The sequence below is a fragment of the Pholcus phalangioides genome, unplaced genomic scaffold, assembly GCF_987345545.1.
Source record: "Pholcus phalangioides strain wild (caught in Gottingen) unplaced genomic scaffold, Ppha-v1.0 ptg000014l_1, whole genome shotgun sequence".
NCBI lineage: Eukaryota > Metazoa > Arthropoda > Arachnida > Araneae > Pholcidae > Pholcus > Pholcus phalangioides.
This window is the reverse complement of record NW_028301607.1, coordinates 22,219,351-22,363,529: the sequence shown is the minus strand read 5'-3', so window position 1 is coordinate 22,363,529 and position 144,179 is coordinate 22,219,351. Positions and strand designations below refer to the sequence as shown.

The 144,179-nt window shown below is 37.9% G+C and overlaps 1 protein-coding gene across 1 annotated transcript; it reads left to right on the top strand.

The window, feature by feature from the left end:
* Nucleotides 1-63,460: 63,460 nt before the first annotated feature.
* Cals (calsyntenin 1) lies at nucleotides 63,461-143,838 on the top strand. Its single transcript, XM_089241917.1, has 16 exons — nucleotides 63,461-63,690; nucleotides 125,333-125,434; nucleotides 126,488-126,671; nucleotides 126,980-127,188; nucleotides 127,333-127,479; nucleotides 127,639-127,830; nucleotides 127,942-128,217; nucleotides 129,484-129,662; nucleotides 130,596-130,722; nucleotides 131,824-131,978; nucleotides 132,518-132,669; nucleotides 132,871-133,226; nucleotides 136,036-136,181; nucleotides 136,994-137,183; nucleotides 138,542-138,714; nucleotides 143,284-143,838. Exons 1-16 carry the CDS (start codon nucleotides 63,624-63,626, stop codon nucleotides 143,443-143,445), a joined length of 2,817 nt encoding a protein of 938 aa, XP_089098043.1. The 5' UTR covers nucleotides 63,461-63,623; the 3' UTR covers nucleotides 143,446-143,838.
* Nucleotides 143,839-144,179: the final 341 nt, after the last annotated feature.

Here is a 144,179-nt window from a genome sequence, read left to right as displayed (position 1 = left end):
ATCGGTATTCAATGCCAATGACGAAATTGATCCAAATGTTCCAAGTGTCGTGTAAATTAAAGACCGGATTCACCAAAAAAAATGTTCCCATTGTTCAGCCTTTCGACAGGGGAATCCGCAAAAGCAAATTCACGCATAGGCGTGGTGATCATACATCGTGTTTTTGAAATTTGGTGATTTCCCCCCCCCCCTTGCAATTTTAAGGTTAGATTGTAGTAATTTTTTTTACGGTTTCCCAACTTCGAGGTGCAAATGCGGAACCAGCGTCTGATTTGAAAAAAAAAATTATCTCCGCAGAGAGCAGCTAAATCTTTAATGCGGTACTTAAATAACATGAAGATTCGGGTATCTGCAATTTTCACTCAGAAATATGGAAGGCAGATGGCAGCACCAGAGTAACATGAAATAAGGATAACTCGGACATAAATGCAATTATTAGGACAGCGCATGCATACACAAACAACATGTTCCTTATGTGACCAATTCGTTAAAAAAATTCTTGAGCAATGTTTATGTAGCCTGTATGAGATGGTGAAATATAGTAGTGTTGCATATACTGTTGAGTAGTAGTGATAGTAGTAATGATATAGTAATTATAATGATAATTAAACCAAGTGTTTATTTGCTCGGATTGACTACTTATTGTTAGTCTACGCACGTCTGAATTTTTTGTCTTGGCCAAATACAAATATGTACCTTTCGTCGAGTTGGCTGACATTTGCAATCGCAAATGTTTAAGTTCAATCCTAAAAAGCGGAACTTTTAACCGACAACACGGGTTGTCTAGGGAGAACGACAGCCATCACTCAACACCAAGCCACTCTAGCCTATGAAAAATAAACTATCATGAGACTCGAACGCACACATCAGGACTTCCTGCGTCAGCCATATGCATGTACTGGGGTGGTTTCAGAAAGGATTTCCATATTTTTGAAATAACATAGATAGACGGACAAACAAGATGGGCAGACGTGGAATTTCAATTACACTAGTTTGCAATACCGGTTACAATTTTAACCAATAGATGATGCCAAGGTCGTTTTAGTTCAAACCTCCTTTCTATGGAGCCATTTCAAAGGCATTACTGTATTTACCGCAGCAAATTTCTCAAATACCGTATCAGCTTTAACATTTCATCTGAGAGACACGCCTACATCGTAGTAGAGACATTGCTAAAAAAAACAAAGAACAAGTGGCTTCAAACTCCACTTTTCACTTTTGTCATGTCATTGCCAATAGACCATTTCAGATATATTGTAAGGTGATTTGAGCTTGTTTGCGAAGAACACTATCACTCATTATTTACAATACATCGCACAGAGACTGTGGCGCCATATAACAGCCACAACTAAAACTGATTTCACAAACCGGACTAATTTAAATTCTAGGTCTCTCCATCAAACGAACTACATTGTTTCACCTTTCTATCTATCACTGTTGCCAAGTTATGTCATCTCAAAGATAGGGAGCCCTATTTGAAATACCGTATACCAGTGTTCGTTATAAGGTCCTAGATGCGTGAATCACGCATCAAAATTCAATTTTATTCTTCCAAATTTCATTGAGGAGTGAAATTATTCTCTCTAAAACTATTTTTTCGGATAACACTGCCGCGTGTGAGTGTGTGTGTGTTACTATCTCTTTTCCTCAAGTGGGGGTGGGGGATGATGAATCTTTTTAGAAAATATTCTAATGAAGACAAACATTTGATCATTTTTGTCGCGCCGTGGTCATTTTCTGCACACGTGGGCTGGTTAGACCGGGACCTAAAATTCATTCCCGATTCCGAACGGCAGCCTATTTTTTATAGTCACTGAGATGTTGGGACTCCCTACGTAGCAAGTTCCGAAATCCAAGTTTTCTATGGTCATGTCACCGTCTCTGTTTTACTCCTGTGTCAGGAAAGTTTCAGACAAGGTCGAACCTGGTATAGAACTCGCGACACCTCTAAACATCCTTTGGTACTTTACGCGAGTATCTTACCGACCTTGGCTACCGCACCCGATTAAAACGTTCTCCTTGTCCTAACGCGCCTGAGAATCTTTCAGACATAAACAGAGAGAATCGTAATTCGTGATTAATTTTAATTATCTCCATTCAATTAAAATTGTTTGGAAAGATTTAAAATAACTCAAATTTAAATTTTTAATTATTTTGTTTCGTTCTAACTTTTTTTGTATGTGATAAATCAAATGTTGGTAAACTATGACTTTGGAGGTAATCAACTGGAATCAAATATTGATCCTTCGCATCATCTCAACTCGAGTGGAATAATTTGGAACTTATTGAGGCATTTCATAAATAATTTGTTTTCGAATTCACTTTAAACGAGAGGAATGTATAAATATATATAAATCGCTAATTGAATGTAATGAAAGAAAATTTAGTTTTTTCGTGCGTTATCTCTCCGAACCTTCTCCTCCATCACAGGTGGCCCTACATCCCGCTTCAATCCCAATAAAAATTTATAAAAATATAAAGGGGAAAAAATTAATTAACAAACGGCCAGTTATCAAGAGTAAAAAAAAACGACTGACGCGTAAATTTCAAACAAGTTGGAATTAATTTACATATCACAGCCATTTTCATTCCCATTAGGGGATTGGAAGAGATTTATCGTATTATGATTTTAAATTAACTTCTGAATCCTGTGCATTCTTGGTTAGGATTAATATCGATTTCTAGGCAACGGATTAATATTTTTTTATTTAAAATTCAAAAAAAAATTATTACTATGTATCATTACAAAAATTTCATTCGGTTTTATCGAATTTTAAATGCACTCTGCGCAAGGTCTACCTCTGTAAGAGTTAGCTGGCTGTAAGTCATCACTAGATGATCCAGCGGGACTCTAATTTTGGTCATAGGTTGGTTGATTGTTGATGGTTTGTATACTACAACATGAGATGCGCCTGCACCGTTGTTTAAGGTCGCAACTAATTACTTTATAATCATGCATTTCCCCCCCCCCCGTAATGTTGAAAGAGAGGTGAATGGGTGAAATTTGCGCCCCCTCTTCTGGTACGGTGCCCGGGCACCAGACTCGTGAGTTCTACATCTCGTAATAGATAGAGTATGGTTCTTGTGGTCCCTCTGCTATAACTACTATAGACACCGTTATACCGTATGGTGTTCGTAATTCCTCCGCTATGGATACCTCTTGATAGATAGGGTATGGCTCTCGTTATTTCTCTGTTATGAACAGCTCGTGATAGACAAAGGTCGGTTTTCGTGGTCCCTCTAAAACACCTGGTGGGACCGGTTGACTGACGACTTTAGTGCTAATCTTCTCGCTACTCTAGTATCGCGATTCTGAAATATTTCTCTTTTTTTTAAGAGATTTTCTAGAAAAATATGACATCACATACACCCCATGATCCCTTTTTTTTTTACATGGATGTGTCTGCTTTTAGTCAGTCAATCGTTCACCGTTCTTATGTTCAAATATCTCCCCGCATCTTCATATACGCGCTAATAAAAATGGTAAGGTTTTCAATAAAAATGCCTCATCTATCTTATCACTATTGGCAAATATTCTTGCGATCGGTAAGAAACTGAAAACTCCGTTATTTTCCCTCAATCTCTTGAGTTTTGAAAAGCACTGTGCGAGGGAAAACAGGCAACTAATCGTTCAGTCAAGGATTCTCTTGGTCGAATTCTCTTCTCTACTCGAACCGTTCAGTCACGAAGTCTCCACGTTTCCGTAAAACTCGAATCTTTCGGTTGAAGAGTATTTTGGTCTCGGGGTAACTCCAATCATTCAGTCGACGAGACTCTTGGTTTCTACGCAACTCGACTAGCTTGATTGACGAGTCTCTGGACCTCCATGCTATTCGAATCTTTCAGTCGACGAGTCTCTGGACCTCCATGCTATTCGAATCTTTCAGTCGACGAGTCTCTGGTCTCTGGGTAACTCGAATCGTGCATTCGACGAGTCTCTTATCTTCCAAACAACTCAAATAGTTCGGTTGACGATTTTCTTGGAAGAATTCTCTTGGCAACTCGAATCGTTCAATCACGAAGTCTTCACGTTTCCGTGAAACTCGAATCTTTCAGTCGAAGAATCTCTGGCTCTAGGTAACTCGAGTCGTTCATTCGCAGAGTCTCTTGGTTTCCAGGCTACTCGAATAGCTCGGTTGACGAGTCTCTTGGTCTCCGGACTACACGAGATCTTTTTTTGAGTATCCCCATGTGGTACAAAATATTCATATAACTTAGTCAACTTAAACTGACCGAGTCGATCATCGCTGCTATGAAATGAATCCAAATGGCTTAATTTTATATCATCTCACAATGCAGCAACAGTTGCTTTTATACAACACAGACACGACCTTAAACCATTCGAGTTGAAACTTTTGAAGTTTCATAGACCGATTTAACATATCCAGGTTAATAAGAACCAGCTGTTGGAGCGCCGTTTCGTTCGCTTGATATTCTAACGGATGAAAACTGGAAATTTAAAATTCATCTGTTCGTGATAAAAGAGAAATAAACTTGCTTGTTCAGCTTTTAAAATCCCCGTTATGTTTCACGCGCCTACATGTTTTGCTAATACTATCCGTAAACAACAAACTTCACTGCAAATCGCCTTAAGTTTTCGGGGCGGGCATTACCGGCCCGAAGACCATTTTGTATCTCCTTCGTCCAAATATACTTGAAGCTTAATTCTCTGTTTCAGCAGAGCTCTGTAGCAAAGACTTACCAATTAGCTGATGCTGCTCCGAGAAGGAGGAAAAATCTTTTTTTTTCCCCTATTATATTACTTTAACTTAACTTACTTTCGTAGAAGGGCGAGCAGTTCGTATAATTCACTAAGCGGATTAGAGACTCTATCTATATCTAACCATCCATCCCTACACCGACCGGATTTAGCTCTCGCCCTCCGTCCTAAAGCCCAAAGACCAGAGCGCACAGGAAACCGCAATATTCCTCGGAAATTTTCTATTGAACCATGAACTCCCGGAAATAAATTATTAACTTGTAATCTTGGCTCTATGTACATAAGGATATATTTATGCAGCTGCTGCAATAGGATTCAAAATCTGATTTGATCTCGTCCCACAGTTGACTCGAGCCTCCGAACAACGAAGAAGAAACTCACAACATATAAATCCTTACGGGTTTTTTAAGATTCGTTTCTATTATCTGATTTGTTTGTGTTTTGCGTGGGTGTGAGCGTGAATTCCTCTTTTTTCACTAGAGTCACTTATTATGTACGGATTTGGTTGCTGATCAGTAATCATCTAGCATGTATTAGTATTTATCTCAATATTAAAGGTAGATGGCAGCACTCTTCAAACACGAGACAAATATAATTCTGACATTATAAATTCGTTAAGGCCACACATAATATGCATACAAAACTTGCTGGTATTCATGAATTCGTTGAAAAATTCCCAAGAAGAGTGTTTACGATGTATATGGTTTGGTGGTTTTTTTTTGTTTTTTTGCTGCCTCTGTATGTATAGTAGTCTAGGGTGCTCACCCGGTAAGTGAGAGGACGTGGGTTCGATTCCCCGCAAGGGCAGTTGAGTTTCAACACTGAAAAATCAGACACAACACTAAATACGCACTCAGACTGTTATGTACACACATTTACACTTCCCGCACAACTCATTGCGTAGTAAATTGCCCATGGCGATAGACCCGAGTTGTGCTTGGTTTGGAAGAAAAAAAAGATTGGGCGTATGCACGTCCGGGTGTGGCAGTGGTAAGATTCTCTTCTTCCACTATGAATGTTACCATCAATATCCACGGGTTCGAATCCGGGTAAGAACATCAGAAACAAGTTCTTTACCTAACGAGCCTGGAGCGATCGCCGACAGATGGCGCCTTTATTTACCACCCAACTCCACTGGTCGGAAATTGTCGTATGGTGACATATGACTGGAGTTGGTGCGCGATAAAGTAGTACGGTTGGGCGTAGTAGTATTAATGCATCTTTGCGGTCGATGGGCATCGTGCTGGACCCTCATCGTGAGAATTCAGGTTCGAAATCCCTGACGGCATAGCAATGGTCGATTGAAGTTGGTTTTTTTCGGTTTTCGAACTTCGAGGCTCGAATATGAGCCTGTCTCCCAGTAGAAAAAGTCTATGCGCACAGAACAGGCAGACGACTCTAGCTTCTGCACACCTTCAACACGATACGTACATAACGCAAAAATTATTTTCATTTGCCTGTATTACATATTTTGAAATGACAATGATGAAGGCTTTATCATTTTCACTTCAAAATATGTAATACAGATGGCAGAACCAGTAACATATGAACCGAGCGTAGCTCTGATAACATAAATACGTAATACGGGCCTGCATGCACTCAGAACATACTTTCATGTACCATTCGTTAGAAATTCCCAGAGGAATGTTCACGAAGTGCATGTGCAGTTCAGTGGTAGTAACATTTGCTGGATGTTAAGGATTCTGTTTTAATTGTTATTTTTCGACACAGCAAAATTCAGCAACTACATTCGCGTGATCCTCTTTTGAAGGTATTTTTTAAATGCAATTGCAATATTTTGCCATTCACTTAAATTTCCTAAATTTCTTAAATAATTTGAATTGTTCATTAGCAATCATTTTCTTGAAACTGATTTTTAGAGCCCTTCCCTCCACAGATAAAACAGTTTGGTCCTTTGTTATCAAGTTCCCGTGCATTGAGTAGCATTCGACTGTATTCACCGATAGAAAAAAAAAAATCGACTTGGAGTTGAATCACGAGAAGATCAGTCAGTTATGAAGCCCAACTGCCATCAGCGAGAGCGTATCTTATCTCGTGAAGCAAGCTCGGTATCTTCTAGTGGAATATCTCATGTTCAAAGAGAAGAGTCAACTATACGCGTTTCTCTTTACCACTAAATTCTTCACGGAACTTAAAAGTCCGCAAAAGAAAAATTGAAAAAAAAAAATCTTTCCTTCAATTCAACTGCAGTCATCAAATGTGGATTTTCTGGCAAGACGGGGGTGTTGCGTGTGGTGCATGTGGGTTTCGAAAGGGGGGAACTCACTCTCTTGGCAGGAATAATTTCCCAACGGGATGGTGGAGCCTTCCAGAAAGACCGAGAGAAGACTTAGCGATCACCGCTGGCATTTCAAAAAAAAAGAAAAGACAGTGTCGTAAAAGGAATTTTCGTAAAAGAGCAAGAAATTACAGATGGCCGCCGTTGAAGTCGTTTCAAGAATTCGGGGAAAAAATATAAAAAAACGGATTTGCAAAAGGAATAAAAACATATTCTTTGATTTCCAGAAAGCAACGAAAAGCTGCTTTAATGCCTTCAAAAGAATTCCCTTTTAGACCACTTTTTTTTTTTATTTAATATGTTATTCAAATGTTTCCCCGACTTTTGTTTCCAACTGATACTTGCTTTCTCGGAAACGATAAAAAAAACGGAAGACTTAATGTAAAGTATAATATTTACTAAGAAAAAAACGCGAGTGTCTTTGGACATGGCGCTCGTGTAGGCGCTGTCTACAAAATTCGAGAAAGAGAAAATAATCTCAGTCAGTGGAGATGATGTTTTAAACATCTGAATAAAGATGCTTTGACTTTAAAATATATTTTCGGTACCATATCTCGTGCGACTTTCGTTTCTTACTTTGCGTTAACACGTTATTGTATTGCACTATAACCGCCAATGTACCTACCTCTCATCAAGCTTATATTACTAGAGGGAGGAAGGAGCCGCCGTGACGGAAATAACATCGAATACAAAAATATCACGTAACGTATTTTATTCACAGTCCGTGCGAGGGAATTTCCCTATTGAAATGTACAGTTCAATCATAATGCCTTTAATGTATGCCATAAGAAAATAACGGGGATTGCGCTAACAGTAAACACGTCACGTGATCTTCCAAAGAATGATGTTGACGACACCGTTCTCATCACTCTCGAGGTGGAGACCACTGACGACATTCACCCTAAAGTAATATAAGCTCGATGAGCGTACCTGATTACGCCTTCACGTACAGGCTTTTGGCAACAAATTTGGACAATTTATTTTGTAGTAGGCCTATCGGCGATAATTCTAAAAAAACAAGGTTTCCTTATTCACGCGTGTTCGAAGAAGGAAGAAGAAGGGGGAAAGAGAAAGAAATAGAAGAAAGAAAAAGAAAAAAAGAAATATAGAACAGAAAAAACAGTACAGTGGATAAAAGATAAGAAATACTCTCTAACCCTCACTTTTTCTTTCTCACCCTTCCCCTATGTGTTCTCTTTCTCTCTCTCTTAAATTATATATACAGTATATGTACAGTAGAAAGATATATGCTGGGGGTGGACAATCACTAAAAAGAAGTACAGAAAGGGCGAGGAGGAAAAGAATGACTTCTGTTCATGGGGTTACGATGAAGATTCGTGGTGATGAAAAAAGAAGTACAAAAACAGGGAGAGCGGGAATGAATTTCTTGCAATTTCGTTTATTTTATCGTCAAGAGGATAAAGAAGTGCGGCTCTAGGGCTGAGCGCTACAATGGCAGCTATAGTACGGATGCCAAATTAGAGGTGAAAAATAATAATTGCAGAAAAATTTGGAAAAGTGTTTTGTCTATAAAATTGCAATGTATTAATAAATGTACGATGAATTAAAAAAAATTGTGGAGAAAATTAATAATTTTTTAATACTCTTGGCGTATACAAATACGTTAGTTTTCCCTGATCATTTTACTGGCTAGAAAGGCGTAGAAAAGGTGTCTCGCGGATGAATTTCGTCTCGATCCACCGCTCCTCCTAACATTAAAGCTGTGAAGAACTGCTGAAGCGATGTTTCTCAAAGTGTGCTTCGCGGCTCAAGGGGCTCACCTTTATCAAAGGCGTCGCAGCGAGCAGAATATTAATGCGATTCTATCCCGTTGGTTAGAAAAAGTATACACAGTCGAACTAGATTAACTCGAAGTCCAAAGTCACTGTGGAAAAAGTTCGAATTATCAAAAAAATTCGAATTATACAATTAATCTATGAAAAATGAATCTGTGAAATGACTACAAATTGGAACTTGATCATCAATATTCACATAGGATAATAATTGTCAATTATTAAAATTTTGTCATCAGTTACGACACTTTTTTCCAAATTTTAACAATTCATAATTATAGTATAATTGATCTTAGTTGCTACGTTATTCCTTTATTCTAGAATCAGAATCACGGCAGAATTTCTTGACCGTGTTCACAAAGCCTGATTTACGGAAATAGATAATGATCATCCGTTATGAAACTGCTTCCCAAAAATTTTGCTTATCATTCTTACGTTATGAAGGAAACATATTTTTATTAATGTGCACGTGTGCATTGAATGTGTGTGTATGTGCAGTATGTTTAGTTAATTAAGTAAGTAATTTGCTATTCATAATACAGTCAAATCTCGGTAAATCGAATGTGCAGCAGCCGACAATAACTTCGAGTTATCGTTAGTTCGATTTATCGAAATATCGTTAAATCCCGTTGTAGAGACAGAAACTAAACGATTTATTAAAATAACAATGCTATTTGAAATTGAAATTGAAATTTAATTAACACATAAAGACAAAGACAGAACACAAATACACAAACACATATTACATTCTAATATTAACCCAAGGGATCGTACGATCCATCCAGGGGTTTTTTAAACGATAATACTTGGCAACAGACCAACCAGGTAAAAAACAGCACTCGTATCTGGACTTGAGTAGATAAAAATTAGTATTCGCTGTGCTTGCACTTTGAGAAATTGATATCATTAATTTGCAACCATAAATTTATCATGCTCTCTGGAATTTAAAATTGATCAGATTACAAAAAAACATAAATACAGTCAAATATAAGGTATCCAAAAAATAAGAGTGAGAAAGGCAGATTGCATTCTGCTTGTTACTCAAGAGATTTGATTGATATCATTAATTAGCAATCATTTAAATTTTCTAATACATTTTTCAGATTTTATATCATGATTTAGATTATTATATTCTTTAGGTGCGATGTATAAAAACTGTATTATGGTTTTATTTGGTTTTATCACTTCATATTGGGTTCCAGTTCTCCTTGTTTGTCTTACTGTTTGCTTTAATTTGAACCATGCAGGGTTTTTCTGGATAAATAAAATTGTTTTATAAAGATAGAGTTTCTGAGTATTAAATCTATAGTCATTATTGCAGTCCTGGATCATGAAAACTTTTTGAGATACATTGTTGATTACTTCTTGCAAACAGCTTCTAACCATGTTAACATTAGTCTCATAGTCGCCACCCCAAACTGTGATAGCATATTGTATAACTGGCAGTACCCAAGCGAAATAGATTGATCGAAGAAAGACTGGGGAGACAATATTTTTTAATGTATGGATTCTAATATTGATAAACTTTAATTTATTACTTATAGAAACAGCATGGGATTTCCATTTAAGGTTTTTATTGAAGATAATACCCAGATAATTAAATTCATCCGTTTCTGAAATTTGTTCGCAAGTACAATGCTCCCGTGGGCAGTCATTTGTATGACACCGGATTATGATAAGTTCTCTGTTTTTAGTTGAGTATAATTGAAAATCAATGAATTCGGTTTTCTTTAGATTAAGAGATAATTTATTGGAATTTAGCCAATTTGAGATTATTGAAATATCAGATTCCGCTTTAATTTTGAGAGTTGTTTGATTTTTATCAGAGATAACAATTGCTGTATCATCCGCGTAACTTATGATATTGCCATTTAGTTGTAAATGTTGAATATCATTAACCGACTGACGGTCCTGCACGTATATGTACGTGTGAAGTTGATGCCTTCCAAACGGTCTGGGCCGTATTTTCACGTGTGAACTTTTCGACTTCCAAATGGTCCTGGCCGTAAATATACTGCCTTGCTTTCCCCCCTATAAAGAATCACTAAGCTGGCTTAGCATACGCCCCTCTCTTTTCTCCACAAAATGACCATTGTACTCGCAACAGCGCTGGGCGTTGAAAACGACAAAATGGCTTCTGCCTCTTCGGCGGGAGGGGACAGTTTTCAATTAACTTAGCAGATAGACGTTTGACAAGGAGCTCTTGAATAGTCAGTTCAAAGAAGCCTTAATCCTTTTGTAAACGAAGAGGAATGTTCAGAAAGTATAAAAAAGGCTGCTCTTCAGCAAGAAATGCCCCACCTAAAAGGCACGTCTTTATCTTATTATAGAAATTCTTATCGCTTGATTGTAGGATATGTACTGGCATTCACTTTTATTTTGGCATGAAAAAAAAAATTACATCGTATTAAAACTCATTGACTGCGAAACACTGAATGCAAGATAGAGATAAACAGGATCCCCCCCGAATTGTGTCATCCTGGCTTTCCAGTGATTTTAATTTTTTACTGTATAGGCGAAATTTTTTAATTTTATTTTTCATTTGTTTATCTTTACCTCTTTATCACTACTCAAGTACGATACGGCTGAACCTCAATTATTCGATGTGATTGGAAAGCCCTATATCAGAAAACCAAAAAAATACAGTATCATGTTTATTTACGCAGAGCATAATTGATACCAGTGTTTCTTAACTCCTCTACCCTACCCTCTGTAACCCTCTTTGGACCATGTTTTCTTCTTACTTCTTGCTTTCTTGGCCCCCGCCTTTGCCTGGGCCCCTAACCTCACCCAGCAGACTAAACCATTTCTAAGTATACAAACTATTTTCTTTTTGAAAAATTATATAGTGAAAGCGAAAATTTTATAAACAAAGACTGTAATAGTCATGCCCCCCCCCAAAGGGGTGGGCTGACAAGGCTCCAGCCCTGGGCCCGGTGTGATTTTATCTTTTTTTTTGTTTTTCACACTATAAATTCATCATAAAGGGACCCCGTGAAAGTCTGGTCGGGGGGGCCCGTAAAAGATCCCAGCCTAGGGGCCCTGCTTCAGGATGTGGGGGTCATGGTCATAGTGTCTGTCAAGACTGTCCTGTCTCTAGAGTCCAGCGAGCATCCCTCTTATGAAGGTTATACGCTGGGCAGTGATGCAAAGATCGCGCCAACCCACCCCCTCCCGCGTGCAAAGTGATATTCGAGAAGGGGGTTCAGTATTTCGATGGAAGTAACAGCTTACATATTTACATACTTTCGAAAATTATTGTGTGCCAGAATTTTATCATGTAGGCCCCATGAAGACATTATACCCCCGGACTATGCCTGGATCATCCCATACTTGTGAACCAGAGTTGGGCGAACGTACACAGAGAAAGCATATGGGAACGTATGCGCATCACATTTGTGGTAAGGCGTACATAACATGTATGAAATTCTATTAGCTTTGCAAACTATGCCATGCTATCGTGAATGTTCAGTGAAATCGAGAATGCGGCTCATTTGCAATACCTAAATCCACGCATGTATTCAATCTCTGCAACATTTCATTGCTCAGTTGATAATTTTCAGCTAGTACCAGTACTTATACAAATATATACATTTTTATATCATTGTTCATCGCTTCTCTGAGCAATGCTCTAAAAAATAAATAAGGCAAGGGCACTCGTGTGTGGCTTTTTTTCTTTTTAATTTTATCGGTTATAGTAAGAATTTTAAAGAAAACAGTTGGAAGTGGAAATAAATATAATCATGTTATCACATTGTTGACCGGTCATGAGTAAATTCGAACTTTCAAGCAGGATAAACCTGTAACCCAGCGATTCTCAACCGGTGCTCCGTGTACACTTCCCAGGGGCTCCGCGGTGACAAAAGAAAATAAAACAAATCAGTAACTTTGATAGATAAATAAAAAATAAGAGGCCTACAAGATTCTACCATAAAAATTATATGCAAAAAGTGCTCCTCGAGTGAAACAAGGATCCGCCATAGAAATTGTATACTGAAAAGGGCTCCGCGAGTCCAAAAAGGATGAGAACCGCTGCTGTAACCATTCATTAAGTTGAAAAACCACAGAAAACGAAATTCGGTAGACCACCACTCTGCCGCCAGTGAGGTACAAACCTGGATGCTCGTGATGAGATCCCAGAATGATGTCCACGCGACGACACAGTAGCTCTAGAATATAATAAGTGGCCACGGGTGAAAATCCAGTAAAAAAGTATTGTGCTGTAAAAGCTGAGCCACGGCTTATGATTAAGCATTCCATACAAAAAAAAATGTTCAGCTCATCTATAAATTCCTCACACTTATGTGACAGGACATGAATAAGCTTGTACGTGTTCATCAAGCACAATGCCTCAATATTGAACGAAAAAAAAAAGTACATTTAAATTTAAAAATAAAATAAAATTTTTTTATTGTATCTTTTGGTCATTTCTCACACTTGTTATAAAATGTGTGCTGATTGTACAAACGAAACATCCAAATGGTTGACTGACTTCTTTTTTTTCCATCTAAGATAGTGATCTGGTGGCCCAGCCATTAGACACGTCGGAAGAGTTACGAAACCGTGGGTTGAACGTGGGTTTACGAAACCGCTTGACTTGAGCTTTACATGGAAACTATTGATCCCTGAATGAATTTTGGGGGTGCTCAGATCAGTGGTACAGAATACTGTAGGTACTCGACCACTCACTGCACCCTCTGGCTCCACCCCCACTGCCAGTCATCGCCCTAAATGCCAGAATTTTATTTATATATTGTGAAATCTTGACTAAGTACTGCACTGTCAGTTCCCTTCCCCCAACCCACTAGAAATTTCTGGCTACGGCTCTTCCAATAGCACCATTGTCCACATAATAGAAAGGTCTTGAGGTCAAACAACCTAACATAACATTTATTTGCGCAATAATGCTTTTAGGAAGAAATTTAACGATCAAAAACAGTTCATCTCCTGGATGTAAAACGGGCCACAGAAATTGAATTCAATTAGTGAGAAAAACTAATTTCTTAGTAAAATAATTACCGTACTCCCCCACATTAGCTGGCATGCCGGGAAACAGTGAGGCAGACCAGCATGCTGAAAATATCCGTATTTTCCGGAATGCCGATAAATTCGATTCACGGATTCTGGAAAATTCTTGAATATCTTTATTTTTTATTAATTTCTTATCAGGAAAATAGATTATGCATATCTACGGAGCCAACAATGATGGCTCTTACTGGATGTTAGTGAAAACAAACAGTTGAATATTTAATATTAGAATGAATAACTGAATGGGAGGAAGAAGGAAATGAAACATTTCAGAGAGAATCACAAATATTGTTCAATGTCGGTACTGTAATTGAAAAAAGGTAAAATTTGATTAGTCTTCTATACATGTGTATGAACAGGGCCGCAACTAGATGCTTGGTCACCCGGGGGAAGCGCCCATTTTTACGCCCCCTTGTAATGGTAAAGGAGAGGTTTCAGAATGAAATTTGCACCCCCTCGGTACGAGACCCATCTGCTCTCCCAGTTGCGGCCCTGGGTATGAATGAAGGCTGACAGTTGAATTCATATCAGATGGCATAGAGTTATAAAATTCAGGAACTATGTAAGTAAAATACTTTATTTTCAAAGTTTTATGAACACAAGGTAATGAATGCATAGATTCAATTTATTCCTGAGGAAGAACGAGACAAATTAATATCTAAAGAAAACTGATTTTTTTGAAAATGAGGAAGGGTGATTTAGAAAAATATATACATATATATAAACTTTATTCGGAAAATCCACTGATTCAGCTGAATGCATGCTATGATCCTATTATAACCTCACTTTTTCCGGCATGCCGAAAGTGGCCAAGACCACAACATACAAAAACCTGGTGCCCCTCGTGTTTTGCGGCATGCCGGCCAATGCGTGGGAATACGGTGAATTTATTGAAACTTTTGAGTAAAATAATTTGGTAACAGATCTTTACTTGAAAAGTAAAAAGTATGTTCGCAGAGGAATGGGAAAAAAGACGAGCCCACAAAAAGCCAAGTATTGTACTTAGTTTGAACCCTTTTACGAGAGAACACACCTTTTCTTTTCCTCTCCTACAAAGAAGCATTCAACAGTGGGCGGAACAAAAATTTTACACCACACAACACTAAATCCGATGTCCCGCTGTTTGTACGGGGGGAAGGAAAAATTGTTGGATTTTTTTCGAAGCAGTTTTGTGACAATTACCTGAACCTTTTTCAAGTAGATTTTCTCAGCACCCTCAAACCGTCAGTCGGTTAACGTAAATCAAAAACAACAAGGGGCTAAGTACAGATCCTTAGGGGAACCCCACTAAAAATTTCCCTAAATGAGCCGGTATGATTATCGATCTTGACTGCTTGTTTTCTGTTATAAAGATAGCTTTTAAACCAGTTATAGGCAATTACCCTAATTCCAGATTTATATATTTTTTCCAAGAGAATATTATGGTTTACACTGTCAAATGCTTTGCGTAAATCTAGAAAAATTGCAATAGTTTTATTATTGTTATTAACATTTTTATAAATATACTCGGAAAGTTTCAAAATTGGAGTTTCTGTATTTTTATTCTCAAGGAAGCCAAATTGATTTTCTGCAAAATACGAATTAGAGTTAAGGAAGTTCATTTTCTTTGATTTAACAGCGTGTTCTATTATTTTTGACATAATCGGAAGAATTGAAATCGGGCGGTAATTATCATATTCATTTATACCACCAGATATTTGTTTGTTTATGTATGGGTTTCACAATAGCATAATTTACGAATATCATATTAGTAAAATATATCGAACTACTAGAGATGAAGGCATTCGAAAATATAAGTTATTCTAATTTAATCATTTTTAATTACTGAATGAGAATATTCGGAAATTAGCTAGACATGCAGGGTGACCATAATTAAAAGACCCTATTTTAAAGTAGTCTACAGGCGAAACCAGTCATCAGAAAATTGTGAAATTTCGTGCAGGACTTCATGAAGTGATTAGAATTTGTTTCAGGGAGGAAAATATTAGTTGCGCATGTCACCACCAGAAGGCGTTTCACTTTCAATACCTGTAGTAAACATTTAAATTTATGTGATGTCACGCAGCAGCTGTTATTAAACCGAGAAAAATTCGCGAAGATTTTGTTTCTGAATATGTTTGCTGCTCACAATGACGATAAGTTTACGAGATCGCGCTTTCTTGGTCAAATTGTTTAATCCAAACAGCAATTTCGCAGTAATTGCTCCACGGAAATATCGGACTTGGAACAGGATTCGAAAAGGTCCAATGAATGTTAAAAACCAATGATAACGAAATTTGAAACCATGGGATCGTTGGCTGTTCGTCCTGGAAGAGAAAGAAAAGCCGTTTCTCTATAGGAAAGGCTTTTCTTTCTGTAAAAACTTCCTGTACTGCGTCTATACGCAGTACAGGAAGTTTTTTGCTTCAGGTGGAAGAGGACAGAGCTTGAAATTCTCGTGGTAGGTCAGGAGTGTAGCACAGGCGTTGGATAGGCCACGTTCAACTGTCCATAAGGTCATGCGGAATAATATTCTCCGATATTATCCGCACAAAATTTCACTTGTGCAACGGTTGCTTCCACATGATTATGACGCTCGTCTTCGGTTCTCACTGCAGTTTGTAGCTCGCGTTGATGTCGATTCTGAATGGCCTTGGAATATCCTCTGGACAGACGAAGCGCATTTTCACTTGGATGGGTGCAGTCAATACTCACAACTGCCGAACCAGAAAATCCGCACGCTATCTTAGAGGTTCCGTTGCATTCACCAAAAGTGGCGATACGGTGTGGATTTACTGCATCATTTATTCTCGGTCCCTACTTCTACGATGAGTTACGTTTTACAAGTCCGATGACATGTTCGATCACCGGGAAGCGATATGCATTGCTGTTACAGAACGAAATTGTTCCGGCTCTGCAAACACGTCACTGCCTTGCAGACACAATCTTTATGCAAGACGGCGTTCCTCCGCACATTGCAGTGTGTGTTAAGAATGTTCGTAAAACACATTTTACAGAAGAACGTGTCATCAGCCGGCACTTCCCCTAATCTATGGCCGATTCCTGGACCTTAATCCATGCGATTTTTGACTTTGGTGGCATTTGAAACGTCTGGTAAGTCGTGACGATCCAAGAACTTTACCTTCTTTAAAGGCAGCTTTTCACGCCACATGCTGAACATTTCCCCGCACACACTTTGGTCAGTTGTGGAACATGACATATTTCGATTTCACATGCCATCTGAAAATGGCCATCATGTGGAACATGTTTTATTGCAGTAACAATTGTTAAAATTGTAAACATTTGCCTAAATGTGTCATTTTTTTATAAAATTCCCTCTGGTGGCGACATGTGCAACTATTTCCCCCCCCCCCTAAACAAATTCTCATCACTTCATGAAGTCCTGCACAAAATTTCACAATTTTCTGATGACTGGTTTCGCCTGTAGGCTACTTTAAAATAGGGTTTTTTTAATTATGGACGCCCTGTACTTACTGTATGATGGAAATGGAAGCGCGCGCGTGCGTGTGTGTGTGTCTCCACTAAATGAATCTGCTAAATTGTATTGCTAACTACTAATTCTATTGATTTATGCTAAATTCTATTTCGGGAAATGATGGATTAACACCTAGAATGTTCAAGATTATCTATCGTCACCACCCATCGGTTATAATTCATCTGATCAACAAATCTCTAAGCACCGAAATTTTTTTACTGAACTCAAAAAATCTATTATCACACCCATTTACAAAACAGGTAACAAAAAGGATTTGAACAACTACAGACCTATTTCAATATTACCTGTTATGTCAAAATTAATATAAAAATAGGTTAAACAACAACTTAATTCTTATTTTAAAAGCTATTAATTATTACTCGCATTGTCAATTTCGTTTTAGAGGAAAAATGAACACTGGAAATGGCTACGACTACATTTATGGATTACAAAACAAATCAATATAAATAATCATAAAAAGGTAGCAGCTGTGTTCATTGATATTACCAAGGCATTCGATTCAATCAATTGGGATATTTTATTAGAAAAACTTACTCGTAAAAATATTGGAATAAGAGGCCTTCCCCTTGACTGGTTTAGATCTTTTATTACAAATAGGAAACAGTCGGTAAGAATTAATAACAGTGTAAGTGATTTCAAAATAAAAAATACTGGTGTACCCCAGGGATCGGTTTTGGGACCAATACTTTTCTTAATTTATATAAATGAAATACATAATGTTAATATTTCTGGTCATTTGGTGTCATTCGCAGATGATACTGTCTTAATTTGTACTTGAACTTGAACTACCAGACCGATACCCACGTTAATATTCCTTACGGAACCTCTAACGTAAAGGGTATCTGTTGGGCTTAATTTGTACTGCTGACACAACTGAAGATTTGATAGAAAATGACATTTGCACTATATATAAAAGAATTAAGAACCTTCGACTAAAGCTTAACGCAAGTAAAACCAAATATATGGATTTTAATTTAATGAATCTAAATACACAGACAACTGAAATTAAATTTCATGAATGTGATGATTTTTATCCTGATACTATTTGTAATTGTGCTTATATATATATAGAAAGAGTAATAAATTATAGATATCTTGGATTAGTCATCTCGTCCAACTTGAAATGGAAAGATCATACTACTTTAATTGCCAATAAACTGAGAGCAATTATGAGTTTGATGTTTAAACTAAAATCTATTATTTCATACAACAGTTTCAGAGAAGTGTTCTATGCATGAGTATTCCCACATATATTACATGGATTGACTGTTTGGGGAAGAACATACAAAAATTTCATTCTATCTTTAAGCCGTTTATGATTTTTTTCGACGAGATATTCTACACATTAACAATAATTTCTCGCAATACGTTGTATCACTAATTCATTTTAACGTACTTCAACTTTATTTCTATAAAGTATTGTTTTTCATGTATAAAAATCCTGACTGGTATCCCAACAGAGCAAAGAAGTACAATGCGAACAGAAAATCTATATCATATACCATTCCCAAGAAAAACAATCCATAAAAAACCTTTATGCTTTCTTGCTCCAAGGTTATGCAATGAGTTTAATGGTATTAATAGACAACAGCTTTCACTTATTATGTTTAAAAGAGCTATAATAAATTGCGTATTTGAAATAACGAATATTGAACAGTTCATTTTATTTAATAATTAACTAATCACTGTAATTTGAGAGAGGGGGGGGGTAACCATAGGCGGAGATTGACTTGGAAGTCTGGGGGGGCACGGTCATTATTGCTGGGGGGGGGCAAGATGATGATGATGACAATTCATATATGTATATATACATTAGATCAGTCGACTCCACCTTTGACGCTGGGGGGGGGGGGGCAATGCCTCCCCACGCCACCCCACCCCCCCCGTATCTCCGCCCATGGGGGTAACATTTAAACATTTAAGTAATATTCTAGACCAAAAAGTTTAAATTTTGATATTGAAATATTATTGACTATTGTTGTTTCTGTACACTTTCTCTCTCTAAAGGTTGCCGAGGAGATTGTCCCATTCGTGTTACTTTTCATGACCCATGGAAGGATTATATCCCTTTGGGTCAAATAGTGTTTATTTAGTAGTCTTCTTTTTGTTTTTCTGTCTTGTATGTTTTTGATTTTGTCTTGTCTAAATAAATAAATAATAAAGAAATAAATAAATGCTAAATTCTATTGTTAAATACTGAATTCCACTACTATATACTAAATGTATTGCTAAATGCTGGGGAATTTTAGACTGTTAATATTTTTTAAATTTCTCTCATTCCCGAAAACTTCGACTTAAAGGAAGAAAACTTCGAGCTGAGGAAAATATTAACACTAAAATATGGAAAACGTTCTAAAGCCGAGTGAATACTTCGACCTAAACAGATATTTGTGTTTCTAGAGTTCGACTAATCGCGAATTGACTGTATTTACCAATACCAGCTTCGGATTAAACGTAATCTTAGTTGAATGTTATAAACTCTCGAATAAATTAGACTTTGGAAAAAAGTTAGTTTGCCTGATTTTACTCTCCCCTATCGAGAATGTCTGCTAACGGGAAGTGAAATACACTAAAGCCCTAGTCCACGGGACTGGGTATCAGAAAAGTGTCCGTTAGGGAAAGCTCCACTGCATATGTTTGCAATGAGGAACTATTTTTAGACTTCTGTTTCTCACATGGCATTTCTATAAATTGATAGAATTTTCGTTTAGCAGTTGGAGTCGAAATAAAATAGACACACGTAGTGATATTTCGTAGTTTTAATCCTATTTTACAGCCCCAGTGTGGCTGTAAAACGGGAAATTGACCTAACTCAAAATGTATTCAGTGCTCGAAACGGCGGCTCTCAAAAAACCTACTGTTTAAAAAAATTCTTGGAGATCACGGGAGACATTCGGTCTTTACTTCATATTTGGGAAAAAAATCAAGGATGATACACCCACGTATAACGTATACGAAAAAAGGAATAAAAAGAGAAACCAAGGAATGGTAATAGTCGTCGCAATGTGGAGAAATCCAAATGCTTAAAAAAAAAAGGAAAGCGTAGCACGTGTGAGGTTGCACACGTTCCGGAAAACCGCTTCAGAAGAATTTTTTTCTGGGGTTGGTCCTATTGCAAATTCCAAAGTGTATTTTCGGGAGGAAAAATTGCCATTTTGTAATTTTTTGTATTTTCTTATCTTCTTTTTTTTTTCATGAGGAAAAAAGTCAAAATCTTTTTTTAGGAACCATTTTTCTCAGCTTTTCTTTTTATTACTATTATTATTTATTGCATGTAGCAGTGGTTTTGGTATTTCTCGGATTCATACTTTTACGAGTAGGAAAAGATGGAATCCGAATATTCCAGTATTTTTCTTTCTTTCTTTTTTTTATCTCTTCCCTCATCGACGTTGTGTGAAATACATGCACACACTCCAGAAAAGGATACTTTCTTTTCTCCTCCAGATTCCTCTTTTTTTTTTGGGGAGAATATTCGAGAGAACATAAAATGTAGGAATGATATTTCTTGCGAGACGCACATTTATCGTTATTCTTTTATTGAAATTTTAGTTCTTTTTTAACGTGTATGTATCTGCTTATATAGTACTTCATATCCCGTGTGTATCTATCGCATAAACATACGCATATTTGTTTCCAGTTGGGGCCCATCTTTTCCAAAGATTAGGAATGAGAAACGTTCGTAAAATTGAACTTTATGTTCGGGTAGATGTTTTTGATATGTAAGTTTATTCTGGGGTGGTGCAGTTGTAGCATAAATGTGTACGATCTCTACGTTACGATGAATGTGAATAATCCGGTTATTACGCATAATCGCCAACCGTTTTGGTAAGTTTGATAAATGTTCCTCAAATTTATCACTTTTACCGAAGATCATATATAACACCCAAACGTCGTTGGTATAAACATGATAAATCGTACTAAACATTCGTCACATTTTCCGGTTATTGCGCATACTTGCTAATTCGCCAGCGTATGCCCCGAGGGGCGGGGCTAATTCGTATTAGCAGATACGATAACTTGGTGAAAATTGCCGTGATAAGATTCATCAGGGGTTTCCAACGCAAAACATCTTGCGTAACTCTTGATAGTTATAAGGCTGTTCCGTGGGATCCTTGATGATAATGAGGCTGTTCTACGGAACGCAAATTTTTGAATATTTATCCAAAAAAGTGTCGCTACTGCTGTCACAGCAGACATAGTCCCAGGGCAAAATGAAAGAGGAGTTAAGCGCAACTACTTAATATAAAGTAGACTTTCGATAATCTGGCCGTAAGTTAATCCGGCGGTTTTTTTTTTTCTGCCGGTCGGACATTTTTATGGGAAAATAATATGCGTACAAAAATAATCCACACAATATGAGCACAAGATGAAAACATGAATGCAAACTAAGAGGAAGACAAATGAAAAAAAAAGGACAGGCTGTCAATGCATAGTCTCAAGGGACTATATACAGTGCATACTACCACTACTGAACCACACATTCACCTCGTCCATATTCCTCTGTGGAATTTCTAATGAATTGGCACATGTTGGAATGTGTGTGTGTATGTAGTGAACCTGAAACGTGAAGTTTGCTTCTGTGCAGTACTTTCATCTGCCATCAATTTTTCTAACTATGAGTGAATTGTTATAATTGTTAATTGTTATAATTGTTAATTGTTATAATTGTTAATTGTTGTAATTGTTAATTGTATTTTAACGTTATAATTGTTAATTGTATTTTAACGTTATAATTGTTAATTGTATTTTAATGTTATAATTGTTAATTGTATTTTAATGTTATAATTGTTGAAATTGAATAATTGTATTGTTGTACGCCTGTTGCTCTCTGCGGCGAGACTTTTTAACTCGGAGATCAGCCCGCATTCGCGCCTTTAAGTTGGGAACCACAGAAAACCAAGTTCAGCCGACTACCGCTATGGCTATGGTGGTGTTCGAACCCGAATCCTCGCGTTGCGAGTCCCTCACTATGACCACTCGACCACCATAGCGGCTGCAGTACATACTACATGCCCAATACAAAGATGTTAGCTCCTTGCGGATGTGGAGAAATGGAAAATGTCATCACATACCTCTGCTGCTCAGATGAAAACAATTCCAAACAATATTGTGTATTGTACACTACCCATTACGTCAGTTCAGTCTTTGGTTCGATTTCAATCTTAGTCTCCTTGATTTATGATAGTGTCCTGTCTGCACGTCTGTTGTTTCTCTTGCGCGTGTCATTGCTGCCAAAACATGAAGCACTAACTCTAATTCAAAAAATGGTACTGTTAAAAAGGTTTCTCACCCTCTAGGTCACTCTTTTCATCCCTCGCTCACATTCTTGCACACTGTTTTAGTCATTCACATGCTTGCACTCTCTCTACGTCAGGTGTTTCCAACGTGAGACTTCTCGCGAAAACCCTCGATGATAATTAAGCTGTTCCACGGAACTCAAAACAAGTTTTTGAACCCAAAAAAAAAATTGCGTACCTACTGCCGTCTCATAGCCCAGGGAAAAATAAAAGAGTGCTTAGGCACCACATCTTAATTTGCATATTTATTGAACATTTATATATTTATTGACATTCATGAACTTCCGGAGCATGTGGTTCGCAAATTCGAAGTGAAAAAAAAATGCAATGTCACAAGTTGTTGAGTCTTCCAAGAATGGCCCGTTTTTTTTTGTTTTTTTTTAAACACAATCTTGTTAAAATTTCGGAATAAACAACAGCTTTGTGAGTTATCAGTAACAGGAAAGTTTTCTTCTTTGAAAGCCCTCCGGGTTCCGTGGCATTTGATCATACGAACACCAAAGAAGCTGTCATGGAACCTCAGGGTTCCGCCGAATACCAGTTGGAAACCTGATATAACGAACTCGCGTTGAACAAATTTTACTACGCAACCCGATATAATGATCTCTCATTTGACAAGTTTTACGATCGTACCCGATGTGATAAACTCCTATTTAACAAATTCTTTGATTTAACGAATTTTTACAAGTTTTTTAGTATATAATCAGACTTTAATATAACAAGTTCGTATTAAACGAATTCTACAATTTGACACAGATATAACTCACCCCTATTTGATGGATTCTACAATCGAACCTTGATATAATGAACTCTCATTTAACAAATTTCATGATCGTACTCCGATATTACTTTTACTTTTATCAAATTATCATCACTTGTAATTGTTTTTAGTATTTATCAAATTTACCAACGACACTTGCGTATTATGCATAATCACCGGCAAGAGGGATAATTTTTTTCAAACTGCCAAGACAATTGGCGGCAATGCATAGTATCACATTTACCGCATAGTTGGATATAGTCGAATATTAATATAGTCGGATTATAGTCGAATACATGCGGTGAGTGAGATCATGACCTCCTAGTACAGTGTCTTTTGATCTTTTTCTTCCTCCGTAGCTCTCTTTGGACCAAATGTTCTATTCCGCCCCCCCCCCTGTATTATGCAGGGCCCTCATATAGAAACCACATCCTTTCTATACACCAATTCGATCTTTTTCGATAAATTTACAGTCAACAAAAATTCTACTAATGAGGTCGGCCTCCGAACTCCAGGGCTAGAGTTCAGTGAGTTTCCCTCTTGCCCTGGTTCCACGCAGAGCCATCTGAACATCATGGGGCCTTTGGTCAAACTGATATTCTGCGGAAGGGAAGGGGGGACGTCCCTCTATAAGCAACAGCTTACATACAGGGTAGTTATAAATAAACTGGCACTGCTCAGACGTATGTAGTGCCCATTCTGATGGAGGCATTTTGATAAAACTTGGTATATGGGATACATGGGGGAAAAGGTAAGATTCAATTAAAAAATATTTTAATTTTTTTACCACCAGGTGAAAAAGTGGTGCTTTTTATAGCAGGGTCAATCACATGGTTCAAATAACTCTTATGAAATAATAATATACCAAGTTTCAATGAAATACGTCCACCACAACGGACGCTACATAGGTCGGAGCAGTGTTAGTATAATTAACTGACACTACTCGGTTTAGTTATTAAACACCTTGTATTTGTCCCCTACGTTTTACCATATTCCACACTTTAAAGCTTTATTTCATCGCGTCTGAATCTTTTTCCGCAGCATTTTCTATGACTCCTTTAACCAACTATAATGGTTAACCCCTTCAGTTTATTTTCACCTGTGCCCCCTTCCCCTCTTGGGACATCCCAGGGGAAACACAAGAGGTCACATAACCCCAGGTTGAGCAACACTAATTTAGTACTACTGTACATACTGTATGCTGCGTATACTGATTGCCACGTGTGGTCGTGCGTGCATTGTGCTGGACTCTCATCGCAAAAATCCAGGTTCGGACCCCATTGATGGTACAGTGGTGGTCGGTAGAAGTTGATTTACTGCGGTTTTCCCGCTTCAAGGCGCAAATGCGAGCCGGTTAGAAATGCCTCAGAGGAACGGTTTACGAGGTGCATGTACGGTCAAGTAGTAGTAGTACTTCGATTGTTTGTACCACGTCCTGAATGACATTTTCAAATTCTTCCACTGGTGCTATCAATTGGAGTTTAAAATTCTAACTCTGTTAAATCAGGCAGGCTGTGAAATGGTGGTAACGTAATTAGAAGGAAAGGAATATAAAATTTTTCCAAAACTCATCCGAATTCACTGTCTGAACGACCATGAATGTGTTTTTCCATTCTGAAATCGCGCAAATGAGTATAAAGGCAATGCTGATTGAAACTCTAACTTCAACTCTTCCTTGACAGCATTAGCTTTTCGTGTTTTCATCGAAGTGTAGTTGAGTGTGCGACCTCCGTCCCAATGTTAACGGTAACGAGGTTCTTCCTCAAAAGCTTAAGACGGTCTCTTTCTCCCAGAAGGGAAATGGCTTTATTTTGCTTTTGGTGTGCAGCGGCAAATCTCTTTGTCGTAAGCACGAACAAATGCTAATGGTCTCGAGACTTGAACCTCGTTGGTGATTTCGGAAGTGCGAGAGGTGTCTCAGCTTCCAAACGCTGAATCTTTTCGACTTCGTTTGTTTTCTCTCTCTCTCTCTCTCTTACACGCGGACAAAGTTCTTTTTTATTCGGCGAGTTGCGTACGTGACTTCTCGCTCAATAAATAAATCTAGGTACTTGATTTCGCTTTAATTAACCTCAAGTAGTGACTCAAGTAGAAAACACATTATATCACAAAGACGAGTGTGTGAGCGAGCGTGTGTGTGAAGAGTGCTACCAACCGAATTCCTCTCCCAAAGTAATTTCACTCGCCATGTGTCAGAGGGAATGGCTAATATTTATAAAAGGGTATTCTCTCTCACCCCCCCCCCGCTTCACGTTTTATAACAACGTTTTTTTTACACGATGTTGTAGCCAAAGTCAATGAGACGTTCACGTATTGAGTCAGAGGATATTCAAAGTTTTCATGAGTTAGGAATCAGCTCAGTTCTTGTTAGAATCCTTCCAGACACACAGGTACAGAATAAAAATATCGGCGCCAAGATAACTTTTTTCTTTCAAACCGAACACAAGTCAGGTCCATCGCCATCTATGGACAATTTACTACCTGGTGAGTTGTTGTGCCGTAAATGTGTATACCTAAGAGCATGAGTGCGTATCTACTAGTATCTGATTTTCAGTGCTGCCATCTACATTTCAGAATAAAAGTGAGTAACGCCAAGATAACTGCACAATCTACAGATCCCCGCAGAGTCGTTGACGCACCAACTTGGGGGCCGTTCAAGTATTACGTAAGCAAATTTTTAGCCATTTTTGACCCCCCCCCCCTGTCAGCAAAATTTCGTCATCAGCTCTGCCCCTCTGAATCCTAACTCATATTTATTTTCATAAAGGGTGGTTGATGACGTAAGCATTATCCAAACCCCCCCCCTCCCCCCTTGTCATCAAAAGTCAGCAAATCGGAAATCCCCTCCCCCCCCCCCTCATCGATGATGACGTAATACTTGAACGGCTCCTTATCAGTGAGAGCAATGAAAGAAACGTCGTTCATATACGCTGATATATTGTAAGTACCAGTCCAAACAGTTCTCGTGTACACAAAGCGATAATTAAATTACCACCTTTATCCTCTTAACCCTTACAGTGGCATTTTGGCGAGATATCTCGCCCAACTTGATGTCTTTTATGCAGGCAATCACGAGATACCTCGCGTCCTTGAAACCTTCATATTTCGGTAATGCCGAACCAAAACACGTTTGTAACGATGTTTCACCTAAGAACATGTTTAATCGTGTCCCCCCTCCCACCCTGTCAGATCAACTGGAAGTGGACGAGGTCAGCTGATGTTTAAAGTTTGGTAAAAGAAGGAGGGAGACGGTGTTTTCTTCTTTCCCGTCGGAGTAGTAAAGGAATATGCGTACAGTATAAATAATATAAAATGCCAGAGTGTATTTCACTTCCTCGGTTGCTGTTGGTTTTTATAACTCGCGCAGTTGGGAACACAATCAGCTGCACAAAATCAGAAAAAAATATATTTTCTTTGGAAAAAGGTGTGACATTTTGCAGAGGGTATAGTGGTTTCCCCTGTAGCAATTATAACGCGGATCAGTGAAATTTTAAAAACTCGCTCAAAGGATTAATCTATTAAAATATCTGCATGTTATCTTTTAAATGTATATATAATTTGCTAACCTCTTTTCTAACAATGTATTTATGCTCCTGATTCTCATCAAGCTTTTTAAAATCTCGCACTCTTCCTTAATACAGGCTACACCTCAAGTAAGATAATGATGCTAAGAAACATACAGCGAGTATATGAAACTGGTTTCACTTTCTTTCAAACCGACAATTCATGTCCTATCGTCATGTGCAATTTACTCCCGAATTCCGGAGATGTGCATGTCTATTCAACAGTCTGGGTGAGTATCTAGTGTTTTTTAGTGCTGCAATGTACAGGGTGTTTCAAAAAGGATCATCCGATTTAAAAAAATCATAACTTCGGCTTTTAATCCGTTTTGATCGAATAGCGTATAGGTAGAATAGAGGGAAATCTCGAGTTTCACACGCAGTTGCCGACTGATAGCGCTAACGCTCTTCCTTAGGCCACCCCCTTCAGTGTTTGTCAAGACTGGCTTTTCCCACAGTTAGAAACCGATTCTGATGACTTCATTTTACAGCAGGACAGGGGCATCATCATACTGCAGCTTAGACGTTCGCGAATTTTTCAACAATCACATTCCTAAACGATGGATCGGCCGTACGGGACCTGACGATTCAGTTAAACATCACTGACCTCCAAGATCGCCAAACCTCACAGTGTGCGATTTCTGCTTGTGGGGGGGGGGGGTTTATAAAAGACTACGTTTACGTGCCTCCCCTTCCAGCTACATTAGCTGAACTGACGATACACATAAGAGCAGCCGTGGAAGCAATGGATGCAAACATGCTCGCAAAAGTTTGGGACGAATTTGACTACCGTAAAGACACATGCCGTGCTCAGTATAAGTCGCACCCTGGGAGAGCCTTTAATTTGGTTTGTAAAAAAACTTTAGCCTATGTGTAATATAAAAGTAATCTCAAGTGTCTATGTGTTCAATACTTTTCTCTCGTAATATACGCATTTCAGATCGGTATTTCCCGAACTCTGAGATGTGTGTGTGACGTCACTCTCCGCTATTCCTTCGTATGAATAGCGGAGAATGACATCATCTTTGGATAAGTCGCCATCTGGTGGCAGTGTCATCGAAATATAGATGGCGGCACTATAACTAGCATTACACATAAGCAAACTTCACGTTAGGTTCTCAACACATAAATGCACAGCTTCCAGCACGGCCCAGGACTTCTTCGACCACCTACTTATATTTCTTCATCGAGACAGAGCGGTGGGTCATGATCTTGTTAAGAAGAGGTGACAGTGTCAGTAAATGTGATTTTTGGCCTCAGTTTGGCCTGACTGTGTCCGTGTACGTTTTCGTTCAGTGCACCCTGTACTCTAAGGAAAGAGATTTTTTGCCTTTGTAACGTAGTGGTCTAGCGCGCTGATCGGGGGTTCCCAGTAAAGGCGCAGAGGTCCCTCCTAGAAGTTTGATGGGCATTAATTTAACATTAATTTGATTCTCAAATGGAAGTGTAATTAATTTATTGTAATACAAATACAAATACAAATACAACGCCACAACAGGCAAAATGCCCAACGAGGTGGCTGATAAAAAGATGCCCATAAAAATATGGATGTCATATGTTTCAAATATACAGCAACCCAATTAAAAATGAAATTAACACAAATTATAAACAATATATACACATGATAAAATATTATACAATGCCCATAAAGAATACTTATGGTTGTCTTATTCTAAGAATGAATAGCTTCTCGATTTACCCCAACATGTTTATCGTATTTCTTTTTGAACGTGTCAATTGTGTTACAATTTACTACCTCCGGGGGTAAGCTATTCCATTTATTAACAACCCTATTGGAGAAAAATTCCCTGCGACACCATAACCTTGCATTGTCCCTCACCAATCGATACTGGTGCCCCCTTGTAAAAGCAGTCGATTGGCGGTGTACTAAAAGTTCATGGTCCATCCTATCCATCCCATTGAAAATTTTGAACACTTCGATCATATCTCCTCGACACCTGCGTTCATCCAATGTAAACATATTCAAAAAATGAAGTCTTTCTTCATAACTCAATCCCTGTGTGCCAATAAGGACACGCGTAGCTCTTCTCTGCACCCCTTCAACCAAGTCTATGTCCCTCTGTAGGTATGGTCTCCAAAACCTTACAGCATACTCCAGTCCAGGACGAACTAAGCCTCGAAAAAGCGGAAGAATGACTTTAGGAGAACGCGAAGAGACCTTTTTGAAAATGAGACCAAGCATTCTATTCGCTTTTTTGACAACCGCTGAACAATGTTCAGAAAACTTAAGTCGCTCGTCAATGAGAATTCCCAAATCGGTGACTAGTTGCATCCGGGATAGTGACACCATTCAACTCGTAAGAGAACCGTGGGTTGTTCGAACCAAAATGAGCGACCATGCACTTATCTACGCTAAACGTCATGCTCCATTCATTTGCCCATGCTGCAATCTTGTTTAAGTTGGTCTGGAGCAACTCCCTATCGCTTTCATTTCCGATTACCCCCATTAGCTTCACATCATCTGCGAATTTGCTAGTAATTCCATCGATACCCTGATCGAGTTTGTCGATAAAAAGTGAAAAAAGTATGGGGCTAAGGACACTTCCCTGAGGAACTCCACTTGTGACGTCTGTCCAACCAGAGAATTCCCCGTTCACCATAACTCGTTGCGACCTATCTCTTAACCACGATTCTATCCAATTCAGCAAGTTGCCCCCTATTCCAATCTCGTGTAAACGCTTCAAGAGTTTGCCATGTTGGACCCGATCGAATGCCTTCTGGAAATCAAGGTAAACAACGTCAACATTTTTGCTTTTACCCAAAGCCTTAGTCACGTAATCATAGAAGCAAAGGAGGTTAGTTACACATGACTTCCCCTTCCTGAACCCATGCTGATTATCCGACAATACATTATTCTCGTCTATCCACTTCACAAACTGCCTTTTGATGATAATTTCCAAAATTTTCGAGAGGGAGCTCGTCAAACTCACTGGACGATAATTAGACACCACTTCTCTACTACCCTTCTTAAATATCGGAACAACGTTAGCCAGTTTCCAATCTCTCGGGACGATACCCTCAGCAACACTACTCCTGTATATCTGTGCGACTGGCCCCAACAATTCATTAGCACCTTCCCTGAGAACCCTGGGATAGATATCATCTGGTCCTGGTGCTTTGCTTGCACATACATTTCTTAGAAGATTTAGGAGCTCCACGTCTTCCACTTGAATATCGTTGAGCGTTTTATTACCCCATGCAACACCCGTATATCGAATATCATTATCTCCATTAAAAACCGACGCGAAAAAGTCATTGAAAGCACTACACATGCAGTAGTAATTTCTTTACTATACTAGTAAAATTTACTCGGTGTTCATTTCATTGAGATGCTAATGATTGAAGTTCTTGATTTCTGCGAAATTTCACGGTTTTTAAAATTTTTTGAGACATGAAATCTAAAATTTGAATCACCGATGCGTCGGCAAATTTTCATCCATTGGATAAATTCTTTCCTGGACCATAGATTCCAAGAGAAACGCAAGTTCTACTCATTCATACTTTTTTTCCGATTCAGGGCAAACAGAAAAATTCCTATACATATATTTGTCCTAATTATATATTTACAGTTGATGTGCATTCCAATGTTTTGAACTATATCGCTGCTTGTCATATGCAATAATGAGCAGAACTGGATGAAAAGCTCTGTTATCCACTCTTTCGGCGAGACTCATGTTGAGCTGAAAACCACGAGCTGTGAACTTGGGAGCCTTCAGAACTATTGCAGCGGAAAAAGAGAAGGTGACGTGTAAGACGATTTAAAATTCACCGTTGATCCGCTGAAATGGGTAATTCGGCTTCTGGTACTCAAATTGATACATATTTGACAACTGTAATAACAATGCTGATGGTTACTACTACTTAACTGTGCATATACCTTGTACATATTCTTCTGCGAAATTTCTAACGAATTAATACGTACAGGAACGTGTTGTGTTAGTGTGTATAACTAACTCTAACGTATTTATGTTGTCAGGGTAATGCTTTTTTGTGATCTAGTGCTGTCATCCAGCTTCTATATTTTGAAGTGAAATAGCAAATGCCTGGATTTTCATAACAACTATAAAACCCGTCGTTTCTTTAACTGAATTTTTTATCACCTAGGTGGCAACGTTGATCAATATTTTTTTGTACACTCGTAATGCAATGAAACAAAATCTTAACTCAAGATAACTGATATTTACGATTCGTAAAAAATTCAAAAGAATTTTGGCAACACTCCCCCCCCCCCCAAATTGTATAAATGTTTGTTTTTACCTCGAGTGCTTTGAGACTTCCTTGCTATGGAGTTAAGCATCTGTAATCTCATTTATTCTTGGTGGAATCTCTTTTGTCGATTACTTTCTGCTTCTGGAACGCTTCCCAATCATTTGCTCAAACAACGATTATTTCGAAGCTGTCCGGCTTTCAATCTATTTGTATCTTCAGAAGAGAATCCCTGAATTCCCTCAGGAACTTCTGAGCTGAGGAAAGAATAGAGCTGAATCAGCCCCAGAACCTGTACTCGATAATGATGATGGTTATAATGTAAACCGATACATAAGCATAAAAAGAATTTCATCTTCGGCATTTATTTACGGAGAACGTCAAAAAACGACCAATTCATGAAAAAAAAAATGTGCTCTCTTCTTTTCTAGTATTCGAGCTTCAACTTGCATCGATATTATATATTTTCCGCATGATTTTACTCGGGACATGCGTCTTTGATACGTCAGACGAAATGGTCGTATTGTACGCAATAAAATCGGCAGCCCCAAATCCGAGCCATTCCACAAATTCGAGCGGGAAAAAAATCGTATAAAACGAGAGACGAGCGAATATACCATTATTTACATATGGAGCCGAAGCTATTTCAAGCCCCAAGGGATATTCGGCCGGCTGAAAATATACATATATATATATATATACATGCATATATGTAGGTATGCGTGCAAACAAAAGAGCGAAATGGGCACGGACCTGCATCGTGTGGTAATCGAAGTGATGTTTCTCGAATGAACGTACGACGTACGTCACCATTCTCAACGTCTGTTTCGTCTATTTTGAACGACGGCGATATCGTTCTTCTTCTTCGAATAGCGGGCACCAGGTGCTAAGAAAGACTAATACCACTTTTTAGCTTATCCTCTAAGAAAACCTTTCGAAGAAATATGTATGTGCATGTATAGTATATATACATTGCATTATATTATATTTAAAAAAAGGGGGGAAAAAAGCTTCTAGAAATTCTCTCGGAATTCACAGAATAATATTCCGAGAACAAGGTTTTTTTTCTCCCAAAGAAACACCATTAAATTCGATGTTTTCCGAAAAGAGGAAACAAAAATATCCATTTTGAGAGTTTTTTTCTTATTTTTCTTTAAAGGTATTTCGTATCAGTCTGTTGGAGTGTGAGTTTTTCTTCTTCTTTCTTTTTCGATGTGATGCGAGTTATGAAAAATGTCTTCTCTAATGCACTTGCTGAAGAAAGGAAACCCTTTCATATGAAATACACAAATTTTAAAAAGATGTCCATTACATACCGAAACATATTTTAATGTAGCCCTTAATTTTTTTTTTTTTTTTTTTTGTGAGAAATGGCATTTCCTGATTTGTAGTGAATGGTTTAGTTTGGTGATTTAAAGAATTTGGTACGAATGATTTAATATTGATAAAACATGAGGGTTGATCAAATGGAAAGAAGGAGATAACCCTTGACGATTGTACATACGTGCCGGTTAGATTTTATCATTTAAGACTTGGTCGCTGAGCGGTCGTATGAGCATCGTGCTGAACTCTCATCGTCGGGATCCAGGTTTGCAGCTTGTTGACGACACAGTTCTGGTCGCCTGAAATTGGCTTTTTGCGTTTCCAACTTCAAGACGTTAATGTGTGAGCCGATCTCCCATTTGATAAAGTCTCTACGCTGAGAGCAGGTAGGCCTTCAACACGATACTTGCATAACATGAAAATTTATGCGCATTCAATATCTTCACTTCAAAATATGAAAGCAAGAACACGAAACGAGCACGACTCAGACAACGTAAATAAGTAAGAGCCCCCGCATATACACACATACAACACGTTCTGGCATGTACCGATTCGTTAGAAATTCCGCAGAAGAATGTGGATGAAGTGCAAATACGGTTAAGTAATAGTAATAGTATCTTGGGCTTGAAGGCAAGGATTCGATTGGCTATCAAGCCTCTGCATGTTCCTCTCAAAGAACGCATTAGGCTCTCAGAGCAACTGATTCGTCACAGCATAATCCACCTCAATTTGTAGGGGGCGAATCTTCATCTATTCATGATGACTATGCGGTGGATTTTCCAGTACTTCTCAGCCATACGGAGAACAAATGGCAGCACTACTAGAATAAGAAACACGTATAACGGGAGCACACACACCACACAATAAGACCTACAACATTTAAAATTCACGAAATATGCAAACAGGCAAAATAACCAGTCAAGTTCTTTACTTCTGAATTCGGAAGGCAGATAGCAGCACTTCTTAATACATAACAAGCATTCTTCAGGAAAAATACATACGACACATTCCGACATGTACCAGTTCGTTAGAAGTTCCGGAGAGGAACATTTACGAGGTGCATGTGCGGTGTAGTAATGATAATTCGCAGAAAATTTAGGCTAGAATTTTGATTGTTAGCTGGGAACACAGCGATTGTAGTCAACATTCCGGAACGTTTGCTTTTAATGACACGATGCAAACGGTGCCGTGTCCTATCGTACGCTTGACTTGACGGCGATGCCATCTTCAACTTGCTCAATATGTTTGCTTATCAAAGGAGATTAACAAGAACTGCAGCTGCTTGATCATTGGCACATGACACGCCTAAGCTAAAGCTTCAAAGGCGAACTGAATCGCAAGCCTTTCTTTATGCTTCTCATCAATGATTCCTGTATCCAAACGCACAATTTCATACTGATGTAATATGCGTGTGACATCACCCTCATTACTCGATACACAAAACCACATTCGTGTCAGGAAAATTTGGATGTATATATATTTCTGAAACCTTTCGTTTACCTTTTCATGTCATTGTACAGAATGATATTGACATGCGCGAGTGGCATTGAATCTTGGCGGTTAAAGTGAATAAAACTTCGTACAAAATTACAGTAATAATAATAAATTACAAACATACAAAATTCGTGATACATGCTATAAACAGTTTATAGCATGTATCACTACCTCATTTATTCCGAGTGGTTCTGAATTTTACTCAATATTCTCTTAAGGAGTTAAAGATACAGCATGAAAGAGAAAGGTGGTGTAACCAAACATTAGTCAAAACACGTTAAAAACGTGACCAGTGGTGATAGGTGGCGCTGTCCGCTGGCATTCCAAAGAACCAATTCAGCTTTTATTTTTTGTGGGTATTACAAACACTTGGTGGACCAAACATCCGTTACCGTAGGTGCATTACAGAGGCAACGGGCATTCCGTACACCATGAAATTCGAGATCTCCGCAAAAAAAAAAAGAACTTTCAGTTACTCACCTGTACCACTGGAGAGAGAAAAGTGCCCTATATTCATTTCCCGCATGCACAAGTCGGGCATTGGCGCAGTAGCCGAAATTCAATCAAAGCTGAAAAAATCTGCGTGAGAATCTCGCGTGATAGAAGTGAAACTTCTAGATTTGATTCACCTCAATTAAATTTTGATTATTTAAGCTTGAATTTAGAAATTTTAAATAAGATTGATCTTGTTGACCGCTTATTTTTCTTAAATTCCTCCTTTAAACGTGATTGATTTAAAATTGATCTAATTGGTCGCTTAAACCCAAAGACACACCATCCACCCCGTAGAATTCTAACGAGTTTAATGTCATATGGAATCATAGTTAAACCCGCTGTAAATCCCATGTAGGGCAGATTTGTTCACTAAAAGTTTCTGGGGATAATCGGGGCTGGCTCTAAATCAGAGGGAGCGGGGGATTTTTATCGGGACCGTAATTTTTAAATGATAATAAACGTCTACAGAAGAACATTACACACAAATGAAAGTGAAATTTTCGATTGCACAAGCACCAAAATAATAGTTTAATAAACAAACATCAAATGACGTGGTTTATTCGGTTATTCGTGGTTTATTCTGCGTTGTCATTGCAGATGGAATATTTTTGACACACGAGGCAAAAATACATGAAGCAAACAAAAGTAATCATTTTAAAGTGATCTCTCACAATCATTCCTACGCATATAACAACTGTTTTTCTATCATTTGAAATGGTATCCGTTATTGTATGTTTCCTAAAAACAGTCAATTACATAGTGGGTGCAAGTCTAGTACACAGGAGTGAAGAGTAAAAAAAAAGAAGAAAAAGAAAAGAGCGAAGCGTTCTGGATGTACAGCGTTATCACAGTGCACTGTGACGTCACAAAAATTGCGTCCAGGCCGTGAAACCATTGTTGCCCGACAGTTTTTTTGCCCATTTTGGACATTTTCCCAGCTCTGACAAATTTTTAAAGTAGCCTATCGTTCAAGTCAGGTCCCGTTTAGTGTATATGCAAAATTTGACGACGATAGATCTGAAATTGTAGATTTGTATAGAGAATACACACACACATGCACAGAAAATAAATTGTATATAGATTCCCTCACAAGTTTAAAAGTAGAAGTTGAACCGCCATGTGGGGGTGAATATCCGAAATTGTGGATTTCCACGTTCTCAAACTCTGATGACGTCGAGAAGATGCCAGAAAATAATTAGGAAATCAAAAGCGTATAGGACACTTCTGGAACGATGCACCACAAATGAAAACACCAATGGTGAACCAAAAGGGACACTAGATGTTCACGAAATTTCTCTCCTACACTAGAGAATAATAAGTAAGCGAGTAAAATTTTGATGTATCTATATAGCTTTGTCGTAACGTCAAAGATAACGAGTTACTGAAAATACTAACCCATTCTGATTACAAATCCGTCGACGATAAATACTGCGCTTATAATCTTGATGGGGGAGAGAGTAAGTGAAAAGGCTTTGCGAATAATGATTCTCCCGCTCGAGAATTTATTTCGTACGCGTTTGTAGCCACATCTATAATGTATACTATCATAACATAATACATGTGCGGCTTTTCATATATGCTCGAGGTTGTTTGGAACATCTGGAAATTTTCCGTAAGATTCGAACCCGGCATGTTAATGTTGCTTGAATGCGTATGCTTTTTTCCTTCTTCATGCTCTTGTGACAACTAGATTTACGGCAAATGGCTCTCACACTCGCGTCAATGTAAATTTTTCCCTTTCTAACTATATTTCATTGGATTCTAATGTCAAATCGATTCAAAAGGGGAAAAAACTAAAAACGATTCCCCCCCCCTGAAATATTGTTCAGGATGACACTCCATTTCTGTTAACACAAAAAGAAACTTTTATTACGTTCACTGCATTCTCAGGAATGAGATTAGAAATCCACATATGCAGCGGCACTTCATTCTCTATTAAGTAACTTCACAGCCCAAATACTACGGACAGGGTGATTCTTATATAACCGATTCTTATTATACCCCCTGCCGCCAATAGGGGTGTGCGACAGGTGCGGGGGGCAATATAATTTCGCTGCCCCGACCACTCTAAAATTCTATGACATTTTCACACGTAAAATTTGCCACCTCCTAAATTTTGCCAACCGAACGTTTGCCCCACCCTCCTTCGCCTCCCTATAATTACTGCCCTGCTTAGCACTTGCAATCACGGAAAGCAGATTGTATACAATTTTGTAAATCCTTATGTATCATTTGGAAGTCTAACCATTACACTGATTTCTCCCGTAGAAAAGCCTGCTTAACCGAAAAATTCTGTTAAAATTTCAGAAAGCAACTGTTTCACTACATGTGGCTATTCAAAAACCACAGCATCAAGTACGGTAACGGTTTTTTTCTAAGGGTGGGTGAAGTAGAACTCGCATTGGCAACCAGACATTGCATTAAAAATTTCGATAGAAGCGCTAATATTTTGTGTGATCCTTTGGTCCATGGGTCGCAAAACAGTCGAAGTGTTTGTGCGAAATTTTCCGTTTTAAAGGGTAACATTTTCCTTTCCGTTTCGGCGTTAGGCAGGTTAACCCAAGTTTAATCCAGGTTTCCAGGTTTTTCAACGTGTAATTTGGCACTGAAATCACGGGACTCCGATTTTTTCCCGTTATAGACAGGTTTCCGCTTAATACAGGTTGAAGACAAGTTTTACTGTATTTATTTTACTATTTACCTGTTTTTGATGCTTTTTGATTTGTTGTAACACATTAGCCGTAGAAATTTCGTTTAAATAGTTGTACAAGGAGCCGAGAACGATAATCATCTCACGACGGACTTACTACGTAGTTATTTGTACATAATTCTGTCACAATTAATTTGAAAATAGATATTTTCGATGCTATTTCTCGTGTCGAAATTTTATTTCCTTCTGTATTGAGAGCAGTTTTTTATCCACTTGTTTAATCATTAGAGAACATTTTTCAGATCCAATAAACATTTCTTTTTTTTTAATATTAAGGAAATCAAATTTCTCAGGTCTGTAATTACTAATTGAAAATACAGATATTAATGTGCTGAGTGACTTGAAATTTAATGAAGGATAGGTTACTTTTTAAAAAATAATAGAATATTTTGCAAATTTAACTTGCATTTTAAACCATTCTTGCACACACACACACACAATTCGGAATAATTTATAATTAAATAATTTCGTTGCCCATATGCTGTATATTATAAATACTACACCTGTAACATTTTACATTTTCTTGTAGGTGTCTCGGTGCTGCTGTGCTTTTAGCTGTAGGTCAAACTGCAAGGGGAAGCGAAAGAACGAATGGAACCCTCGTCGTACTGAGGAAAGAAATCCAATTTTAGCACCCCTGATGATAATTTTAGCACCCCTGATGATAATTTTAGCACCCCTTGCTGGATAACCATCGTGTTTGACAACAAAGTTACCAATCAAAAGAAAGTCACCACAGGAAATAAATAATGAAATCAATGGCAAACAAGAAAAGCAGTTCAAAGAACCACTGTCTCACACGATAATCATCTTGTACCTGTCTTCTTACCAGTGGTTACCAAGAAAAAAAAACCCAAATTACACTTCATGGCAAAATAAGTGAAACTTTATATTTTCTCCATGAATAGTTGGAACTGAGTTTTATGGAAGCTGCTCGCTATTCCCCACAAACGGACATCAATATTTTATTTCACTAATCCAGCTGCATATCACCTTGTGAGGAATTCAAATAAACTGATACTACCTCATGCATATAACTTCAAGTATTACTGCAAAATGTAGGTGTCCTAGCGTATGGTACAGCATTCAAATGTGAAACATCTAGCAGGAATATGTTGTGAACTTCTTGAAATCGAGAAGTTTATTGGTTTTATTATGCCCAAAATTTATGTTAAGCTAGGAACATTTTATAAGTTTCAATTAAAAGTCTGGCTATCAATTTGACATCAATACAAGATGATGGACAATATTCAAAGGTACAGTCAAACCTCGTTAAGTCACTCTTGGGAGACCAAAAATATGACCTCGTAAGTGGAGTGACTCGTTAAAGGAGTAGTGATGGCCATGCAGAGAAAACCAAATTTCAGTTATTCAAACGAGTTCCGTCATGAAAATTGATTACTCGAGATTTTATTAATCAATTAATGTTTATTTGCTACATAATTACGCATTTGTACCACACAAAATTGACCTTTTCGATTTTTAAAAATTCGCAAATTTTTCCGCATGTTTATGGGAACAAAAGTATTGTCATAATATGGCAGTTTAATTCTTTTGGAACGTTACTAAATTAAAATTCAGTATTCCTTATGAGTTCGAGAGAAAAAAAATTGTTAATTTTTCACTGAAAAAACTCTGCCGAGTTTTGTTTGTGCGTTGATAATAGCAAATAATAGGTGGTTGAATTTTCTCCAAAGAAGATCGAAATTGAAAGTCTCTGTCTGTTGTGTTTTGCAGTCAACTTTTCCTTAATAGGTCGATTTTTCATATTCCTCCACTATTATGTTTCTTTGTCTTTAAACAAACTTTTTTTTTTAATTTGGAGAACATGCCCTCAGTAGGGTGAACACACAGAGTTACAGATGCCTAACAATCGTTCAGATAAGATTTGTTTAGAACGTCGAAAAACCGACAAAATTATTGAGCGGATTAAACCTAACGTTTTTATCTCTAAAAAGAACAAAAAAAAAATCGCCGAATTTTCTGCCACGGACACTTTTTCAGCAAAAGTTGACGAAAAACCGCAACTCGAAAAGAAAAAAAAATTCCGCCCACATTAGGAATAGCTCAAAGTTTAAAGAATGTGTCAACAAGTCTACGGGGAAAGGGGGAGGGCGAGGAAATGGAGGCTTCAGTCACTTCTGCTTGAATTGCTAAGTAGATTTTTGACGTGATAAGAGTGAACGTTGAACTTATCATGCATATTGTATGAAAAGTTTCCGATTTTAATGATAATTTTTGAAAGGGTGTTTTCGCAAAAGTGACTCATTAAGCGGAATGGTGACGTGTTTTCAGGAATTTAATAACATTGTAACCCTATAGACGACAGTTGGGATTTCCAAAAAAATGACCTGGTAACTGGAGTGACGCGTTACCCGGGTGAAGCACTAACGGGGTTTGACTGTATTTGTGATTGTGGTCTCTCTGTCATGATTGTATCAAAATAATATTTAACGTACTCCTGCATAATTACATAAAAACTAAAAATGATAACTTTAACGCCAAGTCTTTCAATTAAAAGAAACTTCAGTTAAAAGAAATCTTCGATTAAAAGAAATCTTCGATTAAAAGAAATCTTCGATTAAAAGAAATCTTCGATTAAAAGAAATCTTCGATTAAAAGAAATCTTCAGTTAAAAGAAACTTGCTGCTATAAACAATCTTAATTGCACTGAATAGTTTTTTAATTTGAAGTATTTTTGAAAAAGTACAAAAAGGGGCATTTTGATTAGGAGATATACGATTTTTTAAATTTTGAAACTTTTTAATTTAACTCGTTTAACTTCTTAACTCCTTTAAAATTTTAAAAAAATCGATCCCATTGAATATTTTCAATTAAAATTCTGAAAATAAAATGTTATTTATGTGTTCATAATTCAACATTTAAAATTAGAAACTTTAATTTAATTTTATGGAAATTTTATAAATGATTACAGTAAGAGTAAGACTTTTCATAATATGTATTACTTGTATATGTATACGTTCATATTTGATCAAAATTTTGAAATGTGTTTTCGAAGTTCTCCTCATAGATTAATAAATTTGAACATTTACAAAAATTTTTATGATAACGTTTAGAGCAGCAATCAATTTCACTTTGAATTAGATTGATAATACGAATGTAGTTCAGTGAATAAAAAATATTTTAATAACATTGTTATTTTTTTTATTTTAGTGCATTGCCTGTGTATCCTTTTATTTCAAATACAAATAAGTCATTATATAAATAAAAAGTCGCTGAACAGTCAAATACTGTATATTGCTTAATTTTTCAAAAATATTTGTTCGGGGGCAAAAAACATCTAGAAATACTTATTGGAAGAGAATTTGAAACCTGTCTTTTTCATATTTAATTCATTAATTTAATATTCTGTGTTTTCGTATACCATACTAGGTAATAATGTAATAAAAAAAATGAATATTCGTCATAAATTTTTCCCTCCAATTGTGTAAAAAAGTACATTTTGGTTGCGATTTTATTATTTGCTTGAGTAAAGAGAAGCGGTACGTGGTAGGACCCAGGTTGTGACATCACGTTTCAGCTTATAGTATCTAGGAGGCTTTGCCACACCGGGCCTCAATCTTTGTGGGGCCCACACTCAAGGTAAAATATTTGAGAGTTTCGCCATTTCTGAAACTATTTTTTACATAAATTCTAAATTTTCATTAATTCCGAAATTTTTCTCTACCAATACTTTTGTATTTTCATCAGTGTTCTGAAATTATCACTTCATTTGACTCCAAATTTTCATCAGTATTCTGGAATTTTTTCTTCCGTAAATTCTGAATATTTGTCAGTTCTGGAATTACTTCTTTCAATTATTTTCGATCCACAAGTCTAAAATTTTTATTAGTTTCAGTAATTTTTCCCCATTTGTTTAAAATTACCTTCAGTGCTGAATTTTCATCAACTTTTGTGATAATTTACATTTAATTGTGCGTTTAAAAATTTTTTATGGATGTTTCTCAGTATTCTGTATATTTTGAAATAATGGATGTCGTGATTCCCCTCCCCTACGAAACATATAAAGTCGGGATAATGGGGATCCCAAACATTTTCGCTGCCCCGAAATTGTTGAATCGCACCTGGCTCCGCTGTTATTTTTGCACTGGGATCCACGTCTGGTAAGGGCAGCCTTGGGCCCAATGAATTTTCTAATAATTTCGTAGTTGATGCATGTAACCGCTAAATATTAGGACATATTAATCTCTGGGCTTCGTAGAGTGTAATAGTCGAATAATTTGCGAATGGCGCAAACGGGTAGCAGAACATACGGTAACTAGTTCAAGGACACATGAGCACCCCAAAATCCCCGGACCTCATAAACCTTGGTTTCTTTTTACAGGGAATTTTCTCTGAGAAACGGAGTGTACACATTCAATATTGAAGGAATGGAGACACCCTGCTTCACATCTCAGAAAGGTATCGATGATTGTTTACCAGAATGTACACATGAAAAGAGAGTGTACACAAACCTCATTCTCAACGATAAAAATCTTCCAAGGCCAAATGTGGCCCCGCAGGCTACACTGAACACTTCTGACGTAACCGTACAGGCACCAAACATTCCTCTGCGGAATTCCTAACGAATTGATTGATGCATGTCCGAACGTGTTGCCTGTGCGCATATGAGCTGGCCTAAAGTATTTATTTATCAGAGTTATGCTTGTTTCGTGTTGCGCTTCCATCCGTCTTCTTATCTTCATATCTGTTCTTCTCTATCTATACATAATACTTGCTGTCATCAGATTTTCATCAAACTTTGGAATAAAGTTTCTACTTCTGTCTTAAGTAGCCGCCAGACGTAGAAAGATGCAGTCTCTTCAAACGGAGGCGAATCACCGAGCATGTGTCGGCCGAAGGTGTCGATCGTTCCTATCTATGAAATGCACGTTCCATTTGAAAGTAGCTGCCTTGGATGAAGGGGTCTCATTGTATAGCCAGAAAGTGTATGTTTTTCATTAAAAAAATGGCATAATGGGAGAGCAACCAATCGTCCATAGTGGCCTTCATCTCCGCGTTCACATCTCCACACTTCCCGATGTTTCTGATGAGACACCTGACAAGCGGAAGGTCATGGCTATAGGGGGGGGAGGTCGCAGCAATTCCCAGCGAATAATTTTGTGAGTATACACTGTACTGGAAGATATGTAGAAGGGCATTATCGAACAAAAACACATCGGCACTCAACATTATCAACGTTTATTCATAGCACAACGCTTACAATGCAATGTCTTACTGTACCCTCGACTAAGGCACCTAGAAAGGGGAGCGAATTCATCACCCTCGATTTTTGAACAAAAAAAACTAATTTTGCCGCTCCATGTGACGCCTAATCGTTAAAAAAATGGGATAAGAACCGAGGATTGGCTATAACGATAATACTGACGTCACAACTGAGCTCAAAGTTAACGTCAACCCGAGGTTTCAAAGAACCCAAATCCTGACTATTGGCAGTAGTTCAGTTTTTGAAGAACTTTTCATTTGACCTCCCATAATATAAATGCTATCACAACCGTCCTCAAAAGAGAAAACTTTTAATAAAACTAAAAAAGTGGTTTTTAAATTAATAAAATAATCAATACTTTCTCTCTCTCTCTCTCTCTCTTGGTTAATAATTGTAAAAAATGAGTTCTACGTCCAAGCAAATTATACATCTTACGTTAAAGAAATCTTATGGGAAAAAGTTACGCTTTATACTGCAGGTATACGATCGATTTGCTTTTCCATTTGGCGAATCTATTTCGCCTCGGAGTTAAAAACACGAAGGAGGAGAAAAGGCAGCTCGTGTTCGTATAAAAAAGAAGAGAAATAAAAACCGCCCCGAAGAGATACACGAAAAACGAAGCTCCGAATCGAATGTGCGTCCCGAATATAATGTATGCGCGCATTTCGAGCCATATTTGCAAATAAACTGTAACCAGATGGTTTTATTTCGCACGAATATTTACCTATGGGTTCGAGAAGAAACCGTTTTTCCGATACTCGCAGAGCTCGGGGGCCGTAAACCGTCCCCCCCCCCAACCGTGGAGAGGAACGTGGTACATGTTCGACAGATATACAAGAAATATATTTTTATCGAATTTCCTATTTTTCGACAGCGTCAAGTGGCGGACACAAAATCGCAGTCATAATAACTTTTGGCGATCGAATTCCCACCAGAGACATCCAGAGAGAAAAATGTTTCGCCGCCATCTCGCGTTTCTCTCTCTCCTCGAAACAAAATCATTAAATAACAATTTTCTTTGCCGCGCTGCGACTTTCCACGATGGAAAAATCATTTCACTTTTTTTTTTTTCCTAAACTTTCAGGCACGCGTAGTTCGATCGTGAGGTGCAAACACGTGCGCGCACACACCGTGAGCGTGGGCGAGCATATCAGAAAATTCGACGACACATTTTTAAAATTCCATTAACGCTCTCTCTGTGTTTTGACGATTGGATGCGTCCACGAAAAACTTTTCTTCCGACGTGATTTCATTCCGAAAACCAGAAAAACAACTTTTCTTTCTTAAATCCGTGGCTAACGAAAATAAATTCTTAAACTAATTAGCGATATCGGCAGTGGCGTAAAATTCGCCTCTACACGAAAAGCAGGGGTGAGGTGTCTAAGATGGCCACCATGTTAATATAAGGCCAATTTTCGTTATTTTTTTATTTCGAAGAAGAATTCGAAATTCGGAGCTGTGTAGCTACTTGTTTGCACACGTGGCCTATCTTTCTTCTGTGATACATAGTTTTGCGCCAATTCACCATATCGTGATGAAATTGACATTCCGAAAATCGCGTTATTTTCTTATAATACATTTGTATTTCTTTACGGGTTTAATTATTCCACAACTTCAGTTCTCTCGAAAATCATGATACGGTCGAATCCCGTTATAACGAACTCCAAGAGAATCACTTCGTTATAACGAAATTTCGTTATACAGGAATTCCAGGTTACCCAGCATTGCTCCTATGTGAACTTATTAGGGGGGATTATAAAAGTGTTCGTTAAAACGAGATTTTCGCTATAACGGTATTCGTTAAAACGAGATTTTCGCTATAACGGTATTCGTTAAAACGAGATTTTCGCTATAACGGTATTCGTTAAAACGGGATTCGACTGTATGTACAGTTTTCAATGGGTTTTTTTTATCTCTTTTCATTATACGGTCGACGCCGCTCATCAAAATCACGGATAAATAATGTTATCATTCGGTTATTGTTATCACTTTTCCAAAGAACGGAACGGGCCAATGCTATACGATGGGAAGAAATTCGTTTTTAGTTATCGGGACTTCGGATAATGTTGTTATCGAAATTTTAATTGCGCATATCGAAGCTCAGGTTTATCCACAATTATTTTTTTCCCTATAAGTTATCGTTATCAGGCTGTAAGGCTATGTATGAGGCTAGAAGGTGTTCCTCCTTTCCTTGTTTACAAACATTTCCGTGATCGGCCCGTAGTATTCGCTGTGATCGATGTACGCGTAGAGATGCTTTTGCAATGGTCTTCCTATAGTAAAGACAAATGTATAACAAAAAATACAGCCCTTTCCTTAAATCTTCATCAGTTTCTTTCAGTTGACCACAAATTCTCATTTCTTTTTTCAGAGAGGCTTTCTCAAGGGAATTTATTGTACATTAAAAAATGTAATTCACGATATACATTATACAGTTTCATTCTAACGTCTCACAAAAAAATTCTGACCGTCTGCAAATGTGCCGCGGACCACTTAAATGAAGTGAGAATGTGCCACCGGCCACTGAAGTGATTCGGAACCGTTTCCATGGACCACAAGTGTCGTGAGACACCAAAGTAATCTGTGGAAATGGGTCACGGACCACTTAATTGAAGTTAGAATGTGCCACAGGCCAATTAGGTGATCTGGAATAGCGTCCCGGGTCAGTTAGGTGGTCTGTAAATGCGCTGCGGTTCACACAAGTGATCTTGTAATGTGCCATTCTGTTCATTTTTACAAAACTTGGGGGGGGGGGGAGGGGTCACGAGCCACATCAAATGGCTTCGAGGGCCACATTTGGCCCACGGTCCATGTATAAAATATGTAATGCGTTATGGAATTTTCATGTCAATAAATATCAGTTTCATCCGATATAGTGGAGGGTTCGCTTCTTAGATAACGAGTTCGTGGAAAAGTGAGATAATATTTATTCGGAATATTGCAAGAATTCTCCAAGGTTAATCGAAGATATAATCTCCGATGTTTCATTGGATGACACTCTATTTATTGAAAACGAAACCAACTGAAAATAAAGTCGATAGATATATTCGTGGAAAGAACTCTTTAATGATGATGCATTCATCCACGGAAACGGTATAAATTGAATTCTCACCGAATTGTCTTCGATAAAGGCATATTACGTATGGAAGGAAAAAAAGGGCGGTGCGAAAGAAAAGAAAATGAATGGAGATGAGCATTTCTCGAAAAAGAAGGGGGGAAAAAATCTATAAGTAAGTAAATAAATGGGTTCGATCGGCCATAAATTGCAGTGAAAATTAATCTTTCGGAACTTAATCATTCGGCTGCTGGAATCTAATAACCGGCTGAATCGTGCCTTTGCCCGAGAGAGAGAGAGAGGAAATTTGAATATTGCTCTCCGGAAAAGAGTGTCACCCGTGATTGATTGGTGCTCCTGCTTTAACCTGCCGCAACGGCGTCAGAAATTGGCAGAAAACGAGGCTGAGAAATTAGAAACGGGCTTATCTAAGCTTCATTGAGCAATTTGTCTCCGGTGCCCTTCCCCCTGCATTCCTCAGATATCCTACAACTACTGATATACAGTATATCCAGAGGAGTAGGGGGTGGTGGTGGAGGGCTCTCCTAGTCCTCTTCCCATCTCACATTAGATCAGCCTCAGCCATCTTGTATACTAAACCACGCCTTCCGATTCTTTACACGTACGACCGAAGCTCAAAAGGTTAGAGGGCTCCTGCCAACTATGGTTTTCGCTTAGGAAACAACTTTTATGAGAGAGCCAGGGATTGCAGTACATGGTACATGCAGAATCAGTGAACAATGTTGTTTGTTGCGTTGGTGGCGGCCGGGAAGATAGAGAAGGGAGGGGGGGGGGTATCCGATAGCCCTTACTTAGAAGCATTTTGATTTCCCTTTTGAGCCATTGAGTTGATAGATGGCCTGGCTTTCTTAAGCTTCTCCATAAATCCATCGGCTGCATAAGTGTCAGGACTTGTAGATAGCTGGTGTTTTTTTTTCGAGTTAATGGTGGCGGTGGTAGAGAGTTAAAGTGTGTATATCGATGAAATTTTTCTCACGAGGTTCAAAATCACTCGTTTTTTTTTTTTTCTGGTTTTTGTGTTTTAATAATTGCGTTGACGGAACGTATTCACTGAGAAAGTAATTCCAAATGTATATCCCCCGTATTTTGGAACAGGGCCCCGAGGCTGAGATCTCTGGAGGGTCCCCAAACTAGACTTTCCTCTATTGAATTTATAGCGTAAAAAAACAAAGGGATAGTAATTGCCCAAGAGTGAGGTTACTTCACCGCACACAAACACTGGTCATATATATATCGCCATACGGCAATTTCCAACCATGGGAGTTGGGTGGGAAATGAAGGCTCCATTATAGGGGGAGATAGACTTGACAGTCTGGGGGGGAGGCATGATGATGTGTCAATTCATTCATACATTAGATCAGTCAGCTTCACCTCTGATGCTAAGGGGCATTACCTCCGTATTTTCGCCCATAGGCTCCATCTATCGGTGGTCGCCCCAAGCTCGGTAGGTAAAGAACTTGCTTCTGACGTTCTATGTTCGGATTCGAAACCATGGACCTTCATTAGTGGAAGACGAATATCTTACCGCTGCACCACTCAGGCCGAGGGTGGGTTGGAGTCCAACCCACCAGGGCCAGTCCCACCTTTCTGTGTATTAACGTTCATAGGCGCCGTAACCTGGAGGCTGAGGTCATTCGATCCCTCCAATAAATTCTGTAAGGGGCTGCCCTCCCCCCAATACTACTGAATTTCAATGCACACAGGTACCATAGGCCGCGGAGATAGACTTGGAAGTCTGGGGGGGGGGGGGGGGGGCACGGTGATGATGATGTCAATTCATATATACATTTATACATTAGATCAGTCGACTCCACCTTTGACGATGGGAGGGCAATTCCCCCCCCCCCTTATCTCCGCCCATGACAGGTACCCTTCCAAATCCTTCAGATATTACGAGATGAGAACTTTCTAGAGCTACATAGACGAGGGAAGAGAAAACCAAAGCGTGACGTCTGCGTATTTATTACCTCTACCGATCGCCAGATGGCAGCGCTGTTCCTTCGCAAATCAAAAGCAGAAAATAAGAAAAACAGAGCATTCTGTTCATCGTTAATTTTGCAATATGCATATAGACGCGTGATTCACGCATCAAAGTTCAATTCTATTCCACCAAATTCCTTAAAGGAGTGAAAATACTCCTCAAATTTCCAGTACGTGTATTTCTTTAATATAGCATTACTCTGTTTTTCATAAAAAAATACCCCTCACTTTTCAAAATTACCCCTCAAAATTTTGAAGAGGAGTGAAATATTACCCTTCAAAATAATTTTCTTTTGAATAACCCTGCCCTTCATAAGTAGGTTTTCGAACGGTCAGGGAGGTCTAGTCTCTATAGACACTTTGCATCAAAGCGCTTTGCTTTGCATAGTCGGCAAGCCAATGTTTGCCATGACTGCCAGCCCCCCCCCCCCTCGTCCTTCTCCACTAGGGGCATGCGTTCGCTAACTTGCAGACAAACATAGGTGGGGATAGACTTGAAAGTCTGGGGGGGGGGCACAATGATGATGGCTGGGGGGCATGATGATGATGTCAATTCATACATAGGCATACACGTTAGATCAGTCGGCTCCACCGCTGGGGGAATTACTCCTTCCCCCCCCCCCCTCGTATCGTCGCCCATGCTTATAGAGAGAACAGCTCTTAGCTGTGCTAGAGGAACACATACTACAGAATTTTCATCTCATTTCGTTATCTATTGGCTAGAGTCCCCTATATACGTAATATAATATATATGCTATCCCATTATTTACATCAAAGAGATCGTTTAACCAAACTGTACGTCAATTTCGTTCTTGTCGCGAATCATATCGGTTGTCGTATCGGCATTGCTTCAAAGCCACTAGGACGGGATCTTTTGTGTGTGTGTGTGTGGGGGGGGGGGCATGCCACACTTTCCACGGGTCCGTCCCACCCAGTGCCGTCCTAACGCATGGGGCCCACCCGAGCGCGGCCCGGGGGGCCTCCAGAGAAGAGAGGACTCACAAAAATGAGATCTAGTTGAAATTTTCGAGAGTAAGCATGTAAATTTGTCTGGTGGGCCTCAGAAAAATTACTTGGTCCGGGGGCCTATGATGTTCTTAAGACGGCCCTGGTCCCACCTCCCAAAATTCTTTTTAGGGACTCAAAAAGCCCGAGCCACCAGATTCCGGCACGTATGTCTGCACATAAGATCTTATCTATAGTGTTAGACACAAGAGCAGTTTTCGGCCACATAAAAATGCTTCCCTTTTCTTCTAAAACATAGCACATCAGCATTTATACACGCTACTACTACTACTCAACCGTACACGCACATCGTATACATTTTCTCTGCGGAATTCATAACGAATCGGTACATGCTGGAATGTGTGTTCTGATTGCATGTGCGACACTAACGTATTTGTGGTGATAGAGTTGTGCTATCGTCTGCCTTCCGTACTTGGAAATGAAGATGGCAAATGCTTGAATTTTTCATGTTATGTAAATATCATGTTGAAGGTCTGCCTGTTCTCTGCAGGAAGACTTTTTCAAATACAAGATCGGCCCACATTCGCACGTCGAAGTTGGAAAACCGCTGGAAACTAACTTCAGCCACTGCGCCGCCAACGGAATTCGTACCTGAGTCCGCCCGATGAGAGTCCATCAAGATGCCCACACGACCGCATATCGCCAGCATCTACAGCAAGGGCGCTCAAACTTTTGGAGAGTATGGGCCACTTCATTGATTTGAAAACGTGTCACGGCAACTTCACTAAGTGACCTGGAACAGCTCCGTAGGTTATTTAAATGATAATTATAAATATGCTACGGTGCACCGGAGGCCACTTAATAAATCTGGAAATGTACCGCATAGTTCATTTTTACGAAATTAGGTTTAACGTTTCGGGCCACATCAGAAGACACTGACGGCCAAATATGGCCCTCGGAGGGGTCATGGGTTGAGCGTATGTGATTCACAGACTAATGGAAGGTGTCGAGACACTTCCTTGACACGATTCCTATACCTCCCTTTCTAATCGAGATGTTACAGTAAATGTGGTTATTATGCATACTTACCAAGCATTTTAGTTTGATACATTTCCCTAAATTTATCACTTTTACAGGCGATTATGCATAGTACTCAATCGTCCATGACAAATTTTTCTAAATTTATCACTTTTACCGGTGATTATGCATAGCACCCAAGCGTGGTTGGTAAATTTGATATATTCCCTAAATTAATCCCTTTCATCGGTGATAATGCATAATACCAAAGCGTCGTCGGCAAACATGATAAATCGTACTTATATATTTAATTATCATGCTTACATGATAAATAAATTAATTAATTATATGATAATTACCACATGATAATTCATACCTGTATTGCATCATTTTACTCGGACACGATAATAAATTTGTTATCATTATATCGGGGTTCGAATATATTCATCGCGCATACTATACTCATTTGCAATTTTTTTCATATTTATCAAATTCACCAATTACACTAGGATATCATTCATAATCGCGGATAAAGGTAATAAATTTCAAGTGTTTATCAAATTTACTGACGACTCTTGATAATTATGCATAATCACCAGTAAAAGTGATAATGTTTTCAGTATTCATCAAATTTATAAACGACGCTTGGGTATTATGCATATTCACCGGTAAAAGTGATAAATTTACTAAACTTACCAAGATATTTTGCAAGGATGCATAGTAACCGGTTATTATGAATGATAACCAATTTATCACATTTACCGTAACAGCGACACTATGGGACGCAAATTGGCATCGGATGAATTGTGTTAAACTGAGGATACTCGTGAATACCACTTCGTCAGCAATACTTCCAGCGGTTCGTGCTGGAATGTGTGTGTGTATGACGTGTTGTGAACCCAACGTGAAGTTTGTTTGTAAATTTTTCTAACTATGTGTGAAGTGTAATGATTGATTAATTGCACCGTTGTGGGCCTGTTCCTCTCTGCAACGGCGCAAACTGTAAGTCATAGCCCTTCATTATATCGCCTATACATGCTGACTGTACCCTACACGATATATCACGTGTAGGGTTTCAAATGAAGAACACGCTGATCATGATGTCAGATCAATGCCTCAACCCCTCCATTGTATTCCTTCAAAATTGTTACAATTTCATTTTCTTTCTTCTCCCTCCAGCAGAAACACAAACAAAACTAATTCATAAAAAATATCTCGTGCGCTGTCAAAAGTGCGTAGGAAAATTTGATTAGTAGGTGGCGCGTATGCGTAGGAAATCATTGTATGGGCTTAAATATACGATTCATTGATCGATACACGGCTATTCTCCGCGAGCTACGTAAGTAATGCAAATACGGGTTTGATGAATTCGGAGGCACGGTTTTGGGCGTTGAGAAATGAACGCGTCTCTGAACCGTGCGTTCACGCGTCGAATAATATACCGCTCTGTATAAAGCATTCTCTCTCTCTCTGAACACTGTGTGTGTGTGTGTGTGTAAGATAACAATAGATCTCGTGGTTGATAGATGTCCACGGCTTCCATCATTTATAAAAAAGTAATTCACTTTTCTCTCCGTGCTGATCACATTATTTTTTTTTTTCACGGTAAACGTATATAAGCACTCCTTCAATGTACACGAGAGACGGTGGGAGGAGGGCAAATGGACGTCCATCTATCTGTCAGTCCATCTTTATTTTGGATGCACTCGAGAGTTATTGTCCGATGTATCTTTTCCAAAGCGCGAGTTTATTTATGACACTCTTCTTTTTTTTATACTCCCTGCGTTTTAAGTGCCTAATAGAATTTCTCCTTGTTCAGTTGGAATATACCAAGCCAAATGTCACAAATTTTGGACATTCCACTCGCTTCCTCACATTGAAAAAGAAGAACGAATATCGGAACTACACATACGTGTATGTAGCGAATTCTAAAAGTTCTCGGATCATAAACAAATGTACGGAATGTTCACACATGACTGCAGTCACATTTTTAATTTTATTTTTTATTTTTTTCAAATCAAGTCAAATTTATTGTTATCATATAACACTACAAAAAAAAAAATGAGAAAAATTTACGAATCAGTAAATTGACTCAAAATTAACTCAATTTTTTGGAGTCAATCAAAAAAAAGGGGGGGGGTTGAGTTCATCAGCTGGCGTTGAACATTTTTATTCCCAGTTTTCTCTCAGTCGTCGTAGTTGTTGTTCTCTGTTGTTAGTGACGTCATATGTCCACTTTGTACAGCGAATATTATTCAAACGACTTTTTAGGAATTTTTTAAATTGAAACTTTTTTTTTTTTTTTTCAAACCGAGCACATCACAGGTCTATCGCCATAGGCAATTTACTACCTAGTGAGTTGTGCCGGAAGTGTAAGTGCGTGTACCTAACAGTCTGAGTGCGTATCTAGTGTTGTGTATGATTTTTCAGTGCTGCCATCTATATCTCAGAAGTGAAGTGAGTGATGTGTAGTGACTGAATATTTGTACTGTTTGTAGGACTGTTGCTCTCTGTGGCGAGACTTTTTAACGGGGAGATCGGCTCGCATTTGCGCCTCGAAGTTGGGAACCACATTAAATTGAAACTATACCTCTACGATGGGCGGTTGATGAGATAAAGGCAGCATTAGCACTTACAGGACACCCTGTATATAGGATATCAAAAATACACGGGGCTTCCCGGGTTTTCTTCAATTACCGGGAGGATTGGAAAAGTGACAAACCATTATAAAGGAATAAGCTGTTATAATGGCAGCATTAAACATGTGACAAACCATTGTAAAGACATATACACGTCTGCTGAAACGCATTGTTGAGAACCACGGTAACCTAAGTAAACGTTCCGAAAGTGATTGTTGAGGTCCCAAAACCATTGTTGCCCGACAGTTTTTCGCCCATTTCGGGCATTTGCCCAGCTCTAACGAACTTTTAAAGTAGCCTATGGTTCATTCCCGGTCCTGTTTGGTATATATGCAAAATATGGCGGCGATCGGACTAAAACTGTAGATTTGTATAAAGAACAGACATACTTTCACATTTATATATAAGACTAGCTATAATACCCGGCGCTGCCTCTTTCTTTGAGGCACATGCAAACCGTGTCTAAGTTAACCAATATGGCGACTTCCTGTGCGACTCATGAAATAAACAAATCTAGATTTAAAGAAACATAGAAATGAATATATACTTTTCTTTCCTTTTTTAAGGGGCGCTATGTATTTCTATTTCCCCCCCCCCCAAACTTCAAGTTAATTATCTGCCTATTTTTGCTTCAAAAAATGCTTAGTTAAAGCTGTGGAATTTCTTCGATGTACTTTACGGGCCTGTAACTAATTTTAAAATATCCTAAACTATATAAATTTATGCAGTTGATATTAAAAGACAATATGGAGACATTAATTTTCATGCTTGAGAAGATATAATTAAAAAGTTGAAATCAATGTTATTACATGAATACCCAACTCAAAAGTAGGTCCGGCTAATTCATATTCAATCTCCTGGGCTTCGTATACCTCTAAGCAAACACAATATTTCAGAAATCGGGAATTCTATACAATTTTTAAAATTATTGATGTGGCGGAAAACCCCACCAAATTTCAGCATTTCTACAGTAAAATCGACAATTTTAACTGTGGTTTCTATGAGTCTCACCCTTTTCCTGACCCTCAAAGCGATGCTGATGGTGATTATGACGTCTATTCAAAAAGCCTCATTACTGAGAGTATTGAAATATATTGAATAGTAGTATTGTGTAGTATTGAAAGTATTGGCAAACCATTATAAAGGCATAAACTATTATGCATATACATATACTAACAGGATTAAAGAAGTGACAAACCATTCTAAAGGCATATACACGTCTGAAACGCTAGGGAACCACGGTGACCAAACTAAACGTTCGGAAGTGATTGTTGAGGCCCGAAAACCATTGTTGCCCTACAGTTTTTTGCCCATTTGGGGCACTTACCCTGCTCTGACAAAAATTTAAAGTAGCCTATCGTTTAAGTCGGGTCCCATTTGGTATATATGCAAAATTTGGTGACGATCCATCTAAAATTGTAGATTTGTATAGAGAACGTACAGACAGACGGAAAATCAATTTTATATATATAGATATACACACCCTCACAATACGTTCTGGCATGTACCGATTCGTTAGAAATTCCCAAGAGGAATGTTTACGAGGTGCATGTGCGATTAAGTACGAAGTAGCAGTAGTGATTGTTCAATGATTTCTTGATGGATTTTATATCTGATTTCATTGGATTGTTGGAATATGACTCGCCTTGCAGAACAACGACACACGACATTTTCCCGGGAACTACCCTTATTCTAACCCTTGAAGGAGAAATTGATTCAGGAACACCACACAGTACTTACTTCGTTTCGGGTTCAAAACAACAGAATGAGCTTTCTGTTACTACTTATATTTCACCAAACACCAACACTGGCTATATTGCTATTTACTGCCATTAATGAGATGGAAATGAAGGCGCTGTCTATCGGTGGTCGACACAAGTTCGCGATAGGGAAAAATTATCTTATCTATATCCTCCCTCGGATTCGAAGCCGGGACGGCGACAGCAACCTTCACGGTAGTAAACGAGCACCGTACCACCACGCCACTCGGGCTAAAGCTTGCGGATAATGGTTCTGATGTTAGAAACAATCTTTTACCTCATCCCTATCCCTTGCAAATATAACTAATATAAAGTGGCTTCATTTTATGCGAGTCTTTCTGCTCTTGAGTCAATTGGTGAGTGATTCCTCCCACCTCCCACCAATGGACTTGGGAATTCCTCCGAGGAATGTTTACGAATCACGACATCTATCTAGTAGTCGTATGTAGCGTTTACGATTCATTCCCATTTTGTATTTTATATAAATCTTGGTATTATTTTATTTTTATGTGCTGCAATGGAAATTAAATTCAGCCTGACTGCAGATCACGTACAATTTTTCTGAAAAGATGTGCTTCGAAAATGCCATATCCATTGCACCTCTACCGCTATAAAAATACCGTGAAATAACTTTAGTTACTCTCGGAGACTATAAATGTCGAGTCGGAGTCAGTTCTTCGATAGAGGAACGAAATATAAGTTAGAGGGATCCCGAGAGCCGTCATAAAACCGATCCAGATTCGGAACTGATCAGACCACAAATCTGACGGTTTCACGACGTGGCACCCGAACATCCGCCACTAAAACTGCCGGTGTCTTTCTTCCACCACCAGCCTTCCACAGATTAACAAAAATATTGAATGAAGAGTCTTCCTCTTCCTGAATATGGGCAAAACATGATCAAATATAAAGGTGATGAGAAATATCTAATAATAAAATATGCGTGTTAGTTAGAAGCAACTGCATTTGTCTTGAAGGAAGAGAGATCCCACTGTGTTTTTCGCAAGACCATATATAGCCTTCTCGAAAAATACCTTAGCATGTGAGCGACAAATATTTCACAATGTTCTTCTTTTTAGCATCTTTAACGGTTAGCAAAACTCACGGCCCCCACATCCTGGAGCGAGGCCCCCCTAGGCTGAAATCTTTTGCGGGCCCTCCGGTTAGATTTTTCACGGGCCCATTCTTTAGTTAATTTATAGCGTGAAAAAGCAAAAAATGATGAGAACTGTCCTGGGCCCCAGGGCTAGAGCCCTGTCAGCCCCCCCCACCCCTATGGGGGGGGGGTGATGGGTCCAGGCTTTAGGGAGAATGTTCCAGACATCCCAGCCAAATTTGATGAGAAGATTGGTTGTTTGCACACAAGCGAACAGCAGTCAAATTGGTTTTGTGTGTGTGTGGGGGGGGGGGGCTGGAAGGGGGGATACCCGTGTTCAACGTTTCATAATGTTTGGTTTTTACGGCCCGCGGTCCCGTCTTTATTGTGGTGTGACCCGTGTTTTTACAGCCCGTGTTCTCGTCTTGTCTTACGCCATCTTTATACGCGGCATAGGTGGATATAGGGAGAGGGTGGAGGAACCAAAAAAATTGTTTTATTAGTGACATGAGTGGGTGGGTGGAGGGGAAGATCCCCCCCCCCCAGAATGATCTAGAAAATAATCAGGATGGTTATTGGAATTAAGGTTATTGATTTGGCAGAACACACACATGTATCGGATTTCGTCTCTATTTTTCCTCTCTCAGCTTCATACTTCAGGAATTCCTGAAATCGACATCATTTCCGTAAATAGCCCTCGGGGAAAATTTCTTCCACAGTTAATTCATTCAACAGCCGATCCATAACAACTTCGTGATCTGTAATTCGAGATGCATTTCTTCAATAGCCTCGTAACAAGAAAAAAACCGAAAATATATCACCATGAAATACAGTCGGCCTCGCTTAATCGGATAACGGATATCCCCCTCTTAAATGGATGAAATCCTCTGGCCCGAAATTTCTCCCATAAAGACAATGTTAAAGTTCCCCGCATAATCGGATACTGTGTACTAGAATCATTGATATATCCGATTAAGCGGGGCCGACTGTACGTACAATTTTTGATTTATTGATATTGAAGAATTTATGGCTGACCATTCAGTCATATTGATTGAAAAAACAATCCAACAATGGAGTTCTCCCCCTATGATTAGAGAAACACCCTGACCACTATGGCCTTGATGGAAATGATATTAAGCATTTCTTGGTCACTATATGACCATGAAATGCTTAAATTAAGTATGATGTGAGTCTTTTATTGGCATTGTTTAATTATGCTGTTCATCAAGAACCCGTGAAGAAGTTGTGAAACGCTCTCCCTCGGATTCTTCCATATAACATTCTAGTGCTCTCAAGTAGAAATTTGGGAATATCTCGTACATACGATGTTTGTTCAAAAGTATCCGACCATCATTTAGGGTGGTATGGTTTTTTGCACGTATATTGGCGTTCTTAGTGCGCATAATTGAATTTTTTCCTGCCTGCTGAAGCTGCCAGTCACCGGCAGACCACCGATCAATGGATCTCAACCTTACCCGAACATCACTTGCCATTGAGGGCCATGATGCTATTAACAGGGCACGGACTGTTGAACATAGGAAGAATAGGACGGCCAGTAAGTCGATCCGATGGCACAAGGTTGGAGCCCTGTCAGCCATATCCACGAATCAAGAGCACCGTTTATAACCTATCATTAGAAGAAAAGCACACGTACTCTGTCGTACTTTAACTGAAATAATCATGTGATACGAATCATTGAATCTTTCTTTCTTTCAAACTGAGCACAACTCAGGTCTATCGCCATGGGCAATTTACTACCTAGTGAGATGTGCCGGAAGTGTAAGTGTTTGTGCCTAACAGTCTGAGCGTGTATCTAGTGTTGTGTCTGATTTTTCAGTGCTGTCATCTATAATTCAAATTATGAGTGAAGTTTAGTGATTGAATATTTGTACCGTTTTAGGTCTGTTGCTCTCTGTGACGAGACTTTTTAACGGGGAGATCGGGTCGCATTTGCGCCGCGAAGTAGGGTGACTGACCGACGATACGGCGAAAGTGGGGCTCGAACCCGGGTCCCCGCGATGCAAATCCGTCACTATCACCACTCGACCACCACAGCGGCTGAATCATTGAATCACAGGGTGTTCACATGAGTTATCAGTGAATATCTCCGAAAAATCCAAAGTACGAATCCAAATTCAGGGCCTCAACTAGGGGGAGCAGGCGGGTCTCGTGCCCCGGGTGCTGGACCCGAGGGGGCTCAAATTTCATTCTGAAACCTCTCCTTCAACATTACAAGGGGCCGTCAAAATGCGCGCTTGCCCCGGGTCACCAAGCATCTAGTTGCGGCCCTGACGAAATCAATCATCCCTCCTCAATGGTTTAAGCGAGCAGCATGGCCCCCACAAGGGTAAGGCTGGCAGGGCTCTATCCCGAGGGTCCGGGACAAATTGTATTTTTGCTTTTTACGCTATAAATTGACTATAGAGTAGGCCCGCCAAAAATCTCAGTAGAGGTCATGGTGAATGCTTGCGAGATGCTTGCGATGAAAGGAAAAATTTTATACTTACGTGAAAAATGTGCCCTCTAGCCATTTTTTTCTAGAGATATATAGGGTATCTTCTCTTTTTTTTTCACCTGCGCAGACCTGTTGTTTCTCTGCTCACAGAATTTCGAGGTGTGGCGAGTGACGAACTGATACTACCTTTTACAATATAGGGAATTTATTTTTTTTTCGAATAAAAACAAGAATAATATTTTTTACAGTAAGACAACCAGAAATATTTTTATGAGCATGTAATGATATTTCATCAAGAAGATTTTAGTTTTTATAATTGCATTTTTAAATAGGTTGCTATATCTATGGCATCCATATTTGTTATGGCCATTTTTTTCTCAGCCACCTCGTTGGGTATTTTGCCTGTTGGGGGCCTTGTGTTTTTATTTTATTTGTAGCTTTTTTCTACGTCGCAAAAAATTCTGCGTACACGAAAACAATCATTCTCAGACTCTAAACGTCCATTTTTTTGTAAGCTTATTCACCATGAAGAAATGACGACTTTATTAAATACTTTTGTCAATAAGCAATAAACGGATTATAATGAAATTTCATCAGCAAAAATGTGCATTTTAGAAAACATAGAAAATACGGTAGCTATATACGTATATATACGGTGCAATATATGACATGCGAGAAATATAATTGAACTGGAGCTTTTGCTGCCACCTATCAAGTAGAAAACACAACTATTGTAATTCTTCGATTTTTCTTGATAACCGGTTTTGATTGATGTACCGCATTGAAAAAACAATATGATATGATGAAATACCTTACCCGTATTTTACATATATATATATTCCGCATAATTACAAATGGAGGTCAGTTATAAATTTGAGTAAAAGGATTTTGGGATTCTGGTTTGACCCATTGGCTATTTAGCCAAGGAGGCTGCACAATATTTCTAATTATTTTACAATACACAAATAACAACTTTGGGACACACTTGATAATTTAATTCTAATATTATTATATTTTATGCTCATGAAATTTTCATTGATGCCATACCATATTGTTATTTTTAAGCGGCACGTCAATCGAAAACCGGTCACCAGTTTTAATGTAAGAATTATAATAGTTGTGTTTTCTACTTGATAGGTTCCAACAGAAGTTTGGGTGCAATGATATAATTTTACTCATACTCGAGAGACAACGTTGGACTAGGATTACGAGAGGTCCTTAAACTTCGAAGTGAGGACTCATATATACGCACACATCTTCGACTATGTCCCTCACACATGTTTACAACAGATGGCGCCACACCAACAATGAAAAACAATTGATTTTGAACCATAACAGAGTTTTTAATATGTAAACATTTTTCATAGCGGCTTCAACGATGGTTTTCATCGGTGTATAACCTCCCATATATAACAGACAATCCCCGTTAGCGAACACTTTCCGTTGACGGACACTTTTTGAATTATGTAATTGGGCCTCAATGTATTCATTAACGGTCACTCGTCCTTCGCGGACAAAAGTTCGATTCCATATCCGTTAGTGAGAGATTCTCCTGTATTTATACATTTTCAAGCATAAAGTGGTGTTATTGCGTGCATTTTTGAATTGAAGGAGGAAGAGATTCTCTAATATTTTAATAAATTACCCCAAGGCTGTCTAAACACATGTGGCCTGGCACGGTTCGGGAGGGGATGCCGCTCTGGGCTGCCGACTTAGCTCCCCCACCCCTCCACATCGCAAATATGCGTCTGTGTCTAAGGTCACTTTTAGTCGCTCACATGCTTTAACACCCTCTACTTTACCGCACACCACCTCTGGTCATATCGCCATACGACAATTTCCTACCGATGGAGATGAGTGGGAAATGAAGGTGCATCTATCAGTTATCGCACCAGCAGGGCCGTAGTGTGGCTTCTCGGGGCCCTGGGGAAGATATCTCCTTGGGGGCCCTCTTAAAAGTGTTATTATTATGCAAAATAAGTGTAAATTTTGTGAGGCCTCCCATTCGACTTGGGCCCAGGGGCAGTGCCACGGTGGCCTCAGCCTAGTTACGGCCCTACGCCCCACGTTCTCGGCCAGTAAATAACTTATTTTTTATGTTCTTTCCCCCTTTATGGAGGAATTTCAATACGAAAAGCTAAACAAGAGTATCAAAAGGCTAAATTTGTTGAATGTACTGACAAGCGGAGGCAATGGTAATGCTTAAACTATTTTGTGCTCAAAAAAAATAATGGATAGCAAGTTCTACCAACTGAGCAAATTTTGAATTTACCTGAGAATTTATTGAAAGAAATTTAAATGATACAAATGTTGGTGCAAGTATATATATCAAAGAGAAGGCAGGAATGATGTTATAAACCCAATGGTATGTGTGGATATTGACATCCCTTTCTTGAAAAAAAACAATAAATGAATTAAATTGGTCCGGGAGCCCATGATGCTCTTAAGACGGCTCTGTCCTCAAGCCGAGAGTATAGCGTTATTTTGCAGGAAGAAACGTAAACCCCCCTTGCCCCTTGAGAAGAAAAAAAAATTTAAACCCCCCACCCCCGAGAAAATTCTGCGTACTCCTATGCACGTGCTTGTGCATGCTCTAGGTCACACCCATACTTACACAGTATTTAGGCCACTATTTTATTCTCTCACTCTCTAGGCAGAGATGAATTTATATCGCCCTTCTCGCATTCCACTAATTTGCTTGATCACTCGTTCCTCAAATTTGCCGCCCCTCCGAACTACTACTACTAAACTGCACATGCAACTTGTCCACATGCCTCTGCAAAATTTCTAACGAATTGGTTCATGTTGGAATGTGCGTGTACGTGTAATGAATCTGACGTGAAGTTTGTTTGTAGTGTGGCCACCTGCCATCAGTTTTTCTAACTATGAGTGAAGTGTAATGATTGAATAATTGTATCGTTGTAGGCTTGTTGGTCTCTATGGTGAAACTTTTTTAACGGGGAAAATCGGCCCGCATTTGCGCCTCGAAGTTGGGAACCACAGAAAACCAACGTTAACCGACCAGCACTGTGGAGACGGTGGAGTTTGAGTTCGTCTGCGCGGTCCTCTGAACTGGACACCATGGGTCAATTCATGCCCCCCCCCTCGGTAAACACGCCTTCAACACTGATACTCGCTAAACTAGCAACATTATGAGATCCCTCCTCTAACATTTGTGGTGTTGTTGTTGTTTTCAGTTTATTGTATGTGAATGGCTGCACGCATCATCACCAACCACCACTTACGAAGCGTGCGAATCAATTCACTTCCATTTAGGCCATCAAATGTCTACAAAATCCATCCGCGAATAGAATCCAAGGGTGCTCTTTTTGTTCTTACTGCTTTGTTAAGGTGAGAGTGGGAGGTACGGGGTGTATTTGTGTGTGCCGTGCGTTTGCTAATGAATTTCGCCATTGCGATGAAAAGGCTAATCGGATGGTAATAACCGCTAAAAAAAGAGGGGGGGGGTGCTATTGTCTTTACACATGATGCAGTTATTTCTACGTTATGCGATTGTGTGCATGATTCTGTGTCTGCCTTTCCTTCAGTGATATACGCCCAACAAGCAAGCCATCGATCGATCCTTGACTACTACAGCCAAGAGAAAGAGAGATACTCTCACGTGACCCTGCGACGTCATCAAAGGAGCAGCGGTGGAATATCCTAATTTTTGATGCTAACGGCGTCATCTTCTCGCTACTTATCCATGTTTTGGCGACCGTCGCTGGTTCGGTTGGGATGCTTGGCCAGCTTTGCTACCTCTCCGTGGTCCTACTTGTGCGTACAAAACAAATAGAATCGATGTGATCGACACGATGACGCCTTGACCAACCACAGTTCTAATATCTTTCGTCTATAGCAGTGTTTCTGAGTCGAAACCTCCCACTTTTGGACCATATTTTCTGGCTCCCCCTAGTCTCCCCACTCTCACTACGGTCTTGCAAGAGCACTCTCTCTTGCTGCTTACTAATTAAAATTATTTCTCAGTAAATTTATCGTGTCCGAAAATTCTATGAATACAGTAGCATGAATCTTCAGACCCCTGGGCGTACAAACCTATCAGGCCTCCCCCTCCCGTGGGAATTTTACTATTACCTCCTAGACACATGCATCTCTAGGACGAAATGGTTTTACTCGGGCCTGTTCTTCATGAATTCGGGCTCTGGGCAAACACAACTTTTTGGGGACTTTTATAATATAACATTCTTTGAGGCAGAGGCGTACGCTGGGATAGAGGGCGTGAGGAGCCTATGCCCCCCCCCCCCCAGATCAAAAATTGAAAATATTAGTCAAAATTTCTGTAAAAATTAAAATATCGAAAGAAGATGCCCATTTTAGCATCCTAATGCCCTGCGAAAATTTCTGAGGCCTGGAAGCGTGCCCCGTTTGCCCATGCTAGAAATGGGGTATGGGTTTTACAGGTAGTTCTACAAATGCAAAAGCAGAGCGCACGTCAAGTTCTTTTTTTCACTATACTTGAATTCTTCACACACCTGGTATTTTTCCAGATCTTTGCGGCTTCGTTACTGACCTGGCAAGGGCTCCCCTTTTACTTCATTTTCACTCGTGATCCCTTAGCCTTGCCCCCACATACTGGAGAGGGGCCCCTAGGGCGGGGCCGTCTTAAGAGCATCATGGGCCCCCGGGCCAAATGATTTTTCTGAGGCCCTACCAGGCAAATTTTCGAAAATCTCAACCAGATCTCATTTTTGTGAGGCCCCCCATTTTCTCTTGAGGCTCCCGGGCCGTGCCCGGGTGGGCCCATGCCTTAAGACGGCACTGCCCTGGGGCGGGACCTTTGGCGGGCCCCCAGACCAGACTTTTCATGGTCCCCTTTATAGTGAGTTTATGGCGTGAAAAAACAAAAAAAAATTATGAGAATCGTCCCGGACCTCAGGGCTGGAGCCCTGCCAGCCTTCCCTTGTGGGATCCATGTCCCTTAGAATACCCTAGGGAAGTAAAGGTGTACGCCTCTCCCCCTCCCTTAGCTACCCCTCCCTTCCCGACAAATAATTCTTATTTTTTCAAAAAGCTTCCTAAACAAACAATGGCCATGGTGAAATGCTAACGGTAGCTTAATTGACCGGTGGCCTAGAATAGTGAATTAGAACGTTAGAACGGGTGGTTAAATTTGAATGGACCCCCCAGTTGGTGAAGCCATCCATGAATCTGCCTCTAGATGCACTCCACGTTGAGAGCTACTGGTTTGAAGCAGTGCCGTAACCAGAATTTGTGTGTGTGTGGGGGGGAGGGGATAAACATGTTACCGTCCCCTCTACTTCAAAATTCGTTGATTTTATAACAGTATTTTTGTTCTTTGTCAAAATCTGCCACAACTAAAGTTTGCCAAGGGGAAGTTGCCCCATTTCCAATCTCCTCTTGGAGATATAAAGCGGGTGCTTTCAGTCAATCAATGGCAATGCCACCAGAGGCGCCGACATGAAGAAAACATTAAGAGAGCCTGAAAGTTTCAAGTCGTCCAGTATATACGGGACAAAAGCCTCTATGCAGAAGGGGGAGTGGTGCGTTGTATTTTATGCTCATTAATTGTTGACGGGACGACTTGGCGCCTTCTCAAAATTTAACAGCCTCAACAACTGCCCCCCCCCCCACCAGGTTCCGGCACCTATGATGCCCCTTTCGCATCTTCCCTCCTATAGTTTCGGCCCTGATTTGAAATAAACGCCAATTTGTCTCACAGTGAAACAGATTTTTAAGTCCTACATGCAGGGCCAAAACTGAAAACAAAAATTTACTAGGCCAGCAATATTTTCCACGGACATAAATTCGCAAGTTAATTTGTTTTTCCCGCCTTAGTAAATAATATTAAGCTCAGTTTCAAAAACTGTTTTGGACAGCATTACTCAAGTATTGTTGTTTCTCAAAACACAATGGTTTCATTCAATGAATTTTAACCGAGTTTTAATTTACTTCGAGTTCGAGCTCGAGAAGAAAAAGACCAGCCAAACGGTAGCCAGAGTCAGCCAAGGTCTCATCCCGTTTGGCGGTGTCGATGTTGAGGCTGGTTTGCGGCAACCCTACAGTTAGTGGTGAAGCAGCAGTGCTCCGCGGTCGAGGCGTTTTTTTTGTCGTCGCGGTGTAAAACAAAACGAGAGGAGATAGAAAGAAAAAATTTTCAATTTTCTCAATCCTTAATAGCGACCGACATCTGGATTATTTAGTGATTCTGAAGACGAACGAAAACATGCATTACTTGCTGGGGATTTTATTAATCGCCCTGTCCAGTGCATCCCAGGATGGTGCTGCAAGTGGTGAGTTGAACTATTTCGACGACGGCATCTGTGTGTTGTGTGTGTGTGTCTTGTCTTTCATGGATTCCCCTCGTTTGCGATGGGAAAAAATTCTTCCAGAGCGATCCTCTCTCTCCCTTCCGTCGTCTCCCCCCACTTCTTATTCTTCTTTATTCTGTTCGATCCTAGCATTCCGGAAAAAAAAAAAATCCTCATTACCTATTGTTGTCGCGGCTCCTCAAACAATCGCTACCTGAAGAGTACATTTTTTTTTTATTTCTCCGCCAACAATAAGAAAAGAAGGCCAACAGCCATCTGGTTCCTTGGGTTACGGTTTCTAATGGACCTTGCGTTAGGCTTAACGACGTCCTCCAATAATATTACAATATTGAATATATGTATTATTACACTTATCTTTTTCATTATTGCATTTCATATCGCGACGTGGTAATTATTTGTGGATGGGGTGGCGGCATTGAAATTCGAGCCAGTGTTTATATTGTTGATTATTGCCATTTATTTCACCATAAGTATCACATATTTCCAAAAATATTTATTTTTTAAATTCTAACTTGACATTTTTCAAGCTCTTCCTTCTTTAAAAGAAAAAGGAAGACACAATAAAGGTTTTTTCTTTAAAAAAGAAGCATGTATTGTGCCTGTTTCTGTAAAAAAAAAGAAAGGGCCACAAAATTTTCAAGGATATTTGAAAAAGGTTCCTTTGTTTGGCTTCTTTTTCTTTTTAAAGTGGTTTTCTTTCAGCAAAATTGATTCAAATTGTCATTTCATGAATTTCTAGTTTGAAAAAATTGAAAAAAAGGTCTCAGTGGTAGGCTATAGTTGGAATCACATCACCATGAAAAATGATTAGATTTATATGCACTCATTCTTAATATGTTTTGAGCTTTATTTTTCTGTTCATCACACTATCATATCACATTGATTATTGCCATTAATTTTATTTATTTCACTGTAAATATCATATATTTCTGGAAATATTTGTGGTTCTCAGCTTCTCTCGAAATTTTTGTGGCTAAATAGACACAAAAAAACCATTTCTTTGAGAAAAAAAAAGCCACAAAATTTACAAGGGCATTTAAAAAAAGGCTTGGCTCTCTTTTCTTCCTCTCCTTATTTGGCTTCTTTTTTCTTTTGATCATGTTTCTTTCAGTATAACTGATATAAAATATTATTTTATGAATTTCTTGTTTGACAAAATTGAAAAATTTCTCAGGGTTAGCCAGCAGTTACAATTACATCACAATGGGCGATGATATGATTCATATGCATTTAATCTGAGTAGATTAGAGCTTTATTTCTGCTATAGAGTATAGACCCGACTGTTCATTATACTATTTAAAATTAATATATTTTTTTTCCTAGTCTTCTTAAATCATAAATTTGGAGAAATTCAAACAAATTCCATTCCATTTGAAACAAGAAGAAAAATAACGTTTTCAAATCAAATTTCTTCAATTCAAAATTTGAATCACCCGAAATCATGAAATGTTTCCCTAGAAGAGCAATTAAGCAAAACGTAAATGAATGCTGCTTCTTTGGTCGCTGACCTTGAATATATATTGCGCATAAAAAAATTAAACTTTACATGCAAAATGGTGTATTGATTGCATAATTATTTTAAAAATTAAATAATATATTTTCATATGCAAACATTAAAAATTTTAATAAGAAAAACTGAGAAGCAATTATAGTGATTCGAACTCCTTCGTATGCTTATCTTATTAACCACTTTAGGAACACCTTTGGAATGAAATCAAAAAAGCTCTCTGTAACCCTAAGAAGTTGTTCTTTTTACCCTCTTTTTATTCCTATACAATTATTAGTGACTTTTCCCCTACATATGATGTATCCTTCTATATAGGTACAAGAGCAAAAAAGAACTGGTTGGGTGAAGGTGAAAAGTGAAATATACTTTATATAACTACACTCTCTTATCTTTTATCTGCACACTTATTTATTATACTATTTTTTTCTTTCATTTGTTTTTTTCCCCCCTTCAACTTCTTTATCTTTCTCTAACCTGCAGTTAGATTAGGAGCAGGTTACCATATTTTTCACCCATTTGTCAAATAGAGATCATCCGAATTTCTCCCAGAAACCTTGTAAGCTTAATAATCAATCAAACCCATTCCTATGCTTATTATTTCAATAATTATGGTCCTTTCTCTGTAACAATTATGGTGCCAGATCTCTGTTTTATTTTTTATTCAGATAAACTTGAAGTAATTATATTTTATTTTAATTTTGTTTCCTAAGTTTTAAAAATGTAATGTTCTGAGGTATTTATGGTGTTGGAATCAAAAATACTGACTGTGCCCTAGCATATTAAACAAATTTAATATGATATTCAGATGAATATTTTCGACAAAATTCCAACAATTCATTCTTATTTGGTCCTCATAGGTTTTTGTATATTTTAAATACAATACAATACAAATACAACGCCACAACAGGCAAATTGCCCAACGAGGTGGCTGACTTAAGAACATCATGGATCTCCGAGCCATTTTTTGGAGGCCCTGCCACCACACCTCCCTACCTAATAAATGTTATGTTTTGGTGGATAAATGTATAATTAGGGTGTTGTGAAATATCAGTCACCAGAAACAGTGGTCACGTGCTGATGCTAACCCTAGCATTTTAAAATGAATTTGATATGATATTCAGATGAATATTTTCGACAAATTCCACCACTCGATTATTGAGTCCCAAATGTATTTAGTGTATTTACAGGGGTTTTTAGTACGTTCTGAAATATTGTTCTACATTAAATATTTTATTTACTTTTCCTTTTATGACGTGTAATTGAAAGAACAAGGAAATGTCAAGCATGAGTTTATATTATTAATCAAAAACTAACATTATCAATCTGTATGGGGATCATGGCCCCCATATCCTTAAGCAGGGCCTCTAGGTTGAAATCTTTTGTGCCCCCCCCCCCCAAAACCAAAATTTTCATTGCCCTTCTATAGTGAATTAATAGCGTGAAAAAACAGAAAACTATAGTGATTGTGCTGGGCCCCCCCCCTGGAGTCCTGTCAGCCCCGCCCTTGCGTGGGGGGGGGATCATTATTGGGATATATGAAAGTGGAAAACAGATTTTTTAATTTGTTAATATTTTTTTTATTTAAAGATGTTCGTGAGAATTGTTAATAAGTCATCATTAGATCTTGGAAAAATCTATGTAACACAATTTCCCAAATTTTTTGTTCCATCGCCCCCCTTCTACAGAAATTTTTTTTCTCTCATCGTCCCCCCCCCCCCCCAACTCAAGCGTAGGATCACCCGAAGTTTCTATCACCCCTCTGGACAATTCCATCGCCCACCAGGGGGACGATATTACCCACTTTGGAAAACACTCATGTAACAGATATGATCTATAGAAAAGGAAGGAAATACTGTACATTCTTTTCAATTACTATATCCCTGTTTTGGAAACATTTGTTTAAATTGCTCCTCAAAATAATAATTCAGTCTGTATGTAGTTGCAACAAATATTTTAACTATCTAAATGGATGAAAATATTTTTGTTATAGTTTGTATCAGGCAATAAGTGAATCATACCATATTGAGCTGAATGTTAATTGTTGTATTAGCTGTCTTCCTCAAAAATAGACACAACTCGTATGCCAGGGGTCTTCAACCCTTGCCCAACGGGGATCCCAGTCAATTGGGGGGGGGGGGCATTTTATTTGAGAATTTTATTTATTCTGTGATTATCTTTTCATCAAAAATGAATTTTCATTAATTCTGAAATATACCTATTTCTATTAAAACGCGAATTTCCACCAATTCTGAAATTGTTCTTTTATTGAATCTTCATTAATTCTGGAAATATTTTTCATTAATTATGAATCTTCATGATTTATGAAATACTTCCCCCCCCCCTACTCTAATTCTAAAATTATATCGAATAATTATGAAATTATTTTACGAACCCTTTTTCGTCGGCGGACAAAAAGCTTCAAGGAGTGTGGTCCGCGGGCCATGACCTTCGTCCTACCACATGCAAATTCACTTATCTCGGATATAGTTTCTTCCTTCCCTTTCAAGATGGAGCTCTCAGTTTTAGGCCGTGTGGTTGACACATACCATATTGGTTACGCCATAGAAATAACAGTAATTGGCATTTACTTTTGGTAGAAATTTGAATCTTTCTACCAATTGCATTCATATGACGGTTATTTTTTAAACTAAACTATTATTTAACTATTTTTTTTTTATTTTAAAATTTCAATTCATGAGAATACCTCTGGTATCATCGTCACAATCATTCTGAGATAAAGAAAGATCTGTAGAATCTGGATTGGAAAATCGGGGTTTATTAATGGCAAGACATTATGGCTCATTTTATCAATATTATACAGTAGAAGCGGCGGGAATTATATACAGGTTTATTTTCAAGTCTTTGGTCATTTCTCCCCCACATGAAGATATATCTCATCACGGTTTGCTTGAATTCTTAAGATGACTGACGCTCTAACTTGAGTAGCTCTCAGTGTGTTGACGTTACGTTTCAAGTGGATCCTTGAGATCCAACAAATATACACTTCATAAGATGTAACGGCTCTCCTTCCTTCTTTGACAGGATAATTGGACCACCTAAAAAGCTGCCGTAAACCTTCAGTTTTCGACTTTTTTACACCACCGGAAGCACTTGGTTTCAATTCGCTGCTAATAACGAACTTTTGAAGTTGAAACGTGTGTGAGACGTTCATGGAAATGGGGCTCTTTGTAGGTTTCTATAACGATCTTGATCTCCATTCTATGGTTATAACGTGAATGATAGCTGTTCCGGGTGATTCCATAGAGGAGAGTAATGTTATTGCAACTCGCTTTTAACGTCAACGAAATTCAACGACCTTGGATATAGCCGTACATTTTTTCAGCATTTTCGCTGTCGTTTTCCCAAGAAGTACAGTCGAATCCCGTTTTAACGAACGCCAAGAGACCGGAGAAATGATTGAATGTATTCGGTGATTTAAATTGTATTTCAAGGAGAAAAAACATTTTTTTTTTTAACATGGCATAAGTGAGATAAATGTTCATAGTCATATTCATTTTTACACACAATTTATAAATTATGCAAAATACTTCCATCTCATTCTGATTTTAATAGATATTAATAATTGAAGCGAATTTTGTCCAGAAAACAGTAGAAAACGGTACATTTTGTAATGGGAAAAGTCGGAAAGGGCGAAATTACGGGAGAATATAGTAGTGTCCCGCAGACAGGACATGTTAACGGCCGATGTTCCCTGGAACATCGGTTTTATTAATCAGAAAAATATTTTTTGTTCATGAAAGCATTTATTTCCCCCCCCCCTGAAGGTGTGAGATTCCAAACTTTATTTACGAAGCAAAAACTTCAATCATTTTAACACATATGCTGTCAATTTAGTTTTTCTAAATATTAATTTGTTTTATGTTAATGTTGTTTCTATGGCCAAGTACAGAAAAGATACAGCGAAATTATTTTTCATGACTTTTTTTTTATTGATATGCCTAAACCGAAGGATCAAAAGGGTAAATAGAAGGAATTATAAAAATCAATCTGAATTTTTGGTCCGTAAAAGGTTAATTAGAATCACGTCGGTGCGTTTCTATGCATTGAAAATACTTTTTTTCCCATCGTTAGGTGTCTAAAACGCCATGAAACGACGAAGAATACGTCTTTATAACCAAGTTCCTGCCATTTTCATCGACCTTATAAGAAAGGTTCATTAACATCATTTTCTATGGGGATCAGCCCAGACTGCCAATTATTGGGTTTATAAACGAGGTTATAACCGAGGTCGTTATAACAGAGTTTGACTGTATAATATTATTCTATATTTAATTATGCAATACTGAACACTAGTATGTTTTCTCTTTGGATGTATTTTTAGCAAGAGGTTTGGACTGAAAAGTCTTGACACTTTCTGACAGAAACCTATTCCACTGACGTATTTTAGTGTAAGAAACATGGGGGGAGAATTGGATCAACGCCTGATGCAACATGATGATGCTGGGTGAAGAAGTTGGAGGAGTCTTTCAAAAGAAAAAAGGGTGAAAAAAAAAAATGATCTGCAAAGGGTTCCTTAGCACTATGCGATTTCGAAACGTGTGAACCATTATGCGACGGTGTAACCCAGTAGGCAGCCTAAACATCACGTCGCTTCCATCCGCTGTTCAAACCCTTCATAGCCTTGAGCATGTCATAAAAAAAAAATGGGGAACGTGACTCTTTAGTTGTTGTATACCTAGCATCTGCCAGGAATCAGAAATAGATTAGCCTCTCCGTGTTAGCAACTAGTCTGGGAGCGAAGGGTTGGGGCCGTTCTTCACAGGTGTAATGACTCCGTTGTGAAAAAAACAAACAAATGTTCGTATTTCCAAGTGTTTCTTCCATAATGCATCACGTGGTGAAGTCAGAAAATTGTGGTTTTTCTTTGTCGAGCGAGTCTCGTTCACTTTCGTGTACACCGTAAATGCTCAACCCATGCTCTCGGAGTCATCTGATGTGGCCCCCGACCTCAAACCTAATTTTTTATAAACTAAGCGGCACATTTCCAGATCACTTGAGTGACTGACGACATATTTACAGATCATTTGAGTAACCCGCGATGCAGGTCCACATCACTTAGGTTATCCGCGATCACACAAGTGATCTGCGGCACATTTACAGATCATTTAAATGACCGCCGAAGCTGTTCCAGATCACTGGCCCGTGACACGTTTTCACAAATCAATGAAGTTCCCCGCACTATCCTAAATGTTGAGCACCCTTGTTGTTACATTATGTAACACACTAAAACTAAATTTCAGAAACAAATACTGTGCTGAAGTGAGATATGTTCAGTAGAACTATTTATGCCGTCACCGGCGCTCGACGAACCCTATGCGTGACATAAAAATTGGTATTTGCGCCTGAAATTTTCCATGTGTTGTTATTAGCTCTCTGGCAAATGAAAATACTCTCGGCTCCTAAAATTTTTGCTTGACGCACAGATTTTTTTTTTTTTTTGTATTGTTTTCCCCGAGATTTGATGACCCTTTTTATGTTGAAGTATCATTATGAAATCAGAAAATTCTTTGCCATTCCTGAAAAAATATCGTTACAGAGAGATTTATCGTTATATCGAGACGCCTCTGTTGTGAGGTTTCACTCTTTACAAGGAAAGCCAGCTTTGCGACATAATGTAAAGCTGATGGATTCGAAAATATTACCCCACCCCGGTACACGAACGCATCAATGGTTCCCGAGGTTATCATGTGTATGTTATCAGCTTCCCCTTGGTCGTAATTTTGCTCAGATGCCGTTACTACGTATAGTATAGTTGTAGTTTTCTTATCTCGTCTTTTTTCTCCTTGATAAAATCTGTTTCCGGCAGAAAAATGTAACCATTGTTGTTGTTTTTTTTTCCTTATGAAATATCTTATTTAATTATTTATTCTATTTTTATTTTTTTTATTTTTTTGGCTATGCGTCCAGACCGTCAGGATGTCGGTCAAGAATCTTGGTCCTTGGATAAGCGTTTGCAAGCTCTCAAGTAGAAACGAAAGAGCAAATTCATGGGAGATTTCGGGGGATAATTAATTTATCATTCGCAAAATAATATAATAAAATGAGGAATTCTGAGCCATAACAGAGTTCTGTCTTGATGAAATTTGGGACTGTTTTCTGGACCATTCTCAAAATACAAATTAACGGAACCATAAATTTGTCATTTCATTTCTTTTGTTATAAATTAACTAAATTCTTTCACTTTCCACAAAATTAATATGACCAAAACAGGACCCTACAAAAGAAAAAGTTGACCTGGGTCCCCATAGTGGTCCTGGGATATTCTAAGAAGACCAGAAGAGATTCTCAAAGGAGTACCGGTGAGAATAACTACTGAAAACACTATTTACCTACAGAACTCACAGAAATGCTAAAAAAAACGCATGGATGTGAAAAAAAAAATGAAAGAAAATAATTCTCCGGAATTAATGTAAAAATCCAGACCTATATCGAAATTATTTCGTAATTGATAAAAATTTGAAGTTATTGGAAGAATAATTCCTGAAATTACTGAAAGAATTAGTTTTAGAATTTTTGACGGAAATAATATCAAGATACGTGTTGAGAGGAAGAAATAATTTTTTTTCATAATGACGCCGATATAAATAATTACAGAATCATCTGAAATCATTTGAAATTATTTCAGAATAACAGACCGAGTAATAAATGAAACATTTTTTTTTCAGAATTGGTGAAAGAAATGTTTCAGAACTAAGCAAAATTATAAAAGAAATAATTTCATAACAAATAAAAGTTTTGCCTCTGTTTAACGCAGGGCCCCGTTGGCTCTTGTATAAAGATGTCATTCTACATTACATGAGACGCCCTTGCAAATCCGGATTCCACCTTACAATTCTGAATACCTCAGTATGGGTTGGTGGACCGCGGGCTCCGTGGGAACTTTTAATTTGACCCGCGGTGTCTGAAAAAGGCTCCTGTTCTACACTGCAACTTTTTTTGAGTCCTAGAATTGCGTCAAAAAAATTTGGCTTTATTAATTCATATCCACACGAGGCTGAATTGTAGAAATTTATCACGATCCGTTAATTAGGTGCGAGTGTAACGTAGACATAAGTGTTAGTTTGTTTATTTTAAGATCATGATTATAAAGATGAAAAAGAAGCATGTTTTATGAAACTTCACGGGACAGTAGCGTAAATAAAAGAGCTATAACAATCTTAATTATCTTTCATCAACAGTTTCTTAAGTATTTCATTGCACGAGAAACTATCTTGTGTATGTGATAGATGTGTGCAGCGCTGGGGGATGATTAATCGGTGACAGTGAAACGAGAGCGTTATGCGATACTTTTTTCCGTTACCTAAAGTATGTTGCAATAATTTCTTTCGCATTTAATAATTCATTAAGCCTCCGAGAAATAAATATGTATTTTCGCCCTCCCTATCTGCTTAAGATCGAATTAGACAAGACGTTGCTTGTATCTGTGTGTATGTATGTGAAGATCATTTTCGGGATGTTTGCCAAAAAACATTCCGAGACAGAATTACTAGGGATCAAGAAGAAGAAAGAAAAAAAAAAAGAATAGAAAGCTCGCTTAAACTTTCATCTTGCTCTACTTTTTTTCTACTGCTTTTTCTTGCAAAAAAAAGAGAAGAATCAAGTCGTCTTTTGGTTGAAAACGAACTCTTGGCCTCTCTGGGTGTTGACACCCGAACCTTTTCTCTTTTCTCCCATTTAATTACCATCCCCTCGATTCTTATTGCGAACAAACTTTTTCTTGTTTGTGTATTACGACAGAGCCTGTAGATTTTCGCAATTCCACAGATTCTCTCGTTGTAGGTATAATTTCTCTATTGCGAATGATGTCCCATTTTCCCCCAGTTTGTCTCTTCATTTTCGAGAAAATCATCGACTATCTGGTTTTTAATAGTTGTTTTTAGATCTCTTGAGAGATTTTGCCTTCGGATTTATTCGTGAAATTGATGATTGAAACTAATATACATATAGCAAAACTCGGTGAAAATACTTGTCGTGAAATACATTTTTGGCAACTGCGATTTGTAGCAACCCTTTATTTCAAATGCAAAAACCACAACAGGCAAATTGCCCATCTGAAAAAAAAAGATGGCCATAAAAATATGAATGCCAAATATACTAACCAAAATACAGCAAACCAATATAAAAGCACAAATCACGAAAAAAAAATTAAAATTAATAAATAATGCACTGCCCAAATAAAACATTTGTTGTCTTATCTAAGTATGGATAGCTTCTCGATTTATCCCACTGTGACGTATCAATTGTGTTAGAATTCAACACCCCTGGAGGTAAGCTATTCCATTCATTGACAACTCTATTAGAGAAAAAACTCCCTGCGGCACCACAACCTGTCATTTCCGTTTCCCCACTTTCAGCAATTTTAGCAGTAATTATCAAATTGCATTTAAGGCAATAAATTGCAATTTTTGGCAAAATTCAGTGATATCCCGGATTTGGGATCGGAATTTCCTGCATTGCTCGATGATGTATGGTGAATTTAAATGTGACGGCATAATTTTATTTGAACCCATATGGATATTACTAATATCAATTTCACAACGGATGAATAATTTTATCAAATCTGCCTGCAGAGACCACCATGTCAATTTCCCGCTTGCTTGTCAATGTTTTCTCATTGGAATTTTTATTATTTTTTTTTAATTATTATTATTATTATTATTTTTTTTTTTTTGGATACATAAACAATGGAATATTAGATATATATATTCAAGGCACTAACAAGCGTTTCCTATATACTCTAATGTCGATCCGAGATCTCCGTGCAACTCTCCATTAAGTGGAGATGATGCTGTTGTATGACTAGCTGTCATATCTATTCCCTGTGTCAGAAGAAATAAATAAAATAAGAAATTAAATCTTTTACTAGCACTTAAGAATTATTATCCTACGTTCCGTATCTCGTTGTCACGATCGCGTGCTCTTAATCCCAAAATTATATGGTTGCAACAGCTTCTCCTGCTCAAGGAGAAGCCGGATTAAATAGTCATTGGAGATCCGGCTATTATTCAAATGTTAGATACGAAACCTCGAACCTCATGAAAAAGATGGAAAAAATAACATGTTGGTTGTTACGGGGTCCTTGAAAATAGTCACAAAGTTCCCCCCCCCCCCTTGTCAGGCTTGATTAATTTGAATGCAGTCATTGAAGTAACGAATCGCACCAGATTTTATATATGTATAAAAAACTAATGGGGGGGGGGGGGTAGCTGCCCAGGCGCATCTGCAACAAGTCATTTCATGAGAAATTAACTTCCTGTTCACTTGAATGAAGAGCATTCATTCAAAGAGAGGAAAATTTGCTTCACAATAATTCGTACAATTGTGAATAACCAAAAGTATTAGATATGGCTAAAAATAATGTGGTATTTTATGTTATTTACTGTATTTTTTTGAGTATTTATTATTATGCAGTACTAGGATTGTCAATTTATTTATTCTGCTTCGTCCCAAGGGTGTGCAGGGAAAAACTATGAGTGGCGTGAAGTTTCGGTAGTGAGCCACTCAAATAAACAGGAAAATATTGATCTCAGATTCGTGGTCATCAATCAGTTCACCGTACTGCAGCTGGGCCCCCCTAGGCTTTGGCGGGTCTTTGATCAGATTTTTTACGGGTTCCATAATAGTGAATTGATACTTGGTATAAAAAACACAAAATAAGTATCGTCTCGGGCTGGAGCTGTTTTGTCAGCTCCCCTTTGGGGAGGGGGTGACATGCTCATAATAAACGCAACTGGTATTACCCAACCATACATGCTCCTCGTAAACATTCCGCTGAAGAATTTCTAACGAATAGGCACAGTATATGCCTGAACACGTTGTGTGTGTGAGTATATGCATGGCCCTAACATGTTTTTGTTGTCAGAGTTGTGCTTGTTTCGTGCTGCACCGGTGCTGTCATGCATCTTCCTAACTTTAAGTGAAATGGCAAATGCCTCCATTCTCATGTCATGTAAGTATCGCGTTGAAGATCTGCCTGGTCTTTGCGGAGAGACTTTCCAGTGAGACCGGCTTACATATAGCCTTTAGGGGACTCATCGGAATCAGAAGCTGTAAAATTCTTCATTGGTGTGACACAAGAAAACGCTATATTATAGATAACACCCCCACATCCGCAGAGGAACCATCAGGCTAGAATCTTTGACGGGCCTGTATAGGGTGAAAAAACTAATAATCGTCCCACAGCCCCGGGCTTGAACTCAGCCCCCACCCGTGTGAGAGCTATGTCAACACTATCTATAGTAGAAGTCCTCCGCGCGAAGCTCGTCACTGACAGAAGGTCATCTCACCTATATCCATTGGATATATCAGGCCGACACATGCGCAATCTTTACCCTTTGTGTAGTACATCCAATGCCTGTAAGTGAGATGATCTTAGAGGCGAGCTTCGTTCGGAAGCCTTCTTCTATAGATGTGATGGTGATGGCCAAGGACATCATTCATGTATATTTGGGTTTCGTAGAAAGGTTTGGTAGTTGTTAAGGGTTCCACGCGAACTAAACGTTGGAAATCTCTATTCTATGTCTAAAAGCCCTCTATATATGCATACATTGGCGTAAAAACCGTAATCACCCCCCCCCCCCCCACGAGAAGAAGAAAAAAATTGAATCCCCCTCCCCTTGAGAAAATTCTGCGTACGCCTATGCATGCGCTTATATATATATTAACATGTCAAAAAAGAGCCGCTGCACTCAAAGGAATACCCAAGAGTTCGACTTAACGGAAATTATTCGGTACAAGCGATGTTATTGATTTGCAGGTTTTAATGAAGGGCGTCATTCTCTTTTCCATCGAAAGAACGATATGTTATCTAACATATATCTTTCAAGAATTCAGCTTCTGTTTATCTGTAACTCAATCCATGTGCTTATCTGTTAGTCCGTTTTCGATTTAAAGGCCTCTATGATCCCGAGAGACTAAAAAACTTTTGTTTCGTAGAACCGAGTGAAAAAGGCTCCATCATCACCTCCGATGTTCCGAATATAATAAATAATCGTTTTATCTCTTCCCGTGTATATATATATCGAAAACTTCAACTTTTAATAATGAATCCCTTGTGTTACTGAAATATTCTCTCTTTCTATGTTCTTCAGTGGATAAGTTCCGTCGCTATCTGCCCGTTGCTCCGAACAGCAGTTGCTGCTATGTACGCGCAGTGTAGTTACATAGTAAGTAAGCGAGCAACCTTCCCTCAGCTGAGAAAAGAAGAGGAGGAGGATGAGGGTGGGCACACAAAACCTGCAACGAGCTTGTAATATGCGTGGCTTTTGAAGGCTGAGTGCATAAATCATATTCTCAAAACAATAGTTTTTGAAAATACTTCCTCGCATCTCGGGGCGCTTTTAGTTCGTCATTAATCATAAAACGGGGGGGGGGAGAATGTTTCGTTCTCGTTTACGAGGCAAAGAAGCGGCTTTTTAACAATTTCAGTGAGAAAAGATCAGTGTTTTTGATACTTTGGTTGTTTTTTTTTTCTTCCTTGTAGCACATTCAATGATGGAATTTCATTCGAAGAATTGAAGAGGAAAAACTTCATTTGCTCTTTTCACAAGAACGTAGACATTATACACATTTTCTGGGAACACACACAACTACTACTTTTCTGAGAACTGTGTGCTGGGCGGTTACTAGGACTTGTGGTTGAGAAATAACCCACTCGATTTTCATTGCCCACCCCCTCCCCCATACATTTTGCCCTTTTTATTTTTACTTTCTATTTATAAAAAAAAAAATTCCTCTTCAATATGATCCAGTTTCTTAATTGAGTGCAGTATTCGGTCGAATGCCATTATTGTAGGCATTTTATACATTGTATACACCCATTACTTTGATCTTAGCCAAAAGTCCGAGAAGCGATGTGTAGACACCCATCAGTCACCACCGAGGCTTGACAAATTCCAGTCGCCAGAGCTGCTGCAGTTGGTTTTCTGTGGTTCCCAACTTCGAGGCGCGAATGCGAGCCGATCTCCCCATTAAAAAGTCTCGCCACAGACAGCAACAGGCCTACAACGATAAATTATTCAATCACTCACAATTTGAAATACAGATGGCGGCAATGAAAAATGAGACACAACCCTATATCCTTATATGTTCACTCAGACTGTTCGGTAGACACACTTGAACTTCCAGCACAACTCAATCGGTAGCAAATCGCACATGGCGATAGACCAGAGTTTTGCTCGGTTTGAAAGGTAGAAAAGAAAGTCGCCTGATCGTTATGGCGCCTGAAGAATGAATACTGACGTCCTTAAATTTTCTACATTCTATTACGAAATTGGTAGCTGACAACAATAAAAAAATGTTTTCCAAATTTATTTCATCGTGTGCAACGAGTTCTCTTCTCCGAAAAGTAGTTTGCTGGGCTCCTGAAAAAATTCGGCTGGCACCTATAATTTTCTTCTTTCTTCTTTTTAATGTTATTTTTTTAAAGCTTATTGAATTGCAATGGTTGGTTCTGAAAATAGACATACATAGGCTACCTAGGGGTTAACTAATAATTCACCATTTTCTTTCCCAAGTTTTATATCGCATGAATATTTCATAATCGTATGTATTTCTGTTACCGTAATTCGTTAAAACATGGGAACCTGAATGTATCAGGTTCTCCAATGTCACCATTTGTTTGCGATTTGCATTTTAATTTCTAAATATCTCAGCGGGATGTGTTACAAACATTTCAAGTAATCACTTGATTTACTTACAACACTTACATTTTTTTCAAGAAAATATATTTCTTGAAACCCTAGTCTTCTTCACATTTATAAAAGGTAAATTACCCAATCTGTGATCTTCCAAATGGTGAAGAATCCTTTTTCCTTAGAGCAGTACGGCTCTCAGACGTTTTCCTCACCAGTGACTCTCCTGCTCTTGTCATCGGCTCCCCAGAATAATCTAAAAAATAATAATTTCAAAGCACTGAATGGGCGCACGTCAATACACCGTCTCTTCGCTATGCTTCTGGCAGAAGTTAGCTACGCCCCTGGATGCCGCGACGCATACTTTGAGAAGCACTGCCTCAGACGGTTCAAATCATTTCAGTCCTCACAATTACTCTAACGATTAAAAAATCGGGTGCCTACACTGCCTGCATCAGGACTTGTCAAATCCCAGCTCACCATGGCTACAAGAAAATCGGTATTGGCGCCTATAGTTTTCTAAATTTTTGCTAAATTAGAATAAATTTCAATATCGAAGTCCAGGAATTACACGAAATTTTCTGATTTCAAAGACGTAGTGTCTTTTAACATGAGGAAAAGTAAGCATTTTATTTAGGATCGGTTTGCATGAGTAAAAACCTATGCTTGACTCCTAATATTGGCGCCCGAATATTTTTAACGGTTTTTCAAACCCTGGCCTACATGGTGCATTTAAATTTGGAATATTACTTGGTCTATTAAAATGTTGATTAGCTGTATTCATTTGAGAGACAGTTTTCGAGATGAACCTTGCTTAAATCCAGCGGCGTATCAACACACATGGCCCGGGGGACCACAGGTGCATAATGAGATTCTTCGTGATAGTGCACTATCATTTTCGAGAAAAAGTATGGAAATTGATAAGCGGTACTTCAAGCTACGTAAGAGACCTCAGAATGCCGTTAATGATGACCCATGATGCTTTATAAGAAGGTCCATGCGTAAATCTTGTCCCAGACGATACGTAAAACCATGGAAAATTTTTCGTGACGCTCGATTTGACCTCAGCGTATAATTCACGACCCCCCCCCCCCACTAATGTTGTACAGCTTCTTACTTTTACTCAGGGGTATTTACTAGCATTAATCGAATGGATATTCTCTGTTGCAGATTAATATGATGATCTACTATTAAGTACTGCTGACTCTGTATAAATGATATAATGTTGTTCTTGGTCCCATCAAAAAATTAAGTTGAACTTGATTAAAATTTGTTCTTAGAGAAATTCAAATAACTCGAGATGCAGACTAAATTAACCCTTTAATTGGCTAGCATAGAAATATCCAGAGGAAAACATTTTCCAGAGGTTATATTAAGCAAATGAGGTACCCTGAACGCTACTACACGACATAAAAAAAATTATCGTCAATATGTAAACGCATATTATATGTATCGGGTGTTGCACTTCAGGGAACACACTGTATTTGTATGGTTGACATAGATTTGAATAATTTGAAAATGCAATTTACATTTTTTGCCAACTTGCATTTCTATGCATAGCAATATGTCTCCTCCACACATAGTATTTCCCTCCAAATTGCTAGGTCAAAAATCGTTCTTACTTAGCTTGTCTAGAAATAAGGAGGCGCCACGTGTACCTTTCAGCCATTCCGCTGGTAATTATAGAAACTTCACGAATAGCTCAAAGGTAAAAATCGAATGTTCCAGAGTTGCTTAGAAGCATCGATGCCGAAACGAGATCAAAATATGCAATGCCTTTGCTTGAAAATGATAAGAAAACCATTTTGTGTTGCTTTTTTTTTTTTTTTTTTTAGAGCAATATCGCCAAATAAAAGGGTTGATAAATTTAAGCGTTCTGTTAAAAATTTCGTATCGTAAAAGACTACTTTATATTATCACAGGATACACATTATAATGAGGGGGGATTGTGTTTTTCGCTGTTAAAATATCTATCGACTTATTCTGTAACGCTGTTCGAAAATTTATTCTATGTATACTATATTCAGATGTATACTTTGCGTTTTTGTAGAAGTTTTATTTCTTCGTGTGTAAAATTTCTTTTCAAGTTTCTGGACCAGCAAGAATATTTCCGTTCCACAAATCTAGGTGAACACGCTGTTGGGGGTGCGTGGGTAGTAGTAGCAGCAGCAGCAGCAAGCTATTCAATGCTAAAAATAATGAACCCGTATTTATTCATTCATGCAACGAAGAAAAATGTCCTTTTACCAGAATCGAGTTCACGCGTGTGTTAACGGTACTACTGGAGACTGGAGAACTGAAGTGTCTCCGAAAATGAAAGTCGTGTACGTAATGATGCACCCGAACAAAAAGTGTCATGTGCATTTATTTCTGAGAAAGGCAAGGCAAGAAGGAAGGACACGCGATGCCACTCAGCGCAGGTTAATTGTCCCGCTAATGTTATTGTCTCAGGTGTTCAAGATCGTCCCACGATGCTTGACTTGTGGTGTCTAGCGCGTGCGTGTGACGAACTGAGAATATATTTTTAAGGGATTGTTTTTGTTTTGAATATACACACGATAAGGTAATTATAACAAGCGATATTCATTTCTAGACTAATTCAATTCACTTTATCAATATTATCAATAATTCAATTATAACAATATATATTTGATTGACGAAAACCACCAACGGGATACCAAGGTCCCGTCCTAATTGTTACAATGAAGTTGATACAATAACATTTCAATCGCCATACAATATAAAATAAAATTTCAATATTTAGTCATTTTTGATTAATGACTTGATTGATGATTAATGATTAATGATTTAATTTTTGATTAATTTTTGATTAATAACAAAAAATTAGAAAAAAATACGGAGTCAATGTCAACCCTAAAATGCCATTGCAATGTACACAGTATTTAACCTTTCCTTAAGGCCGCTACACACGTTCATCCGAAATCTCCATCGGTCCAGGACCTATTTATGGTGCACCCTCTGCCCACACTCTACACTTTATCCCATCCCAACAATTCCTGACAAAAAAAAATTAAACTTTTTCACCTCGGATTAGGCAATCCGTGTGGCCGCGCGAGTTTCCTAATCCGAGGTGAAAGGGCAACCCATGTGGTCGCACGACACAAAAGCTACCCCTCTTAGAGATTGTCCGGTATCCCTGCGCAGTATTTTTGACTTGATTGGATTGGTTCTCTTGGTACAGGTACCTGCTCGGGCAAACCTTAACGTGTGTAGTTAGCTATTCCAGGTTTTCAGTACGTTCTCCCTCCTCACGACATAACTACGTGCATCTGATCATACCACAAGCCTATAGCTCTGAATATTTTTTTCAGCCGCGACCAAAAATCGACACTGAAGGACTGGGCACACCCCGCTTCACGTCTCTGAGAGACATCGAAGCGTTCCTGAAGGAAAAGTCCAGATCAGCTTCATGACCCATGGGACTGTCCGTTTTTCGAGATCAGTGAAACCAGTGACGCAATAAGTTCATTTATAACAGGACTGTAAGTGGATTTATACCACTCATATGGGAAGCCCCTGCGAATCAAGTTTGGCTCGTGACCCATAGCTCAGGAATCTCAGATGTAAGTGTATTTGAACGACAACTCGGAAGCTTGTGAGTTATGACCCATAAGTTAAGGACCCCTGCTATAGACTATCATAGCATGTCAACGTAGATAAGACTTTGTATTCTGCCCCTTTCCCTCTTCCCCTAGCAGACATATTTATTTGAGACGGAATTTAGCTTTGTGGCATTCAGACCAACAACACGATACTGACATAAAATGAAAATTCAAGCATTTCCTCTTTACTTGGCAGCACTTGACTGATGGCAGCACGAACACAAAACAAGCGCAACTGGACAACATAAATACGTTAGGCCCTCCTCACACAGGGAAACTAAAATCGAGCTCGAGTTGCTTCAACTTGAGAGTTGAGTTGACTAGAACGAGTCGAGTTGCCCATTCTCCCTCACACGGCGCTACTAAAAAAATATTCAAAGCCCGGGAAACTGAGTAAAAACAGCACAGTCTATTAGTTTTCCTTCTTATCTTCCGGTACTATCTTGTTAACCGGGTTAGGAAAAATCGAAACAAATAAATAAGAAAAATAATTTCTATTATACGTGAAATTGCTAAAGAGAATTTCAGCTCACAGGTAAATACAAAATTTCATTATTTAAATTGATATCATTTTGAAATGACAATAAAATGGTAAAAATTACATCATTTTTTAGTATAATTTCATGTTTCATTCGGAAAAAAAATTCGCAATAAAATGTCTGTCTTTCCTCTGTAAATGTGCCTTTCAGTACCTATATATGTTGGATTTAATATATTTTTATTGTTTATTAGTTAAAATATTGTCACGCAGAATTTTAAGTAGTTTCATGAGATGAAACGACGAAAGATGGTTCCCAGAGGCAAAAAATAAACTATAGGCAAAACTAGAGACAAACAACACATGAATTGTTGTTTATGTTTCAGGGAATGATTTTCCCTGAATACTCCCACACACAGATGTGCGTGTACGTGACCTAGATTACAGACATTCCAAGCAAGGGGGAAAATCAGGGACCATCCCTATGGAACACGTGCTTGTTTAGGTACATGTAAAAGTAGACAGTATTTTCTGCAGGTTCTTATCCAGGGCCGTCTTAAGAGCAACATGGGGGCTCCCAGCCATGTATTTTTTTTTTCTGAGATCCTACTTGGCAAATTCATTTGGTTATTCCTGAAATTTTTTACCAGATATAATTTTTGTAATGCTTCATCTTCTTTTCAAATCGCCCCCGCGGGGGAGTGCCCAGGTTACCACGGACCCGTCATCTAGGGGATCAGGGGGGGCTATTACCCCCCGGCTTTCAAAAATACACTATAAATAGTATATATACGTACATACAGTGAGTATATGTTCTTTGCCCCCCCCCCCGAAAAAAGTTGAAATGACAGTCCTGGTTTACCATTTCATTCAGTGGCGTCAGAGCCAGGGGTGCAAACTCAAGCACCCACGGTAATTTGTGGCATGGATCCGAGCACCCCAGAATTGATTAAGAAATTAAACTTTCCGATATAAAACTAAAGACGAGCACCCACAGTTTCGAAACAATTCCGACGCCCCTGATTTCATTATAATTTCAAAATAATATCAGTTTAAATAAAGAAATCGTGTATTTACCTGTGAACTGAAATTCTGAAGAAATTTCATTATATCCTTTCAACTGATAATTTATTATATATATATACTCTGGATTGTTTTTCAATATGAGTCCAAACTCGCATGACGAAAATATGAAGGAATGCCAAAGGCAGTTTCTCTAGTTTCTTCAACAAAAGTTGGCGGCGACTAGCATGTCAGTCGCCAAGTGACCGAGTCGCGTTCGACATTTCGTCGCCAAGACGCTAATTTCCTCGTGTGAGGGCGTCTAGAGCGATATACGTACTGGTCTTCGGGAGACGGTTTCTCTTATCAGTTGCCGAACTTTAGTTTCCCCGTGTGAGGAGGGCCTTAGAGCCACACATACACTCAGAACATTCATTCCGGCCTGTGCCAATTCCTTAGAAATTCCGTAAAGGAATGTGTACGAGGTGTATGTACGGTTAAGAGGCTGTTCACGTATTACGTGAGCAAATTTTTAGCCATTTTTAACCCCCCCCCCCTCCCCCCCTTGTCAGCAAAATTTCGTCATCACTGCCCCCTACCTCCTAACGCATATTGGTGGGATCAGAAACATACGCGGGAGGGGGGGCATAGGGGGCTCGTGTGTGTGCCCCCCCCCCGGACGAAAAAAAATACTTTTTAATGCAAAATGTTTTTTTTTTAATTAAAATTTCGAAAGAAAATACCTTTATATGTGTTATTATAATCGATTTCTGTTAATTTCAATGCTATTGGAAAGGTAAGAACTCAAAATTTCTCTTTAAGAAATTCATTGCTACCCACCCTTTAAAGCCATATGTGGGAAACCCTTGACCCGCGGACCAAATGTGGCCCTGAAGGTTATCTGATGTGGCTTGCACCCCCCCCCCAACCTAATTTTGTAAAAATGAACTAAGCGGCGCATTTGCAAATCGCTTAAATGACCTGTGGAACAATTCCAGAGCATTTAAGTCGCCCGTGGCACATTTTCAGATCACTGAGGTAGGCCTCAAAGATCACTTTCTCATAAAAAGATCAATTAAGTAACCCGCGACACAGTTATAGAACATTTAAGCGATCCGTGGCACGTTTAGAGATTCCTTGAGTGACATGTGGCACAGTTTTAGAGCACTTAAGCAGCCCCCAGTACAGTTCTACATATCCCTCAAGTTACCCGCGGAACATTCCCAGATTACTTAAGCGGTTTGGCGTACGTACGGATTACTTGAGTGCTGCGTAACGCAGTTCTACAGCACTTGAGCATCCCGGACACATTTCCTGAGCACTTGAAGGATCCGTGAAACATTTAGAGACCGCTGAAGTGTCTCTGTAAGGGATTTATCATTAGGGAAAATGTTAGTTCAGGTGCCCACAAAGTAGCGAAAGATTTTTCTCGTTTTTGGCCCACCGAGTAAGATGCCATTAAGAATATTTCATATTTTCACAAAGGGTGGTTGACGGCGTAAGCATCATCCAACCCCCCTCCCCCCCCCCCCCATCGATGATGGCATAATACTTGAATGACCCCTAAGTAGTAGTACCTTTGTGGCATTAAATTTAATCCGAAATAGTAAACGCTTCGCATCATCGTCCAGTGAAGTTTCCAGATTGTGTCGGCTGGACAGAATCTTGGAAGTGTCAATTTGGTTTTGCGTCAGTGTATTTAATCCGAATAGAGTGAAGGCCTCTTCTATCCTTACCACTTTATGATTAATAAACTTGAATGTGGAATTGAAAGCTTGTCGTCCTTACGATTCATTCGACGGTCTTTGTTTAATCCCTGAAATGAATGATTGAGCGAATGAATCTCATTCTCTCACACTAATTATACAAATGAACAGCCATTTCACACAAATCTGCATAAAAGGGGGAAAGAATGGCCTTCTGCAATGAACTGAACCAGGACTTGACAAATCCCATGCCACCACGGTGACTAGGAAATCGGTATTAGGGCGTAAAATTTTCCGTAAGTGGTTGAGTCTATTAGACACACAAAATTTTCTGATTTAATGACAGCGTGTCTTTTAACGTAAGAGTAATATGAAGTAAAGGAAAAGAATAAGGGAAAATATTATTCACAGGACTGTTTTTCTTCAGAACAGAATCATGCTTGGGTATTAAGAAATTTGTGTGGCTGGCGCCTAAAACTTTTTTTGCGATTCGCCAAGCCCTGCACTGAACACTCACGAATCCGTTCCTTCCAGTTGTGTTCCAGTTTTCTTCGCTAAGGGGGACTCTGTTATTATTATTTTTAAATAATTTCATTAAATCACTGGTGCTGACGGAAACACGTTGGCATTTTCACTGTATCTAACAGTTTTGGTGTAGTAATGACTTTAAAGATCCTTGCGCCATAAAATGTCAAAATCCATTTTTATATATAATCATCTTTTCCTGTATAACCTGCGCTTGTTTCCGCATGAGGTAAGTGGGGCGTTTTCTCAAGGCCCCCATAGTTTTTGGGACCTTCAATTCAAGCTACATTGCTTGAGCGGTCATCAATCAATCAATCTGATAGATAGATGATTTGCTTGAGGTCCAGCCGTCTAAGTTGGACCTCGTTCTTTGTTTCTTGCATTTCCTTCCACGCTGGAAACGAGTCCTAATCGTTTGTGTTCCACAGACCCTTTTTGCCAATAAGCTTGGAGCCTTATGTCGACAGTCAAATACCCCTTTGTCAATAAGATGCAAGCCAAATACTTTCTTTATCAACAAGCCAGACACCTCCCTCCTTTGTCAATAAGATGAAAGCCAGATACTCCTTTCTCAATAAGATCAAAGTCAGGTACTCCTTTGTCAATAAGATGATATCCAAACATCTCCCCTTTGTCAATAAGATGCGAGCCAGATACTTTTTTTTTATCATCAAGATACTTTTTTTTATCATCAAGATACTTTTTTTTATCATCGAGATACTTTGTCAATAAGATGAAAGCCAAATACCCCTTTGCCACCACTGCCCCCCTTTAGAGAATAATATCCAGCATATGGACTCCATGAATCCTCTCCAACGACCCCCAAAGAGTCTTGGGACCTCCCCTTGTTGAGAACCACTGGCTAAGAAAATAATCTGAATTACGAATTCTTTTTTCGAATTTTTTTTTAAGTGTACATTCTCCAAACATGACACCTATTATTTCTGATGAATGTATAATTGTGTGATATAGACACTAGTTTTTATTTATTTTTTTATATATGAACGTAATGTATTTTTTTTTAATTTTTACATCATGCACAACGACCGTAAAATGATGGGGGAGGCTGATAAAGGGTGGGGGGGGGAGGAGAACAGTCTTTGGGTCTTTTTTGGCATAGTCGTGGTGCCATCGACCTTCTACAGCCAGACTCCCAAAAACACTCTCGCACTCACACACGCCCGTTTGGACTGATTTATCTTCCGCAGCCGCATCTACTTATCTACCCATCACATACAAATCTCTCTCTGCGACGGAGCTAATGTAAAAATTCGTTGTCAGGTCTCGTCGCTGCCGATAACGTAGTCGTCGTTGTTCGTTGTCCTCTGCTTATTAACGTTTCATAAAGGCATTATAATCATATTTAATTTCTGATTATTTTTTGTGGGGGGGAAATGGGTTTTCTCATTGGTAATTGCGTTTCGATGTCCGCGCTGTAGCAAGTCATCATTCTTCGAACTCGTTGTCGTGTCGAGGAGTAATAACGATGTCGTCGCTGGCATCGTTCAAAATCCCAGAAGTAGAACGCGTACGACCAATAATTGGAAAAATTGATTATCATCGATTTATTATACACTTTCTATCTGGATTTTTTTTTTTTCTCCTCTAGTTGCACTGCGCAGCTGTTGCTGAACTTGAATATTGGAAAATTAAAAAGTTCTGTTAAAGTATTGATTCTTTGCGAAAGAGTTTTGCAAAATAACATTGACGGTGTATATTCTATTCCCCTCATCAAAAAGGGTTTTTTTCCGCTCCGAGTACAATAATTGCTAGTTTTTATATGTAGAGTAGTTCTTCTTTCAGGGTAAACCTTAGCGAGAGAAAACAAATGTAGTTGTTGCTCGGGTTGAAACATACATGTGAAGTTAAAGGGTATAAAAATGAATGGTAAAATTTTCAGTCTCCTTGTGCTCATCCCGAAAATTCTACTTCGTTTTAAAGTTTTAGCCTTTGTGTATAAGCTAACTGAGAGCAGTGGTTTTCAAATGTTTGTCGAATGCGGCTCTTTTACACTAGTCAGTGTACAGGGCCGGATAAATCCCATGCAGGCGCCAGGTCGGTGTGGCGACTAAAAAATTGATATTGGCGCCTAAAGTTTTCTTTGTGTAGTTACTAAAATTCAGGCTGAGAGCAACCCAAAATGTTTGGAATTTATAGCAGCAAAATTGCCGACATAAAAGAGGGTCACTATCCCCTGAAAAAGTCAAAAGAAGCATTATTTTTGGACTTTTTTTTTTTTTCGGGTAAAAAAATGTTTTTGGAGCCTAGAGTTGATTGTGATTTATCCAGTCCTGTTAGTGTCATCAAATGCTATGTAAAATGTCCCAAACCAACTTCAGGAAAAATCAGTGAAACAGCTTGTCTATTACACGTACCTCGTGTAGCAAAGACTTCTTTTACTGACCCCCTTCAAACACTTTTTCCCGTACATCACAGGAGTACAGTGCGAGACGAAGTCTTTAACGTAGAACAATAAACTCCCCAACTCTGCCGCCGGTCCAATCCCATTGCCGCGATCTCTTCTGGTCCAGCTTCGTGGCAGAATCTGGAACACTATTATTGAGTCAAAAGAGAAAAAAAATTGCAAACGTGCAAAATTATAACAATATACCTATTTTTTTTTTTGTCGTGATAACGGATGAGATGGAATTGGGAGTAGTTGAAGAATGATCCAGGGTTTCGGTAAAAGGACTGAATCTTATTAGAAGCAATTACGGGTCCTATACCATGTCATGTTACCTTACATGCTTCGTATTATATACATAGAATACGTAGGAATTTTCATTTGTATAATACAATTTGTCCGCCGAAGCGAGTCGTCTCACTTAACACTTCGTAGGTACCTTAATGAGGTTGACGGGCGTCGTCAATTTCTGGGACTTCACCCAGAGAATTTCATGTTTTACGCAGCAAAACAAACCGAATTGAATTTTAGAACTATACGTGATTCAGATTACCATGATCTGGTTTTGAAGCGTAGGCTCTTGTATGAAAAGTAAATAATTAACTTTTCATCTCGTACTCCGAAAGAATAATTAGAAAGTGAATTGAAATCATTTGTATGTATCAATAGTAGATGAGGGATTAACGTATAATACGGGACTAGAAATAAAACGATTTTCTCAACATAAGAAACGTTGTTAAATAATTAATGCTTTATTCTCTTGTATTCCTGTATCTTATTCAGTATTTTCGTATCAAGCTGAATGCGGCGACCGGGGAATAGCTTTCAACAAACTTAATTTGTTTTCTCTCTGTCTCCGTAAGTTTGCTAACTTCATCAAGTTTTCTTTAAAGATAGGCAAAAATATAAAAAAAGAAGAGGCCAGAAGACCCTGCTTGACTTTCTGAGGACGTTTGTCTACCTTCCGGAAGGAAAAAAGAATTACTGTGTATAACGAAAGCGCTCGGTTTGCCCAAGAGAAATGAAAAACTGATTTTTTTTTTCTTCTTCTTCTTTACGATCGAGCACTTTGTCTTTTTGTGAGTTTTGGAGATTTCAATTCAATTTTCTTTGGAAAATAACTCCACATCCCTCTTCGAGTATTTTTTTGTTTTTGTTTTGCTTCTTTTCTTTTCTTTTCTCAATTGATTGAAGAGTTTCTTTCTGCCACTTAAATTTCAAGAAGTTTTTCTTTCTTTTTTTTTTCATTCTCCTCCTGCCATTTTCCATTAGACTGGCCCAAATTCTGAATTATGATACTGTCGGATAGGAAACAAATAAATTCATTTTATTCTCGTACACTAACTCGGATTCGGGATCCTATTTATTCTACAAAATGGCAGTTGAGAGGAAAATAAATTTTGAGGGAAGAAAAAAAAATGGAATATGGCTCTTGGAGAGAAGAAAGTAAAAATATTGGTATGAGCACTTTGTTTCTATAAGTTATGCAGATGGATTTATGACTTAACGTGGATGGAGAATATGCTTGCATTGAAACTAAACAAAAAGAAGAATTAGCTTCAGCAGAAATTTATATTTTTATTTATTCCGCCGTTTATATAGACGTGTTTTTTTTTTATTATTATTTCCCTTTTTAGACGTGTTTAGAGTTTGGAATAGAAATATCTGCTTGGGAAATGTCGCTAAAGAGATCGAAGTCAACGCACTTCGCATCTTATATCTGTAGACGTTTTTTTCCCCTCAATTGGAAGATACCAGAAATGTGCATGATAAGATTCGAAAATTCGCCGGCTTTCTTGTGTTTATAACGCTGGGCTACCACTCGTCCTATTTTTCCTACTTTTTGGTAAAATGTCCTTCTGTGCTTCTTTTGTCCTACATTCTCAGTTTTATCCTACTTTTCTCTACGTTTTCACCAAAACCTATCATCAAAATTCATATAATTGATTCTAATTAAGAAGGGAATCATCAATATAATGCCAAATAATACAAATGTAGTAGATTGCAATTGATGATTCTGCCAAAACAGAAATTGTATCGTTTTTTAAAGTTATTTGTAGGTGGGAGGGGGGGGGGGGTATGTGGAACTTTTCCTTTGCTTACTTTGAGGGTCCAACGAGTAGAGTAGTGATTAAAAACTTGTACCTGGTAGGAAAAAAAATTATTTTGTATTTACTTTTCCATTGTCTTGGACAGTAACTAGCTGTCATCATTCAAAATTATGGTGGACATTTTGTGTACAGGTGCAACAACAGTTTGTATTGCAAAGCAGTTGGATACAAAGGCCTATTCTAGGTTTTGTGAATGCTGATGCTACCCAATAACATTCAGTTGTATTCTGTATTTTCAGGGCATGCAGAGGCATAAACAATATATATTAACAATGCTCAGCAAAGAGCTTGCTTCGTTTGTCAAAAACGATTAAACTGGCGTTGAGCGCTAAAATTTAACGAAATCCTTTTATAAAAGAGATGGACAATGTAGTGAAACCCATCTGGTTCACTTCGACTTATTTATATCGGACCTTGTGATTTACATATTTAGCATTGCTCTTGGAAGTGGTCTCGAAAGAGCGTCATTCTTAAAAAACTTACATGTCTTCGTAATTTGTCGTGTACATTGTCGGAGTTGATTGACTGGACTGTGGAAGACTCCAAAAAAGGAATGAAATATACATTGTGAGGAGAGATAGAAAATAATTATGTTCGGTTGCTAGTAGGCCTACCCTATTTTGCCCAAATATCATTTTTATAACCAAGTCATTTCTGGCATTTTGTTTTGGCTCAAGTTAATCGTACAGGATACTAAAATTTTAATTTTTCGATAAAAGAATTTTTTTAGGGGATTTTGTTTATTATGTTATGATTATGTTATCTAAGGGGGGAACCCTCCCCCTTCGTACTTTTTCTAATTTTTTGAGTAGGAGCCCTGGGTACGATCCATGAAGGTAATACTTTCCGAATCAATATGTTTCTGTGTGTTTTGATTCCAGTCACGTCTTGACTTGGGAGAAAAAGAAAAACAAAACAAAATACTCGTCCAGTCTCTTGGATGGCAATTTCATTAGCTAACTCTACACGACATAGAAGGACAAAAAGATATATATATATATATATTCGTATATACGGTTCCGATATTTTTATTTTACTGATGATCTCTGTGGCAATCGCCACGACTCCAGTTGCTATTTCTTTCCGGATATCATGGTGTTTGATAGGAAATTATGTAGCCATACCCTTTCTTTCCCTTTGTCTTAATGAAAACGTATCGTTTGACGAAACCAAACCTTCAGAATTCTGATTAGCTACAACATTTCTCAATGTAGATTTTAGCTTTCTTATAATAAACATGCAGGCAAAATCGGTTATAGCGACGTTCAAGTCACCGTGGATTTGTGTCGTATAAACCGTGATTGAGCTTACATTACCTCCTTTACTGTTATGGGTAATATACTATTTCGTATACCTGGAGGCAAAATCTGAAACCTTGATTTGAAAAAAAAGAAAAGAATACAGTATACAACTATAAGCCGCTGTGCGAGTGTGTGATCATGGAGATTAACTAGAATCGTGAGGACCCTAGTTCGAACCCCACCGGCAGCACAGTGGTGATCGGCTAAAACAAGTTTTCCGTGGTTCCCAACCTCGAGACGCGAATACAAGCCGATCTCTCCGTTGAAAAGTCTCACCACAGAGAGCAACAGAACTGCAACGGTTGTAAATGTGTAAATGTGTAATCATTGCACTTCACTCATGGCTTGCAAAGTGGATAGCAGCGGTAAAAATCCACGTACAACTAGATTCGCACTAATTATTACGTACGTATGTGCACATTTCCAGCATGACTTATTCGATAATAAATTGCCCATAGTGATACACTGGTACTTACTTTTGAATGAAAGAAGGTATACAGTATAATTAGGCCCGCGCACGCGCGTGCAGGGTTTGACTTTGATGGGGGGGGGGGGGCTGGACAATGCCGAAAAATTATTGGACTTTTGCGACTGAAGTCAAAGATGCTTTGATAGTCAATGAATATAAGTTGTTCAATTTTCAGGGTACCCAAAATGGTGGAGGCCCTGGTGAATGCCCAACTTGCCCATGCTGAAACCGGGAGCTACGTGGAAAAGTTTTTACAAATACGAATACAACGCCACAACAGGCAAAATGCCCAACGAGGTGGCTGATAAAAAGATGCCCATAAAAATATGGTTGTCATATGTTTCAAAAATACAGCAACCCAATTAAAAATGCAATTAACACAAATTACAAACAATATATACACATGATAAAATATTATACGATGCCCATAAAGATTACTTATGGTTGTCTTATTCTAAGTATGGATAGCTTCTCGATTTACCCCAACATGTTTATCGTATTTCTTTTTAAACGTGTCAATTGTTTTATCATTAACTAATGTGGTTTTTTTCCTAACTGGCTTCCAGTAATTTAGTGATTTCGGTGATCCGGAATAGCCCTGGTGCCGGATTAGTGAGAGCTAAACTTTAAGCTTTTTTGTTGGCTCTGGCGTATTCCTGGATGTAGACCATAGTTTCCCAATCTTTTTTGTCCCATCGCCCCTTTTTCAGAATTTTTTTTGTCCCATCGCCCCCAATGCAATCCAACCCCCCTATGTTATACCCGTAGCTTCTACCGCCCCCCTGGAACATTCCATCGCCCACGTTGGGAATCACTGATGTAGACTATAGCTTGAATTCCGGTAGTTCATTAAAAGAAATGCAAGGCTTTGAGAGAACAAATGCGTAGACTAAATAGAGTTGAGGATCTCTGTATTCACACTTCTGTGTTCAATGAAGTCCGCTCTGACCTCTTTTCCAGAATAATATCCAGTTCATTAAAAAAATGAGTCAGTTATTTTCTCATCCAAGCTCATATGGACCCTATTCTAAAATCCTTCCAAGTACCCTGATTGATGAAAAATAATACTCGAGTTAATCTTTGAAGAATCGTTGCTTTGTTTAGAGGCACCTACAGCAACATTCCACAAACGAACTTCCACGGCTACTATAAACTCTGCCAACGTTTCTATGCGCAATGGATGGGAAATTGAACGATTACCAATAATCATGCAACGAATCCCATTTTTCTCGCCATAGTTATGGATGGGGAAAAACAGGTAAAACCATGAACTGAAGTGCTGAGCATTTTTTAGAAAAACACTACAAAAACGCAAACAAAAGTATAATACTGTACTACTTAACCGTACATGCACCTCGTAAACATTCCACTATGGACTTTCTAACGCATTGGTCAGATGCCGAAATACGTGTTTTGGGTATGTGCGTCTTTATAAGTTATGCTTGTTTCGTGTTCTAGAGAGATGCTGCCATCTATCCTTCATATTTTGAAGTAACATTGGAGAAAATGCCTGAATTTTTTTTTTTTTTTTCATGTTTTGTAAGTATTGTGTTCAGGGTATGCTTGCTCTCTGCGGAGAACGTGTAGTACTGATAAGTGTCGTTCTATCAGAAGTGTTTTCATTTCGTTCATGTTAAAAGCTAGGTTCATTGAGATCGTTCTCTATGGGAATCGACCTGATGGACAGTCGAATTGGTGTCGTTACAACCAAGTTGGACCGCTTCTGTTCCCAACTGGATGTAATTCTCATTTATGGCTTTTTATTGCTATACCTGGAGAGTGCGAGAGAGAGAGAGAGAGATGTGACATGGAATTCAGCTCACGTTGAAAAGAGAAAAGCAATCTGATCCGCGATGCGTGAAACGTAAAACACGGAAATCGGGTTCCTTTCCATGATATCAATAGGCGTGGTGCTCATTTAAAAAATACGATCCCCCCTTTGCCTGTAATTGGAAGAGCTTTTTGCATAACTGAATTATTTGCGAGGTCATGAGAAGAAACGTGATCGCTGTTTGTTTGGGTTCCACCGAAGTAACATGCTCCATGTATTATGTGATGTGTCGTTATTATCTCGATTACAATTCTCCGTAACATTGCGCCGCCAATTCATCGGATAAGGAAAAAAAATAGTCGATTCTTTAGTGTCTGCTCTGGAGGAGTTTCTAAATAAATTCACCAGCCTTTAGGTTTTTCGTTGTCTCTTGGGAATATTTCTCTATGGAATTTTCATATGTATAGAAAAATTTTGCACAATAAAATCCGCTGGTTTTTGTGAAATTCCAGTAAAAGTTCTTTCGTTGATTCCAAAAATTCCCAGTGCTCTTTCTCTCTCTCTCTCTCTATCAATCTCCAACAGGGTATATATATATATATATATACAAACGCACACACAAAAGCTTGATACCGATCTGGGAGAACCCGCATTACATGTCGTAAAAATTTCCCAAGATGCATGATATGATGCTGAATTCTCTTGGCTATGACTTTATGTCCTCAAACCGCCCTCAATTGCAGTTACGAATTACTCAGTTGATAAGAAAGGTGTGAAAGGAAATTCTTATTCCTTATCACTTTTGAAGATGTTCGTGGTTTTTTCTATTGGCGAGATGTTTATGGCCACGGAAATAGGGTTGGGAGTTTTTTTTGCAAACAGACAATTAGATAGATATCATATACCGTATATACAAATACGTAATAGGTAACAGTATTTTACTGGCGAACCGTTGCATAGCCAGCGTTATGATTGAAAAATAAAAGTCACTAGTCCCACAGACCATTGAGTATGAGAACCTACTAGTCCGCGGGACTGGTCTGCTAAATAACAAGTGGGGGTTTTTATTACTGGCCCCGCGAACCACCACAATTATTTTCTCTATGGGTCCAATTGTTTATTCCCTGGTCTCAGATCAGCGGGCCACCAATATAATTTCGAACCCTGATATCTAACCTCTTTGTTTTTGAACGCTTTTGGCAACAAATTTGAATGATCTGTATTTGAGGCATCGGTGATAAAACTGGTTTACTTGTTCATTATAAATAGAAGGGGGGAAAAAGGTTAGTGGTGTGGCAGATTTCACTTCCGCTGTCTCCTTCTCTTTCTCACCCTCCCCATTTGTTCTATTTCTCTCTTTCTTATAAACAAAATAGTGGAGAGATACTGTAGAAAAGCTATTGTATAACAGTAGAAAGATCAATAGTAGAAATATGGTGGGAAGGGGGTTCGCCAAACAGTGGTATAGAAACACGGGGAGGGGGAAAAGAACAACTTTTGTTCATAGGGTTACAATAAAGCTTCGTGATGATGAGAAAAAAGGTAAAAAAAACGGGGGGGAAGATGAAATGAATATTTTCCATTAGCGTTTGAACGAGATATCTGTTACATGATCGTCAAGGTGTTAAACCGGGTCCACGCCCACCGCGATTCTGAGCTGCTCAAAACTAGTTTTGGAGAGGTGGCGGCCACGCAAAATTGACCATTAAAAGAGCCCCCCCCCCCCTCTTCGCTAGCCACACCTCGAGGCCGGATTTCCCGCAGGTTAAAGTTGCGTGACGCTGTAAGTGTGGATCCGGCTCTAGACATTTTATATTTTGTGGAATATTTCTGTCTTTCTCTGATAAATTAGTTTGGAGCTTAAATTCCAACTATAATAGGACTTTGATATCGTGACACTTCAGACATAGCATAAATAAGCAGTGGACCTCGTCGATTACCATCAGAGAATGACGTTAATAAATTTCATGGAACCGCCACGTATTTTTGCAGCTCTCTTACTTTTGTTTTCGTGTTCATTCGAGAAATTCTGGTGGTGGGTCCAGGTCCAGATTACGCGTATTCGAAAACTCTTTCGCGGCAGATTCTGTCTCAAGGGACACATCTGACTGTATTTCTCCTTTGCCAGCGCAAACTGGTTGCAACTTTAGCGCCAAAACTTGCTGTCATGTAGATTCAGAAGATGTGACGCGAGTCTGAGTTGCCAGAGTGCCCTAGAGAATGTTTAAGAATATGAGCGACCAAAAGAGTGAAGAGCAGTTTGCAAGCATGCGAGCAATCAAATGATTAGCAGCAATCATGTGAATTAGTAGGGACTAGGTCAATGAACAAGCAAAAGAGTTGCCCAGATAGTGTGCAATCATTTGCACGACCAAAACAGCAACAGGCTGACAACGGTACAATTATTCAAACATTACACTTCACTCATAGTTAAAAAAATTGCTGGTAGTACTAGACATAACGAGCATTGCACAGAAACAAACTTCACGTTAGATTCCAAACACTCCGAACACATACACGCACATTTCCAGCATGTACCAATTCGTTAAAAATTCCGTAGAGGAATATGTACGAGATACGCATACGGTTGAGTAGTAGTAGTAGTAGTACCATAGCTGCCAAGTCTCCCGGACTCTCGAAAAATTCTTATATCTCCCCGATTTTGACCGTGATTGTAAAAAATCCTTACTTTTGGGGGAAAATATTCTTAAAAGAATTACCTAAAGACTGTTGTTTTCGTTTTTATCCCCAAAATGGCGTCACAAATTCAATGTAAATTGTCGCCATTGCATCAAATCACAAAAACACACACACACCACCACCACCACCACCACATTTTCGGAGTCTGCCTCGATTCGGCCTTACGACATCCGAAATTGGTGAGATGACTTGCATACGACTTCGCCACATCTCCCTTTTCCGGACCGATTGCGATTTCTTTTTTGACGTGATTTGAATTGAGAGTAATTGGACGGGTTTTATATAAAAGGAACCAAGCGCCATTAAATCAAAACTCAGAAAAAGCTATTCAAAGTTATCTTCGATTCAGTTATCTCTTTGGTTTGGTAGTTGGTTCAAGTCCACACGGGCGGCATCACAGCCTATATGTAGGGGTCACTTGATCCTATTTAGATATAAAATTCCCAGCTCTTTCAATATAGTTCAGGTGTCGGTATATTTCAAAAAAGTTAAAAATGGCACTTGGTTCCTTCTATATAAAAGCCGTCCGATTGAACCTCAGACGAGGTATAAGGGTTATACATCTCCTCTAAGAATTGAACCTACTGCTTGGCGATGATTGGCGTTAATTAGCACGATGTCACGTTTTTACAAAGGGGAAATATCCCAATAAAATTTTACTTTTTTTTCATGAAAAATCCCTACATAGTTTTTCAAAAAAATTTCCTTTTATATTTATTTTTATGCAGAATTTGGAGCCGCGCTAACACTGCAGAGAGAGGCCTTCTATCTCTAGGAGGTGTTGGTTCGTACCATACTGAGAGACGGATTCCTTTCTGGATTGTTGTGAAACTAATAAATTGCATGGTCTCATCTGTGCCAAAAATTCTTCTTTCGATCATTTGTCTTCGAAAACTAAAGGAAAGCAAATTCGAAAGTTCGTCTAATATAGCACGTCCTGATAGCAATACAGAAAAGTTTTTCTTTTCTTTCTTTTTTTTTTAACAGCCGACATCAGTTGCCAATAATGTGCTCGTTGATAAGTCAGAAAGAGTTGGTAGGTGGGCATGGGGGAAGTGGTTCTCTTTTTTTTTCGTTCAATGATCATTGATTTACCTGGCGTTACCCTTCCTTCACGTTCTCCGCTATGTCGTGGTGGTTGGTGTAGGTCCTTCGGTTGCTTGGTGACGACGCAACTGGAAACGGTTTGGACGAAGAAGCGGGTGAGCGGACGGGCGGGCGGACCGAAAAGAAACCTGTACATGGAAATTTCCTTCTTTGTTATTATACGTGCTCTTTCGTCCATCGCCAGCCTCAACCAGTTGTTCGTATGGGCTTCTTTCTCTTTCTTGGCTGGCTCTTTCTCTCATTAGATGGTGGTTCTCCTTTGGATGTCGTGAGCGATGTTTGTTATTTATGTTGTAATTTTCGTTGGGAGACTCGTGCGTAGGTCACGGAAAAATGTAATTTTTATCGTTTTCGATGGAACACTTTTTGTTTATTTAATTTTTATTTCTCCTTTTATTTTGTTTGTGGCTCGTGTTTTATGCTGTAGCGTAAATTGATTCAGGGGTCGTAGGGCGACTCCTTTCCGTTACGTTAGTATGTATTTCATTCTTAGCTACAGGTGGAAGCACTTACACCGACAAACGAATGCATTTGTCGACAGTGCTTAATTGTATTTATGACAATATTCATGGGATGTCGTGAATTTTGTTTTTTCTTCAAAAGTGGTTAAACGTTTTTTCACTTTGCTTCGTAGCTTTTGGTGGGCCTTATGAATGTGAATTGAAATCTTAGAATAAATTATCGCGATCTGTTGTGGTTATGCCCTCTAGTGGTAAATTTTATAATTAATGCATCCCCCCCTCTATCTATTTATCTATCTTATCAAGGCACTGGCAAATTTACTTAGGTTTTTAATTGATGGTTGCAAATTTCTTTCTTTTGAAGAAAGACATTTGTCAAAAAGAAACACGCGTTCTTCAACATTTTTTTCCCCCTGAAAAAGTGCAGCATTCATCAAAATTACTTTCAATAAAAAATGTTTAGTTCCAAGTGTAGTTATCACTATAAAATGTTCCTGCATCTACAAGCACAAGTTTTCAAGATACGGCGGTTATTCGGTTGTCCTTAAACTTTTTTCCACCATCTTATTTATGCTTTTAACTGGTTCTTTTATAGGTGAAAATATCTAATAAACTGTTTTAGGGGGCCGCATAAAAATTGTAAATTGGGCAAGAGCGCCGCAGGTGACAAAATTTTGAAAATCATTGTTTTATGGAATTTCTAACGATTGGGTACATGTCGGAACGTGTTTGCGGGCGTTGCGAAACTAACGTGAAGTTTGATCCTGAGGAATGCTCAAAATGAAAGTTATGTGTTACTTGTCAAGCGCTGTCTTCTGCCTTCCGAATTCGGAAGCAGACTACTCAGCTGGTTCTTTCATGCTTGTGTCACGTGTGAATTTTCTAAATGATGCAGGCCTGAATGATGTCTGTAGAAAGACTTTTTTAAATGCGAGATCGGCTCGCATTCGTGCCTTGAAGTTGGAAAACCACAAAAAAAAACCAACTTAACTATAGGCTCTCAACTGGTGCTCCTTGTGCATTCTCCAGGGACTCCGCGGCCTCTAGAGGAAAATAAAAAAAACCAGTAAAATTTATAAAAAAAAATTATAAATATTTTTAAATAGTAAAAATGAATCAATAAATTTGATGAATAATCAAAAAATTGGTCTACGGGGCTCCACCATAGAATTTTTTACTTGAAAGGGCTCCGCGAGTCAAAAAAGGTTGAGAACCGCTGGGCTAGACCATAGTTTCTCAACCTTTTTTGTCCCATCGTCCCCTTTTTCAGAATTTTTTTCTCCCATCGCCCCCAACGCAATCTAACCCATAGGATCCTATGTTATACCCGTAACTTCTGCGGAACTTTCCATCGCCCCCAAAGGGGCGTTAACGCACACGTTGGGAATCACTGGGCTAGACAAAGGGCTTGTCAAATCTTTTGGCGACTTAAAAATAGATATTGGTGCCTAAAATTTACGTGTGTGATTGTCAAATTGAAGTGTGAGCGGAAAAAACAATTTTTTTTTAAATTTTAAATTTAGTCATAAGGGTCACTCAGTCTCAGAAAAGTCAAAAAAAATTATTTTGGCTTTTTTTCTCGAGAAAAAAATAATTGGCTCCTGAGAAATTTGGAAATGTGTTGCCTAATTGCTATTTTTATTTTTTTGTAAATCCTTGGACTACAGGCTCCTGGAACGGGGAAATGTCCACCTCCACCCTACCGCCTGTGCCAATTATACAATTTTTTCACAGAACGGGGAGGGAGCGATTACACCCTGCGCAGTTTTCTGGACGCATGAACAACTTTTTCACCACGTTAAAAATCTAGATTTTCCCGATCGGTATCAGTGCGTGGCTCAAACGGAATTCATAAAATGAGTCGTTTTAGGGGGGGGGGGGGAGAAGGGAACAAAGTAGAACTCTGAGGAGAGAGAAGATCGATCTTTTTCCAAAATTGGCTTGTTTTACGTTGGTCCTTCCTCAGAATGTTTTCCACTCCGAAGAGCAGGTGGTAGCGAGTCTTATTCGGAGCAAAACGGACACCATATGCCAAGGCGTACGAAGAATTCTATGGACGAAAACCGAGATGCGCGTTCGCTGGTGATAGTGAACAGCTGCCTCGGTTCGAGGAGAAGGAGTGAGCCAATCCCCCCCCCCCTCCCTCCTTCCAATTTGCATAATCGATTCCTGTTCGCGGGTGGAAGAAAGAGTCTGTATCCCACTCGACTAGTTTTTCTCATCACCCCCCCCCCCCGCTCCCCCATTGCATTTTAAAAAGGCGATCGCGAGCACCTTTTTCTGGAAGGAATTGCATTTTTCTTTTCCATCATCTTTGTTCGGAAAGATTTTTTTAGGGGCCACTTTGGAAGCATGTTATAAGGAGCTATTACTTACTGCTGAGCATCTTTGCAGTTCCAAAAAAAAACAGGGAGCAAAAAGTGTTTCGTCGTCCCCCAAAGAAAAGTGTTAAGTAAAAGGGGTGTGTGAATTGAAGCGAAAGATATGCTTCAACGTTTTTAGCTATTAATGCAAATTTCTTGTTTTTCTTTCCTATCGTTCCCTCAGTTATTTTCTTTGCAAAGTGTGGTTTCATGGGTGATTTTTTTTACGCATATTTTAACTCTTCTATCGCCTCTCTTCGTTCGAGATTACAGTCCACTGAGAATGAAATGAATACAGACCTGCCAACTCTCCAGATTTTTTACTCTTCCTCCTTCCTGCTTTCAGAAGTAAATTTGAATTTCTGCTGATTTTAATGGAAAATTAGATCTTCTCTCTGCGCTTTTTTGACGGCCCTTTATTCCAGTGACTGTGTTCACCCACAAGTTAAGGTAATGTCGAAACTTTGAATTCTGCGCATAAGAGTGATTCAGTTGCCCTCTCCGGTTTTCCAATTTGGTTCTTAAAAGCGGTTGATTCTTGTAACCGGTGATCAAGGGCGTAGCGAGGGGGGGGGGAGACTTGAGAGATCTGCGCCCCCCCCCCGAAATATGAGAAAATGACCGGAAAAAGGGAAAAAGATGGCCAAATCTATTGCCTAATATTCTATCACTTTGGTCCAGCCCCGCACCCTGAAATGAAAGTGGTCCCCCACGAACGAAATTTCTGGCAACGCCCCTACCAATGATTCTAAATTTACAATAGACGTGAAAAACTTTTTTCTCCGGAATTCACTGCTTTACAAAAGTAGAAAAGAGTCCACAGGTTGCGTAAGATAGTGGTATAATAAAATATTTAAATGCATGCATTATGTTTCTTGATCAACATTCAAGGGAGATAGTTGTGTTACAATCTACATTCAAATTTGGAAAATTTTCCGTTTGGAAGCATAATTAGTAGAAATGCTACCTTTTGATCAAAATTAGAGTTTGTTAAGTCAGAAAAACTGGAAATTTCTACGCTACCCGTTGCTTCTAAACAGTTTCACCTTGCCAAATATGGTACCCTTACTTCTCTCTCGAGACATAAAAAACACGATCATTCTACAGTAGAACTTCTCATAAAAGACACACTCCCGTTAGCGAACACTTCCACCAACGGACACTTTTTTGAATAAAGTTGATGGGACTCAATATATTTGACAAACATTTTGTGTCTTTTATCGTGAGATTCTTCTGTAAATACGACTTTAGAATGTGCTCCTGAAAAATGTGCCGTTTTGAAAAAAATCTCTTAACGCCAGTAGGCCAACCGCTTTGTTATGTTCTCTTTTGGACGAAAAATACCAAAGTGAATGAACAAGGTGGATATGTTCCCTTTCGGTAGAAACGACTAACTTCACACATTGTAATTTCTATCAAAAATATTCTAGTTTGAATAAACCCAACCTTGTTGGACCATTCGACAGAGTGAATTTCGAAGAAAAGTGAAAATGTTCTCTTTTGAAAATAAGTTCCTCAGATAATGTTGAAATAAGTAAAATTTCTCCCCAGAAAATTGTGTTCTTGTTCAGAGACGCAGAACACTTCTTTTAAACCTGAATCTATATTAAAGAGGGACAAGACTAAACGAATTCGCTTGAATAGATGAGTGCAGGGGTTAAAAATCAGTAAACAATTCGTTTAGGAATCCTTATTTTTATGTACAGATATTTGTAAGCTCGTGGATTTTCAAAAGACAAAAAACATATCAATAGGGATCTATGGCTTCTAAGAACTCTGCCAATGTCCCTGTGTACCGGACGTACTGTCCCTGTGAGTTGGCAACCAACAATGCTTGACAAAAGTCCCCCTTGCATTAATCCCTGTCTTGTTTTTGTTGCCACATTAGAAGCAGGAAACGCGAATCGATGTGCGAAAGCCAAAGTGCTAAGAAATGTGTAGTTGTATCCCAGGTCGTAGATTGCTTGGAAGACGAGATTCGTCTTGGAAGTGGGATGGAACCACCGCCTATTAACGCTTTAACCAAGTCTGACTATATGTTATGAAAATAAGGAGTAGCTGACAAGATTGGCTCAACATAATTTGTTTGTTGATATATTTTTCGAAATGGATTCGCCTTTATTCCGAGCCAGATATAATGATGCATAATTGGTCAAGTGCATCTGTAAAGGAGCCTGATGGCAACGTTAATAGGATTGATTCGCTAAACAAAAAGGGGTCAAATGCTTGAATTGACTTCACTCAGTCTTAGACGAGGTCAAATCGTTTTCTGACTGTTGATAGGTCGGCTGTGATCTCGGAGCTCAAATTTCATTCGTTGAAGTCGTTCTTTTCCCTGCTAATGAGCTCCATCAGCAACGACCACCCGCCGCTGATTTTTGTATTTTTCTTTTCTTGTGTATCATTTTTTTCCCCCTGCCTCATTGCTAATCTGTTTCGTGGATCCTTGTGTTGGTTGGTGTGTGTGTTAAACTGGAGGGAGAGGGTGGTTTAAACTTGAAGCAATTAGCATTTCTTTGATATTTTCTGAATATTTTTTTAATAATCACATGTACCTGCGTGGCTGGATGGTGGTGGAAAGAGGAGTTCGGGTTGGCTAGGGGAAAATTTATACTTCTCTTTACTGCCTTTTCTTCCAACCAGAACATTATCTCTCTCCGTACAGCTTGTCCACAGCTGTTATCAACGACTGGTGTGCGTTTTTTTTCCTCGTGAGATCAAAAAAAATCACTAGCACTTTTTTTTTCACCCGTAAATTCTCTGTTTCTGGCGAAAGATTCCCCCCCCCCCTCCTTCTGAAACGTAAACGGTCTTTTCAACTCTGACATTTTTAAAAGCCACTTACTTATCACTGGTGGCTACCGCTTAAAGAAATCTTATTCGGGCTTGTTCAAAAAGAAACAAAACACTATTTAATTCTTTCCTTTGATGATCCGTATCACGACTCTTGTTCTTCAATATGGTGTAGTTCTTCTTCATCGTGGATTTTTTCCGTTTCCTGTAATGTTTGGCTTACTTTGGAAGCACTTAAGCAGTTCTTTATTGCAGCGGTTCTCTCAACCTTTCTTTTGACCCCTTTATAGCATATGATTTCTATGGCGGATCCCAGTACACCTATTTTTATTTATATTTGCTGTTTCTTCTTCATTTTTCTCGAGCGGCTGGGGAGTGTACAGGGCGCCCCAAGGGCTCCGCGGAGTACCGGTTGAGAACCACTGCTTTATTTTATACTCTTTTTTTTTACAGTCCATCGCCAACTAGCAATTAAGAATGTGTTTAGGTGCATTCTGACGGCTATAACCTGAACCCCTTGACGGTGGCGAGACAGTTCACGGAGCCTAAATAATGACAACGAAATTCTCTAATGTAGGTAATTCTGTTGCAACTTCAAGGGTCATTTTGCAATCACAGAGTTTCGGAAAATCTCTCGTGTTACCTAAGTGTTCGTTAGTTGAAAACACGTACTAGGGTACGTACGTTTTCTGCTTTCCCAAACTAGTCTTAGAAATTGATGTTGATCGCGATACTGTATATTTCCTTTATCAACTCGGTAGTCAATTGTCATATACCGACACGCTTTTGAGGGCCCTGAGAGTTCCATTGTATATATACAGGGTGTGACAATGAAATAGAATTGCCAACTATGGAATAGCAAGATAATGCGAATAAAAAGACGTGTTCGCTGTCATCCGGAAGATGAAAATTTACCATCTAATACTTTGGTAAAGGTGTTTGGTCGAGACATGGGTCGTGGACCGGGAAACCGGTGAACAATTTATTCCTCAGAAATCCCAAACGTTCTGCAAGATGGCACGCTAACTAGAACTATAGCGGAGGGGGGAGCAGTCTATCCTAAACTCTCGAGCCGCGATCATACGCGCTCAAACACACCCGATCACGTTTATTGCCAGTTCACTGAATGACTTCGAATGTGTAATAGGAGTACACATTCGTGATGTCATTTTCAAGTAAGCCTGATTGTACATCCTGTGCCGTGGCGTGTATGTTACATGTGTGTGCACGCTAACCATTCATCAAAAAATGTAAATATCTCGATTTCTTTTTTGCATTGGTTTCGTGTTACCGTAAATAAATTTGTCACTTTGGTAGCGTTTTTGAATTCGTCCGTTTCATTGCCGCACCCTGTATTTGTCGACATAATAGCTTTTATTCAATTATCAGTTTATATTGCATTATCCATCTTCATCAAGCTCGAATTTCCCAATGTTTTTCTAATTCAGGAGTTATTAACCTTTTTCAGTCACAACCCAAAATCGACAATATGATCAACTTGGTGACCCCACGGTCTATTTTAATTTATAAACTCATATTCTGACTAACAAAGTATTTATTTTGCGAAATTAGTTAAACCGTTTGATGATATCTTAACAAGTGGGCCAACAAGGCCTCAGCCCAAGACCCCAAATTAACGAAAGATTCCACTAATTCTGAAAATTTTATTCCATAAATACTGAATTTTCATTAATCCTGGAAATATTTATTTCATGAATTCTGAATTTTCGTTAGTTCTCTGATTATATTTCTCTTATTAATTTTAGAATAAATAATAATAATTTTCATTAAATTCAGAATAATTTTTCATCAATTCTGAAATTGTGTTGTTCTCTTTCATCAATTTCAAATTAGTAATCGGTCCCCAAAAATGTATGCGTTCCAGCCCAGGGCGCTAAAGTGAGAAGCGTTAAGACGCCATTGGAACCAGTGGTGCAACAAATGGGTTTATAATCAATCGTATTTTAAATGTATTCGACCCATCTCAGGACCCAGCCCTGCGACGCAAGTGACCCAACCCATAGGTTAAGAATTCCTAGTTCTAATTGGATCATTTTCAATTTAACACTTGATATCTGATCCAAAAATAAAAGTTCTGGTTGCATATCTTGTTCCCGATGCATCTCGTATCTTTTAAGTAGAAGCAAACTCGCTGGATAATAGATACGCCACGACATACATATACATGTATAACGGTCGTGGACCAAAAAATGTATGAACTCTATTTTTGAAATTGAGAAACGTCAACGAGAAAGCTGGCTTGGCTCCTTTCCTTCGGAAGTCTTGTTCAGTATGCATTCACCGGCTGAATGAAAGGCAGAGCATGAATACATATATTTCTACATTTAATCACTACAGTCTTCTTGTTCCGCATTTCATAGCTACTTCGGCATCCTAGAATGTCTCTCTGAAGTCAAAAAAGTTTCTCGAGAAAAATCTCGATGAAAAGATCCTGCGGTATTATAACGAATCCCGGATTCAATACATCTCGGGAAGCATTTATGGGTCTGAGACTGAATCTAGGACATGTCTTCATTCAAATTTCTTCTTTTCAGTCAAAGACCTAGTATTATCAGCTATACAGTTCGACATATCCTCATTGCTCAATATCGGAAAATGCATCGCCATTTCTGGAATCATCGGAACGCGTGTCGCGGAGAATCATCCCGTTGATCTCAAGAACATTTCATGTGTTAATTTATCTCTCGGTGCCGATATATTTCAGGATCGATTTTCCGATACATCCGTTAGATTCTTATGGATAAGCTCTTTTTCAGCTATAAAGACTAAATAAAAAGAAGAAGAAAAAGATTGGTTTATATGATAAGATTTTTTTTTTCTTCTTCTGATAAATATACTTTTTTTCAACATCGTGACTGATTTTTTCCGGAAAGTAAAGGCTAGTAAAAGAGACTATTACAGGTTTCTTTAACACAAGCCATATAAAAGCGTGATGGGTCTGTATGGGGAAAAGAGGTAAAGCCACCGTGTGTGTGTTCTTGAGATCCGAAACATTGTAACGCTATGTGATTTACGGTTATGGTTAACCGAACACTGCCCATACGGGGCCGGAATGAACTGGAATCACGCTATACTCCGGGTACATTTTCTGGCTGCAAAGTAGTAATACTAGCGAAAGCGAAATCTATTGAAAAGTATATATACTTGTACATTGTGGCTATTGATTGGTTTTCCAGGAGCAGTCATAAAAACTCAAAATCGTGATAAGCCATTTCCGGTAGGAATATATACCGTCCGATTCGTTTTTCCTTTTGATGAAAAAAAAAAAGCGAAAATGTGTTTCTCGGTGTTATTTTGAGTGCTTTTCTTTTTTATGCGTAATGTGCATAATTATAGCAATTACAATATCTAAATGCATGAGATTTTTCGGCTGCACGCCAAGAGGAAGACATGCATGTGCTATTTCCAAGCTGATTCTCTATTATGTTCTTTTCTCGGGAATCATAAGTTGACAATATCTAGAGTAATTAATACGATATTATATGTATTCGAATTTGAAGACCGGTCAAAGCCCTTCTGTTCTGCAAGTGAAATTTGCTTCCTCCAATTTATAATCTCGTGATGTAATTGACGAAGATCCGTCTTCAAGTTTCTAGGCTGGCCGTCCTGTACCATAAGGAAGTGGAAAAAGTTTGTAGTCCAGACTCTTGCAGCATCCTATTCCTTTTCTTTTTTTGCGTAAATATAAGTTTTTCACATCATCTCATCATCCAAACTGGATACTAATTTTTTCACCAAAAATTATATGCTTAAAAGTTTATATCTCACGAAGTAATTAATATAAAACATATACTCGTACACAGTGGACTCCATAACAGGCACTCCACGTTAGCAGGCACCTGCTATTAACAGACTCGTTTGAAATCTGTGAAACAGGGCCTCAATGTATTTCGCTAATATAGGCCTAGTCGAACACTGATTTAACGCCACTTTTATTTCGCGGAGTTCTGCTGCTATAACCCCCGCTCTGTCCCTTGTGGGATATAAGCAGGCTACCTTGCGGCTGGGCCATGCTGGAAAAAAGAAAAAGATGTAATCCCTGTATGTGGAAGATGATCACAACCAACTTTCATCTACCCTGCTTAATTTCTGAGCTTGTAAGCGTTTAAAGTACCGTTGAATTTGTCTCAACGAGATCCATCTGTAAACACAAAAACAGCTAACAGTGGAACTTACTTTCAGCAGACTTACGCTGGAATAAACATATCGATTATATCTACCAAAAATGTTTCAATAAACTCTTCTTTCTTTGCCCCCAACCTTAAACACTATACTCTCGATGTTAGACTCTGTTACCAAACCTATATTTTTCCAGTTCTCTCCTATGCGTCTGAAATTTCGGACCCCCTATATTGCTAGCAATATCAAGAAGCTGGAATCAATACAAAAGAAATCCACCCGCTTTATCTTGTAATCTCCGCCGGGAATCGAATTCTGGTCTTCTTGCAATCCGGTCAAGCTTTCTAACCAATATACTACCCACACGCAACTACTTCTTTTCTTGTTATTTAACGCACACTGTAACGGGATTCGCTGAGGACAGACGTAGTAGCGTCTCGTAACTCAATGATAGGTTCCTGGGTGGCGATATTAGAGAGACTAGATGTAAAGCCAGGACTTGATTCCCGGCAGAGACAACAAAAGTTTCTTTGCAAAGTTCGTTTCAGGAGAATGACATCTAGAAAGTTTCTTTGTTTGATGTCTTGAGAGCTGAGAAAATAACATCTCTCAAAATAACGACACCTCGGCTATAACGTCAATAATTGAATGTTCGGGCTGATTCTCATAGAGAATAATGTTAATGAACCCGCTTATAGCGGTGATGAAATGGGACCACCTCGGATGTAACGACAAAATTTTCTTCGCTTCTGTTTCCGTTTCACTATGACGTTTTCCCAAGAAATCCCTAACCATAGAATTGATCTCGTTCGGCTGTGTCGTACTGTGTTTATACCTAACGTTAAATAAAAGATTTATTATGTGTTCGATGCTCCGACTTGCTCATTGACATGACCAGTGTACAAAAAAGATTCCTGTATTTTGTCCTTCTTGTGACTATTTCCTTATAAAAATGTCCCGTTTTTTCATTGAAGCTTACTTTTCAGAATCTTTGATAGAATCGGGGAAGAATGTAATTTGCATAATTTATAAATTGTGCCAGGTTGAATATGACTATAAATATTCATCTCACTTATTTGTCGTGTTCAATTTTTTCCGGTAAAATACATTCCAGCAAATTTGCTGTAGTACTGTATTTCTCGTTAAAGGTTATTTCTGAACAATATTTGGTGATTTCATCGACAATTAGCAACATGTTTGGTGAGAATCGGCGATGTTTTGTGTTAATTATCCCAATTTATCGTATTTTTCTTCGATCAAATATGGTAACCATAATCATAATGAAATGAAAACTTCATTCACAGTATTTGGTTTCATCTGATAATATTATTCATAAAAGAAAAATAATCTTAAAAACACCAATCTTGGTTGTAACGACACCTCGGTTATAACGACAAATTTTCGTGGAATCTTGTCGTTATAACCGAGTTTGAATGCATATTATAATTTACATGACTTATACGATATAATAAAGCTCCGCCATGGGCCTTTGGAGGATTAAATTACATAACTCTTATTGACCCAAGCATTCATTTTTTGGAATTTTCAAAATGTTTTTGCGCATTTTTGATCCTCAAAAAATGCATTATTAATAATGTCAGCAAATCTTTATTTTTTCAGATTTTCAATTCCTTATCTAATTTTTTTTTTGTGAAGAAATAATTCGCTTCGTTCAATTTTTTTCAACTATGATGATCCAGAGAGTATACGCTATTCCCCTTCACATACAATTTTTTCCAGAATTTTATTGCTACATTTTATGTAATAAATTACACTTTTCCTGGAAGCATTTTCTCCTGGAAGCCATCTTAAAAAACCCCCGAGAGTTGAACTTTAAGTGCTCTGATGGAAGCCTCAAAGTTCACATTCAACATACTTCTAACTCAAAACTTACATAATCCTTCTAGTCAGGGTTTAATTCCCCGAGGTCTAAAAGAAAAAAATCGACAGTGAGAAAAAGCAACTCACACATTTCCATAGCTGCCAAGTCTCCCGAATTTCAGCTTCATCTCTCGACCTCCCGAAATGTTCTTAAATCTCCCGAATTCTTACAAAAATCACGAAAAATCCCTAATTGTCCGTAAAAATTCCCTACTTCATTTAAAAAGAATCTCCGCTTCTGAAAACAATCCCTAAGGAATTTCTAGAGGGGCAAAAAGTCTTTTGCCTCATTCGCGTAGAATGTTTGTTCACATCGTTTCTGATTGAACACAATATATATTTTTTTACATCACCATTGAAGTTTTGGCCTCCAATTTCACTTATTTTTTGCGTAGGGATTTATTTCCAAGGGTTTAAATTCCATGTGTGTAAAATCCCTATTTTATTTGACTTCAAGTTTTGAGTAGGGATTTTATTCCCTACGTTTTAACTTCTATGAGTGGAAAATCCCTTTTATATTTATTAGGAAGTGGTTTTAGTATAAAATACGGATCCCCGCGAAAATCTCTCTAATTTTTCATTTTCAAAAGTTGGCAGCTATGCATTTCTCGCACTAGGGTCTGAAAGGGTTAAGCAATATTGTTTCCACATGAAACGTGATTCCTGGTCTATGGTCTCGGTATTCAATGTAAAAATTCCCATAAATAAAAGACTAGTTTCTAATAAAAGCACCGGCGATTCGATTGCTACTGATTGCGTGTTCTTACATCACTGGAGGTGGACAAAACTGGAATCGCCGAATTTTAGAAACCGAAAAGAAAGTTGCATTCATAGCACCAAAAAAGTCTCTTCGAAATGACCTTCCCGGGCGAGAAGTTAATGAGATTCTTTTTTTTCTGGGATTGAAACTCGTTCCGTTACGGAAACTGACGTCAATCGAAATGGGTGGAGGGGGAAAAATAAGATAGAAAAAACAATATTTTTCACTATATATCTAATTTTACTGAGAGAGAGGAATAAGTGTGTATGTTGTTCTTGTGTGTGTGAATATAATTTTCCGAATCATGGAAAAACGTGTCCTTTTCCACGTGAGAAGAGTGTTATTTCCATTCTTATATGGCGAGTGACGGAATTTTCTGGCTGATGTTATTTATAACTGCTTACGTTATTAAAAGATAATGAAACGGATCTCTTGGTTAGAAATACATTATTCATATTACACGTCACGAAACGGTTACCTGTGTGTCTAATGCCATAAAATTCAGTGGTGTTTTTTTTTAGGTAAAAGGGGGGGGGGGAGTCTTTGAACTCTTTCGTGTGATAATTATTATATCCGGTCTTTTTATGTGTACATTACATATTTCTTTTGTCAATTTTGCCCGTGGTCGGACTTGAGGAGCCCGTGCTCAAAGCAATCGTTAGTGCAGAGGTTCTCTCTCTCTAAGTGTTATGGGTCGCAGAGGCTTCTTATATGAGTCGTACAAATCGTGTACAAGCCGTGTGGATTGCACGTGGTTCCATTTGTTTCGCCACTGGTCTCGATCGTTACCTCCTAGATACAAGCTCTCTAGGAGGTAATGTTTTAACGGGTGCTCAACGATTCCGGTGCACTGGTCTGTAGCAAAAGTTAATGAAGATTGATAATTATCAAGAATCTTAGATTAGATCACGACATTAAATCGTCAATTATAATTGACGATTTAATGAAATTGACGATTAAATTTAATGAAAGGAAAATAATTGAAAAATAGTGAGAGGAATATTTGAAAATTAATGAAAAAAAACTATTCCAAGATTAATGAAAGAAATGCGTAATATCAGTGTTAATCAAAATAATGTGATGAAATGAAAATAATTGGAAAATAATGAGAGGAATAACTAATACAAATACAAATACAAATACAACGCCACAACAGGCAAAATGCCCAACGAGGTGGCTGATAAAAAGATGCCCATAAAAATATGGTTGTCATATGTTTCAAAAATACAGCAACCCAATTAAAAATGCAATTAACACAAATTACAAACAATATATACACATGATAAAATATTATACGATGCCCATAAAGATTACTTATGGTTGTCTTATTCTAAGAATGGATAGCTTCTCGATTTACCCCAACATGTTTATCGTATTTCTTTTTAAACGTGTCAATTGTGTTACAATTTACTACCTCCGGGGGTAAGCTATTCCATTTATTAACAACCCTATTGGAGAAAAATTCCCTGCGACACCATAACCTTGCATTGTCCCTCACCAATCGATACTGGTGTCCCCTTGTAAAAGCAGTCGATTGGCGGTGTACTAAAAGTTCATGGTCCATCCTATCCATCCCATTGAAAATTTTGAACACTTCGATCATATCTCCTCGACACCTGCGTTCATCCAATGTAAACATATTCAAAAAATGAAGTCTTTCTTCATAACTCAAGCCCTGTGTGCCAATAAGGACACGCGTAGCTCTTCTCTGCACCCCTGAATGATGCACCCCTGAAAAATGATGAAACAAATTATTCCAGAACTAAAAAAAATCAGGAATTTATGAAAGAAATAATTTCCAGAATTAATGCATGCTTTCAAATAAATCAGGGCCCCTGTTTGATACTAGGATCCTAGCTCAGGCCCATATTTTGCCAAAAAATAAATAAATATTTATTTATTTTGGAGACATGAGTACACACACACACAGTGTGCACGAAGCAATTTTAAACGAGTAGATTTAAATAATTTTTTTTAGGGTTTCTAATCTCCGAAGAAGTTATTCATCTTCTCATGCGCAATAGACTAATTTAGCCTCCGAAGTTCCTCGGCTCTTACATTGCGATTGAAAAAGTGATTCAGCTTTCCAGAAGAGACCTTCCGGAGACCAGATGACTTTCCTTTCCGAGTTCACTTCTGCTTAATATCCAGAAAATATATATTTCCTTAATTCAGCTTTCATGCAGTGCAGCGCCGGCACTAGAATAAGGCAGGGGGGGGGGCACTACCTCGGGGGAAAAACTGGAGAGGGCGGCAAATTTAAGGGTGGCAAAACACCGTTATAAAATACAATGGTGAGGGCGGCAAAATCATGTTTGTCCTTCCCCTCACAAAAATCCTAGTTGCGGCCCTGATTCAGTCTTCGAAGGAGTTATTCGCATTTGATATTGCCTTTTGAAAAGTAATTCAGCTTCCATAGTATCGCAAAAAATAATCATAAGCGAAATATGACCTTCAAGCCAAAAAAAGTTCAGCCATCCATGCTTTTATTTAACGCGTTTGCATTTTTGTGGCTCCCGGTAATTGACCTTGATTTCAAAAATCAGGCTTCGTATCCGCCAGGACTACAAGTTATTAACGTTTAGCAGAGTTGTTGCGATAGTAGAGGTCGTTCCTTTTATATACAGAAGACGACGAATGAATTCAGTTTGTATAACGTGCGTAGACTGCAGCTGGGATGATGAAAATCGTCCATTTCTTTCTACCGGGAGATCCGATGAGAGAAATTTAAGGCGTTTATCTGGGCGTTGAAATATCAAGAACGTACGGATTTAAAAACAACCTCGAGGATGGTGTGGAGAAACCTCCTCTTTCGCGTGCATGTATTCTCGCTATGGGGTGTCTGATAAAAGAAAAATAAATAAATATACAATACGGGAAAAAGCTTCTCTCTTCTTCTTGGATAAGGATTGGCAGCTGGCACACACGAGGGATCTGCGGATTCATACGAGTGAGAGAGAGGTTTTATCGAGGCCCTTCTTTCAATAGAAACATTATGGTTCCCCTCGTTTTTCAGGAACCTTCTTCTTTTCTTGTACCTGCAAAGCCGACTTCATTTCTTTTTTCCTTACTTTTCAATTTCTACCCAGATTTCCCCCCATCTACATTTAAAAAAAAAAAGTTTTCCTATACGGAGTGTTTGAGAAAGGATCCCCCTAACTTTGAAATGACGTAACTTGGGAACAGTGATAGATAAAAACATAAGCGGATACAGACTCCTCCAATGGGGGAGAGGGTCGAATGTCCACCTCCGCCTTCCCACCCATGCCAATAATACAACTTCTTCACTGAACATGCAAGATGATCACCAACACCCCCCCCCCCATCGCCCCTCTCCCTCCCCCCCCCCACCATATCCGCTTATGGATAAAAAAAAAAAGCTAAATAGTGGTACGTTTGATGAGCAGGCCTGAAGTTTTAAATACTGTACATCTGTTGACAAAATATATATCACAATTTCAACTAAAAGTTTTGTTTCTTGGTTGTCTTATTTCACGGATTCATTTTCTTTATGGCCATACAATCCTCAAACCTTGTACCAGCTTGAACGGTTCATCAGAGAAGCAATACGTATCCATTGCAATAGAGACATTACAGGAAAGTTTACTTAAAACTCCACTCATCACTTTTGTCATGACATTGTCAATTAAGATGACCATTTCGAATACATCGTAATGTGGTTTTACCCATGTATGCTGAGAACAAATCGGTAGCTTAGTGCACACATGTGGCAAGTGACATTTTGCTGATTTTTCAGAAAATCCCCAAAACAGAATGTGCCGAAATCGAAGGAATCTTAACAAAAGTGTAGAAAAATTATACACTTTTCACTGGGGCATGAGGGAGATCGATACTTCCCCCCCCCCCGGTTCAGTAAAAAAACTGTATTATTACTGGCATAAGTGGGAGGACGAAGGATACACCCATTCACCATCTCCGTTCACTATACACACCTTCAGTGATTCGCCTCCCCACCCCCGCTTACATCGTGCCTGTATCCACTTATGATCGAAAAGCATTAAAAAAGCACCGAAGTAATTATTTCAGGAATAACAGAACCTCTCTCTCAAACAAAGCCAATCTAAATTTTTTTAACCCTTTAAATGGTTTTATCAATTTCACTGATCGGCATTGTAACTCGGAACAGTAAAAATAACCAAACCTCGTAAAATTCCTCGTCTTTTCAGAAAGAAGACTTTTTTCCAGATTCTGTGCAAGTATAGTAAGGCTTTCTTCCCCCCCCCCCCCAATCCGGGGAATAATAATAAAAAACTAGGAAGAGATATACTCTATCCTTTTCTAATGTTTATACTGTACGCATATTTGACATGACATGAATGTCGCTCTCCACTTGTTAATACAAGATATACGGAAGACTGGATGTTGTGAAGATATCTTCACAACATCCAGTCTTCCGTATATCTTGTACACATATTCTTATACTACCGCAAATTGAAGGGGTTAGAGTTATATATTTCAAACATCGTCTCTTTTTTTCCTTCCGTTATCAAAACGTGAACAATAGCTGCTTTTTCCTACTTTGATCGAAAGGTTGCGGGGGCTGAAAAACATGTTTTCTTAGGAGCAAAAAGTTGCGAAGCTCTATGGGCTCGTCCTTGCCGAAGTAAGAAGGTTTCAAGGAAACCAGATACCTCGTAATTGCCGATGACAGGATTAAACAGCAACGAGCCGGTAGCGATTTATGCATATATTCAGAGGCGGATTTATGGTTTTGCCGCTAATGAGCTACTATTTAAACAAATTATACAAATTTGACACACTCATTCTTCCAACTAGCCGTCGTGAGTTTTAACCCACTCGCCTTTCTTCCTCCCCCCCCCCCCCGCAACCCTATAAATACGTCTGTCATAAAGCCTTTAAGTCGCTCTTTTGGTCACAACCATTCTCGCACACACTCTCTAGGTCACTCACTGACCGCGTCCGTCACTCTCTAGTACCCTTTTTTTTTAGTCATTTACATGCTTGCGCACGCTTTTGGTCGCTCACTGACCTGGTTCCCCTTTTGGTCATTCACATGCTTACACACGCTCTAGGTCATTCACGCGCGCTTGCAAACTCTCTAGCTCATTCGTTTGGCCACTCACTGACCTAGCCCCTCGCACTGTGGACAGAGGCGGACAAATGGTTTTACCACCTGTGGGCTTGCCACTCTCCTCCCATTGTACTGATTTTCTCGACCACTCATTCCTCAAATTTGCCGCTCCTCCGATTTCGCTGCCCGGGCAGCGAAAGGCACTATAGGCCTCCCCCGTAAATACGTCACTGCATATTTCACCCAAAATAGGTTGCGTCCCCTTGTCCACTTCTATTTGTGGCTATTCGGGGGTGACATTGTACTCTTCCTCCCGTATAAGTCTCACAAGGCCAGAGATCCATGGGCGGTGATACGGAGGGGAGACAATGGGAAACCGACTGTCTAATGTATATGTGTATACTATATATATGTGTGTGTGTGAATTGACATAATCATCTTCGTACCCCCACCCTACCCCACACCCAGCCTTTCAAGTCTATCTCTGCCCATGCGAAGTTGAGATCCAACAGTCGAGTGAATAAGCATTACATCGGTCTGTGTGAAATGAATCATTCAAAATTGAGGTTGATTCATTGCGTTATATTTATAGCCACAGTAATTCAGTCCTACCACCATAAAACCGAATGTTGATCGTTTCGTTCAGAACGAGTAACGAACGAAAACCCCATAGTGACGTCAATACTAAAGACATGGATAATGTTTCTGTAATGAATCTGATACGGGACAAGAAAAAAAAACACGAGACAATATATATTTTTCAATCTAGGAAAAGCCGACTTTTTCAGAAAAAATCCATCAATACTGTAATTGGTTTTTTTATTTCTTCTATTTATCACTTTTTTTTGGGTCCCCATAAAACGTATTGGCGATAACCTCCATCTGTTGGCTTGAACGTCCGTTTGAGAAGAAGAAATGAAATGAAAGCGAGATGAATCTTTCAAAACTATCGTATCGATTTTCGACTTGGATTTACTATTTTTCCTTCTCGAAAATTCGGACCATTTCTCGTTGTTTCCTACCGCATTTAGTGAGATTCAATTGGTCGATATAATTCGGTCTTCCGTAGAAATTATTTCTTAGTTTTCAGCTTCGAATTCTTGCCAAAATCCATTAGCGTCGGAATATGTACTGGTAAGATACAGTCAAACTGGGTTATCACGACCCTTCCGCTTCGTCAATAATGACTGGGAAGAACAATGTTAATGAACCTCGTTTTTAACGTAACCTCGGTCGTCAAACCCTGACATAACGACAGCTTTTTTTTTTAGCACTTTTGATTTCGCTTTTACGATGTTCATCCAAGAAAATCTTAGAATTTGAATTCTGTTAGAAATCACAAAACGTAACTCTGCAACATATTATAAAAATATAATTATTTATTTAAAATTGAACCCATTGTATAAAATCAAGATGTAATACAACATTACTACATATCATTCAAAAACAAACCTCCCATCACTCACGTTATTGGTCACTTGTAAGGGGAAACTCTTGAGCAACAAATCTAGCATTTTATTCCTAAACTTTATCCTCTTTTTCCGGATATTATCGAAAGTACGTCTCGACCTGAGCAAATGGATCAACTCTCATGAGAGAAAATGAACTGCCGAAGGGGAGGGGGGTATCATTCTCCTGTTTCCTACTTGAGGCCCTTAATCACAGTTTAGCCGGGGCAAATGAAATCGAAAGTAAAACTTTTTATTTCTTTTTTCTCTTCTCTTTTTCTTTGGATCCAGATATTGGGACCCCGTATTGAACGTGATCCAGTGCCCCAAAGTCCTTTTTCTGTCTTTCAAACCAAGCAAAACTCCGTTCTATCACCATGGGCAATTTACGCGCGTGGGTGTGTGTGCCTGACAGTCGTAAAGCGTACCTAGTGTTGCGCGTTTGTAGTGCTGCCATCTATTTTTTCAAACTATCCGTGAAGTGTAATGATTGAATATTTGTAACGTTGTACGTTCGTTGCTCTCTGTGCGCAGACTTTTTAACGGGAAGATCGGCGTGCATTCATGCCTCGAAGTTGGGAACGAACCACAGAAAACCAAATTCAGCCGACCACCACGGGACCGCACTGCGAAGTTTTTATATACCTTCATGCGAACACCCTCAACTTCCAAGCTCTGTTCATTTGTGCGTTATTCATACGTATTAAGCCTGTCGTTTACTGGAAGCTGCTGCTATTACTACTACGAGCGAAAACAAGTCACGTGTATGCGTAAAACTGGTATAGTAATTTTACGCATAGTTGTTTTTGTGGTAGCTTCCAGTGGACGATAGGGTCAGTTAGGATCAAATGACTATAATAGAGCATTTGATTCATGTACTGCATTTCATACCAACAAACCTCAACAAAGCCTACAAACTTCATCATCGGTTGCAACGACACAATATTCCGTTACCCCTTAAATGTCGTTAAAACTGCGTATGACTAGTTCGATTCTAGTTAACTTTTCTATCCAACTTTGCAGTAATCATGCCCCCCCCCCCCGATCCTGGAGCTGGGACCTTAGGCTCGCCCCCAGACCAGACTTTTCACGGGTCCCTCAAAAGAGAATTTATAGCTTGAAAAAACAAAAAATGATGAATTGTGTCCTGGACCCCAGGGCTGGAACCCTGTCAGCTCCACCCTTATGGGGGCCATGGCAGTAATGATAATAATAAAACGAATTTTTATTATACAGAGTGTTTCAAAAACAACAACATGATGGACCAAACTTTGACGGTAAAGCGTGCTGCTGGCCAGTCATTTAAATAATCTGCATTTGCGTGTACATTTACACGTGCCATTAAGTGAACTGGAATTGTTCCGTGTGTCGCTGAAATGATTTAGAAATGTGCTTGGGGTCACTTAAGTGATCTGGATATTCGCCGTTGTCAGCTTAAATGGTCTGGAAATGTGTCGCGAGTCGCTGAAGTAATCTGGGTGCCACGGGCCACTTAAGTGATTTGATCATCTTTCGTGGTGCACTTGAGTGGTTTCGTCATTTGTCACAGGCCACATCAAATGACTACGAGGGCTACATTTGGCCCGCGGGCAATGGGTTGAGCATGTATGTCTTGAGGTGTGCCTGGCAGGAAATAAAATGTAAAAGTGCCATAAAAGGCGCAGCGAACGTGCATTTCATGTTCGCGAAATGGGTGCTTGCTGAGCCCTGGGTCCATTTTACCTCCTCTTAAATGTTTTCTCATCTTTTTTGAAACGCCCTGTATATTGGAATGCTCTCACAATACATCTCTCATGGAATATCAAGCTGTACCCCCGTATGTTCACGGGCGTCGCCATATTGCAGTCAAGATTGTTTATTTTGGATACGTGGTGCTAATTTGTACCGAGGCGAAATCCCTCCTCAGAAATGGCGATTTTTATTTTTAATACTTATTCTATTTTTCCGAGGTTTTAATGTTTGTTCAGAGAGAAAGCTGCTCGTCATCATCATTCCTGCTTGTACATCAGACAGCTGCTACTTTTAGCTCCCATCTCCAGCTTTATACAGTTTTGCTGTTGTATATGGGTTTGGGCAGGTATTTCCTTGTCTCATTTCTCCCCTCAACCTCGATGGCAATCGTTTTTCGGGAGGAAGTACAAGCGAAAATATAATATATCAACCGGCAGCTCGTGTTTTTATATGAGAGGGTGTGAGGCACCATCCATGCAATACACAGAGAGAGAGGCCCCTCCTTTTTTAGTCACAGAGAGAAGTTGCATGAAATGCATGGATGTGGTGTCCCACTTTTTTTTGTGCCTTCCTTTTGAGTCATGGCTCGGGGATAAAAACTAGTTTTTTCCACTTCTTTGTGGACTGTAAAAGAGAAAAAAAAATTGAATTTAGAGAGTTAATAATTTTCAAGAGTCTGTCAGGTGAGCTGCGCAGTTGCACATCCGTCTGCATTCCATGCCTCGAGGCATCGCAACGAAAATTGAATTCACCCCTCCCTTTGTATAGCTATCACATCGCTATCTCATTTGCATAATCTTATTAGATATTCTTTATGTTTTGATAATTAGAAATTATCTCGCTCACTCATTTTCTGGTGTTTCGAATTGTTCTTGCTATGGCAGCTGTAATGTCTGAAACGAGGGGATGCACAATCTTTTCGGCAGGAGGAGGTGGCTCTTGTGCTACAGGGGGCACCGCTCTGGGAGGGGCGCCAAAGTCGAGTTGAAAATACAAAAAAAAGGCTTTTTTGACCAAAAAAATGTGGTGGAGTTCGCCAAAAATAGGTTCCGGACGGGTGGATATTTTATTTTTCGAGCCGCCCTGCTTTTTGGTCTGCGGGCCAGATATGCAATATGGCTACCACTTGCGAGCCACAAACTGTTGCACGTTGTATAAATTGATATTTCAGTAACTGTGCACGTCCAGGGGGTCTGTTCAGCCAAAATTTGGGTTCGTTTTCCGGATCCTTCACAAATTTCGGATCTGAAAAACTAGCCCTTCATAAAATACAAATATTGTGTAACTGTATCCAAAAGCTTATTTTCCTCCATAGTAGCGATAATTTTTTTCAACTACTTTTTTCTTTCTTAACAAACTTCAATCCTATGTCTGCATAACATGTATGCCAAGTTTCACTCGAATCGTTTCATTAGAACGGACAGGCACGACGAATGCCAATATACCGTCAATTTAATTATAACCACTCTGTATGTATAATTACGAATACGAAGCAGGTGCCGAAAGTATTTAATGCAGTTTTTCTCGTCATAAAGGACGGTATGGATGTTTTTTGAAACACACCAGGGGTTTTTATGGGCCTTTTTTTCTGAACTTCACGACGAGATCAAATCTCAAGAGACCGAAAGATGAAACTCGAATTTCCTCGACTGATGTAATCGAAATTACGAGAATTTATACTTAAAGGAAAAATCGAATGGAATTATTTCTCTTATGTCTCTATCTGTATAAATAATGGGGATCTTCAGTCATTAAAATAGTGGTAATTTCGTTCTTCGTAAATAAGGAAAAAAAGAAGAGTAACGGGTAAAAAAATGACTGTATTCTTATCCGAATACTCAAGGTTATTCTTCGGTGACAGTCGTGAGGAAAATCTTACTAATGGCAGCTTTCTCATTTTGGTAGAATTTTTTTCCCCATACTGTAAATTCATTATGAAGGTTTCGAGTACTTTTTCCTCATTGCTCTTTGTGATGTTTTATCGCAGCCTTTTCTTGATGTAGCCCGATTTGTTGACCTGGTACCCAGTTCTAAGACATTGTTGTCATTTATGAAAAATAGTAATTTATATTCGCGTATTTCATTGTCTTGACCAATCAATAAGTAGGTTTTTAACATCAAAGAAAATTGATATTGAAGATCCGGTGCATATTTTGACAATATGATTGCATTAATTGATAAGACAACCGTTGTTGTTGTTGCGTGCGTTCTTCACGCAAGTGAAACTTAGGGCGGGAAATTTGTCTAGAAACCAAGTTGTATCTTCAACATCTGGGCGGGACGACATCCATCATCGAAAGATAGATTGGATATGTGTAATCTGTGCTTCGAATGTCACTTGGTTTAAAAGGAAATTGCTGCCTTATTTATTCATTCTTGGGACTTGTACGGAAACGAAGTTTTATCCACTTTCTAGTTATTGACATCGTGTTCAAAAATTCATAACCTCGGTCTAAGTTCCCTTGTTTTCTTGTCGCTTTTGGATTCTTCCCCTCGCGTGCAATCGTTTCATCACCAATTCACTCCACACCCATTTCAGAGACATCAATTATTGCGATTTCGTTCTTAAATTTTAAATGCCTCAAGTATCGAGGAAAAAATTCAAGCTCGTGTGTTTTTTCAATTTCTGTTTTCTTCGTTTTCTCCCCCCCCCCCCATGCCATTCGTTCTGTGTGTGTGTGTGTGTATGTGTTTGTATATGCAGTACTTAAATCCCGAAATTGTTTTGATCAGTTCTGTACCAGGATCATTTTCTTCACGGAAAGACCAGGAATCCAAAGCAGAATGTTTTGCATCGTTCTGCAACAAGTCCTCAGATGACTGGAAATGCTCTGCTGCAAATACAGTTAGCCCCGCAGATACTCCACTTAAATGGATTAATTCCTCCGACACCAAAATTTCCCCAATAGAGACAATGTTAAAATTTCCCGCTTTTTCGAATATAGTGAAACCTCGCTACAACGTTACTCGATATAACAATAAATCCCACTACAACGATATTTGTCAAGTCTTGTTTGGAAATGTCTATATTCTAATATCAAACTGCTGCCTATCAATATAACGATAATTTTTCTTGGTCCGTAGAGTATCGTTACATCGAGGTTTCACTGTATTACGCTTCATACGTCAACTGTTAATACACAGCAACTACTATACACATAATGTTTTTATTGAATGAAACATTTGGAATTAATGGAAAATATATATGTTACACACTAAGTGGATGTAAATATATTTGGAAGTAGACACTGTCCTCCAAGTATTCAGGTTGCCTTCAATACGTACATTTAATTATTTGATATTGATTTTCTGTTGAGCCAATAGAGGGTGCTAACTTTCCTAATGAAAAGTGATAATCTTAGGTATTGTGATCATTTTGTAATTAAATATAATTTTCATTTAGTTTTTTTCTCTGATTTATTCGAGAAGATTTATTATTATTGATCCTTCATCAGTTTTCAAAAAATGGCAATTGAATTGTTTTTTTTTTTCTTTCGTGTGTCTCACAGAGAGGTTAGTGCGGCCTTTCTGCGGTCATCTTGTTGTCGTTTCTACTTAAACTTTTACAAGATACATCCTAGTACAGAAAGGTAACCTGGCAACCCCGCCCCACTAAAGTTGTTCTTCAAACCCCTTAAATGACATAGCGGAAATCGCTGAACCCCCTTTAAAATGTCATGCCTTTTTAACGAAGTAGGCTTTCTTCTGATTTTCAGAAAATGCAAAATAAGCTGTATTTTCACATCGAGAAAAATTAACTTTACTAAATATGTGGGATTGTCAATACTGAAATAAGAGACTTTTAAGGAGGCAAGCTATCTCGTCAATGCCACTTAGAGGGTTAAATGTATAGAAAAATTGGATTTACTTTATGTGAATTTTTCGATGATTCATCCGCAGTGGTACCCATGCTCTGGTCGTTGTTAAAGACATTTCAAAGAAGTCCCACCTGCCATGTACACGAAAATTATAAAGCTGCTGTTCAAATCAAATGATTATTCTTTATGCTGGATTAAAGCAGCACAGCTTTCTTCTTGACCCAAAGCCTACCAATTCTTATGCCAGCTCTTCTCACTTGCCTACTTTTAAGCCATGAAATGCAGCATCTGAAAAAAAAAGTTAAGGATTATTTTCGTTGGGGTAAAAAAACACATGCTGGTGATGGGGTTATGATACATACACATACACCTGTTTAGTCTGCAAAAAAACTACCTCCTGGTATCAAGCAGTGCCTTTCGTTTTGTTGTGGGAAGGTGGGGGGGGGGAGAGACCAGCTGCCCGCCTTGCACTGGTTGCAGCTGCCTGTTGAAAAATTTATGCCTCCGGGCGAGGACATTTATTCGGAATTCGGTTGCATCCGTCATCGGTCTGAGTGAGCCTGTCTGTATTTTGTATTTTGCTCTTTTGCCAGATGGCAAACGTTTCCGCGTACGTGTGAGATGCGACGTTGCACTCCTGGTATTCGTCATACATGGAATGATCAGGTGGAGCCTGGTAGCAAGCTATATAGTCGATTGCAATTTTTTCAATCCTTCTCCTGCTAGTTACCGTAAACAAAAGAGAAAGTATGAAAAATTGTATAAAAAAGAGAAAGGTTCAAAATAAAAATTTATTTATTTATCGTCTGTAAAACTAGAATTTATATTATCTTTTATTGGCATTTTCTGATGAGGCAGTGTTCCATAGAAGAAACATACATTGTTGGTGGGTACTGAGAGAGCCCTAAATTACAGATAAGAAAGAAATAAAACTGCTCCAAAAGAAATAGAAAATAAGAAAAAGGAATAAAACTGCCAATAGAAATCTCCAAAGAGTAGTTTCGGTTCCAAAAAAGAAAACAAAAAGTTCCTTTCCCAAAGAAATATATTTCTCAGGAATGGATGTCGATTTTAATGGGCCCAATGCAAGGTATACAGTCGAGTTGCTTATGTGTGAGAAAAAAAAACTCACCTTCCTTTAGGGCCCCCCGGAATTTTAGCATATCGAAAGGACATTTCTATCCGGTTTTCTACCTCAAGAGCCACATTTTGGGGGAGACGAGATGATTTCATTGACTTCTCTCCGTGCTTGTTCAGCTAAGGGAGGAGTAAATCCATGCCATATGAGGTGGTATAGATTCAAGTTTCCCCCGTCACAAAAGTCTTAGTTACGGACCTGCCCTCAGATGGTTTTCTGTGTGATCGCGTAGTGGAGTAAATTTTCGTTTGTCGGTCACGCGGAACGTTAAATGAGGATGTTTACAATTGAAAACAAAATTGAAAAAAAAATGGTAATGAATTCGTGTTCCTGGAATTCTACGCCAGATGAACCCCACCCCCTCTCTTTCGTTGACGTTCTATCTGTGACAGGGGCGTGGGAAGTGTTCCCACCCTATGGATGCCCATCTTGAGTTACATGGGAAATTAGGTGGGGGGAGAAATGAGGGGGAGGGAAATTAAGATTTCTGCATGAATTCTGTGGATGCTCGGACCCATTCCACAAATTACCGTGAGTGCTCGAGAACCCCTGGCTCCGACGCCACTGATCTGTGATTGTTCAAGCAAGTGCATGTCACCGATTCTTTTTATAGGATACTTTTCTAAATGTAAAGCCTCACCGTCCTTCAAGGAATGAAGGAAACCTTCTGGCCTGTAGTCTCTTCTCAGCTGAACAGGAAGTCATGGGTTAGCCATCTGCCGGATATAATAGTGTATTCCTTTTTCAGTTATTGCAAAGAGAGTTTCCCCCCCCCCTCCTTTTGACACGAAAAACCACTCTTAAGTGATGTGGTCTTCCTTTCACATTTTAATAAACACGCAGGAATGGAGTAATATTTCACTAAAAAACAGCTGCAAAAGTCCATGAATTGAAAAGTCCAAAAAAAAGGTCTGTGATCCTTGGGATTTTTTTTCATCTTTTACTTTAAAGCGAATTGAAATTGAAAAATTTATTGAAGTCATCAAAAATCATGAAGAAACGTTTTTCTCCGTTATAACTGCGTGAAATGCGTTTTTCAATACTATGAAAAAAAATTAATGTCCCCCCCCCCCTCCGAAATGTGAAAAAATGGCCGAAAAAAGGGAAAAACATGGCCAAATCTATTTTTCTAACACTTTGGTCTTTCCCCCCCCCCCGAACGAAATTTTTGGCTACGCCCCTGACTGCTAATGTAATGATTGATGGTTGGACGTCTACTCGTTGCGTACCTCCTGTACGAATTTTTGCGAAAGTTGTTGCTACTTTTTTCGCATTCTATGGTTTTCTTTCGCATTTTGCGAAAAAAGTGACCGTAGCTTAAACCCTGGACTCGAGCCCGGATATAACAGAAGTCGCACGAGAACGTGAAAAACATTCACATTATCCGATATTCGTTATAACCGAAGTGAAGCACTGCGGTGGTACTTCACACTCGGACTTAGTTGCTGAAAGACAATCTTCGATTTTATGGAACTTGATCCTATGAATAAAATTTCTTTCTTGCCGAAGAGTCTCCGTTATATCCGATATTCATAAAAACGGCAATTCTTTATAATCGATATTTTTAACGTTATTTAGGTATAAGTTCACTTGGACCAAAAAAATCGTTATAGCCGATATTTCGCAGTATTTGATTTCGTTATAAGCGGGCTCAACTGCATATTCACTTCAATATATTGGTACAGTATACAAACCAGGGATAGCATTCTCTACAACAATCTCATTCTTATCCAGGACAAAATCCCTTTATTTTTATTTGGGGGGGGGGGGGGCAGGGCAAGAGCATTGGGGGCCCCAGGGCCAACTTATTTTTCTTATCCAATAATGAGATGACTGAAAAAAAAGACATTAATTGAAAATTTGATGATACTTTTTTATACAATTATTATGAATGAACGAAAGTGGGGGAACTTTGTATTTAAGCTATGGTAATAATGCCATGATTAAGTGTTGTACCAAGCACACACAAAATTCTTATTTACTGTTGCTCTTGTACCTTGAATATAGATATTTTTTGTTGTAGTCCCTGCGTGTGTATGAACCATGTATACCTAAATAAATAAAAAGTTTTGATCATTTCTTTTTTTTCATTTAAAAGTGACACAAGCACGAAAACTAAAGATTCTTTATTTTTTCTTCTTATTTTTTCTTCTTATTTTCAATTCTCATTCAGTTCCTAAAACTGAGGGTTTGATTTTTTTTTTCTCTATAAAATGTAGAAGTATTTGATTGTCTCCTCTGCTGAGATTTTGTCTCATTCTTTTTTCTTTTGTATTTTTTGTCTTATTATCTGCATATCTGGCCAGAAAAAAAGCTGTTCTAAAATGGTATGGTATTTTCAATAGCCTAGGGTTAAAATTTCGACTGTTTACAGCACTGCTTGATAATTGCAGTACACCATTATAATGGCAGTATAACTCATTATTGGAACAGTTTAAAAACTATTGACCACTCCTTTAACTTGAAAATGTATAATCAATTCCAACTTCTAGATTTCATTCTTGCTTGTTTCAAATTTTGTTGCTTCTTTATTCATCATTTCTGTAACTTGATGCCACTCCTAAATGCATTCTTATATGAATTTCTCATGTGTTGGCTACCTAATATTTAATAATTGATTTATCCAAACTCAGAACAAACTTTTTTTCTTCTTTTTCAAGTTCCTCAACTAGAGAAAGTCAATGCTGATGCTGGATATCATGCGATTGCGAGAGAAAATGGGAGGAATGTTGAAGTTTCTCCAAGGATACGAGTTGTTGGAGGTAAGTGAGTCATTGGGAGATCTTCATACAGTTCAAATTTTATGACTTATTTACAGTGTTTTAATCTTGCAAATATATTTCACCGTATCTTTACTTGTAAATTTCTGTTTTTGTACTATTTGACAAGTTTTTGCTAACATGAAATTATCAATTGAAGGGTTTGGACAAGTAACTGCCTATGCAGTGTTTTTTAATTTTACAGGAAATGTGATTAAAGTTATCACTGAAAAGAGGAAGTTTTTTCACCTGAGTGTGTAATGTAGACCATTTCTCTGGGAAAGTAACCGAGACACAATGCAACACAGACCTTTGTTTCAATTATATAACTCATGATTTCAACTGTTTAAAATGGCATAGCAATGGAATATGTGGGTTTTTGCAGAAACTAACCTGTGATGGAAGCTATATGGAACATTATTCAGTCAAAAAAATGATTTTCAAAATTGTAACATGGAACCATTATTTGTCCAAATTCTTCAATTTTTAAATCTTCAAATTTGGGGTCCCTACTATCAAATTCTCTGGTAGATACTTATTTCTCCATGAAGGGCAGTCAGGCCCCAACAACATTTGAAATTCAAACATAATATGTGCAAGTAATAACATGGCGAATTATTTTGGCTCCTGAATTCACACCAGAATTTTATTTAAATTTTATTTTCAAACATATAACAACCATTTCCCTGAAACGATCATCTTTACATCAAATACCCACACATACACGCGATTTTCCAGCATGCACCAATTCATCAAAAATTTCTCTGATTAATTTTTATGATGAGCATGTGTCTAGTACTGGTCAATAATCATTTTGCTACTGCAACTATGTATGCATATAAACGTACATTATTTAAAGATTTTTATATGTGAAATTCTTCCTCTTACTAAGCCCACTTACTCACAAGTCTTTTTTTTAATATTTTCATTGCTCAATCATCTTCTGTTTTTTGTTGTTTTTTTCTATACCCTTAAACTTTTTGTGTTCACTGTGTACATGTGTAGTTATTAGAATTTGCTCATACTTATGTGTTCAACTTTTATTCAATTCTTCAGGTGAAGTTTGTAGCTTTATCATCACAAATAAGCATCATGGAGAAGTGCCATTTATGGTTCAAATCACTGACAAAGCAAAAGGTGAAGCAAAATTAGTCGCGAAGAAAGAGCTTAACTGTGAGAAGAGAAAAGCCTATAAATTTGATATTGCAGCAGTATCTTGTAGTGGCAAGACATCTGATAAGTAAGTATATTTCATGACAATAAGAGTTTATAAATGCCCCCTTAAAAATATGTATTTTTAACACTTTAAATTAAATTTTCCAGTACTGTACATAATGTGGGTCTGAACTTTGATATCTTGAAGTGCTTCCAAAAAGTGATATTACTTCATATTAATAAGACTTAGGTTCATAGAAAATAAATAACGCGGAAAATTCAAATTATTTAGACATGCCGAAAACCAAGTTACAGAAGTATGATGCCCCATTATTCATTGAAGATTCAAAGTTTTACTTCTTTTTAATGTTTTTATTTTTCCTTTCAATACAGTGTAACAGTTCATTTAACTGTTGAAGATATGAATGAGTTTGCTCCAGAATTCGTACAGGAATCATATAATGTTGATGCTGATGAAGACAGACTGTATGAAGTTATCGTTCAAGTAGAAGCTGATGATAATGATTGCTCGCCAAAATTCAGTGACATTTGCAAGTATGAAATCCTCACACCAGGCCAGCCATTCAGCATTGATGCAGAAGGTAAATAGCTGGTGGAGTGTAAAATTTGAAGTCTTGTTTGTGTATGTTGTATTGAACATATTTTAGATGTGAATAACCAATTATCGTACTAGTTCATTTTATGGATATTTGCCAACATTCAATTGTCTTGAATTTCCACTTAAGGTCGAATCAAGAACACTGAGCCTTTGTCGTGGGAAAAAGCACCAAATCACATACTGACAGTTGTAGCTTATGATTGTGGTATGAAAAGGTCAAAGCCTGCTACTGTCAACATCAAAGTGAACAGAGTTTGCCGTCTTGGGTGGAAGGGTAAATTGAATTTACCTCATAATTCAAAAATCTATGAAGTTAATATGTTGACTGACAAATGAACTTTACTCTATTTTGCACATGCTAAATATTAAAATTTAACTAAAGCTACTAAAGAACCATATTTTTAAAAGTTTCTCCTTTTTGTTCGATTTTTAGGAGTTCATGGTAGAGTAGAGTACACTCCTGGCTCAGGTCAGCGTTTGTTGTTCCCTGAAGCTCACTTAGAGATGTGTGACGTGCCATGCAAAGTAGAACACATTGCAACTAAAGTCACATTGGCCACTCATCACATTGGTAAAGGCTGTGATAGGGATACATATTCTGTAGAGTCGCAACGCAAGTTGTGTGGTAAGTAAATTGATGTATCAAAATAGTTTATTTAAATTTGATAATGATACCAATGTTTCCCTCCATGATTCAGTTTCTTACTCAGATAAATCAACCTTTTTTTCATCACAGGTGCCAGTTCAGACAGCGTGGATTTGCTTCCAAGTCCAGGAATAGGAGCGGAGTGGACGAGAACTCTGCCAACTGATGATGGGCATGAAAGCGATCAGATTTATGAATTTGATGGCACCACCAATGCTGTTGTTATTCCTGAGACTACCATCAGCCACAATCTCACTGACAATTTCACTGCTGCTTTCTGGATGAAACATGAACCATATCCAGACCATAATGGTACACACAACAACCACATCAAAGAGCATATAATATGCAACGCTGATGACCACAGTATGTCTTTTAATTTCATAAACTATTTTATTTATTCTTGGGCTTTTAATTTTCAAGCAAATATGTTTCCCATTGAGTTTAAAGTGCAGTGATCTCTCACTTATGAGTCGGTGCAAAAGAACAAGGAAAAAAAGTCACATAAATGAGAGAGGTGTATATTATGTTATATAATAGTATTATGCTATATCTTTGACTTCCATTCAAAAGTGTTAAATCTTTCCTATCTCGATCATTTTCTTTTTTCTTCTCAGAACAAATCCTGAGAACACATCCAGACAACCCCAGAAATTGATTTAAAAACATTCTGAATTAAATTTCCAAAAAAAATTATTCCTAATTCAAAAAATACTCAAAATTACATGACATAATAAAATTTAAAAACATTAGGTTTTTTTGATAATGCACACAACGTTTCTATAAGAGAAACACATTTTTATTTACAGCAATAATTTTTATAGAATCAAAACATTGTGTGAACAATGAACATTATTTCTTCCTAAATTAGGATTTAATTGCAGTTGGGTATTTTTTGCCATCTCCTTGTAGGATTTGTTTCACAGCTGGAGACAAATTTTTTAGGGAAATTGTATTCAGAATGTTTTTAAACAATTACTGGGTTGTCTGGATGTGTCTTCAGGAATTTCTGTGAGAAGAAAAAAGAAAGTGGTCGAGATAGGAAAATGTATACCGCTTTTGAATGGAATTTATCATTGCATATAGAGAATCAACATAGCTTACTATGTTACAACTTCAAGGCGTTTGGCAGTTGTCTAGCAGTTGTTCGATTGAGCTAAAATTTGGCACCGATACTTTTTTGTTGATTGAAACAAGATGGGGGGAAGCTAAGCTTTTAAAAAGTTTTAAAACAAGAGCCACCCCAGTGTATAAGTGAGAAATCACTGTAGCAGTAGCGACTTCTTAAAAAAAAAAAAAAGCTTCTTGGTTAGTGTATCAGCCTTCACCTAATGAACTTTAAAGTTTGGCATTACTGTTTCAAATTTGAGTTTGGACATGAATATCTGTGGCTATATATGTATTCAAAATCATCACTTACCTGTAGATATACTTATGAGAATATTTTCTACCATATGAAAAAATTCTTTTTGTGATGTTAGTTTGTTTGTTTTCTTTATTCTTATGTATATAATACATATTTGCAATACATATTTTTATACATATTTTTATACATATTTTTATACATATTTTATATTACTATAACTGGTTGAGTACATTGGATAATTTTAAATGTTTGTATTTATTTACTAGAAATGAACCGTCACCACTATGCTGTATTTGTTCGTAACTGTCGCCTTATTTTGCTGTTACGGCGAGAGTTTTATCAGGAACGCCCAAGTGTTTTCAGACCTGCAGAATGGCGGTGGAAAATGCCTGAAGTGTGTGACAACCAGTGGCATCATTATGCAGTCAGTGTCAATTTCCCAGAGGTAAGCAGCTGAAGTATTTGGCATAGACCATGATATAGCCAGTGAATTTCCAATGATAAAAATAGTTTTAATCTTTTATAGTTAGATTTGCTAATGTAAATATTTTTCAAGTACTTGTATCTGACTTTACTTCTTAATTTGGATGAGGGTGGATTAAAATTTGTAATTTACTTAAATTTTTAACGAGAGATTGTAATAGATTAATCAGTTGATCAATCAAATTTTAATTGAATATTTTTCGTAACTATATAATATTAATTGATGCTATAAAAATATTTTTTATTCATTTCATTCGCCTATACGTGAGATGTAAGCAAATATAGAAACTGGTTTAGAAATTAAGGCAGCCCTCTTTTGAAGTAATTTAATTTGCTGAATATATCTTGTCAAAACCTTGAATTTCTTCACTTGTACCTTTTGTTTTTTTCCCATACCGAAAAATTTAACACGTATAAGGAACCCTCGTGTATAAGAAACTTCCTGATTTTTTTTTTTTTTTTTTTTTTTTTTTGCCTTAAAATTTGGGAAAAAAAATTGAAAAACATATATCTATAATACTATTCATGTATAAGAAACCCTCCTATTTTTAAGACTTGATCTTTGGCAAAAAGAGGGGTCACTTGTACACATTAAAATATTGCAGGCACACAATTTAAGGCATTTAATTGGTTTCGTTCAACAAATCAAGTTTAATTACAAACTTTTTATGTAAATTTTTATCAAATTTCAATCATATTTGTTGAGCTGATTAACTCAACTGAAATTTTTAACTGCAATTAACAATTGATCGATTAACCAACCCGATTAATTGGACCAACCCTACTTCTTAATTTACGAAATGGTTTTTGTTGGCTTTCTGTTGCCTTTCATACAGTTTGGTAAAATGCAAGTGAAATAATACGACACTTCATGTATAAAACTCTTCCATTCTAGGCAACACTGTATGTTGATGGTCAGCAATTCAAAGTTCAAACAAATAACCCAGACATAGTTGATGATTGGCCCCTTCACCCAGCAAAGGATATCAACACTACTTTTGTTGTTGGTGCTTGCTGGCAAGGTAAACTGTCTTTTATTATCTCTCACATATTCTTATATTTTCAATAGGATAACCAGATACTGTATTCCAGTTATGGGATCTGGCCTAAATTCAGATCTGAAATGCTATTGATGTCACATATTGTGCTTGATGCTAATGTAGCTGTCATTTAATGCTCTACAGTGGCGGTCAGCAGAAGCTGATTTTCTGTGGTTCCCAACTTCGGGGCACAAATGCAAGTCAATCTTCCCATTAAAAAGTCTCACCACAGAGAGGTCTACAATGTGCAGTCATTACACTTCACTCATAATTAGAAAATTAGAAAAATTTTCTAATTTTTAAAATTTTTAAATTTTTTCTAATATCAAGCATTACACAGAAACAAAATTCACGTTTCACAATACGTATATGCACATTTCAGCATGTACGGTTGAGTAGTAGTAGTAGCCATTTAATGTTTCAGTATTTTGTAAAGGACACTGAAGCATCTGATTCAGGCTGGGTGGGGTGAAGCTGGTTATATCACTGTATTTTAGTAATATATGACATCCATACTTGTTATGGTCATCTTTTTCTCAGCCGCCTCATTGGACATTTTGTCTATTATGGCCTTGTATTTGTATTTGTATATTGTGCCATGTCCATAGTCAGTGGAAACGAAGAGCTAGAAAAATAATGATTTTTTTGCACTAAACTCTAAAATATCTATAACGATCTAGAAACATCTTCTGTTGTTTTTAATCTTAAATTAATATTACCATATATCAAGACAAGATAAATCCCACATCGCCATGGCAACTAAAAAACTAGAATAGGTGCGTAATATTTTTCACATATATACCTTAATTAAAGGACAGCACAAACTTATCTAAAACTATGCTAGCATGTAAAGGGGTTCTTAATTCCTGGGCAAGTAAAAAGATTTGCTATTTTGGATCTATTTTGTTGGGAAGCAATTGCTTGGCGCCTTTGTCAACCCCTGCCATAAATACTCATATTTGCCAAACAATTTTGTTTATTAAAAATTTATTTCTAAATGATGAGTGGATGAGCTTTCATTGGAGAAAAAATTCACTTATTTCATTACCAATTGAATAATTTCATTATTTTTTTTTTTTTTAGGTAAAGACGAGAAAATGGGCTTTCATTTTAGAGGATTTTTGGCTGGACTATCTATACTGAGAGGTCGCACTGAAAACCCAGAAGTTCTGGCCTGCTTGCATAGGTGCAAAGAAGGTCTTGAAACTCCACCAGCTGACATGCTTGAGCCTGGCATGGTGAGCAAATTCGGTTGACAGAGCTCTAATGCATTATGCTAGTTATAACCAGGGTCATCTTAATATCACTGTTGGGCCTCCAGGTGAAATGATATTCTATAGTAGCCCTAAAGCAGGTGGAAGTACCTGCCTACCAATTTCTATACTCACTCTCAAAAACTTTAGTACCAAATTTCATTACCAGGTGGTCCCTATGCACTTGAGACCTGAGATCGTGGTCCCATTTGTTAAGACAGATCTGATTATAATCAGTTAAGGACAAAATTTATTGTTTTTTGACCAGTTTTTAAATCACCATGTACCTTTTCCCAATATTTTCCATGAATAATAATTTTCCATAACCTTATGTGTTTTATTTAAAGACCTTAGTATACCTGTGTTGTTGTCAATCACCTGTAATATTAATTCATCAAGTTTGAAGATTTAAAATTTAAAAATCGGTGTAGAAATGAAAGTTATGAAGTTATGCTGGGAAAAAATCACGGCTTAAGCGATTTAATACTGCTCATGTTTTTAATGATACCTTGTAAATGCTTTAGGAGCTGCTCACAAACTCTGATTTGAGTGAAGTGACGGTGGAAGGAAATAGCAAGACAAATTTGGAAGACCTCATTGCTCGTGTAGGATATGTCAATTCAAGAGAATTTCCAACACCTGGTCGTCGGAGTGTTCAGTTGAGCACAACTGTTACGTGAGTATATTTAACGGTTTTGTATTCCCACATCAATTTGTTCAAAGTATTTGTAATCAAACATGCAAATTCATATTTGATGAATGATACTATTTTTTAGCTTTGCATCTTAAGTAAAAGAATCTCTACTCACAATCTATTTGATGAATTCAATATAGTCGCTAAAAACTCATTCAAATGTGTGGGTTGATTTTTTTTCAGGTGCTCCAACAAAAAAACGGTCAAAGTTCCATCAATAGAATCTTACATCATGGTTCTTCAACCTGAGTTGCCAAGTATTACCATAAATGGTACCCCTAATTTAGCTCGTGAATATGAAGCCTTCAAACAGGGTATCGAACTTTTTGCTTCTGTCGCAATCCTGGTCAGTCAAGACCAAGAAGAAGAAAGACACAACAAAGACACCACTAGTCCCTTGGAACACAAGTTAGATTCCTGTAGTGTCCAAGTTTACCCACCTCTAAATCCAGATCATGAGTACTTCAAACTACCCGGAAGCTTGATGGCCCACCTTGGGATACACAATAAGGAAAACAAAGATGGTCTTGTCATATATGGTGAGATTTCGATTCCCATTCAATTATTTTTCTGAAGTTACACATCACATTTATTCTGTATTTATTTCAATTGCATTCAAGTTTATTTAGCTTGGAAAATCAATCTATAATGGTGGATCAAATGAAAATGGGCCACAGAATGAAATGACATATTTTTTTAAAATGTAATCTCCAAAGCTACACAAGCATTTTTACCACTGTTTCACCAAGCAGTGATTACCCTGCTGTAGAAGTGATTTGGCTGAGATTGGAACCAATTTTAAACATTGTCTGTGATTGTGCTGTCCAAGTAAAAATGCTGACCCTTCAATATCTTTTTCAGTGGACCAAAAATGTGAAAATCACATGACAATATATCCAGGCTATATGGTGACTGCTCCAGCACTAACCACCAAAAGTTAGCCAACATACTCTGTGTATGGGCAGCAGTATATGGTCATGTGTTGTCATGCAGCAAAACATGCGCCAGAGGACAACGTGCCAGGCTTTTTGGCTTTCATTGCAGCATGCAAATGGTGTGGAATATTGTAAGATACTGCATGACAACACCCTGCCACATACGCTCCACATCTACTACACAGAAAACGTGTTGGCATTCAGTGGACAGAGTTGGAACACTCACCATATACCCCAGACCTATCGTCATGTGATTTTCACATTTTTGATCCACTGAAACAGGCATTGAAGGGTCACAGTTTTTACTTTGACAGAAAAGTCATGGGCAGCCGAAGGACATCTACAAGCAGGGTATTCACCGCTTAGTGAAACAGTGGAACAAGTGCTTGTGTAGCTTAATTTCCTGTGTATTATAGCTGCATATTACTAGGAGCTGTTTTTCCTGAGAGGTTGGAATAAAAATAAAATATTTTTTGAAAACCAGTCCACAAAGAATATTTTTGAACGATATCAGATGGCATGCAGCAGGGCTGGACAAATTTTCAATATTTTACATGCCAGTTTCGGGCATGTGGTTGAAAAAATACATGTCCATTCAAAATTTTTAATGCCCAGGATATGTCGGGCAATAGATTTGTCCAGCCCTGTCATATAGACATATGACAGTAGAAGGGCCAACATTTTTCTCAAAACTGCCTTTTTCATTCCTGAAAGACTCATTAGTAGTAATGAAATAGCTGTCAGGAGCTGAGAATTATAAGATTACTTACTTTTCCTAAGTAACAAAATTTCCATGTCTCAAATTATACAACGCTGCAAATCATAAACAGGAAATTATGGCATTAGCAGTTTTTGTAAAAAGTCTTTTGACAAATGTGATAATGCTTGAAGTACCAGCTCAATTTGCATGCACTCACTGCCCTGACTTTGACATATGTAAAGCAGGAGGAAAATATTTATTGTCACCTGTAGTTGAAATTTGTTTGTTTGGGGTTAGAGTGAGCTTTTATTGTCTAATTTTTGTTTTTGGACGAATTGAAAGTGTTTTGACGTAAATAGTTTAATCAAAATATAGAGATAGTTAATTCTTATTTAATATGAATTTATGGTGGGTTATGCAGAACACTATAAAACATAAGGAATTATTCAGTGGAGTTTTTTTGGACCAAAGCATAATTAAGGCTTTAGGTAAGGATGATGTCAAGCTCAAGTTGCTAGTAATTTTGGTATTTCAATACAGTTCATAAGTTTGTGGAATCATGTTCAGTAATCTCGGGAACATGTAAAAAGTAATTTTCTTTCAGTACAAACAAAGAAGGCAACGGGTATGATAAATAGAACAGTCAAAATGCAAGTAAAGAGAGGTCCTTGAAATGTCCACTGGGCACAAAACATCTGATTAATTTAATTCAAAACGCTTATTGGATGTGTATTATATGTAAAACATTGGCTAAACATCATGGACTTGTTTGGTTGTCTCTCACGCGAGGGAAAAAATATTACTTGATTACAGAAGGGAGAGGGAGAATTATGCCAATCTCTCCATTAACAAGAGAAACAATGCAAGGTACAAATAGGTGATATATAATACACATATGAGGTATTACAGGTTCTGATAAGGTAAATTATAAGGAAATTATTAAGGTATTATCTCTTACTGTTAAACACGAAGGCAGAAGTGGGGATGCATCTCTGCTAAAAAAGGTGTCTCGATTCTCTTTATCTATTAAAAAACCCCCAAGGGACAGGTTTTTGTTACGAAGGTATATTTCATAAACAGGTGCCATCATGTGTTACATGACACAAGCCAACGTAACACATATAGCTCTAATGTTATTAGACATTGCCTGAAAGGCAACAAAATTAGAGTTTTATGGATGGCGAAATCAGAGCTATAACTTAAATGCCATCAAGCATTTATAAATTGAGTTTGATAGATCAGTCGAGTCAGAAATTATGTAAATTTGATGGTTTTTCAGTTATGCAAAAAAAATAATGCGAAAAAATATCCAATGATCACGGGGCAAACTCAACGTGTCCATGACAAAGACTTGCTAATAATTTTACAGTCCAAAGGTTTTCCAGTAAAGAGTTGATGTATTACACTTTATTATATTTGCCCATGACGTGGTAGATTTGACTATTTATTAGTTGTTTGCTTTCTTGTTTGCTTGTGTCAAAAGACTTTTGACCCACCATACAAGTAATTTTTTTCTGATTTTACAAAGTGTACATAAGCAATTTTTTGCTCATAATAGTTCGCAACGAAATTCAGTGTTTGTGTTTCATGAAATAGATTTCATTAAAATATTCTAATACGAAATTTGCATACAAATTTATTTGTCTGAAAACTTTTGAGTGCTATTGTAGCCCGAACATGATATATTTTTCACTCTTTTATTGTGATTTTTAGGAGCTGATACTATCTTAAATTATGAGCTAGTTCTGCGCCAGATAGCTTACTATAATAGAAAACCTGCATATTACTTGAATCGTGCCTTCAAACTTGTGTGTTCAGAGCTGAATGGAAGATTTGTCAGTAATGAGTATATACAGACGGTAAGTTTGTTTTGTTCTAGTTTTTTTTCTCTAAAATTTTTTATTCCTTCATGAATAAAATTTTCTCATATTCTTTCTTAAACTGTTAGGAAGAGAGGTAGAGAAATATTAAAAGCTCTAACTTTTACTAACTATGCATTTGCTGTCTATTTTCATACTGATTCCCCTATTGTTTGAGTTATTGATGCAGGAAAATTAGCATTGTTTTTTCATATCCTACACTTTAATACAGTGAAATACTATCCTTAATTTCAACGTTAAAAAATATGTTGATTACAATGTTTACAAGACGCAACTTATTCTCTTTAGAAGTAAGTGAGTATACATTCTGATTATGTATTGGTGCTATTTCATAATTCAAACTTTAAAATACCAACTCTGCATCTCAGAAACATAGACGTATAGTTAGTAACGTGCAGTTTTTATTTTAGTTAGAGTTGATTAGATGATTAAAATAAGTTCACAAATTAAATAGACTCAATTTTTATGCAAAGATATTTGTGATGAAATTTCAAGTGCTTTTGGAATGCTTCTGCGGTTCATTCAAATGTTTGTTACATGAAAATAAGATAAGTGTTATAAGTAATAATATAACATATGGTTTACTGATATTTTTGGTAAATTTGATTTTAGTAAGAAGTAATCGAATGTGTCCATTATATTTACATATTTAGTCTTCTAATATGGATGCAGAAAAATAGCATGTATGTTAGAATTTTCGGCTAATTTATTACTTACTGTTTAAATGCTAAAATGCAATTTAAAATCAACAAAAACGATTCAATAATTATGTGTCCAATTTCATATTTTAGCTAACTGTCATTCATCCACGCACCGATCCGGGACATACCATGGATCCAAAAGCAGCTCCATTGGACCAAGCAGCCCATGCTCAGGTTCATGAGCACAAAGTCGAGTTCAAGGAAGCCAAAATCAAGGCTTCAAATTTTGTTGACAGCAGCATGGAGGATGGGACTGAAGCCATAGCTAAAACATCTGCTAGTAAGTCTTCTGTGTTGGGCTTTTCTTTTTGCGATTTACCACATATATATTACATAACTTCACAATTATCTTTCATTATTAACCGTTCAAGAAGATTCCATTCGTTAAAGTTCATTAGGCATGTTTTGTTTTTTTTATGGAGGCATTTTCATTCAACTAGATCATTTTTTTCCCAAAGTGAGCACTGAAACAGACCAAAGAAGTTACAAAAACATCATACAATGCTTTGTCCTACGAGGAGGAGGGGTGGGGCATGAGAACTTTCTTAGGAGGCTGACAATGAGACAAATAAGTTTTAAAGACTGAACTAAAACATGACAAGTGGTTAAGCAGAGCCACAGAGAGCTGCAAGGGAAAAAACCACAAATGTGAAGAAATACGGTGAACTATGTGGAGGCTTTAAACTTAAGTGAAATGTGGGAGGAAAATATGACTACTTTTCAGAATCTATAGAACTATGTGTAGACCCCATATTAAGGAGGCTAATGAGACTAACCCAGGCATCTTCAACCTGTTGCTCGCAAGCACCACACTGCTCTCTGAAGCACCTATAGTGCTCTGTGCCCATGTCCGATTTTGTGCTTGCGAGTACTCAGTCAACATCCCGATTAAACACCTTGAACAAATTGCATCCAAAAATTAAAATCATCTTGATGTCATGCATTTGTATGTCAAACTTGCCATAAGGGCTCTTCTTTTCATGATGGGAACAAGCAGTGCTCACGACTAGAAAAAAGGTTGAACACCTCTGCTATAACCCATTAGTGTAAGGACAGTGGCTCTCAAAAACTTTTAGTCGTAGATTCCCCTGGAAATCTTTGTGTCTGTCATGGACCCACATTTATGGCATTTTGACTATTACTTTGCCTAAAATTGAAGTCAAAGACCAAAATTCTTATGAAATACCTGTTCAATAAAAATAATAATGAACAATTTAAGGGGTGGCAGAAACTACATCCATCTGTCAACAAGAATGTTCTCAAATAATGGCAGATATGCTATCCAGAGCACTAGTAAATGTGATACGATAGCAATGTCATCTACTGGACTGCGAAAGAACTAAAACAATGTTTCATACTCCTATCGCCACAAGTACAGTTTTTGTCAAATCATAAACAATATATTACTACTGTAGTCTACCACAGTTGTAGCGGTGCTTTTGCACATTAATGTAATCAAAACTTTTCTTTTTGAGTAATTTATTTACTTAGCATTAACTTTTTCCTCATACTTGTACAATGGGGCCATGGATCCCTGGGGGTCCAGGCACCCTCAATTGGGAACTGCTAGTCTATGACAACAAAATTATTTATAAAGTTTTTGCACACTTTTTCCACTCATTTTTCTTCTCATTCCAGGTCATGCTGTCGCCATCATCATTGTAGTTTGTGTTGGTTTTCTGGTATTCATGATTGTTCTTGGTGTGATACGAATTCGAGCTGCGCACCATCGAGCCCAAGAATCCAGAGATGATGACCAAGAGATGGCTTGGGATGATTCTTCCCTCACCATCACTGTAAATCCTATGGATGTGAGTAGAGATTTATACCTAAAGATTGAGTGTAATGAAACATGTTTGTTCCTTGTTAATAATAAATAAAGTCTAAATAATAATCTGTTATTTAAAATTGTTTTTCCCTAATCTATTTTATACAATCTTCAATTCAGATCTGTGAGATGCCTGCCAAATGTACTAAAGGGTGTTTGAAAGGGTGTTTGTTCTTGTTAGGTTCTTCTTGACTTGATATTATAGTGAAGTGAAAATTACTAATCAGTAGCAATCCTAATTTCTCAAAAAATGGCAGTGTTTTAAGATGATTTTTACAACTTCAAGATTTAAAGTATAGAAGTATAGCCATTCTCGAATCAACTATGAACAAGTTCCCCTAGTACAGAATAGCTTGCATGTGCTAAAATAATTATGTATGGTCAACACTCGATTTTACAAACCTCCAATTTATGAACACATTTTTTTTTTTTTACAAACTGGTCTCAAACAGTATGGCATAGAGATAATGTTAAAATCCACTCTATTTTAAGAACTTTCATTCCTATCAATTCTTTATTTTGCAAACTTCGTTTTTCTTATTCTTATTTATTATTTTTTGGTTATTTTATTCTTCCGGCTTCCTCAGAATTAGTTGTAATCAAAAATAAACTTCAATTTGGTCGTGCTACTTGTCTTGAGAGAAAATAGGGGGCGGGGGGAGAAAGAGTTAGTTCACCAATTTGTCCTCGCCAAGATGTAGATGTTCACAAACACTTGCGAGAAAGGAGTATTCGGTTGTTGGCAACCCTGAATTGTTTGGTGACCATGATTTGAAGATATGTTGACAATGCAATTCGCTCTTTGTGCATTATGATTGGATAAACTGGTGATTTCAGAAATGATATGATACATTAGGTCAGTGGTTTCCAAACTTTCAAGTCACAGAGCACTTTTTAGGCAAAAATTTCATTGAGGAACACTAATATTCACGCTGAAAGTCACACTCAACCTGTGTACAACAGTTTCAATGTATGGCATGACCATATGTTCAGATTTCAACAAAAATTTCCTGTTTTTTTGGAAAACGAAAGTAATTTGATTCAATAATATGTAATTTGATATGTTGTTATCCAGGTCAGATAATAATGTACCACCCAGCTGAATTTAAAATAGTGGTATAGTCTTTACATGGACCATGCAATGCACATTTCACTGTATGGGATTCAGGAGCCGAAAACTCATAAGGGTACTTTTGCTGAAAGCAAGTCATTGCTGTGAACATTTTTCAGTGCCAGAGTAATGTGTTTATAATGAGAATTTCTAAAAGCTACAGACTAGAAAACACGGTAAATGGACTACCGGCAAATAGCATGGAATGGCTAGTTTGATCTCCATTGATCATTTTTGTTGCACCATGGTCATTTTCTGCACAGGAGGACTAATTAGACCGGGACCTACAATTCCTAACGCAGGCTTGTTTTTTTTTATACTCATCGAGAGGTTGATGCGCTAACCCCTCGATGGGGAACTCCCTGCAGTAAAAGTTTTTCCTGCGGTCATGTCACCGTTTCTGTTGTACCCCTGTGTCAGGAAAGATTTTCTGACAAGGACAAACTGGGTATCAAACTCGTGACACCTCTAAACATCCTTTGGTATTTTAGGCGAGTATCTTATTGACCTGAGCTACCGCGCTATGATCTCCATTGATAATCTGCTGTTGTGCAGCTGAAAATATTGTAGAGCCCGCATGAAACTATGATCCAACATACCAGATTTAAATCTGGTATGTTGGATCATTGTGATTTGATGATGGCATGATGCAGAGCCGTATGGGCTCAACCCAGGAAAAAATAAGTCTGAGAATTTTTCACCCACTGGTTAAATAAATGCAGTTTAGTTCAAAAAACTGCAGTTCAAAGATGTTTGCTCTGATACATTTTATCATATTAAAAGCATTTGCTTTTGTTGATTCAAAAAGAAGATTGCTCAGCTTTAACTTGGTTAATTCGAAGTCCAAAGTCACTGCAAAAAAAATTTGAATTATCCTAGTTAATTTAATTTATCCTAGATCCATAAAATGAGTACAAAAAAATTGTAATTTAATCACCAACATTCACATAAGATAACAATTATTAATTATTAAAATTTTATCATCAGTTACAAAACTGTTTGCTAAGTTTTAATAATTTATAATTATAATAATTGATCTCAGCTGCTACATTATTTTATTGTTCTGGAATTGGCATCATTGCAGAATTTCTTGACCATGTTCAAAGCCTGATTTATGAAAAAAGTTCATGATCATCCATTATGAAACTGTTTCCCAAATTTTGCTTATGTCTTATGCTATCACATGCTGTATACAGTACTTTTTCATTAACGTTTACACAATTTGTATTGTCCTATACTTTCCAAAAATAACTCTTGATGATGGTGAAAGGATTCAGATTTTGAATGGTACACCTCGGACCATAGGTTGAGCAACAGAATTGGTATCAAGTGGTCCTTATTCTCGATGCACTCCGGCTGAACCAGTGTTAAAATGGGCATTAAGTTAAGAAAAAAAAACAGATTTTTTTTTTAACTTTTATTTGATTTCAAGATTTGTTGTTTGAAAATTTGGTCAAGAAAAGCAAAGTTGGACTTCTTATAGAATTTTTCGAAATCAGATTTTTGCTCATACAAAAATCATGATTTTTTTCCCCCCGCCAACTTTGAATTATCCAAAATTCAAATTGACCAAATTTGAAATAACGTGGTTGTACTGTAAATGTTTATTTTCAAAAAACTTTTAAAAATATAATTTGTTTTCCAATCTCTTTGTGTAGCTCCCAGAAATCTTTAGCAGAGGACAGTTTGAGAAGCCCTGCATTAGGTTATTGATAGGCCATTTCAAAATCGAAAGAAAACTTTCAATTTATCATTCATACGGATTTGTAAAAATGAGTGTCAAGTATATAGTGCAACAAACAATTGTTTTGCACATTACTATGCAGTAAAATTTTACCTTCAAATTTAACTGGAATGATAAATATCTTATAATTTATTGATGATAAGGATAATAAACTATTATTCTCTAATATTGTGAACAGCTTAAATTGAATCTACATTCGAATGAATGTAACCTATATACTTATTGGTTGCATTTTTTCAAATTTTATAAAAGGACATTTATCAAACTTTTATAGTGCAATCAGGGCCTAAGACAGAAACTGCCAAAAAGTACAGCATTAAAAAAATTACATTGAGTCTTGTAATCAAAGATGAGCGAAATATTATTTTTACGGGTCTTTACGGCAAGTGGTTCCAGCAGCATTCCACTATTCTGAAAATATTTTAGAGAAGTGAGATTTGCAAGAAATGTTATCCTACATCAATTCCATGGAATCTTATATTTACCAAAATGCTGCGATGAAGCAAACAAATTTTTTTCTTGGGAAATCATCAATAAAGATAAATGACACTCATTTTTTTCATCTCTCCCATTCACAAACTTTCAATTTATCATCCATACAGATTCGAAAAAAACGAGTGTCAACTGTATAGTGCAACAAACAATTGTTTTGCACATTACTATGCAATGACATTTTACATTCAAATTTAGCTGGAATGATAAATTCCTTATAATTTATTGATGATAAGGATAGTAAATATTATCCCCTAATATTTTGAACAGCTTAAATTATGGCAATGATTGATATAATCAAAGTTTCGTGCTACAGTCAACGTACATTATAATGGCCCCCATATGTTATAGCAATCATTCCATTACAGTGCCCAGTAGGATAAGTCGGAAATGCTTCAGGTTATCATTATATGTTTCATATAACGACTATCATATATATTTTCCTTTTGATACGATGCCCATTTTCGACAGATGATGGGATTCATTATAACGAGCATAGACTGTATAAAGAGGAAGATGCCATTTCTTTTTCTAAACTACTGTTTATTTACAATAAATTGATTTGATGTTGAATTGAATTTCCTTTAAGTTGAAGTTTTTGCATAGTCTCAGAACATTCAATGTTATAGGGTAGTTTGGTAAAGCAAACTAATCAGTTCAGTTTTCAATAGCCACTGCCAATATTCCCTCTCATTTCTCTATCAATGCTTGTTTGGAAAGGCAATATGTTTTTTGTGCCTAATGGTGTACTTCATGAGTTTACATGCATACTCAATTGCAAGCAGATATAATCATCTTATATAAGGAAAACCTTGTCCATAATTTTTTTCTAAAACAACTTTCAGATAGTTTTAGATTGAGAACATCATATCTCATCTATTATTGCTTTTGGGGGGATCGGCAATGATTTGCTCTCAAAAGAGAAAAAAATTAACCCGGTTTGTATTATTCAATGGGCCGTCCCATCCTTTTTTCGTTATTCCTGTGAAGTTGGAAATTTTTTATGTGCAAGGTTTTTCGTTATAAGGTGATGATATATAGCTTAGAGGGAACATCTGCTGCTGCTGAATTGACATTATGTCTGAATAAATGTATAAAATGTTTTACAGAATTGATTTTATAGGTTGATTATTTCCAATTATTTTAATAATTTAAATAATTAGTTTTAATTACTTTTATTAATCATTGTTTATTTTCAACTGCAGCAAATAGATCAAGAGCAGGCGAGCCAGCCTCTGCGAGATGATGATGATGATAGCGACAGTTCTGACGACAGCTATCGAGATGGTGAGAGCTCGGAGGAGGAAGATGCTGGTAAAGTCAAGACCAAGGAACTTGAGTGGGACGACTCCACTTTGAATTTCTGAACACTGCATTGAAAATAAACAACATTTTGTTTGTATCCATACGCATCGGACAAAGAAGCTATGTTGGGGGGGGGGGCCTGTCTCTTTAATTCTTGAAAATTCCAAAAGAAAAAAAATTAAACTGTGGGGGGGGAAGGGGGGGGTGTCATGAATTGAGGAATTTTAGTGTAAACGGGGGGGCAAAGATTAAAAAAAAAAGAGTTATGGGTGCAGCTACTTTGTGAAGTGTGTCTGGGTACAGCATATTGACCACGCAACCAGTCTCAAACGAGACTGAATAACTCAAATATTTGTGCAGTGAAACATAATATACAAAAAAAAAGTCTTCTTTTTCTATAAAGGAAAATGCATTTGCTTATTAAATATGATTTGTCACAGCAAGAAAAAAAACAAGGGTAGGCATTGACCATTAATGGTGTGCCAGTTTGTACTTATGTGTCATAACTTAGTGCCATAATAGATTTTAAGTTCCTTGCGGTAAAATTGTTTTTCCTCCTTTTTTTTCATTTTGAAATTTTTAAAATTGGAAAATAAAAAAAAAAATTGGGGTCGCCCTCCAACTAACAGATGAAAAAAAAAACATTAATCCTTCTTATGATAATATATTATAAAAACTCTCCTATCAATAACAAACAGTTCAAAATTTCAAATATCGAGCATTTTTTTGTTGTGGCACATTGTAGATATTACAAAAAATAAAAAGGAGCAAATTTGATGACACATATCGAAATTTT

Bases quoted from the DNA above. Each gene is read 5' to 3' on its own strand.
- Cals (XM_089241917.1), top strand. From the start codon at position 63,624: ATGCATTACTTGCTGGGGATTTTATTAATCGCCCTGTCCAGTGCATCC. The intron at 128,218-129,483 runs GTATGTCTTTTA...TTTATTTACTAG, and splicing joins ATGCAACGCTGATGACCACA to AAATGAACCGTCACCACTAT. The intron at 130,723-131,823 runs GTAAACTGTCTT...TTTTTTTTTTAG, and splicing joins TGTTGGTGCTTGCTGGCAAG to GTAAAGACGAGAAAATGGGC.